This window comes from Nansenia antarctica (genome assembly GCF_963989245.1).
Source record: "Nansenia antarctica genome assembly, chromosome: 19".
NCBI classification, from domain to species: Eukaryota; Metazoa; Chordata; class Actinopteri; order Argentiniformes; family Microstomatidae; genus Nansenia; species Nansenia antarctica.
In genome coordinates, this window is record NC_137692.1 from 26,378,433 (window position 1) to 26,483,432 (window position 105,000).

At 43.7% G+C, this 105,000-nt stretch overlaps 6 protein-coding genes across 6 annotated transcripts in view; 3 read left to right on the top strand and 3 right to left on the bottom strand.

Moving 5' to 3' along the window:
* Nucleotides 1–13,744, bottom strand: part of LOC308174144 (RAC-beta serine/threonine-protein kinase) — a 21,444-nt gene extending 7,700 nt beyond the window's left edge. The window contains exons 1-8 of the mRNA XM_080549211.1: nt 13,617–13,744; nt 12,062–12,190; nt 11,290–11,401; nt 10,660–10,810; nt 9,897–10,028; nt 343–408; nt 149–217; nt 1–26 (exon numbers count right to left, since the gene is read on the bottom strand). The exon at nt 1–26 is cut by the window's left edge and continues 97 nt beyond it. Coding sequence (XP_080405337.1) covers nt 1–26; nt 149–217; nt 343–408; nt 9,897–10,028; nt 10,660–10,810; nt 11,290–11,401; nt 12,062–12,190; nt 13,617–13,662 — 731 coding nt within the window. The 5' untranslated portion in view covers nt 13,663–13,744. The remainder of the gene's footprint in view (nt 27–148; nt 218–342; nt 409–9,896; nt 10,029–10,659; nt 10,811–11,289; nt 11,402–12,061; nt 12,191–13,616) is intronic.
* Nucleotides 13,745–35,870: 22,126 nt separating this feature from the next.
* LOC308174056 (integrin alpha-E-like) lies at nt 35,871–50,297 on the top strand (the record flags this gene model as incomplete). The annotated part of the gene is made up of 26 exons (XM_080549109.1): nt 35,871–35,874; nt 36,029–36,123; nt 37,542–37,758; nt 37,932–38,012; nt 38,340–38,428; nt 39,012–39,166; nt 39,301–39,460; nt 39,598–39,748; nt 40,476–40,546; nt 40,762–40,888; nt 41,483–41,619; nt 43,742–43,879; nt 44,421–44,642; nt 45,240–45,373; nt 45,558–45,700; nt 46,221–46,372; nt 46,890–46,924; nt 47,486–47,621; nt 47,737–47,838; nt 47,938–48,017; nt 48,437–48,517; nt 48,625–48,694; nt 48,787–48,888; nt 49,478–49,567; nt 49,870–49,956; nt 50,172–50,297. The coding sequence occupies 26 exons, from the start codon at nt 35,871–35,873 to the stop codon at nt 50,295–50,297; spliced, it is 2,985 nt and encodes a 994-aa protein (XP_080405235.1).
* Nucleotides 50,298–54,170: 3,873 nt separating this feature from the next.
* LOC308174058 (P2X purinoceptor 5-like) lies at nt 54,171–62,064 on the top strand (the record flags this gene model as incomplete). The annotated part of the gene is made up of 12 exons (XM_080549111.1): nt 54,171–54,307; nt 55,873–56,023; nt 56,476–56,547; nt 57,445–57,520; nt 57,809–57,908; nt 58,087–58,167; nt 58,590–58,731; nt 60,404–60,537; nt 60,635–60,728; nt 60,846–60,911; nt 61,583–61,656; nt 61,964–62,064. The coding sequence occupies 12 exons, from the start codon at nt 54,171–54,173 to the stop codon at nt 62,055–62,057; spliced, it is 1,221 nt and encodes a 406-aa protein (XP_080405237.1). The 3' UTR covers nt 62,058–62,064.
* A 4,982-nt stretch (nt 62,065–67,046) lies between these two features.
* Nucleotides 67,047–82,055, top strand: LOC308174059 (transient receptor potential cation channel subfamily V member 1-like; the record flags this gene model as incomplete). The annotated part of the gene is made up of 14 exons (XM_080549112.1): nt 67,047–67,180; nt 67,550–67,719; nt 67,824–67,979; nt 68,103–68,240; nt 70,067–70,365; nt 71,129–71,305; nt 73,562–73,717; nt 73,952–74,057; nt 74,477–74,607; nt 75,469–75,472; nt 75,803–76,134; nt 76,384–76,508; nt 76,679–76,794; nt 82,033–82,055. The coding sequence occupies 14 exons, from the start codon at nt 67,047–67,049 to the stop codon at nt 82,053–82,055; spliced, it is 2,067 nt and encodes a 688-aa protein (XP_080405238.1).
* Nucleotides 82,056–82,705: 650 nt separating this feature from the next.
* Nucleotides 82,706–85,330, bottom strand: LOC308174060 (protein FAM222B-like; the record flags this gene model as incomplete). The annotated part of the gene is made up of 2 exons (XM_080549113.1): nt 82,706–84,927; nt 85,249–85,330. The coding sequence occupies 2 exons, from the start codon at nt 85,328–85,330 to the stop codon at nt 82,706–82,708; spliced, it is 2,304 nt and encodes a 767-aa protein (XP_080405239.1).
* Nucleotides 85,331–91,763: 6,433 nt separating this feature from the next.
* LOC308173823 (flotillin-2) lies at nt 91,764–102,960 on the bottom strand (the record flags this gene model as incomplete). Its single annotated transcript, XM_080548882.1, has 11 exons — nt 91,764–91,824; nt 92,549–92,698; nt 94,492–94,675; nt 95,232–95,446; nt 96,263–96,382; nt 97,050–97,163; nt 97,887–98,005; nt 100,136–100,259; nt 100,836–100,926; nt 102,104–102,179; nt 102,912–102,960. The coding sequence occupies 11 exons, from the start codon at nt 102,958–102,960 to the stop codon at nt 91,786–91,788; spliced, it is 1,281 nt and encodes a 426-aa protein (XP_080405008.1). The 3' UTR covers nt 91,764–91,785.
* Nucleotides 102,961–105,000: the final 2,040 nt, after the last annotated feature.

Here is a 105,000-nt window from a genome sequence, read left to right on the forward strand (position 1 = left end):
CGATCCCGTGACAAATGAAAGAAAAGCTGTAGACACCAAAATATAAACCAGTAAATATGAGCGAGTGGATTGCTTAATTAATCAATAGACCATCGACAGTATTTGACACGGTACAACGGAATGAGGCGCGGAACAAACGGCTGCTTACCTCTCCTCCATTTGCGTACTCCATCACAAAGCATAGCCGGTCGTGTGTTTGGAATGCATACTTTAGTGTCTGCGCGGGAGACAAGAGACTCAGGTTCAGGAACAACATTATTAACCTTAAGGAATGAGTACCGGTATGTTGTATAGTGAATTGTTGTCATCAGTGGGCTTAGTGGAAGCCAGTCAGAGACTCACCGTTAGAAAGGGATGCCTCGTATTCTGCAGGACTCGGCTCTCTGTGACTGTGTGTGCCACCTCATCCTATGGGGACAAACACACATTTGGTGGGACAATAACACACAGTAGTTTAGGCTACACACCAAATAACTACAATAGGCTACACACAGTTTAGGCTACACACAGTGGCAAGAAAAAGTATGTGATCCCTGGTTTTCTGCATTAATTGGCCATAAAATGTGATCTGATCCTCATATAAGTCACACGTATAGACAAACACAATGTGCTTAAGCTGATAACACACAAACAATGTTAATCTGTCATGTCTTTATTGAACACACCCATTGAACATTCACAGCGCTGCTAGTGGAAAAAGTAAATGAACCATTGGATTTAATAACTGGTCGAACCTCAAGCAAACGCTGTCGGTAGCGGCGGATCAGACCTGCGTCATGTTCAGAAGGAATTTCGTTTTTTTATCTTGTTTGCTAGGCGCCGGTGGTCCTCAGGCCTCTCCTCGGGGGCCCCCGGGTGCCTCGTGTGCCTGGTCTGTTCCTCCGCTGGGGCACCTGGTTTGGCTAGCCAGGTGCGGGGCTATTATGGTCTGTGCTTGGTTGGCTGGGTGCTGGTGGTGGGGCGGGTCGGGTGTGTGGGGCGGCTGGGGTCCCCTGGGGGGGAGGGGTTTGGGGGCTGCTGCTGTGCGCTGGTAGGCAAACTGGTAGTAGTCGCTCTATGAGTAGAGGGCTGCAAGGGAGTTTTCCTGGATGCTCAGTGTACAGGTTTACAGGTGTACAGGTTTACAGGTTTACAGGTGTACAGGTTTACATGTTTACAGGTTTTTTACCCTTGCCTGCTTGAGTGTTCTGTCATCATGTGAAACGCAATGAGTCACATCTTGTGAGGAATGCAATATACAAATAAAACTTTGAAACTTTGATTTGATAACAATGTTTTCATGTTGATATGCGGTGCCCTTTTTACACCATACGTAGTGCTGTGTGTTCTCATGAACAGAGATGTTAGAGAACAGAGATGGTAGACTCACGAACAGAGATGTTAGCTGGTTCCAATGATTCCTTAAAGCCTTTAGCTGTTACTCTAGGGTTCTTTTTTACCCCATTGAGCTTTCTGCGTTGTGCCTTTGGAGTCATCTTGGCTGGGCGGAGAGTAGCCACAGTAATAAATCGTTTCCATTTATAGACAATTTGTCTAACTGTGGACTGATGAATAACTAAATTCTTTGAGATTCCTTTGTAACCCATCCCAGCTTTATGCAAATCAACATGTTGATCGTAGGTCTTCTGATCGTAGGTCTTCTGAGATGTCTTTTCAACGAGGCGTGGCTCACATAAGCAGATGCTTCTTGTGAAACTGAAAATGTTTCAGCGTTTTTTACAAAGTCTAAATATCTTTCACCCACACCTCCAGTCTTGTTTCATTGATTCGACTCCATGTTTGCTAACTCCTGGCTCTAATTAAATTAGCTTTTGTAGAAGTTATTAGTCTAGGGGTTCACATACTTCTTCCAACCTACACTGTGAATGTTTGAATAACGTATTCAATATACAAGAGCAATACAATCATTTGTGTGCTATTAGTTAAAGTTATATATTTGCTGTTGCTGATTGTAGATGTCTCTGCGTTGTGGTTCCCATAACAATGTTGATTTGGAGTTTAGAATGTGGCTGTGCTCCTACTTCATGAGGAGTATTATATTGACAGTAACTGATATGTTTTCTTTTGGGGCAGTGGCGTAATGAGTCTGCACTGGGCCCTAATGCAGATGGTCAGAGTGGGCCCTAGGATGGTCAGAGTGGGCCCTAGGATGGTCAGAGTGGGCCCTAGGATGGTCAGAGTGGGCCCTAGGATGGTCAGAGTGGGCCCTAGGATGGTCAGAGTGGCCCTAGGTAGCACACGATTTTTTCAGATACTTTTTGTGCAATTCATGCCTCGCTTACAACAAGTTTTCATTAGCCAAAATAAATAATAGCCTAGCAAAGGGTGCGCTTTCCATGAGAGAGAGAGAGAGAGATTGCTCATTATTACGTGGTCCAACTCTCTCTCTCTCTCTCTCTCTCTCTCTCTCACTCACACACACACACACACACACACACACACAGCTCAGCTCAGCTCCCATTGGCTCCCACATAACTGGAACCCTGTATCTACTGGTTAATCTGCTCAGCGGAGCAGCATGAAAACTAACACAGATCATGAACATACTGGTGACGGCGCACCACACACACATTAACAACAGTCACATAAATAATATAGAATAACTATGAGCTGGTTCTCACGTTCTCCTCCAGGGGTGAGTGGCGGGAGCAGGGTTAGGGTTAGCCTAACCTAACGTTAGCTGTAGCTAGGTGGCGTCTTTTCCTCAGCGGTGTTTTTCTATATTTTAGGGAGTTTTGAATCTTTTTTTTCTAAAATTCATTTTTTTTCTTTTCTTTTCTGAAATCCACTTGGATGCCTGGGCATCATTGGTTCTCTCTCTGTGACTGTTCGCTAGCTAGCCTGTTTCTCTCTGTGACTGTTCTCTGGCTAGCCTGTTTCTCTCTGTGACTGTTCTCTGGCTAGCCTGTTTCTCTCTCAGTGACTGTTCTCTAGCTAGCCTGTTTCTCTCTCTGTGACTGTTCTCTGTTCTCTGGCTAGCCTGTTTCTCTCTGTGACTGTTCTCTGGCTAGCCTGTTTCTCTCTGTGACTGTTCTCTGGCTAGCCTGTTTCTCTCTCTGTGACTGTTCTCTGGCTAGCCTGTTTCTCTCTGTGACTGTTCTCTGGCTAGCCTGTTTCTCTCTGTGACTGTTCGCTAGCTAGCCTGTTTCTCTCTCTGTGACTGTTCTCTGGCTAGCCTGTTTCTCTCTGTGACTGTTCTCTGGCTAGCCTGTTTCTCTCTGTGACTGTTCGCTAGCTAGCCTGTTTCTCTCTGTGACTGTTCTCTGGCTAGCCTGTTTCTCTCTCTGTGACTGTTCTCTGGCTAGCCTGTTTCTCTCTCTGTGACTGTTCTCTGGCTAGCCTGTTTCTCTCTCTGTGACTGTTCGCTAGCTAGCCTGTTTCTCTCTCTGTGACTGTTCTCTGGCTAGCCTGTCTCTCTCAGTGACTGTTCTCTGGCTAGCCTGTTTCTCTCTGTGACTGTTCTCTGGCTAGCCTGTTTCTCTCTCAGTGACTGTTCTCTGGCTAGCCTGTTTCTCTCTGTGACTGTTCTCTGGCTAGCCTGTCTCTCTCTCAGTGACTGTTCTCTGGCTAGCCTGTTTCTCTCTGTGACTGTTCTCTGGCTAGCCTGTTTCTCTCTCTGTGACTGTTCTCTGGCTAGCCTGTTTCTCTCTGTGACTGTTCGCTAGCTAGCCTGTTTCTCTCTGTGACTGTTCTCTGGCTAGCCTGTTTCTCTCTGTGACTGTTCTCTGGCTAGCCTGTTTCTCTCTGTGACTGTTCTCTAGCTAGCCTGTTTCTCTCTGTGACTGTTCTCTGGCTAGCCTGTTTCTCTCTGTGACTGTTCTCTAGCTAGCCTGTTTCTCTCTCTGTGACTGTTCTCTAGCTAGCCTGTTTCTCTCTGTGACTGTTCTCTGGCTAGCCTGTTTCTCTCTCAGTGACTGTTCGCTAGCTAGCCTGTTTCTCTCTGTGACTGTTCTCTGGCTAGCCTGTTTCTCTCTGTGACTGTTCTCTGGCTAGCCTGTTTCTCTCTGTGACTGTCCTCTGGCTAGCCTGTTTCTCTCTCAGTGACTGTTCTCTACCTAGCCTGTTTCTCTCTGTGACTGTTCTCTGGATAGCCTGTTTCTCTCTGTGACTGTTCGCTGGCTAGCCTGTTTCTCTCTGTGACTGTTCTCTGGCTAGCCTGTTTCTCTCTGTGACTGTTCTCTGGCTAGCCTGTTTCTCTCAGTGACTGTTCTCTGGCTAGCCTGTTTCTCTCTGTGACTGTTCTCTGGCTAGCCTGTTTCTCTCTGTGACTGTTCTCTGGCTAGCCTGTCTCTCTCTCAGTGACTGTTCTCTGGCTAGCCTGTTTCTCTCTGTGACTGTTCTCTGGCTAGCCTGTTTCTCTCTCTGTGACTGTTCTCTGGCTAGCCTGTTTCTCTCTGTGACTGTTCGCTAGCTAGCCTGTTTCTCTCTGTGACTGTTCTCTGGCTAGCCTGTTTCTCTCTGTGACTGTTCTCTGGCTAGCCTGTTTCTCTCTGTGACTGTTCGCTAGCTAGCCTGTTTCTCTCTGTGACTGTTCTCTGGCTAGCCTGTTTCTCTCTGTGACTGTTCTCTAGCTAGCCTGTTTCTCTCTCTGTGACTGTTCTCTAGCTAGCCTGTTTCTCTCTGTGACTGTTCTCTGGCTAGCCTGTTTCTCTCTGTGACTGTTCTCTGGCTAGCCTGTTTCTCTCTGTGACTGTTCTCTGGCTAGCCTGTTTCTCTCTGTGACTGTCCTCTGGCTAGCCTGTTTCTCTCTCAGTGACTGTTCTCTACCTAGCCTGTTTCTCTCTGTGACTGTTCTCTGGCTAGCCTGTTTCTCTCTGTGACTGTTCGCTGGCTAGCCTGTTTCTCTCTCAGTGACTGTTCTCTGGCTAGCCTGTTTCTCTCTGTGACTGTTCTCTGGCTAGCCTGTTTCTCTCTGTGACTGTTCTCTGGCTAGCCTGTTTCTCTCTGTGACTGTTCTCTGGCTAGCCTGTTTCTCTCTGTGACTGTTCTCTGGCTAGCCTGTTTCTCTCTATGACTGTTCTCTGGCTAGCCTGTTTCTCTCTGTGACTGTTCTCTGGCTAGCCTGTTTCTCTCTGTGACTGTTCTCTGGCTAGCCTGTTTGAATGTGGTGGCGCAGTCAAACACAACCCAACATTTTACATTTTTGAACATCAAATCACCCAGCATTAATCCTAATTGAAATTTAATTTAGAAATGTAACATTGAGGTATTAGTATCAATTGATATTCTCAGTGCTGCCTGCATACATGGTAGTTACGCCACTGTGTTGGGGCATCATGTCTCTCATGGTCATTGGCAGCGATAGAGAACAGCCCCGCCTCACTACTGCCTGTTGTTACAACACAGGGCTGATAAGGGGAGATGAGTGTGATGATAAAACTCTATAATACTCAGAACTGTTGGGATGTGTGATGATAATACTCAGTACTGGGATGACAATGTTTGGGGCCATTGGGTTACCTTAGGCAACCTTTGGATTTGGTGCAACCTGTAACCGGCATGGAGCGGGCGGACTGGGTCTACATAAAGAACTGCAGTACAACCCAGCCTCTTCCAGATCCTGCTGACCACTTAACACAGCTAACAAGTGTGAAGGACAGGAACGCTGGACCCACGTCCCCCCCCCCCGGAAAACCTGGTCGGCCCCCTGAAACCCTGCGCCTTGCTTGGTTCTATGTTCTTTTTTTCATTTTTTTAACTTCATTTTTTCCCCTTAGAATGATAATAATATATCATATTATACTATAGAATGATCATAGAATGATACAAATGAGAAAAACAAATTAATGAAAAAAAAATGAAAAAAAAGAAAATAGTATACTATGTTCTTTCTTTCATTTATTTTACTTAAAATTGTTCTCTTAGAATGATAATAATATATCATATTATACTATAGAATGATAGAATGATCATAGAATGACACAAATGAGAAAAACTAATTAGTGAAAAAAAATGAAAAAAAGAACATAGTATATACTCATTTTAATAATTTAATTTTAATTATATACCCCTATATATACTATAAAAATAACAAAAAGAACATAGGTTTCCCTCTATCCTAGGTTTCTCTTTATATCCTAGGTTTCGCTTTATATCCTAGGTTTCCCTCTCTATCCTATGTTTCCCTTTATATCCTAGGTTTCCCTTTATATCCCAGGTTTCCCTTTATATCCTAGGTTTCCCTTTATATCCTAGGTTTCTCTTTATATCCTAGGTTTCCCTTTATATCCTAGGTTTCCCTTTATATCCCAGGTTTCCCTTTATATCCTAGGTTTCTCTTTATATCCTAGGTTTCCCTTTATATCCTAGGTTTCTCTCTATATCCTAGGTTTCTCTTTATATCCTAGGTTTCCCTTTATATCCTAGGTTTCCCTTTATATCCTAGGTTTCCCTTTATATCCTAGGTTTCCCTTTATATCCTAGGTTTCCCTTTATATCCCAGGTTTCCCTTTATATCCTAGGTTTCTCTTTATATCCTAGGTTTCCCTTTATATCCTAGGTTTCTCTCTATATCCTAGGTTTCTCTTTATATCCTAGGTTTCCCTTTATATCCTAGGTTTCCCTTTATATCCCAGGTTTCCCTTTATATCCTAGGTTTCTCTTTATATCCTAGGTTTCCCTTTATATCCTAGGTTTCTCTCTATATCCTAGGTTTCTCTTTATATCCTAGGTTTCCCTTTATATCCTAGGTTTCCCTTTCTATCCTAGGTTTCTCTTTATATCCTAGGTTTCCCTTTATATCCTAGGTTTCCCTTTATATCCTAGGTTTCCCTTTATATCCTAGGTTTCCCTTTATATCCCAGGTTTCCCTTTATATCCTAGGTTTCCCTTCATATCCTAGGTTTCTCTGTATATTCTAGGTTTCTCTTTATATCCTAGGTTTCCCTTTATATCCTAGGTTTCTCTTTATATCCTAGGTTTCCCTTTATATCCTAGGTTTCTCTTTATATCCTAGGTTTCCCTTTAAATCCTAGGTTTCTCTTTATATCCTAGGTTTCTCTCTCTATCCCAGGTTTCTCTTTATATCCTAGGTTTCTCTCTCTATCCTAGGTTTCTCTCTCTATCCTAGGTTTCCCTCTCTATCCTAGGTTTCCCTCTCTATCCTAGGTTTCCCTTTATATCCTAGGTTTCTCTTTATATCCTAGGTTTCTCTCTCTATCCCAGGTTTCTCTTTATATCCTAGGTTTCTCTCTCTATCCTAGGTTTCTCTCTATCCTAGGTTTCTCTCTCTATCCTAGGTTTCCCTCTCTATCCTAGGTTTCCCTTTATATCCTAGGTTTCCCTCTCTATCCTAGGTTTCCCTCTCTATCCTAGGTTTCCCTCTCTATCCTAGGTTTCCCTTTATATCCTAGGTTTCTCTTTATATCCTAGGTTTCTCTCTCTATCCCAGGTTTCTCTTTATATCCTAGGTTTCTCTCTCTATCCTAGGTTTCTCTCTATCCTAGGTTTCTCTCTCTATCCTAGGTTTCCCTCTCTATCCTAGGTTTCTCTCTCTATCCTAGGTTTCCCTCTCTATCCTAGGTTTCCCTTTATATCCTAGGTTTCCCTCTCTATCCTAGGTTTCCCTCTCTATCCTAGGTTTCTCTCTCTATCCTAGGTTTCCCTTTATATCCTAGGTTTCCCTTTATATCCTAGGTTTCCCTTTATATCCTAGGTTTCCCTCTCTATCCTAGGTTTCCCTCTCTATCCTAGGTTTCCCTTTATATCCAAGGTTTCTCTCTCTATCCTAGGTTTCCCTCTCTATCCTAGGTTTCCCTATCTATCATAGGTTTCCCTCTCTATCCTAGGTTTCCCTCTCTATCCTAGGTTTCCCTTTATATCCTAGGTTTCTCTCTCTATCCTAGGTTTCTCTTTATATCCTAGGTTTCTCTCTCTATCCTAGGTTTCCCTCTCTATCCTAGGTTTCCCTCTCTATCCTAGGTTTCTCTTTATATCCTAGGTTTCAAAACGTCTCTGAAGACTTGGATATCTGGATATCTCAGTACGGTGGTTCTATGTTCTTTTTTTCATTTTTTTAACTTCATTTTTTCCCCTTAGAATGATAATAATATATCATATTATACTATAGAATGATAGAATGATCATAGAATGATACAAATGAGAAAAACAAATTAGTGAAAAAAATGAAAAAAAGAACATAGTATACTATGTTCTTTTTTTCATTTTTTTTTTTTACTTAATTTTTTCCCCTTACAATGATAATAATATATCATATTATACTATAGAATGATAGAATTATTATAGAATGATACAAATGAGAAAAAAAAGAGTGGAAAAAAAATGAAAAAAAGAACATAGTATACTATGTTCTTTCTTTCATTTTTTTTTTATTAAAATTGTTCTCTTAGAATGATAATAATATATCATATTATACTATAGAATGATAGAATGATCATAGAATGACACAAATGAGAAAAACTAATTAGTGAAAAAAATGAAAAAAAGAACATAGTATACTATGTTCTTTTTTTCATTTTTTTAACTTATTTTTTTTCCCTTAGAATGATAATAATATATCATATTATACTATAGAATGATAGAATGATCATAGAATGACACAAATGTGAAAAACAAATTAGTGAAAAAAATGAAAAAAAGAACATAGTATACTATGTTCTTTTTTTCATTTTTTTTACTTAATTTTTTTCCCTTAGAATGATAATAATATATCATATTATACTATAGAATGATAGAATGATCATAGAATGATACAAATGAGAAAAACTAATTAGTGAAAAAAATGGAAAAAAGACCATAGTATATTATGTTCTTTTTTTCATTTTTTTTACTTAATTCTTTTCCCTTAGAATGATAATAATATATCATATTATACTATAGAATGATAGAATGATCATAGAATGATACAAATGTGAAAAACAAATTAGTGAAAAAAATGAAAAAAAGAACATAGTATACTATGTTCTTTTTTTCATTTTTTTTTTTACTTTATTTTTTCCCCTTAGAATGATAATAATATATCATATTATACTATAGAATGATAGAATGATCATAGAATGATACAAATGAGAAAAACTAATTAGTGAAAAAAATGAAAAAAAGAACATAGTATACTATGTTCTTTTTTTCATTTTTTTTTTTACTTAATGTTTTCCCCTTAGAATGATAATAATATATCATATTATACTATAGAATGATAGAATTATTATAGAATGATACAAATGAGAAAAAAAAATTAATGAAAAAAATAACATAGTATACTATGTTCTTTTTTTCAGACATGCACTATTCGAGGGGACTCCACTTCTGTGGAGAATTGTGTCTGAGAAGGTCACAGTATGACAGTAGTCGTGTTTCCATAAACCATTTTGATTCGCATTTTGAAGTATATCGCATTAGACATTTTATGGAAACGGCTTAATTAAAATAAACTTCCTCTTAATCGCACAAAAGTTTGTAGGTGGTTTTTGCCGTATGCGAATCAGAGTTAATACGCATAGAGTTGGAAACAGGTTTGCTGAATAAACTCTGACGTAGCGAACATTCAACTCACGTGACTCAACTGTCTCCTTCGTCTCTGGACAGTCTGCAACGTGGCCGATGCTTCTGACACGCAAGAATTATTATAACTTTCCCAAGTGAAACTAATTCCTGAATTCCTGTCCATCTAAGGCTAAGTGCCTTACTCAAGAGCACACTAGTGGTGGTGTTTCAGGCGGAATTTGAACTCACAACCTTCCCGATCACCAGTCCAACTCACTATCCACTAGACCACCCCTACCATCACACACTGTGAGGTATCTGTGTCTGGTACCACTGCCTGCATCATCCCCCATGCATTTTGTGTGAACATTGATAAGAATATAATACATGTCAGATAAGAAATCTGTCTCCCCTCACAACTATAGGATAGATGACACTATACACTGAATGCTCACCTTAGCGATGATGACTTCTTTGCGCAGGATCTTCATGGCGTAGTACATCCCTGTAGCCTTTTCTTTGACCAGAATAACTTTACCGAACGTGCCCTTCCCCAGCAGCTTCAAGTAGTCAAAGTCACTCATGGTCTGTGGGGAAATATAGGAGAGGACAAGAACAAGCCATGAGTATGTATGTTACGGTACATGTGGGAATACGGTACATGTGGGAAAACTAGGGTTAGGGTTAGGTGCTAGAGTGACTTGGTACATGCTGGCATGTCTAACCCTAACCCTAACCTTAACCCTAACCCTAACCCTAACCCTAACCCTACCCCTAACCCTAGCACCCTAGCACCTAACCCTAACCCTAGTTTCCCGCCATGTACCGTAACACGTCTAATTCCAGGGGAGAAGGGAGGGAACTTCACATTGACAGCAGTGAGCAGTGATTTGCATGGGAGGTGTTTGAAAAAACACAAATGAAAAAGAGATAGATAATAGGGATGCACCAAAAGTTCGGCCACCGAAATTATTTGGTGCTGTTCCAATAACAGTGCTGCTCCAACCCCTTCAGGGCTTGGTACCTTTAAATAATCTACACCTTTCTTCATTTGGCACTTTTATAGACAGTTGTTACCAAGTGGTTCACACAACATTTTTAAAAGAAAAGGAAAACAGGCAGTTAAAAACCCAGTTGGACAGACTAGACTACGTTGTAACTAGGCTCCAGGTTACTGGCGAACAACACTGGTCAGACTTTGACAGGAACAATGCTGACCACTTTGTTGCGGGACTTTGACATGGCGACTTCCATCTCCTCCATGGCGCTGCAGTCACTGGGGGAGCCGAACTTGATGTCCATTGGCTCCTCCTCCTCCCGCGTCTTCAGCCCGTTGGCCACAGCTTGGATGGCTCTCATCCACTCCTCCCTGGGAGAGACACGAGGGAAGGTCAGGGGTCATTAAGACAACTTTGGCTGGCATGGTGCTAGTTTATAGGCACACATATGATGTGTGTGTGTGTGTGTGTGTGTGTGTGTGTAGTGTGTGTGTGTGTGTAGTGTGGGGATAGGGAGTGGCCACTAATCAGGTCAATTACAGACCTCTGAAAGTTGGCAAGGAAAATGCAAGTTTGAAAACTGACTGTTTTTAGGAGGCTGGGAACACTGTTCACAATCTTCCTCCAAAACAACAACATCTCTTTCAATCCCTCTATGGTTCAATATGTTTGATTTCTTAAGTACACAAGAAAGTGCAGCTTGGCAATGGCAAGAAAAACGTCACCACCAGCAGTACCGTGCTCACCTCTCCTCGTTGCTGTCCACGTGGAAGGTAGTATAACCCTAACCATGCTCACCTCTCCTCGTTGCTGTCCACGTGGAAGGTAGCATAACCCTAACCATGCTCACCTCTCCTCGTTGCTGTCCACGTGGAAGGTGCGCTCGATGACCGTGGTCCACTGTAGGCAGCGGATGACGAACGTGTTGGGCCTGGGCCGCTCTGTCTTCATCAGCTGACACTCTACACACACACACACACACACGCGCACACGCACACACGCACACACACACACACACACGCCAGGCAGACAGACAGACAGACAGAGGGAGATTAAATAATTAAATAATTTTGCCATTTAGCAGACGCTTTTATCCAAAGCGATTTACAATTACGAATTACAGGGACATTCCCCCTGGAGTAACTGAGGGCTAAGTGCCTTACCCAAGGGCACACTAGTAGTGGTGTGGTTTCAGGCGGGATTTGAACTCACAACCTTCCGATCACAAGTCCAACTCACTATCCACTAGACCACCACTACCCCCCAGGGTAGATTAGAGAGGTGTTGAAGAATATTCTATTTCACACTGAAATTCACACTGCCTGTGTCCCTGTTCTCAACCCTTCTCCCTCAAGTGTCTCTCACACCGACCCCATGCTTTACATCCACACAGGGGAGGACACAAGTGCACATGACATCAGAGCAGTGACATCAGAGGGCAGCCACTGTGTGAGCAGCATCAGGAATCTCACCTCACCCACCAAGCCCCATCCTTCCCCTCCAGGAGTTAAACAACATACCAACATAACAACATAACAACATACCAATATAACAAACAACATAACTGCATACCTGCCACAGAGAATAAACTACATACCTGCTACAGAGAATAAACTACATACCTGCTACTGAGAAGTTGTTGAGGGGGGGGAGGCTGTGGTCGGACATCTCTGGTTTCTCCTTGTAGCCGATGAAGGAGCCGTCACTCTTCAGGATGAAATACCTGGGCCTCCAAGTCTTAATGTACTCGCCTGCAGAGAGACAGACACATGAGCGGACACAGGGTTTATGTTTGACCGATTCTGAGTAAACCGGACTTAGACGGTATCCGAGAAACAGAGAGTGCGGCCATGTGTAGAAACAACCGCTTGCACCTACTAGGGATGCACCATGAAAGAATTTGCTTAAAATAAATAAATAAAAACAGAGCTAAAAATACTTCTGGTTTGTAATGACTGTCGGGACAAATTCGACTGTGTATGGGAAACACTGCCAACACTCACCCGAGTACAAAGCGCAGAGCGTATTACAGCAGAGCGTGTTACAGCTGTGAATCGAGTATCATTCTTCTGAGGAGAAGCGGTCACGTGACACGCAATTACGATTGCTTCTAAACGCGGCTGTCACTACCTTAAAGGCTCTGGATTCGGTATACCACTCTGCACTCAGATTCATCACTCAAGACAAATATAACACTCACCACTGTGTCTTATATGATAAGGTTGGCTGGACATCTCTCGCAGCCCGTCGAGATTATCACTGGTATCAATTTATATTTAAGGGGATTTCAGGCAAACTCCCCCCCTATATCACTTCCCTGTTGGGCTGGAATGTTTCTTCCTATCAAACACGCTCCAGCGAGTGGTTGGTTTGTACGGTCCCTCAAATGTTTACTAAGCTGGGTAGGACAGCCTACGCTTATGATGCTGCTAACACTTGGAACTCTATTCAGAATTCTCTGAAACTGGTCACTCTCCCATCACTCAATGATTTTAAGAACTTGGTTTTTCCCCTCTGTGTCACTTCTTGTAACTGTTTTTAAATTATGTTGTACATTTCCTAGTAATGTTTTTTGTTTATATTTTGGTTTGATTTCTATTCTGTTTATGACTTGTATTGTTGGTTCTCTTTTGTTCACTCGTTGCTGCTGTAAATGAGGGCAACCTCAGTAACTTACGAGTTTAAATAAAGGTTTGAATGAAAAAAAAATAAAAAAATAAATAAATATAGTATTTCTTGAGGAATTACATTTTTTACAGAAGGTTCTGTCACTTTGAATAGCGTCTTTAACCACACAGACAGTGGTGCTGGACAAACACTCTTAAGGCGTTTAATATATATGCTCAAATACTGAGATTTAGGGTGTTACCGTAATACCGCCCAACCCTATGTGACACCTCTTCTTTGACAGGTTATTTATTTGACAAATTACATAGTTTACAAAAAGTTCTGTCATCACTTTCATAGCATCTTCAACCACACAGACAGTGCTGCTGGACAAAGACTCTTAAGGCCTTTATTATATATTGCAATTTAAGACTGTTTTATGAGGGTATTGACAAACACCTGCTGGTATACGGTATAACTGTATAACGGCCAAACCCTGATTCTACTACCAGAGGGTTACTCCACGGTGGAGGTTCTGGATGAGGCCTGACAGTGAACAGTGGAGCTCACCTCTCTTGTGGAGCCATCCCTCTCTCACTACGCTGACCTCGTTCATGCTGGGGCGCAGGGCTGACGGGGGTCAGGGTGGGGTCAAAGGTTACAGGGGCCAGGGGAGCCTACTGGCGGAGGTGTCAGATGAGTCTCAGATGGAAATCCTGGGGACAGACAAAAGAAACACAACATCAGCCACAACGCAGAACAGACCTGAAATGAGGTACGGTACTCTTCAACAGTTTATTGAGAATTTGGCAATAAAAAACGATCTCCTCCACAAGGAGGCTACATGTCAACTTCTCAAGATGTTTCTAATGTAAATTTGACATGAGAGGCATCAGCAGATGGAACAACACTCTTACAGGCAGGGCCCATTTCATGAAACAACTAGCCTAGGTTATTGACATAAAACATAATTAAACAAATAAATAACAATTCCAAAGAAGTTATTCAGTGACATTATCAAATGAAGGAGAACTGGGAAGAACTCTGTAAATGGAAATGCTACAAAAAAAACACTGTACTGGTCAGTCTAACCCTGCACTGCAGCGGAGTCAACAGATTCCTCTTAACAGACTCAGTGTAGAAAACCCCTCTGCAGGGCGCTTAGGTGGCGTAGCGGGTTAAGCGTCGACCACGTAACCGCAGGGTCCCCGGTTCGATTCCGGCCGGAGACATATCCTGCACGTCATCCCTCCTCTCTCTCTCACCCATCCTTCCTGTCATAATCTATACTGTACTGTCAATAAAAATGAAAAATATGAGTGGGACTGCCCCACTCAGAAAAAATTACTTAAAACTACTAAATGATAAAAACCTCTGCTCATCAACAGAGCCTTGGTACTATGCTTGTTCTGATTCCTCACTCAGGCCAGCTCGAGTGTGAGTCCCCAGGCAGTGTTGGTGTCTGTTCTGCAGCCAGGTCTGTCCAGAGGCGGAACACCCGTCCCCTGGCCCTGCCCTGGCAGCCCTCCCGGTCACCATGGGCACTGCGCTGGATTACCCAGAGCAAAATCCCCACCTTGTGATGCACTCTGCTGCCCGTTACACAACGACACAGCCAAACAACTGCCAAATACCGCCACCCCCCACCTCATCTTGCACTTGCCCGTGGACATACAAGCGTGAGGTCCAAAAGGAGATAATAATTACTTCCATGACCTTAGGCTGAGTGCAACACCGCCAGACCTTTCACAGCCAGAGCTTCAACCATTCCTCCTCCTTTCAACTCGCGTCGTTGGTTAAACAGCATGTGCTGTTGGAGGTACTGGTGCTCTGTTAACGCCAGTATGAGAGATCTGATATGGTGCTATGGCTCTGCCAGCTACAGGACCATGTCCAGATAAATGACACCAATGTCATATAGGAGAGGAGGACCAACCGTTTTGACAACTCAATCAGTCAGTGACTAGGCTACTTTGCACTGCAAGGGAATGCTGTGTCTGTTTGAACTGTATTATTTGTAGAGATGAAAATCAATGGCTCCCTTTCAGTTCAGTCGATTCCAAATCTATTTATAAACCAGATGTAAAAAAAGAACGAAGGGCCGATTGGAGTTTCAGTATCTGACTGCAGTCTTACACACAGACTCATCAGCACAGCACAGGGCGGTGTAAACAACTCCAGAAGACATACCGGCTAGTGAAAAACCATGACTTAGTCAAACTCAAGTTTTAAACATTGAGACATGGGAACGTTCCGCGGAGCAGAGCAGAGCAGTGACCCTGGGGGTGATTACTGTGTTGACAGATAAAACGGGACACACACATGCAGGTGTGACAGTGTGGGTGAATGAACAACACTGATACTGACACACACCTGCTCAGCAAACTCCTAAACCTCAACCAGTTTATACTCTGTAGTATAGGCTTTCTCGCAGGGAAGGGCACACTGCTGTACAGCACCACCAGGGCCAACCTAAAGCGTGGCATCCGAGAGGCCAAGGCAGACCACAGAGAGAAGATTGAGGAATGCTTCCTGAGCAACGACTCCAGGCGGGTGTGGCAGGGGGTTCAGCACATGACAAACTTCAGAGCCAACAGGCTCACAGCCGCAGAGGACGACCCCCTGCTGGCGGAAAAGCTGAACTCCTTCTACGCCCGGTTCGACGAGGGGCGTACGGAGGTAACCACAACACAAACACCACTCTCTCCAGCTCTCAGCAGCCTCACCCTCACAGAGCATGAAGTGAGACGCGTGCTGAAGGCGGTGGACCCCAGGAAAGCCTCGGGGCCGGATGGCGTCCTGGGACGGGTGCTGAGGGACTGCGCCGACCAGCTGGCCGGGGTTTTCACCAACATCTTCAACCAGTCCCTGTCCCAGGCCACCATCCCACCCTGCCTGAAAACCTCAACTATCATCCCAGTCCCGAAGAAAAGCACGGTGAGCTGCCTAAACGACTACCGCCCGGTGGCACTCACACCAATCATCATGAAGTGCTTCGAGAAACTAGTCCGGGCCCACATACTCACACACCTCCCGCCCAACCTGGATCCATACCAGTTCGCCTACAGAGCCCACAGGTCCACAGAGGACGCGACGACGCGACGACTCTCCACGCCACTCTATCGCACCTGGAGAGGGGAAACAGCTACGCGAGACTGCTCTTTGTGGACTTCAGCTCTGCCTTCAACACCATCCTTCCAGACAGGCTAGTGACCAAACTACTAGACCTGGGACTATCACACTCTATATGTGCATGGATCAAGGACTTCCTGACCGACCGCCCCCAGAGGGTGCGGGTGGGCTCCCACACCTCCACAGCCCTCAGACTCAGCACTGGGTCCCCCCAGGGCTGCGTGCTAAGCCCTATCCTCTACAACCTCTACACCTATGACTTCACCCCCGTCCACCCCAGCAACTCCATCGTAAAGTTTGCAGACGACACCACCGTGGTGGGCTGCATCACGGGGGGGGGGACGAGGCGGCGTACAGGGATGAGGTAGAGCAACTGAGCAAGCTGTGCAAGGTTAACAACCTGCTGCTGAACAAGTCAAAGACCCAGGAAATCATCGTAGACTTCAGAAGGAAAAAGTCTGAGATCCAGCCCCTGCTCATCGACGGAGAGAGCGTGGAGAGAGTCTCAGCCCTCCGATTCCTGGGGGTGCACATACAGGATGACCTGTCCTGGAAGAACAACACAACAGCCACCATCAAGAAGGCACAACAGCGGCTCTACATCCTGAGAGTCCTCAGGAAGGAACACATCAAGCAGGAGATGCTGGTGGCCTACTACCGCGGCGCAGTGGAGAGCATCCTCACCTACGGCATCTGCAACTGGTTCTCCAGCTGCACAGCCGCGGAGAGAAATGCGCTACAGAGAGTCGTGAGAACAGCCCAGAAGATCACCGGCGCCCCCCTCCCCTCTCTGGAAGAGCTGTACAACACACGCTGTCTCAGGAAGGCCTCCAAGATCTCCAGAGACCCATCCCACCCTGGGTACGAACACTTTACCCGGCTGCCCTCGAAAAGGCGGTACAGGACCATGGCCGCAAGGACAAACAGACTGAAGCACAGCTTCTACCACAGGGCCGTCAAGGCCCTGAACACAGCAAAGACCTAGGTTCTGGGCCCTGGACAGTCTGGACGGATTGATGGCAGCTGCTGGACTGAAAAAATCAGGTGTAGTGCTGAGGCACAAATATGTACATTTCAAGCCTGCAAACTGTGACACTTTAAATAAATGTGCAATAACACTATGTGCAATATGACAACCCTAGTCGTCTATCTGTACAGTATAGTATAGTGGATAGTGTACATAGCCTTTATTTATTTAAATCAGCTCCTTCCCTTCTTGTTTTTGTTTTTGTTTTTTTCCCTTTCCTAGCACCAGGGGAGCCCCCCCTCCTAAATGTCGTTGTATGGTACCTGTACTGTATTAATGACAATAAAGACCATTCATTCATTAATAGTTGTCACAATCCCTGGAGAGGAAACTTACGTCCTACTGAAAACAAACAAACACTTACTTCTGTCACAGGGCATGGAGCAGTCTGGGCCTTTACAGATCTCTACAGAGAGGGTGAATTGAGAATAGTATAAAACCTACGATCTGTAACCAACATCGATTAAGGACTGCTAATCAGATTGAGATAGCTGATAGATACAGGGTAGATGTCACAGCTTCTTACTCAGAACAACTATAAACCGGGTCCGACTAATCTCTGGAGCAAAGTAGAGTCATGTGTGTAATACGTGTTGATAGTACAGTCTAGCTGCACGTTGGTTTGTTAAAGCAGCCGTCAGATTTCTGTACAAAACCCAGAACATAGTTAATAACAGAAAGCTGCCTGGCGAACTGAGTAAAGCGTCAATGTGCTTCAGTGTTTCATGTAGTTTAGCTTAGCTAGCTGTGTGTCATATCAGCTCCACGCCAGCAGTTAGACGGACCCGCTACTTCCCCTCATTGTGTTGCTAGCAGGCTAGCTAAAGGCTACAGCTAACAGCTAGCTGTCCCAGACCATGTCCTGCTGTCAGAAGTAGAGTATAACACACATATATATAAACTATAACATCTCTACTGGTCAGACTTGGGTTTGGTATCAATCAGCAGAGTTTAGGATCTTACCTTCTCTCCTCCTCAGCGAGCTGCTCAGAGCAGACCAGGGTTTAGACCAGACCAGGGTGTCAGGGATCCAGAGTTCAGAGGTTTCCAGGTTGTTGTTGTTGTTGAGTTTAGCGACGTTACTCAGCTGGACACCAAAGCAGGATTGAGTTTAAAGTTTAAGGTTTAAGGGTTAGTTTAGGGTATATCCAGACTGGTGTATTGATCTCTGCCAATGAACACACAGCCTCTAACAGCCTCTAACCTCGCTGCCTAAACCGCTAAACACTCTAACAGCCTCCTCGCTATGCTGCTGAGCTTCTGTTCTGCTTCCCACAACAGGACGTGATGGCGTGTAGTTAGGGGTCAGGATGGCGTGTAGTTAGGGGTCAGGATGGCGTGTAGTTAGGGGTCAGGATGGCGTGTTGTTAGGGATCAGGACGGCGTGTTGTTAGGGTCAGGATGGCGTGTTGTTAGGGGTCAGGACGGCGTGTTGTTAGGGGTCGGGACGGCGTGTTGTTAGGGGTCGGGACGGCGTGTTGTTAGGGGTCGGGACGGCGTGTTGTTAGGGGTCAGGATGGCGTGTTGTTAGGGGTCAGGACGGCGTGTAGTTAGGGGTCGGGACGGCGTGTTGTTAGGGGTCAGGACGGCGTGTAGTTAGGGGTCGGGACGGCGTGTTGTTAGGGTCAGGATGGCGTGTTGTTAGGGGTCAGGACGGCGTGTTGTTAGGGGTCGGGACGGCGTGTTGTTAGGGGTCGGGACGGCGTGTTGTTAGGGGTCGGGACGGCGTGTTGTTAGGGGTCAGGATGGCGTGTTGTTAGGGGTCAGGACGGCGTGTAGTTAGGGGTCGGGACGGCGTGTTGTTAGGGGTCAGGACGGCGTGTAGTTAGGGGTCGGGACGGCGTGTTGTTAGGGGTCGGGACGGCGTGTAGTTAGGGTCAGGATGGCGTGTTGTTAGGGGTCAGGACGGCGTGTTGTTAGGGGTCGGGACGGCGTGTTGTTAGGGGTCGGGACGGCGTGTTGTTAGGGGTCGGGACGGCGTGTTGTTAGGGGTCAGGATGGCGTGTTGTTAGGGGTCAGGACGGCGTGTAGTTAGGGGTCGGGACGGCGTGTTGTTAGGGGTCAGGACGGCGTGTAGTTAGGGGTCGGGACGGCGTGTTGTTAGGGGTCGGGACGGCGTGTAGTTAGGGGTCAGGACGGCGTGTTGTTAGGGGTCAGGACGGCGTGTTGTTAGGGGTCGGGACGGCGTGTTGTTAGGGGTCGGGATGGCGTGTTGTTAGGGGTCGGGACGGCGTGTTGTTAGGGGTCGGGACGGCGTGTTGTTAGGGGTCGGGACGGCGTGTTGTTAGGGGTCGAGACGGCGTGTTGTTAGGGGTCGGGACGGCGTGTTGTTAGGGGTCGGGACGGCGTGTTGTTAGGGGTCGGGACGGCGTGTTATTAGGGGTCGGGACGGCGTGTTATTAGGGGTCAGGACGGCGTGTTGTTAGGGGTCAGGATGGCGTGTTGTTAGGGGTCAGGACGGCGTGTAGTTAGGGGTCAGGATGGCGTGTTGTTAGGGGTCGGGACGGCGTGTTGTTAGGGGTCGGGATGGCGTGTTGTTAGGGGTCGGGACGGCGTGTTGTTAGGGGTCGGGACGGCGTGTTGTTAGGGGTCGGGACGGCGTGTTGTTAGGGGTCGGGACGGCGTGTTGTTAGGGGTCGGGGCGGCGTGTTGTCAGGGGTCGGGACGGCGTGTTGTTAGGGGTCGGGACGGCGTGTTGTTAGGGGTCGGGACGGCGTGTTGTTAGGGATCAGGACGGCGTGTTGTCAGGGTCAGGACGGCGTGTTGTCGTTGCCGCTGCAGTTATTCAGGTATTCATGTCGTAATTGTAAATCGCTTTGGATTAAAAGCGTCTGCTAAATGGCAAAATTAAATTAAATTATAAATTATGAGTGACACTCATCCTAGTGGCTTACAGAAAAGTGACACATTTACTGGATGGACCAGAACACATTTTGGGATCTCCTCTCAGGGTTGACGACCTCCATTGTGACTGAACTATATAGCAATAGCAATAGCCCAAGAGCTCTGTCCTAGGGCCCTTACTGTTCTCCCTCTATACCACTGGGGTCCCCCAGGGCTCTGTCCTAGGGCCCTTACTGTTCTCCCTCTATACCACTGGGGTCCCCCAGGGCTCTGTCCTAGGGCCCTTACTGTTCTCCCTCTATACCACTGGGGTCCCTCAGGGCTCTGTCCTAGGGCCCTTACTGTTCTCCCTCTATACCACTGGGGTCCCTCAGGGCTCTGTCCTAGGGCCCTTACTGATTCAGATTCAGATTCAGATAACGTTTATTGCCATTAATGCTTGACACATGTAGGAATTTGCTTTGGCATTTACAGAAGGTGCATTTATGCTTTTTTCACATATACATGAACAAAACAAGTACAAATACAAATGCAAAGACAGGCAAAAACAGGACAACACAGGACAGACAGTGCATGGATAGTGCTGTATATAAAGTGCAGTGCAGAGTTATTCAAGGTCCAGTGCATGTTCAGTCCTGGGCAGACTTGGGGGCGGGGGGGAGGGGGAAGCCAGAGTCATTTAGCAGCCTGGCGGCTGAGGGGAAGAAGCTGAGCCTGTGGCGGGCCTTTAATGCCTTAGGCAGCCGCAACCTTCTTCCAGAGGGAAGCAGGGTGAGGAGGCCGTGGCCGGGGTGGAAGGGGTCTGCCATGATCTTCCTTGCCCTCCTCAGAGCCCTGGTGTCATGCAGGGAGTTGAGGGAGGGCAAGGGACAGCCGATCACCCTCTCTGCTGAGCGTATTACCCGCTGCAACTTGGCCTTGTCCTTGGTCGTTGCAGCAGGGAACCAGGTGATGATGGAGTGGGTGAGGATGGACTCTATGATGGCCATGTAAAACTGGACCATCATGGACCTCGGCAGCCTGTTCTCCCTCTATACCACTGGGGTCCCTCAGGGCTCTGTCCTAGGGCCCTTACTGTTCTCCCTCTATACCACTGGGGTCCCCCAGGGCTCTGTCCTAGGGCCTTTACTGTTCTCCCTCTATACCACTGGGGTACCTCAGGGCTCTGTCCTAGGGCCCTTACTGTTCTCCCTCTATACCACTGGGGTCCCCCAGGGCTCTGTCCTAGGGCCCTTACTGTTCTCCCTCTATACCACTGGGGTCCCTCAGGGCTCTGTCCTAGGGCCCTTACTGTTCTCCCTCTATACCACTGTGGTCCCCCAGGGCTCTGTCCTAGGGCCCTTACTGTCCTCCCTCTATACCACTGGGGTCCCTCAGGGCTCTGTCCTAGGGCCCTTACTGTTCTCCCTCTATACCACTGGAGTCCCTCAGGGCTCTGTCCTAGGGCCCTTACTGTCCTCCCTCTATACCAAGTCTCTTGGCTCTGTCATTTCCTCGCATCTCCTACCACAGCTACGCAGAGACGACACTCAACTGATCCTTTCTTTCTCCCTGTCTAACTCACATGCGGCAACACGTGTCTCTGCGTGTCTCACTGACATCTCTGCTTGGATGTCAGCCCCTCATCTCTACATGGATGTCAGCCCACCACCTCTACATGGATGTCAGCCCACCACCTCAAGCTCAACCTTAACAACACTGAGCTACTCTTCCTCTCTGGCCTGCCCTCTCAAAGACTTCTCCATCAGAGTAGAGAGCTCTACTGTAACCTCCTCCCAGACAGCCAAGAACCTTGGAGTGATCCTGGACATCCACTCATCCTGTAGGCCAACATCACGCTCCTGCAGATCCTTCCCCTACAGTATACGTCCATTCCTCACCAGAGAAGCAGCTCAACTCTTGGTCTAATCACTGGTCATCTCCTGGCCAGGCTCCCCACCTCTGCCATCATGACGCTATCATGATTGACGGCAGTGTGTGCACATGCTAACACCTTGTGTCTGACTAGAATCCACATCTTAGTGATTATTTACCTACTTATTTCAAGTATGTTCACTCAGCATAGTCTTGTGAACACTTCATACAGCCGATAAACATTATTCAATACTATACCAAATATGGTTATGATTGCTATATATTTGTTAAGCATTATATTTGATTAGCATATTTTCTTTTTTTTTTTCTCAGAGAACACAGATGGGAGGTACCAACTGCTGCCAAGGCTACAATTATTAAATAAGCTTGGAAACCGTTTAGCTAATAAGACTGTTGAGTTACTGAAAGGATGTAGATATAGATAGATGTATGAGGGGTAGATGAAAATAAAGTGTTGCATTTATTACAGTAACCTACATTTACAATGCAATGCTGAGCTTGAGCCTACAATTCGCAAGCAGTCAATCAAAATCATAAACTAAAATGAATCAATAAAACAATAGTGATTCTGGTCCTGGTTGTTTACACCTGCAGAACGAGAGGCCCGCCAGAGATGACAGTGTGCTGCTGCAGAGCGGGACTCTGTCCCTCTGTCTGTCTCTGTCTCTGTCCCTCTGTCTGTCTCTGTCCCTCTGTCAGTCTCTGTCCCTCCTGCTGTCTCTGCCTCTGTCTCTGTCTCTGTCCCTCCAACGGCTTCTCTCCTACAAGAAAACAGGACGAATCGTCAGTGTGGCATTGATCACATAATCCCTGGAGAGGAAACTTACGTCCTACTGAAAACAAACAAACACTTACTTCTGTCACAGGGCATGGAGCAGTCTGGGCCTTTACAGATCTCTACATCACAATGGAAGTACACCTGAGAGCAGAGAGTGTCCAGTTGACAGACACAGTGAGTGTTCATCATCATGGTCACATCTAATAACTGTAAATGTAAGCGCTGACTATTGGGCACCAATAATAACCAGAGAACAGTCTCAGTCACCTACCAGGTTTTGAAAGCCGTCAGGTTTCACAAAGGAGAACATCCGGACCATGAACCTCCTGTGAAGCGAGGGATACCTGACGTCCTCTCCAGGGGCGACAGGCAGGAACTCCGTCCTGTGGGGATCGCCGCTAAACGGACACCTGATGGTGAAAACAGAAAATATTTCAATTTTCAAAAATGTGGGTGTTGCAGAAGTATATTAACTGTGAATTAGTAAAGTAAAGAATGAATCATCCCTGGCAAACAAACCAGTCTGAGTGGGTTTACCCGTTAACCAGCAGGTTTACCCGTTAACCAGCAGGTTTACCCGTTAACCAGCAGGTTCCATCTGCGCTGGTCTTGTGGGTCTTTACTGGCCGTTGCCCAACAGTCGTCCAATAGAAGCACGAGCTCGCTGTCCTCTCGCTTCAGGGTGAACACCTCCACATACACAGGCTGGTCCAGCTCTCTCAGGACCTGGGGCCTCCGGGGGGAGTGGAAGGACCTGTACGTGGCATCTGGAAAACCAAGACATTTTTGTAAGATTGATTTCAGTGAGAATATATGACGCAGTATCAGTATGTACTGAAGGCAACCTTATCTTGAATCAAACTGATCTTCAGTACATTTAAATTTTGTTTTTTACACTATAGGGCCTTTTTGTGATATTATCCCCAAGCAAACACAGAATGTGAAATGATATTTAGCACTGAAAAGCAGTGGAATTCAGCACCCTTCTAAAAAACGGACCTTTGGCAAACCTCAGCTCAGTGCGCAGGATTCCCTCACTCCTCAGCGCTGGCGGCTCTGCTGTCTCACTGACGACCTGCAGGACTCGAGACACTCTGGCCAACGCATATCTGCAGCGGACGGTCAGCCTCGTAGGGAAATAACAAGCTGACGTTCAGTTTGACACAATTCCTCCTTCCATTCCACCTGCATTACAATGGGCCCGTCCTCCGATGTCTACCTCTACTAGCCTCCACTGCTTATTGCATCTCAAATTGTAAGTGACATCATCATGTCCTACTGTGACATCATGTCCTACTGTGATCATCATGTCCTACTGTGACATCATCATGTCCTACTGAAGTCATGCTGTACCTGAGGGGGGCATCTCTGGATATGGATCCCTGTTTATGATGCAACAGGCGGTCTGCCTCAACATTCACCCAATAAGTAATCTGTCCATCGGAGATCTGAAAGAGAATTATAATCTGCACATAACTGTTGTGTCATGATTGAAAAAAACAAAACAAAAAACAAAACATGAATGAGTCAGAAACCTGGAAGGTTGACCAGACTGATACCTGTGTTTGAGAGCCACAAGAAGTGAACGGGAAACGAAACGTAACGGAGTTAGCAGTGATAGTTTTGGGTCTGCAGTTCCGGCTTTGGCTGGAGGAGATCCGGACTGTGTTCAGGTCCAGCGGAGGAGCCGTGATGTTCTGGAAGATGGTGATGATGAACCCATCCTTCTCACAGTACTGAGGCGAACGTGGTGCTGGAGGATTAGGAAGATGACCAACCTGGTTGATTTCCCCTGAGGGAACAGAACAGACTGTTGATAACAGATTCTTTGTGGGGCGCAATTTAAAAAAATAAAAATAAATCTCATTGGACATCATGGACATGTTAGTGTACCTGTAGTTGAACCAGATGTTATTTTGCAGATGAAAGGCACTCTCCTGGCAATCTCAACTTTGCCCTCATCTATCGTAATCTTGATGACCACGTTCAAACTTGCAGTATCGCCCTTGCAAATGATGAGAGAGAGGTTTGCATGTCATCTAACAATATGTTGAACAGAACAAAAGTAGGTTAAATGTTGGAGAAATGTTCTTAACCTACGTGTGTTCTGATGAGACAGCCGTAATAGGGCACAGCCAAGGCGAGGACGCTGTCTGTGTCGTGGATGATGTAGTGGCACTGAGGTGCGATCTCCTCTGCTTTGTAGTGTCTACCCTGTTCATCTATGAGAGTGAACACACACAGGCATTAAACCTGATCCCAACCACTGAGACTGACATCTGATTCAGCAAGTCATAGATCACTTTACCAGGTTATTGACTTACCTTGGACGTAAATACTGGAAGGAACATGGATGAATTGTTCTTTTGGAATGTAAAGCGACATGTAGCCTTCATGACAGCCCACAGTGTAATGTATATCTTTATGTATATCTTCATGTATATCTTCATGTATATCTTTGTCAATTGCCTTTTGGAATATACCTTGAGAGGAGAGTGCCCCATGGTAGTCCAGTAGAGATGTTGACAGTGTCACCATCACCATTCTCATCACAAAGTCTAAACTGAGGGTCTTCATCTCTGATTTCCAATGAATTCTACACAGGGACGTGTTTCAATGACCAGCCACTGAAGGGGTCAACCAGCTGAAGGTCATTTGGTTTGATTGGCTGATTAAGGGTTAGGGTTAGGGTTTGATTGGCTGATTAAGGGTTAGGGTTATTGATTAAAGCCCCAACGTTAGTATTGTCCCCATTTCCCATGGGCAGTCTATGAACCCCCCCCCCCCCAGTTTGAAGACAAAGATCATCAATCATAATATGGTATATACACAGACATTTATACATTTCACCAAGAACAATTTGTTTAAAGAAGTAGAAGATACGGCTATCTAACCCTAACCCTTTAATTATATACACAGAAGTATGTTCAAACATACTTGTATTGTGAATATTGTAAATTCTGTGTGAATATAAATAAATACTGTATCATTTGCTTATGTCACACAAATCTTTTAATTGCTACACAAGTGTGTGTGTGTGTGTGTGTGTGTGTGTGTGTGTGTGTGTGTGTGTGTTATCTTGTTTTATTATAGCCTATGACAGATAAATAGGCAAACATTTAAATATACACTATAATACTGCAAACTGAAATGTTTATTTCACTGTACAGCACAATAACATCTGCAATAATCATTTCGAGCCCATTTTGAGCAAGCATGACCAAATTGTTATTAAAAAAACATACAAATCCACTAATGTACTAATGAAGCAGTTTCCTTTTACAGTTTCAGCTTTTGAGACTCAGCATCTTCTTCATCCTTCTCCGTCTACAGTTTGTTGAGTTGGTCTGAGCTGTTGTTGTAGATGGGGTTTTCATATTCACATTCTAAGAAATAAAGAAGGTTTTCCTAATTAAATACAGTCCTGTGAGTTTTAATAACGTAACACCATAATCATGTCATTAATGTTGCATAACAGGATTGTGATTATACAACATACTGTGATGGGAAACAACTTACTTGGTGTTGCTTTTTTTCTCCAAAAGCTTGCTGCAAGGGAACAATAATACAACATTTAAATCAGATTGTACATCAATTGTCTTTAATATTAAGTCACGGCATATGATACAGTATGCTACCTCTTTGGCGGTTCTCCAGTTGAGATCTGGCTTGTTGGTTGAGAGCCGCTTGGTTGACTGTTGAGATGAATTATATAAAATCAATTCATATAAGTTGTATGATACATTCATCATACGGTACAGTTGTACATTGTAATTCATTGAGACCACACATAACTAACGTTTTCACGTTACCATAGTAATGTCGTCCAAGACTTGATTGCCGTATTCTGCTGAGGAGATCTGGGGAAAGTGACAAATTGCAGTTATTGATAAATTCAAGTATTAAGATTCAGAGAAATTAACATAACAAAACATGTCTGACCTCCATGATATCTACGTCTCTGTCTCTCACTGTCATCCCCCGCTGGTTCCTGCTCATGTCTGGTTGGATGATGTTGGCTTTGTGTTGGATGATTCTGGTTTCTGGTTGGATGTTCCTGGTTTCTGGTTGGATGATTCTGGTTTCTGGTTGGATGTTCCTGGTTTCTGGTTGGATGATTCTGGTTTCTGGTTGGATGATGTTGGTTTCTGGTTGGATGTTCCTGGTTTCTGGTTGGATCAGGGTGATTCCTAGTTAAATCGTGTTGGTTTCCAGTTGGCTCGTGCTCATTGTTTTCTGTTGAATGGTGAGAACAGAGAAGTGTTGTGCTGTGGAATACGTTGTTTTTTTTCAATCCAGGAATTTAAAGTCACTGTTATGAACTGGACCATTGTCCGTTAAATACATTGGGGATTTGTTTGTCCCTTGAATTAAAAGGATATAAAGAATACACACACATAGACACACACACACACACACACACACACAGACACACACACAGACACACACACACACACACACACACACACAGACACACACACACACACACACACACACACACACACACACACACACACACACAGACACACACACACACACACACACACACACACACACACACACACACACACACACACACACACACACACACACACACACACACACACACACACACACACACACACACACACAGAGAGAGAGAGAGTTATATGGACGGGTCGCTCACTGACGGTTCCTAAAGTAGGAAATACAACATATGAGGTGAGTGACATCTGAATAGAAACAAAAACCATCCATCAGTCCTCTACATGTCTCTCTCTATGTGTGTGTGTGTGTGTGTGTGTGTGTGTGTGTCTATGTGTCTGTGTGTCTGTGTGTGTGTGTGTGTGTGTGTGTGTGTGATTGTTACCTCTCTCTTGTGCTTCCCCTCTCCCAACATTCTCAATAACCTCGGGAGGTGCGCTGGCCACGGCATCTATGATGTCATATAGAATTCATCTATGATGTCATATAGAATGCATCTATGATGTCATATAGAATGCATCTATGATGTCATATAGAATTCATCTATGATGTCATATAGAATGCATCTATGATGTCATATAGAATGCATCTATGATGTCATATAGAATGCATCTGTGATGTCATATAGAATGCATCTATGATGTCATATAGAATGCATCTATGATGTCATATAGAACTCTACGTTAACATCAAGTTTCAAATCATGCTTGAACAGGACACAAGAAACAGTAGCTGTGGTAATATCTTCTTTTACTCAAATTATATGAAATTGAATTGATTGATGATATGAAAGCTTAGAAATGTAATGACCTGCATTGAAATTGGTGTTTTCATAGTCTGGTGGTGTCCCATCACAGCCTTAAAAAATGGAAATACATTTCAATGCGATTATTTGAGACATGAAAGCAGGTTGCAGTGTTAAGAGAGGATGCTGCTAATATTCAGAAGAAGGGTTGGACTTGCAATCAAGGTCCAAACGTTTGAGAGGTATATACAGTTATGAGCTATGTGCAAAGGTAGTATGTGTACACAGCAGTAGTGTAGTAGAGTATCTGAGTGTTGACATTATTATTATTATTATTATTATGATTACATAACTAGTCCCTGGGGTGGTCTCTGCCGCCCTCTAGTGATCAAATGGAACCATGACAGGAGGTGAGAAGATGCATTCTTGAGTATCTTTCCATGTTGGCGTATAGCTGGCCATGGCACTGCCTGTGTCATAAACATATGTTTCATGTTAGTGCCATTTCGGGCCTCTTTCTAATAACGTGTAGAAATTGTAAAAAGTTTCTTTTTTGGGCAAAACAAAAAATGTGTTGATAGCTTTAGGGTTAATTAGTCATTCTACAATTCAAAATACAATTGAGAGAATGTGATAGGGTGGTACAGGGTGGTACAGGGTGGTACAGGGTGGTACAGGGTGTGATAGGGTGGCACTGGTACATGGAAGGAAATGCTCACGTTTAAACCAGAAGCAGCAGCAGCCAATCAGGAACAAGATGATGATGATGGCCGCCCCGCCAACCACGTAAAACACAACCTTCAGCTCTGTACCTAGACGAGGGGAGAAGCGGGGTGGTTTCAGTCAGATACTTACAGGAAATGCTTTTCTAACCATGAAGTGGGTTGGTCTTGACAAAAAATGCAGATGGAAATAACAAAATGTGTGTGTGTGTGTGTGTGTGTGTGTGTGTGTGTGTGTGTGTGTGTGTGTGTGTGTGTGTGTGTGCGTGCGTGCGTGCGTGCGTGTGTGTGTGTGTGTGTGTGTGCGTGCGTGCGTGTGTGTGTGCGTGTGTGTGCGTGTGTGTGCGTGTGTGTGTGTGTGTGTGTGTGTGTGTGTGTGGGTGTGTGTGTGTGTGTGTGTGTGTGTGTGGGTGCATCTCAGCATCTCTGATTGCTCTGACAGATTCTGGGCTAACCGCTAACGGTTCTGTTTTGTATCCTCTGATCTGTGCGATGCTCATTTAACATCCTTTATCCACAGTGACCTACGCTTACTTATTCTATTTCTCTCATTCTATTTCTATACTTCAACATTCTATATGAATGCAATGAAATATTATACATCTAAACAGTCAAATTAAACTATGGCCAAAAAACTATTTTCCTGCTAGTCACTACTAACCCTAACCCATACTGTCATAACTCCATACAGCTGACTGAGTCAGAAACCAAACAGATATGTACCTATATACCTATATACCATATACTGTATATTGGGGTAGACTCGGACACGTTTGTCCACGGTGGCTGAGTTGGTGCAGTTCACTATGTGGTTCAGAACCGACAACCGACCATATACTATAGACCAAAATACCTATATACCATATACTATAGACAGATATATATTTACCCTCTTCAGATTCCAGCGTTATGACGTCCACCCGGTGGCAGCGATGGCCCTGCTCACAGCAGTAGGAGCCGAGGTCAGAGGTCAGGAGTGGGTTGATGCTGATGGAGAAGTTACCCAGGCCACCCTGGTGGGGGAAGACGTTCACTCTGCCCTGTCTGGGGTCCAGGAAGCTGATCTGCCCCGAGGACGTGATGTTGACCAGCCCTGCGCCTGGGCGTTGGGCCCACAGCACCCCCCCCGGGCCTGGGCCTGAGCCCAGAGAGGCGTCCTCAAAGGTGCAGGAGAGGAGCACTGAGGAACCAAGCGGAGCCGTTATGATGGACGTCTCACAGGAACCAGGGCAGTTCTGTCTCTCACCTAGAGGGTCTGGAAAGGTTCAGGTCAGGTGTTAGTTAATGAGATTATTCAGGTCAGGTGTTAGTTAATGAGATTATTCAGGTCAGGTGTTAGTTAATGAGATTATTCAGGTCAGGTGTTAGTTAATGAGATTATTCAGGTCAGGTGTTAGTTAATGAGATTATTCAGGTCAGGTGTTAGTTAATGAGATTATTCAGGTCAGGTGTTAGTTAATGAAATTATTCAGGTCAGGTGTTAGTTAATGAGATTATTCAGGTCAGGTGTTAGTTAATGAGATTATTCAGGTCAGGTGTTAGTTAATGAGATTATTCAGGTCAGGTGTTAGTTAATGAGATTATTCAGGTCAGGTGTTAGTTAATGAGATTATTCAGGTCAGGTGTTAGTTAATGAAATTATTCAGGTCAGGTGTTAGTTAATGAGATTATTCAGGTCAGGTGTTAGTTAATGAAATTATTCAGGTCAGGTGTTAGTTAATGAGATTATTCAGGTCAGGTGTTAGTTAATGAGATTATTCAGGTCAGGTGTTAGTTAATGAGATTATTCAGGTCAGGTGTTAGTTAATGAGATTATTCAGGTCAGGTGTTAGTTAATGAGATTATTCAGGTCAGGTGTTAGTTAATGAGATTATTCAGGTCAGGAATCACAGCAGCAACATGTTACTAAGTTGCTCTTATACCTGTGTAGTGAATGATACCAGTTACATAACAACACCTGTTACAACATAACATTTACATGTTGTCACAAAGTAGAAAGGAACTAATGAGGTAATTTCATGGAGTTTAATGGTTTAGGGTTCAGGTCAGGAATCCTGACACAAAAGTGGAGGTGAAGATCTTTAAATGACTTGTGAAAAGTCCTTATTCCACTCGTGAATGTCACAGGTTGTTTGCTTGATTTGTTGATTTCTTTCCCTTCAAAACCTCGATCCCGTTCTCTCCTCCCTCTTTAAAAAGCATTGGATGAGAACATCTAAGGAAAGGCTACGAGACCTAGGACGCAAGTCGTGAGGTTAGAATGATAAGGTAAGGTTCTATCTCCATTTTTGTCAAAATTGAGTTTTTTACATAATCTGATCCATTAGGTGTTTATTAATGCCTGTGTGGTGTTATTTTTAAAATGTTGACATTTTTGAGTTAGTAATTAATAAAATACAAAGGTTCCATCTCACAAAACATAATGGAATGTAAAAACTTTGACGCTCAATATCTCTGAACTGCCCTAGACGGAGATAGAACCTTATCATTCTAAACGGAGATAGAACCTTATCATTCTAAACGGAGATAGAACCTTATCATTCTAAACGGAGATAGAACCTTATCATTCTAAACGGAGATAGAACCTTATCATTCTAAACGGAGATAGAACCTTATCATTCTAAACGGAGATAGAACCTTATCATTCTAAACGGAGATAGAACCTTATCATTCTAAACGGAGATAGAACCTCATCATTCTAAACAGAGATAGAACCTTATCATTCTAAACGGAGATAGAACCTTATCATTCTAAACGGAGATAGAACCTTATCATTCTAAACTCACGAAGTGGAAATCGGAGGACAGAACGGATTTCATTTCTAAAACATGTAGAAAGGGCCACGGTGTCCCTGTGGTTAGAAAGGGCCACGGTGTCCCTGTGGTTAGAAAGGGCCACGGTGTCCCTGTGGTTAGAAAGGGCCACGGTGTCCCTGTGGTTAGAAAGGGCCACGGTGTCCCTGTGGTTAGAAAGGGCCACGGTGTCCCTGTGGTTAGAAAGGGCCACGGTGTCCCTGTGGTTAGAAAGGGCCACGGTGTCCCTGTGGTTAGCAGCATGTTGGGCTGAGAACGTCTGTAAGTAAAAGGAAACCTGGACACCTGCCTTTGGGCCGTGTTGCTTCCTGTGTTCCAGTGTCTTTGGTTTGTGTTTGTGTTTGTGTTTGTGTTTGCCTATCAAGCATCTGAAATTAAAACGGATAAATACCTATTTTGTCTGGCCTGCTCAACCCAGATCATAGAACCTGTCACACTCATATCTTTTATTTTAATGATTTTATTATTTATTATTTTCATTTATTTATAATTATAAAACATGAAACTTATATAGCTCCTTTGTAAGACTCCAAGTTTAAACATGAACACTATCCGCTCAGTTCAATAACTATTCAATCATAAAGCATTTAAAGGATATTAACTGTAATCCATGGTTCAGGTTTGTTTAAAGTCACTGCTAGTTTAAGGGTTAGGGTTAGCTTAAGCCAGCACTAACACAAACATTGGGAGTAAAACAGTAAAACAGTAAAACAGTAAAACAGTAAAACAGTAATTGGGGCAAGACTCATTTTAAAATGGCATGGCCTAGTGAACTCATATGAAGCCTTTGACTTGGCTGGAAGTTACTGAGGTGATTTGGCCAAAAACAGAAGTAGGAGAAGTGGCAAAGGATGGGATGACTTTATCCACCGTTAAACAAATCTAACAGTTTCTACTGGCTGTTAGACTATTAGTATGGGACTATAGGGTTAGCGTTAGGTATCTGACTATAAGGTGAACATAGTGAACTATCCCTTTATCCTTTTTTTATTGCGATGTTGCTGAGTGATTATAATTATTACTCAGGTATGGGGGAAACATACTGGAAGATGTGATCAACAAACAGATATTCAATTTGGGAAAACATAATAAAAACTTGAAAGCATACATACATAAATATACAGTTGACAGTGAATTATAATGACAGTGAAGTATAATGATTTTTAGGCTATTAATGATAACCTCATTATCATCACTTCCATCACTTATCCATATTATAAATGTGCAGAACAGATATATAATTTCTTTCATATCCAAATGGAGTAGGCTAGAGCAACTTAAAACACATTTTCTATACGTCCAGTAAAAATAATAATAATTAATTAATTATTATTATTATTAAGAAAACAAAGACATAAATAATAATTTACTTAATTACTGTATGGATAGTCTTACTTATAAGATAATTCCCTTAAACACTTACCATTTGAAGTAACAGAGGTGTAGCATAGTGATAACCAGAGGATCCAAGATGTCCTGTTGACTTTGAACATTGTTTCATGTGGCAGTGGGTCAAATGCGAGTGAAAATATCCTTTAGTAACACAGAAGGACGAGGCAGTCTGTTGACAGGTCAGTTAACCTCTTCATCTGAGACCCTCAGCAACTGTAATTTCCTGAGTTGCTTTGGTCCACTCCCTTTCTGTGGCACTGTTCACAACCTAACCCCAACCTAACCCTAAACCTTTATGGAGCTTTACATTTTAACAATGACTTGGAGACACATGCTACCCATATGATCACAAACACTGCAACATCTTTAAAGTATCTACATTTTTGTAAATCCCTAAAAGGCTATAAGCACATATAATCAATATTAAGTTGAATCAATCAAATTAAATAAATAAATGTCAATATTATCCACCGCTAACATATGATAGCTTATGATGGCATGTGCTGGTCACAACTGAATGATTTCAAACATTTAAAAGTAAATGCTGATTTAGATATATTATATATTTACTGAGACACATGCGTAGCTACTGTACGTCTGGTAGAACAGGATACGGAGCCGTAGTTCAGGTGGGGTAGGCGAGCATTTGTTTTCGAGACCACAAAGGCTTCCTGTCACAACCTTTGACATTTTGTGAGAAGGGGACCTTGCAAGCAACAGGCTGAGAGTGTAAACCTACACTCAAACTGGGCCACTGGTGTGTGCCGGGGCCTGGTGGGGGGGGTTATAGTCTGCCTGGGCGAGGACATAGGGGTGGGGGGTGGGGGGTTTTGGGGTTATGGGGGTTGAGTTATGGGTTATAGTCAAGAACAGTCAAAGCCGAGACACAAGCAGAGACTGATGAAGATTTGGTCTCCAGTATTTCCGTATTTTCCCTCATGTTAGAATATAATCTTTTGAAATGTGTCAAATACTCAGCAGTGAAGTTTAAAATGGAAAAATACTGCGGGCAATGTTCCTGAGGTGGAAAAATGCAGATTTAGTGACCTGGTTGGCATGGTGACCTGGTTGGCATGGTGACCTGGTTGGCATGGGGAAGGAAGGAGAGGGTGGGGTCAAGGATGATGCCGTGGTTGGAGGGGGTTGGAGGGGGTTATGGTGAAGCCACCGATGTTGAGGGAGAATGTCTGGCAAAAAATGCTAAAAAATACAAATCACAGAATGCTCAATCTCTCTAAAGTCTCCACAAGTACTTTAGCATACTTCCTTCCTACGGTTCATCACCACTGACACACTTTAGTAAAACACAGAGACAGACACAGACTAGCTGTGAGGTCTGAGGTACAGACTAGTCTAGCTGTGTGGTTTCTACATCGACTTCCTGTTCCGACCCAAGCTTCTTCTGCAAGCACACAGCGTGTGCTGATTGATAACATAGGTAGGTCATGCTATGCTTAGTTTATTACATATGGCCAGTAGGGGGCGCTATATCCCTTACTTTATGTTACGTGACACAGGGAGTTTGGGTTTGGTCTTAGAGGAAGTTAAGTTATTTTTTCCCAGTCCCACTCATATTTTTCATTTTATTGGACAGATACAGTGAAGACAGACAGGAAAATAAGGGAGAGAGGGCATGTCAGCAGGGCATGGGACAGATTCGAACCCATGCCGACATGGGCATATGTTTGCATTGTCGACCTCGGTGCTAAACCACTAGACCACTGGACCCCCCCAGGCCATGGTGCTAGACCACTGGACCACCCCAGGCCATGGTACCAGACCACTGGACCACCCCAGGCCATGGTGCTAGACCACTGGACCCCCCCAGGCCATGGTACTAGACCACTGGACCACCCCAGGCCATGGTGCTAGCCCACTGGACCACCCCAGGCCATGGTGCTAGACCACTGGTCCACCCCAGGCCATGGTGCTAGACCACTGGACCACCCCAGGCCATGGTGCTAGACCATTGGACCACCCCAGGCCGCAGGTTAATTAAAGTTAATTAAAGCTCAGTGGGTTTTGCAACTGAACCAGGCGTGTATGTCAGTTCTTTACTACATCACACCAGGGGCCTCATTTATAGAAAGTACTTTGGATCAAATTTGATCTTACCCGTGACGTAGAACGACGTACGCCATGACTTACGTCCGTTTAGAAAAATGTGCTTACGTGAAAGTCAAAGATGACGTTCAAGTACTTTTTTATAAATTAGGCCCCTGGACCAAGTGAACTTTCTTAACAGAAAGGCATCATAGGGCATCAGACATTTAAACTCAAGGCTGCATCTGTGACACTGCAGAGAGCAGTCACAGGACACATTGAATTGAAATAAACCAAAAACTTTCCAAATAAAACTGAAATGAAAATACATCATTCAAATGGCTCAATGTGCCATCAAGAAGGTGCTTCTGCATACCACACGACCTCTGGAGTGTTGAATGTGTGTTGTGATGTCATCTCTTCATAGGAACCCTATAAGCAAGCAGATATGACCACTTCCTTCAGCGTACAGAGGACTATTCAGGGAAGCAGAGATATGCTCATATGAGAGAAGCAGAGATATGCTCATATGAGAGATTGTCAAGTTTGGAAGGCCTAGTTACCACCATGTTTTAAGCAGTTTATTTTTTTATAAGTTGTTTCAGACCTAGAAAATGTTTCGGGGATATATAATTCTACTGACAGGTATGTACATGCATTTGTTTTGTATTGACTTGGTAGTATTGTGTTAGTATTCATAATTATTTGTTAAGAGTGGTGAAATAACCCTACATACACTCTTATAAAGGTTACTTGTCTCTCCCTGTAGAATAATAATAATTATTAATTATTTAAAGAACCGTTGTTGGTGCCATGTAGAACCCCTTTTGGTTTTAGGTACAGTATAACCTTTTTTTCCCAACTTCTGAAATGTGTTTGTGTTACAGTAATCTGCTCAGCGAGAGGCTTCAATGTTTTTACAAAGCCAGTAAAACATTTTAAGAGGACAGATGATGTGCTGTTTGGACAAACTACCGTTCAGTCCAAAGATGGGTGAGTTACTCCAGGAAGTCCATCATAGTGTCATGTTAAATTAAATTGTTACATTATTTACATATCCAGATTTGTTTTCATTATTTCCATAAAATGTATCTTTATAAGATGTATTCCTCAATATCCTGTTATGTTCTCTGGTCTGTTTCTGCAGGGTTCTGGTCACATCCCCGTCATCTAGACCCCAGAAGGTTTTCAGATGTTCTTCAAACAAGGACGAATGTTCTGAAGTCGTCATCTCAGGTGAAGGTGAGCTGACGCTAATATGACAAATCCAAACGTTTGATGAACAGTTTCATATTTGTACCTTTAAGGGCCCAGCTGTGTTTGTTCACCTTGTCCTGACTGAATGAAGATGTCCTCATGTAGCCGACACAGGTGGAGGACTCAGACCTGTTGTATCAGCAGCCAGCGCTTTGACTGACAAAACCCAGGAGTACATGGTGAGTGAAGAAGAGAAAACACATTTGATGGATTTGGTGTTTTGATAGAAAATTATAATTTTCCACATACTTATCAATGCAGCTGTCTGTTTTTGTTTTTGTTTTTTTCTAATCTTAATGCATGATACTGTAAATGCCATAGCTAAGGAAAAAAAAAGACTGTCATGACATTTATCAAATCATTCGCAACCTTTTAGTCAACAGTTTAGGTATGATGATGATTGGTTATGACAATCCTCAGGTGTTATACATGTTACATTATATTCACTTCATGCCCTGTAGCTTAAGTGTTTCATGGATTCGAGAAGCTCGTCCTCCGATGTCTACCTCCACCGGCCTCCCCTGGTGCACCAGATTATTGTCTAGCCAACTGTCTCTCAACAAAGCCACAGCTTCCTGTTCCGTCTGTGGGTGTCACACTTTGCGTGTGAAGGAGTGAACCACTTCTGCCTTTCACACAACTCTGACTAACTGAGCACGATACGTAGGACTCACTCAAATGTCATCCTATCTTCAGGTTGGATCTTTTACCTGAATGATTCAGACTCCAGTTATACTGTCTGCAATCCAACTGTAGTCTGTATCATGAAAACTAGTCAATTCTAGAGGATTGAATAGAAGAATAGAATGAATTACATAAAACATGAATAAATATTCTACTGGCCAAACTGAGTAAAGCAAAAAAAAGCCCTCCGTAAACTTGATAAAAAGAGAGAGTAGAGCTGCTGATATGAGTCATGCTTAAAGGACCAGGCTTAAAGGACCAGGCTTAAAGGACCAGGCTTAAAGGACCAGGATTAAAGGACCAGGCTTAAAGGACCAGGCTTAAAAGGACCAGGCTTAAAGGACCAGGCTTAAAGGACCAGGCTTAAAGGACCAGGCTTAAAGGACCAGGCTTAAAGGACCAGGCTTAGAGGACCAGGCTTAGAGGACCAGGCTTAAAGGACCAGGCTTAAATTACCAGGCTTAAAGGACCAGGATTAAAGGACCAGGCTTAAAGGACCAGGATTAAAGGACCAGGCTGAAAAGCATCTGAGTTTGCAACACTCCACTCTGGTTAAACAGTGTGACGAAATTTAGTATTTTATGCCATTAAACTTCAGGCAGGGAGCTATACAGAGCGGAGCCATCCAATCACACCAAACTTGTATTACCGTTTACATTAGAATAATGATTAAACCGACGTGAGCGTCTGACTGAACTGTGCTGGTTTTCTTTTGGCAGGTCTGCCAACAAGTCAGAGTGAAGAAAAGCATGAACGAGTATCTCAGTGGGACGTGTACGCATCTGTCTGGTCATCAGATCCAGGGTCAGATCGACCCTGCTCTCCTAGGTAAGCATCTGTCTGGTCATCAGATCCAGGGTCAGATCGACCCGGCTCTCCTAGGTAAGCATCTGTCTGGTCATCAGATCCAGGGTCAGATCGACCCTGCTCTCCTAGGTAAGCATCTGTCTGGTCATCACATTCAGGGTCAGATCGACCCTGCTCTCCTAGGTAAGCAGCCCCATGTGCTGGGACCGCACAGTCTGGGACCACCGGCACCAAATAACATATTACAATCGAGATGCACAAACCAGTAACTAATATCTCAAACCAACATTTCTGAATGACAGTTGTAGAGCAACTGGAAAGAAACATCTCTATCAACAACAACAACAACAACAACAACAACGAGGATGAGGATGAAAAGGATGGTATGTGTCTTCATTTCCCAATATTAAAGCAGTGGTCCTGCTCCACATTATTACCAAATAAGTGGGTGTGCTGAAATGCTCTTCTGTAAAACACTAAGAATGCAAAAGCTAGCATCAGTCTGATATTTCTGCAAAAAACACACAAACCTCCAGAGATGTTTAGTCAAGATATCTGACATGGTAAACAATTTAGAATGTACAGTACATACTGTATGCAGCCAATGTCAATCTGTCAAATATTGTACATTACAAAGTACAAATCAGTTGTATAGTTGTCCTATTCCTGTTACACAACATCAGTTGTTTGTGAATGGTTTTGTGTTTCAGATCCTGGGACTGAGATTGTATTTATACTGGATGGGTCTGGGAGCCTCGATGATCACGACTTTAAAAGTGCTAAAGAGTTCATCTCGACTGTGATGACAAACGTTTGGGGGAAATGTTTCAATGTGAGTAGAGATCAACACAGCCGCAGCATAAACCAACAAGGAGGATAAGAGTTGGCCCTACTACTACCCAGACATGTAGCCATATCAGGGCCGGTCCTAGGCATTTAGGTACCCTAGGCGAGAGTATGATTTGTTGCCCCCCTCCCCCAAGTTTTAGGGGCGCCACCACCACCACATTAAGCTACCAGTACTGCCTCATCACCACCCACACATTCAACAGTAACACTATGGACAACAATGGTTTCAAGACAAAAATATATAAATTTAAATGACAGAAATCAGAAAACAAGGTACAAATAAACATATTCAAACATTAATAATGCAATCAGAAATCAGAAAACAAGCTACAAAATTATTTAAATGTAAAAAAAACTTTAAAAAAAAACTAGACGACCGCCTAGTTCGCCTATGCCTAGGACCGGCCCTGAGCCATATGATAGAATAGAATCCAACACTCCTTCTGTATGGATGCTAGTGGGTTTTAATCAATGAATGAATCGTTCTCTACTCTACTGTGATCATGAAAACCCGATTATCCCTTTTTTAACAGTGTGAATTTGCTGTTGTTCAATATGGATCAAAAATCAGAGCTGAACTCTTACTAAAAGAGGGTGCTGCTGATGGCGCCAGAGCTCTTGAGACGGTCCAGAACATTCAACAGATTCAGAATGCCACAGTGACGGCTTCTGCCATCATCTACGCCATGTAAGTACCATTGGCATGAGGCAGTAGATGCTTAAAGGTATACATGTATGTAGCAGTATACATGTATGTATAGCAGATCATCAAGAACACAAAACCAGATACATGCAGATACATTGACATTCATGCGTTTCCAGTGAACACGTCTTTGTTGCTGAGAATGGATCTAAAGCGGAGAATAAGAAGATCGTCATCGTGGTGTCAGATGGACAGATATCCCTCTGGGATAAGAATGACTATATGGGCAAAGCGTTGAACTTGCTTGTTACTAATAACATCACAAGATTTGCTATTGGGGTAAGTACATAGTACTCTAGTCATAGTAGTATATATAATAGTATTCACTAGTAAACATCGCTCTGAGCAATTGAAAGATGTAATTGAACAGGCAACCAAATCCAATTAACATTGAACTAACATTTATTTTATTACAGGTTGGAGAGAAGATTAAAAGCTCCACGACCGCGATAGACGAGATGAAAAGCATCAGCTCCAGCCAAGGCCACCTGTTCTTGGTAGATGACTACAAAGCCCTGGAGGGCATCCTCTCTCAGCTGGAGACCACCATCATCAAAGGAATCGAAGGTAACACTCCACACACACACACACACACACACACACACACACACCCTCTCTCAGCTGGAGACCAGCATCATCAAAGGAATCGAAGGTAACACTCCACACACACACACACACACACACACACACACACACACACACATCCTCTCTCAGCTGGAGACCAGCATCATCAAAGGAATCGAAGGTAACACTCATAGAGACCAGCATCATCAAAGGAATCGAAGGTAACACTCAAGTTCAATTTCAAGTGTATCGTTACGTCACATTACACAAGTGTTAGGCTTCGGTTCCTGACGTTGCATTGCAGCACGAGACAATAAGGCAATAATAATTCAAGATTTAAAAAAGTGACAGTAGTACAGGATACAAGTGACAAAATATAACAGGCATAATACAAGATACAGGTGACAATAGTACAGGTAAGACAGGACACACTAGTGGTGCCACTAGTGATAATAGATAGTTCAGTAGGAAGGTTTCCGTAGTCCGTATACATGGGATGGGCTTGGGGAAGATAGTCAATGTCTACAGTGGGTTAGGGTTAGTGGGCTTGTTCACGAGCCTGATCCCCTGGGGGAAGTAGCTGTTGGTTAGCCTCAAGGATGTACGGTGTACTCAAAGGATGTACGGTGTACTCAAAGGATGTATGGTGTAAAAAATATGCCATCGTAGAGTATGTGTTTGCTTGTATATTACAGTATAACAAAAACCTTTGATTTTAATCTGTAAACAGGAATAAAGCAAGGGGAAGGCTTTCAATTTGAGCTTGCAGAGGCCGGATTCAGCAATCACATAGCACCTGATGTAAGTTTCATGTTGGTAATTCTTTATGTTGACTTTGACTTCTGAGGGCAGGGTGAGGTATCCATAATATGAGGTGAGTTTGGGTGCATCATATCAGAGAGGCCTAGACCATCTGATGACAATATCAGTAGCAACACCCAGACCCAATAATACTCTTGATGTAACCCGTCTCACTGGCTTCTGGCTGATCTCAAACGTTCCCGTGTCGTTCCTAGGGGTCGCAGCTGTTTGGGGCCGTAGGCGCCTATGACTGGAGTGGGGGAGTGATCCTGAAGGATCCCAAGCAGAAACATGTGGCCTTTCTAAATGGAACCTCCTCAGGACCACGGTTCTCCTACTTGGGTGAGAAAGGGTGAACAGTATCTAGTCTGCAGACTGTAGACCAGTGGTACTACATCCTGGTCCTGGGGTTAGGGTTAGGGTTAGGTGTGAAGATCTCTGCTACAAGTCACTGCTTTGATACTTTATGTTGTTCTTTGTATGAGAATATGTTTAGGTGTCCAGGACACCACTGGAGGCTGGTGGAGGTAGACATTGAAGGATGGGCTCATTGTCATACATGTAGTGGAATGAGGAATCACACATTTCTGCCTGCACCAGCCACCCCTGCTGTACACACAGCTAACGTGTTCACATTAGATACATTAAAGTTAAATACATTAAAGTTAAATACATTAAAGTTACATACATTCAAGTTAAATACATTAAAGTTACATACATTTTTAAAGACACAAGCATAGTCAGCCGCAGTATTCGGCCAATTCCACATGTAGGTAATTCTTCTGTCATCCTCAGCGCTTCCTACCCCGACCCTGGCTCTGTCTCTCTCTGTCTTCCTTACCCTACCCTGGTTCTGTCTTCCTAACCCGACCCTGGTTCTCTCTCTCTCTGTCTTACTAACCCGACCCTGGTTCTCTCTCTCTCTGTGTGTCACAGGTTACAGTGTGGTGTCGGCCGTGGAGTCTTCTGGGACTCTGTACATCTCAGGGGCGCCTCGCTACAGCCTGACAGGGGGGGTTTACGTCTTCAACGCCGCCACACACCAGCAGCAGCAGATACTACAGGGGGACCAGGTACAGAACCCTAACCCTACATATCCATCATAGAAACACATACAGAACATCTACATAATTAGAATATCAAGAAAAACACAGGATGTCTCACGTTGCGTTACTTAATGTGTCATGTTCTGGTCTCCACTCCTTTAATCCTGACATGGTTAGAGAGAACATGGCCACTGGTGGCCCGCCTGATACATAGGGAGTTTGGATAGTGAAACCCAAATCCCTGGTAAGGGGTGCTGGGATGAAATAAAATAAAAAAGAATGAGCCATAAAGGTTTACCAAAGAACAGCAAAGCAAAGCATTGTAATGAAATTGTTATTATTTGTATCATCCATGAGATGACAATTATGTGCCAGGAATTGTGCTGCACACTCAACTGCTCCAACACCCCAATGATGCCTTTAACATCACTTCAAAAGGCCTCCCAGTCAGCAGAGAAATGACAGGCAAGATCTGACCCATGTCCATTTCCTAGCAGCACCCAGGTACATCCAGGTTTGGCCCAGATACATCCAGGTTTGGCCCAGGTATGGCCCAGATACATCCAGGTATGGCCCAGATACATCCAGGTATGACCCAGGTACATCCAGGTATGACCCAGGTACAACGTTGTTCCAGTAGCTACAGGAACGTATCAGACGTTCTTCATACCCACAGAAAACTGCCAACCCTCAACCAGGGCTGGCCTCTAACTCTCAACCAGGGCTGGCCTCTAACCCTCAACCAGGGCTGGCCTCTAACTCTCAACCAGGGCTGGCCTCTAACCCTCAACCAGGGCTGGCCTCTAACTCTCAACCAGGGCTGGCCTCTCACATGTCAACCAGGGCTGGCCTCTCACACTCTCAACCAGGGCTGGCCTCCCACATGTGGACCAGGTCTGGTCTGAGTGGCCTCCCACATGTGACCCAGGTCTGGTCTGAGTGGCCTCCCACATGTGGACCAGGTCTGGCCTGAGTGGCCTCCCACATGTGGACCAGGTCTGGTCTGAGTGGCCTCCCACATGTGACCCAGGTCTGGTCTGAGTGGCCTCCCACATGTGGACCAGGGCTGGCCTGAGTGGCCTCCCACATGTGGACCAGGGCTGGCCTGAGTGGCCTCCCACATGTGGACCAGGGCTGGCCTGAGTGGCCTCCCACATGTGGACCAGGGCTGGCCTGAGTGGCCTCCCACATGTGGACCAGGTCTGGTCTGAGTGGCCTCCCACATGTGGACCAGGTCTGGCCTGAGTGGCCTCCCACATGTGGACCAGGTCTGGCCTGAGTGGCCTCCCACATGTGGACCAGGTCTGGCCTGAGTGGCCTCCCACATGTGGACCAGGGCTGGCCTGAGTGGCCTCTCACATGTGGACCAGGTCTGGCCTGAGTGGCCTCCCACATGTGGACCAGGTCTGGCCTGAGTGGCCTCCCACATGTCAACCAGGGCTGGCCTGAGTGGCCTCCCACATGTGGACCAGGTCTGGCCTGAGTGGCCTCCCACATGTGGACCAGGGCTGGCCTGAGTGGCCTCCCACATGTGGACCAGGTCTGGCCTGAGTGGCCTCCCACATGTGGACCAGGTCTGGCCTGAGTGGCCTCCCACATCTCACCCTGGTCTGGCCTGAGTGGCCTCCCACATGTGGACCAGGTCTGGCCTGAGTGGCCTCCCACATCTCACCCAGGTCTGGCCTGAGTGGCCTCCCACATGTGGACCAGGGCTGGCCTGAGTGGCCTCCCACATGTGGACCAGGTCTGGCCTGAGTGGCCTCCCACATGTGGACCAGGTCTGGCCTGAGTGGCCTCTCACATGTGGACCAGGGCTGGCCTGAGTGGCCTCCCACATGTGGACCAGGTCTGGCCTGAGTGGCCTCTCACATGTGGACCAGGTCTGGTCCAGGTAACACTCAGCCATACGCTCCACCACGAGACCAGATCTGGGTCACAATTGTTTGCTGAGTAGAATTTGTCGAAGCGATTGAGTGTGCGGGCCTTACTGCCTCCTGCCTGGCACACGCTGCCACCTCCTGGATACAAATGATAACAACTTCATTACAATACTATGTTGTTTATCGGTCAACCTTTATGGCTTGTGAGTTTATGGATACTCATATACAGTATAAACACACCTGATCTGTTCATCTATGCTGCGCTGTAGGTTGGCTCATACTTCGGGTCGGTGCTGTGCACCCTGGACTCTGATAAAGATGGTAAAACAGACTACCTGCTGGTCGGAGCCCCACACTTCTATCAGAGAGGAGAGGAGGGCAAAGTGTTTGTGTACAAGCTGCACCAGGTGAGGGAAACACATCTATATACATTTGGGGAGGCTGATGTACCCTGATATACATGTACAGGTGCAACTAAATTTTTTTGAATATCGTGCAAAAGTTCATTCATTTCAGTAATTCAACTTAAAGGGTTAAACTTAAATATGATATAGACTCATTGCATTGTACATATGCATGATTATACTTTTCAGAGGGCTGACATTTCTGTATTTAAAATCCTTTTCTTATTGATTTCATGTAATATTAAACATTTCTGAGATATTTAATTTGGGGTTTTCATAAGCTGTAAGCCATAATCATCAAATGTATAACAAATAAAGGCTTTAAATATCTCGCTTTGCATGTAATGAGTCTATATAATATCTAAGTTTAACCCTTTAAGTTGAATTACTGAAATAAATGAACTTTTGCACGATATTCTAATTTTTTGCACCTGTATATGTGGAGAGTGTATTATTGATCTAAAATGAGCTAATACCTTTGCAGCAATCCTGCAGTAAGGGGCAGATGGAACTGTACTGTAGTGATCTTCTGCTTGTGTCCTAGGGGACGTTCCTCAAGGAAGACTGGGAGTGGCGCGGCCTGGACAAATACTCCTTCGCCAGGTTTGGGTCGGCCATCGCCTCAGTTGGAGACCTGGACGGGAACGGATTCAACGACGTGGCAGTCGGGGCGCCTCTGGAAGAAGATGCCGACAGCCCAGAATGCTCCGGGAGCGTCTACCTCTACCACGCAGGAGAGGGAGGGGTACAGAGAGGCTTCTCACAGGTGAGTCTACATCTACCATGTAGGAGAGGAGGGGTACAGGTGAGTCTCTACATCTACCATGTAGGAGAGGGAGGGGTACAGAGACACTTCTCACAGGTGAGTCTCTGGAAATGTTGCTGACAAAGAGTCTGTCACAACGGCCTTCTTCACCATGGCAGTAAACATAGTTTACGGGGTGATTCCAACATGATCTAAAATCTTGAATCTTGAACTGAACTCAAACATCGTACATTGTTGCCATGAATGAATGTGCGGTAAATACTAATGGTGTGTTTATGACACGTACTAGAAAACTAACACTAACCCTAACCCTTAGAAACAAAGGCTGTGTTCGAAATGGCATACTAGCATAGGCTACTGCATACTAGCATACTCAATGAGTATATACTGCATACTAGCATACTAAATTCATAATAAGTATGCCAATACCAGCCGACCGTTTACACTGCAGTGTGCATACCATTTTAAACCTCCATTGGCTAAAAGCTGTTTTGTCAGGTGTCATGACATGTTCATAATAGTGTAATAACACTCTATAATAACACTCTATATGTAATAACACTCTATAATAACACTCTATATGTTCCTGTCATCCAGAGGATTTCAGCTGCACAGATGGAAATAAAACTCCGCCATTTTGGCCAGTCGGTCAGTGCTTTTTCTACAGAGACTGACCAGGACAGACAGGTTTACATCAGCGCTGGGAGCCAAGGCACCGTCACTGTCCTAGAGTGAGTAACAGCATAGCAGTGTGGCCTGGAGAGCCCTACGTTAACTACATGATATACTGTCTCTATATCCACCAAATGTGTTGCAGTTCTATACTTCGTGAAACTCTAGGTGTCCTGTAGAATGTAGGCTAGGCAGCGCCTCGATCTGACTTCTGATCTTGACTCTGAATTCTTCTTCTCGCAGAACTCTTCCTGTCATCGTCTTCAGACCCAAGCTGACCATGAGTCCCGGGGTCATCAGCCTGGCAGAGCAGATGAACACGGTTACCCAGCTGGAGGTCACCCTGAAGACCTGCCTCAACACGCAGACCAAAGGAAACATTGCCAGTAGGCTACGCACATGTTCTCAAGCCTTCATTAGATCTTAGGGTTAGGGTTAGGGTTAGGCTACGCACATGTTCTCAAGCCTTCATTAGATCTTAGGGTTAGGGTTAGGGTTACACTCTTAATCATAGTAGGCTACGCACACGTTCTCAAGCCTTCATTAGATCTTAGGGTTAGGGTTACACTCTTAATATCCATATCCAATATCTTCCATATCAACTGTGAGTTGTGAGTAAAGAATTTATGTCTTTGCACTTGACTTTTCCTAGATATGTGCGTTCTACCGCCCAGTATCCTTATATTTTTCAGGATAAGCTAGTATGAAGCTATTTTGCAGTTTTTCTGTGTAGGAAGCAGGCTAATTTACAAGCGGCCAACTAGTGGTCATTATGTGTAAGTAGCAGCTCAGCATTGTAAAGAGGCTCTTTTTGTAGGTAAAAAAGGCACGGCTGTTCTCGTGTCAAACCAAAACATTTGGAAATAATTTCTTTATTCCTTTGGTGGTTTTACATTCTCCTTTCAGGTTCCGAACATCTTCCTGTATCCTATAACATTGATCTGGACGCAGGTCAGAATAATAAGCGCCTGTCTTTTGACAAACCAGAAGACAGGGAGAGTGTCTTCATATTGGAAAGTGATGCAGACTGCCTGAAGACCATCAAACTGCACTTCACGGTAAGATGACATTAGTGGTGAGGGTCTCATCCTCCTGTATGTACCATCACATTTACACTTTACACATTTAATAGACGCCTATATCCAAAGCGACTTACGATTTGTCTAAAGTAAGTGAACCATCTATCTATCTATCATCTATATCTGTTATCATAAGAAAAACAAATCTATGCTAGGACCAGGGGGCATTGGCAGTCACAATTAGTTAATAAATTACATTAACTTACTCTGTCTGGATACAGACTTCACCACTCACCCCAAATGTACTAATGTAGCACCTCCACTTGACATGCTGACATTGAGGCCTTGGTCATCAAGCTTATGGAAATCAGTTAACAATAGATCTGGTCCAATTAGCACCAGTCACAATTTGAAACTAGGATACATCTACATCTATATACCATATATATATATATATATATATACAGGATTATTCACTGGACATCTGCCAGACCAAGAAGAGAAGGAAGTCAACACAAGTGTGAAACATGACTGTTTCCTGTCTACTCTGTTCCAGGGCTGCTATGACTGTTTCTCACCCATGGAGGTCCGGTTCACCTTGAGACTACCTTCAAATACGACTCAGAAACCCCTTAGGATTCTGGACGTATTCTCTCCCACAGTGATTACTGAAAAGGTTAATACAATTATTTGACTTATCAGTTAATGAGGATAGACAGTTTAATTTAATTAAGTTGTTGTTTTATAACATTGGTCCATTGGTTTATGCTGTGAGAATGTATTTTAACCCAGTTATTTTATGATATCAAAACAAATGCAATCATAGATGTGTGCTTTTTTTATGCAATCATAACTAATCATAAGCATATACTGTAATGGCCTGTGTGTTGTTAAACATTTAGATTCAATTTGAGAAGGATTGTAAGATACAGGACACATGTGTGGAGAACATATCCCTGTTGGATTCAAAGCTCAGGTCAGTAAGGTTTCAATCACAATACTGTATTTACATATTTACATATCCTCACTGCTTGTATTCACCAGGTTGGGAACACAAGTGAAACAGATATAAATCATTAAATATAATGTAATTTACACCTTATCTTATGTCTACATTTGTTTGTCTTTTTCATAATGTGATTTGTCTAATAGCCAGGACAAGATCATAATTGGATCGACCAAGAACATCGAGATCGTCTTCAACCTGACCAACGCTGGGGACAGCGCCTACATGACAACGCTTGTTCTGACGTACCACAACATCCTCCTCTTCAACAAGTTCTCCCCGGTAAGTTCTGCTGAATTAAAGACAGATCCATTTGTTTAAATAATTAAATTCTGTAATCTAATCGTGCAACACTTGACCAATGAGGCAACGACTGACTCGCTGTTCTCCTCCACAGTCAAAGAAGATGGAGGGGTCTGTGTGTGAGAACGAACGGAAAGAGAAGTTCTCCTATTTAAAGTGTCGTCTCCTACGCCCAGTCTTCAAGAAGAACGTCCAGGTAGACACATCTGCCAGTCTTGGGGCGTCGTCCAAATGTGTCATCACATACATAAGTTCTTCTTCTCTAACATGTTTCGTTCTTGTGTGACTCTGATAGGTCAGTTTCAACATCTCCTGGCAGCTAGAGGACAAGAAATCTGAGATGAGAAACGCTGAGATCATCGCAAACTTGACCTGGTGTGAAACTTTCCACTAGATCACATGTACAGTACACTAACAGCATGATCATATGTACAGTACACTAACAGCACGATCACATTTATGTGACCCACATTTACATTTACATTTTTGGCATTTAGCAGACGCCTTATTCCAAAGCGACTTACAATCAATACATTTGAATACTAAGCAAGTGAATCATCAATCCACCAGTCGTAGCAGGAAGAGTAATCCAGCTCAGGCCCGGGGCCATTGATAGAAGGACAAACCTTCTCCTATCACCTTCTAAAACCTAGTTTTTTTTTTACACATTTGACAATTGTTCAGTGATTTTGTGCCCATATGGATCTAACTGAGTTCATATGGATCTAACTGAGTTCATATGGATCTAATTGAGTTTCATATGGATCTAACTGAGTTTTCCTACTGTGTGATAGTGAGAACGGTGGCACGCGGGTCCTGGACACTAAGTCGTACCCCTTCCAGATAAAGAACGCCCTGAAAGTCCAACTGACTGGGTAAGAGTCACAACTGAAAGATTGTAGAGGGATTTGAAAATGATGGATGACACTTACATAGTAGTGTTTCATGTATTAATTACATTTTTGGTATCCTGCTGTTACAGGGAGGCCACTCCAAACATAGTGAAAATCACAGACAAAATGGAGAAGCAACCTCTGACGTTTAAGTTTGACGTATGTTTGCTCCGCACAACACAATTATTTGATTTTCGCATACTCTGTATGTTTCACTAACACCCTGGGTTAAACAAGACTTGTTCTTCCAGATTCATGGCGAGAACACATACAAAGCAGTGATCCATGTGAACATCAGCCTGACGGTCCAGGCCCGCTACACTGAGCTCAGGGTCCTCAGCTTCACACCCAGGGTCTGGCAAATTATATCTCACTAATAATAGATCATCATTATTATCTTAGGACTGTGTTTTGAATGTTAGCACCTAGGGTTTGCATTTCAATTTTCGTTGTACCTGTTACAATGACAATAAAGATTCATTCATTCATTCATTCATTCACATTTGATCTGTGAATTCATCATGTGGTTTGGTTTGGATTTCAGGAGAGATGTGAGCTGCTTGTCATTCCAGAAGTGAAAGTGAGTTCCATTAACCCCAGATCAGATCATGGGATTATTCATGAAATCAGTTCAACTGAATTCAGTTCAGTTCAGTAAACCTTTATTGTTCCAGAAGTTAAACCTTTATTGCCAATTTGAGTTTTGAAAAACACAAAACATGAATCCATATAAATACACCATACAACTAATACACAAAGACATAGGCTACAATAAGAAAAAAGTCAGAATTCAGTGACAGACATATTAGCATTAAGAAGTAGCTATGGCCTTGGGGATTAATTATTCTGAACTCGAGCAGTCTTAAACCTGTGAATATCATATATTATATTAATGGGCGGCAGTGGGTGCTTCTAAGTGGTAAATCATTGTTATTTCTCTAGCCGTCTGGCCAGGAGTATCTTATCAAGTGTGCAGTGACAGATGAGCAGAAGATCACCGTCGAGGCTGAAGCTTCAATCTCAGATGTTCAGGTTGGTGTACTTTTAAGTTTGATTGTAATCTGCAGATTAAGAGTTTGACTAAACGATGATTAAGCAGTTAAAAGAGCAACGACCTGTTTGAGCTTTAGGCGAAACTTTGTGCATTTGCACATGTGTGAGAGGGAGGCAGTATGTGATTTAAAAGTGTGTTCAATATTCAATGTTTCTGCCTTTTATGCTGGGTGAGGGTTTGGTTTAGGCGCCATAACTGGGCACTCTCTGACACTCTGTTTACCCAGGGTACATCTGACACTCTGTTTACCCAGGGTACATCTGACACTCTGTTTACCCAGGGTACATCTGAGAAGATCACAGCTAAAGGAACCCTGGGAATCGATGAGGAGCAATATGAAGCTCTGGATATGAGATCCATGGAGTCGGTAGGTTACCTAGGTTACCTCGTCAGATCTGTTAGAATGTGTTCACCATCCTTGGTCGACAATTAGTCAAATTAAAAAGTCAGACTCTAGACAATACAGTAGTGTTAAATAGAGAAAGTTAAAGTGTCTTTTAAGTGTTCCACTTAACACTAGAACAGCTGTGCCTATTTTACCTACTATACCTAGTTATTTACAAACTGTGTTTTTAACCTCAGGTGGAAGTGATGCTCATCAAACTGACGGTAGAGAAGTCCATGGCCGCCATCATCGGAGGCTCCATAGGAGGCTTCCTGGTCCTGGCTGTCATCATTATCATACTGTTTAAGGTATCGTATGTGTGACCCTAACCCTAACCCTAACCCTAACCCTAACCCTAACCCTAACCCTGTGTGACCCTAACCCTAACCCTAACCCTGTGTGACCCTAACCCTAACCCTAACCCTAACCCTAACCCTATAGTATGTGTGACCCTAACCCTAACTTATGTGTGACCCCTAACCCTATAGTATGTGTGACTCTCTGGGATATTTGAGTATTTTAAAAGGGTCAAGGGATCAAAGTTCTAATCTTTTCTATTTTAATTTGCAGTGTGGCTTCTTCAAAAGACGCCAAGAAGTGGAGTGATGTGTGATGTTAGGGTTAGGTTAGTGATGTGTGATGTTAGGGTTAGGTTAGTGATGCAGTGTGTTTGTCTAGTTTCAGAAACAGAACACCTCCCCCTTGTTCACTCTGATGATGAGCAAAAGCTTATTTCTGACTGTGTCGTCTAATGTGAAATGAGAAAATAAATGTGATTAACATTATATAATGATCCATACAGTCAACACTTAAGCATGTAAATAATTAGCAACTAAAATTCAATAGCATCTATATATATGCTATAGCCAAAGCAGCCTACTTGTGTACATTGCCTTCTATACTTGCATTACTTTGGTTGATTCTTTACTGTTGTCATAAGAGACGCATACCAACCCGCATAAAAACATCCATTTATTACCAGATCATTATTTTCTACCTTCTTCTACAAAATCACTTTTGCCTGATTTAGAGTAAGTTGTTAAAACTGTCATTCCACTCTACTTGACCACAAGTCACATAATATTATGTACTGGAAAGAAAAGATTGGGTTATCTGTTTAAACTGCATATACCTGCATTCACCTGTGGGCTTGGGGTGTTGTAGTTTCAAATGCAGTTATTTAGATTTTGGTGTTTTGTTGTATTTTGGTGTTTTGGTGTACGCCTATACAGTAAGATACACTTGTTTTGCTTCACGATTTTGTATGTTTTCTCAACATAAATAAACTGTAGACGCCTCTACCCAAAATGACTTACAACAATGCACTAAGACAACTGCACTAAGACAACTGCACTAAGACAACTGCACTAAGACAACGGCACTAAGACAACGGCACTAAGACAACTGCACTAAGACAACTGCACTAAGACAACGGCACTAAGACAACGGCACTAAGACAACGGCACTAAGACAACGGCACTAAGACAACGGCACTAAGACAACTGCACTAAGACAACTGCACTAAGACAACGGCACTAAGACAACGGCACTAAGACAACGGCACTAAGACAACGGCACTAAGACAACTGCACTAAGACAACTGCACTAAGACAACGGCACTAAGACAACGGCACTAAGACAACGGCACTAAGACAACTGCACTAAGACAACTGCACTAAGACAACTGCACTAAGACAACGGCACTAAGACAACGGCACTAAGACAACGGCACTAAGACAACGGCACTAAGACAACTGCACTAAGACAACTGCACTAAGACAACGGCACTAAGACAACGGCACTAAGACAACGGCACTAAGACAACGGCACTAAGACAACTGCACTAAGACAACGGCACTAAGACAACGGCACTAAGACAACGGCACTAAGACAACGGCACTAAGACAACTGCACTAAGACAACGGCACTAAGACAACGGCACTAAGACAACGGCACTAAGACAACGGCACTAAGACAACTGCACTAAGACAACGGCACTAAGACAACGGCACTAAGACAACGGCACTAAGACAACGGCACTAAGACAACGGCACTAAGACAACGGCACTAAGACAACGGCACTAAGACAACTGCACTAAGACAACGGCACTAAGACAACGGCACTAAGACAACGGCACTAAGACAACGGCACTAAGACAACGGCACTAAGACAACGGCACTAAGACAACGGCACTAAGACAACGGCACTAAGACAACTGCACTAAGACAACGGCACTAAGACAACGGCACTAAGACAACGGCACTAAGACAACGGCACTAAGACAACGGCACTAAGACAACGGCACTAAGACAACTGCACTAAGACAACGGCACTAAGACAACGGCACTAAGACAACTGCACTAAGACAACGGCACGCTCTAGTGCAGCCAGGTGAGTTTTCACGGACTGAGGCTTCACTCAATAACTCTGGTGAAGCCCAGGAATCAGACAAGAGAAGGTCATCTGGTCATTTATGTAAAAAAAGAAAAGTGGCCTAACTTGTATACAGAACAATGACAGCATGTTATAAAGCCTTTGTGAATCAGTTCTCTGGCCTGACCATCCCGTATTTCACTGCAGATATTAGAAGTATTTGACTTGATCACCAGCCTCTCAAACGCCCTCTGACCTGGAGCTCTCGGGGTTACACCAGTGACCGCTACAGAACATATTAACTCATTCACAATACTATTCACAGCACAGACACAATATAGGCTACTGTGCATTTATCATTGATTGAAATATTCGTTTTTAAATGAGTTAGTAGCCTACTCACCCTTAAAGAAAATGCTTCTGATAAAATAGGCCTACTTCACATTAATGTAATGATGGTTGGAAGGATGAGGCCAAGGCGACTTCTATCAGGTTTCACATTAGTTGGTTGAAAATTCTAATTCCCAACATATTGGCCGCGTTCGTAAATTCGCCGCAGCGCACACTGGGTTCGACGTCATAATGGAACCAAGTCATTTGATTGGACAAGAGGCAGTCACGCGGACGCTCCGGCGCTCTCACAGCGAATTTACGAACACGGCCCATGACTGTAAACATGTCTAATCTAGCATCAAACCCTATAATAAGGCAATGTTACGCGACATGATGCAAATGTTACAAGCTGCACATTATTCGAAGTAGCCTACAAGTGGATTTGTTTTTGATTATTTTATTAACAGGGCATTTGTTATTATTTGTTATTATCTCCATAACTTCAGAAACTCACCTGACGCTGAAGGGCTTCCCTCGCTGTAGGAAGACACGACTTCAATGACACGATTTACATTGGTCTAACAACTGGACTAATTATGGGCTTTTTTATGGGAATTTTCTTGCTGTTTTCCCACGGTTTCGCCACTCCAGAGAAGAGGGCACTGTAGCGCGACGTTTTCAACTGTAGTGGTAAAAGTGATGTGTTTCTGCTTGTTCATTTATAATGTTCAATAAAAAATAAAATGAAATAAAAAGTCTCTCCAGAGGAACAACTCAGCCAGTCAGGGTGACCGGGCTGTGCCTGTCCTTGCCTACAAGGTTCTACCAGGTCAATGTCCAGACATGGAGGTCCTAATGACATGGAGGTCCTGAGGACGTCTACTTGGTGCTCCACTGCATCCAAGAGACATCTGGGGAGGTAGGCGACTGTCCGAAGCTCGTTTATGTCCCAGTCTCATGACCTGACGTGACTGGAACGCACCATAACGCACCATAATTTTCGTTGTTTAAATTTCGTTGTTTGGTACCTCTACTGTAACAATGACAAATAAAGTCTATCTATCTATCTATCTATCTATCTATAACGCACTAGGCGTGAATAGGCTTTCACTGCACGTATAACTGGGATCTATCGGTAAGAGAGTTGCAATAGTTTAGCAAAATAGAAAAGAGGACTGTAACTGAAGTCACATTTGCAAACTACAATGTAGCCTACCTTGACTTTATGCCCAGAATTGTGCAATTTTTGTGTACAAATACCGGTCATGTATTTATTATAATGTATTCTGCCCTCCTGGTTATCTGGCCACGCGCACCGGACAGACGCGACTGTCGCACTGGATACCGCCCGTCTGCAGATGGGACAGCAGATTGTCTCTGAGAGAGTAACTAGTCTGCTTAGTGACTTTAGTGACTTGTTGTTTTCCGCAGTTGACAGTAGGACTGTAGGACAGTAGGACAGTAGGACAGTAGGACTGTAGTCTGTAGGATGGCAGCGACCGGCTTGCAGCGGAACTGCCTTTCTTTATTTGACTACAAGACTGCCAAATACATCATCGCCACGAACAAGAAAGTCGGTGTTTTATACAGATTTGTACAATTGTCTATCATCGGATACATTATTGGGTAAGTGACTGGGTTGGTTTACTCTGCTTAAAGTCGCATGTTTTCTTGTAACTTGTATGGGGGCTGGTTAAGCCATATGCATCTCAGACTAAACTCAAAGTTCAGTCAAGTCAAGTTCAGGTCGTTGCTATGCAGAAGTGTTTCTGCAATGCGAAATCACAACAGCAATCTTCTCTTTCCCAGATCAGGTGTCTCACAATGTCTCACTGTGGGAGAGTGGAATGAGGTCTTATTTTTAATTTAACCAGATAGGTCAGTTGAGAACCAATTCTCATTCTTATGACAACAATGTCTCACTGTGGTCGAGTGGAATGCAGGTCTTATGACAATAGTCATAAACATAAATTCAGGTGTCATTTTGGCCCATTCCTCTACACAGATTGTCTTTAAATCTTGAAGATTATTCCCCCCCGCAATAAGCATGCACCACTAAGGAAATGTAAGGTTAGGGGGAGGGACGACCCCTGGTCTTCTGATGACATGACAGGGATCTAGTCTGGGCAAAGGAACTCTGCTTTAGAATCTGATCTGCTTTAGAATATATCTATCTAGATATAGATCTGGTCTCTTTTCTGATGCTTAAGAAACAAATGCACCACAAATGTATGCTTAAGGCAAGGCAAGTCAAGTTTATTTGTATAGCACATTTCACACAACAGCAATTCAAAGTACTTCACATACAGCAATACAAAATACAGCAAGAGGAGGGTCGTAAGAAAATAATAATGACAAGAATATATATATATATGTGTGTGTGTGTATATATATGTTATGGTACCTGTGGGAATAGGGTACATGTGGGAAAACTAGGGTTATGGTTAGGTGCTAGGGTGCTAGAGTTAAGGTTAGCGTTAGTGGTAGGGTTAGGGTTAGGGTTAGACATGCCAGAGGGTTAGGGTTAGGGTCGAGTAGCACCTAACCCTAACCCTAGTTTTCCCACATGTACCGTATTCCCACATGTACCGTAACATATATATATATATATACAGTATATATAAAAATATATCTTTCTGCTTACCAGAGATGCATTTGGACATAATGGGTGAAATACATGGTTTTGAAATACACGATTTTGAGGGGGAGGCTAGGGTTAGGGTTAGGGCTGGGGGAAAGGCCTCTATGATATGCAAGAATGGTCAGATAGGGCAATGTCAGTTGGCGTTTGGTGATGATAAGGTCCAGAGTGTGACCTGACTGACCTCGATTATGAGTGGGGAGTTTCACATGTTGTTGAAGTTCAAAAACATCTAACAGGACAGAGATTTATTTGGCTCTGTTGTCCTGAGTTATCTACATATTGAAATCACCAGCAATCATTAAACTGTTAAATTCCATAGTAATTATGGAGAGAAGCTCCCTAAGTTCATTGAAAAAGATATTGGGTATTATTATATTGATTATTGGGGTTAAAGGCACTTTCTGTACAGTGTCCTTGAATTTGAGAAAGGCGCTTTTAAATAAAATCTATTATTAACAAATAATAAACACACACACACCAACCCACCCAAACCCACGCCAAGCTTAAATCCCTTAGTGACGTTGTATTCATTGCGTGTGCTTCATAGGTGGGTGTTCCTGATGAAGAAGGGTTACCAGGAGACAGAAGACTCCATCCAGAGTTCTGTTATTACTAAGCTGAAGGGAGTTTACATCACCAACACCACAGAGTCTGGACTGCTGGTGTGGGGGCCAGAGGACTACGTCATCCCTCCACAGGTTCAGTCACATTTAACCCCTTTGATCACTATTCGGTTGTTAAGTCTGACGTCAAACGTGACGTTTAGCAATTCCCTGCACCAGAGTACCAGTGTACTACAGCGGTAGAATGACAGTTCAATAGTTTTTTAGACTGGGATCTATTCATACAACAAGGGACACAGCAGCACTTTCCTGTTTTTCCCATATTTGTCAGTGTCTTTGAGCCTCGGAAAAGCGCTATACAAATATAATGTATTATTATATTATTATATAGCATTTCGAAGAGAGCGCCTCAGCCAACGTTGGACCTGGAAACACGTCACGACTTAACAACCGAATGACCGTTACTCTTAAAGGAACAGTAGAACCTTCAAGTAAGGTTCATTCTTTATTGAGTCAATAAAGTGTTCGCTATAAGTCGCACCTGCTGATGAAGATATGGTAACTCCGCATGTGACTCTTGTTTCCAGGGTGAAGCGTCTTTATTTATTGTGACCAATCTGATTGAGACGCCAAACCAGAAGCTGGGCTACTGTGCTGAGGTAAGGGAGTTAAAGGTGTGTTGTAGTACGGTCTCGTCTCTATCACCTTATCTAGAGATATTCTTGTAGAATTTATTTATATTTTTACAAGATATTATCGAGTTTATGCGAATCAATCCGTTTCCATAAAAGGTTTAATTGCGAATCATCTCAAACTGATGCGAATCACCTCGAAATGCGAATCAGAATGTTTTATGGAAACGCACGCAAGTGTTGTTGCCATTAGCATAGGTGATAGAATGTGGATAAAACAAGATATCCTACGTCCTTTGCTCTTTCTTATCTGCTGATTTACAACCTTTGTCTCTTTGACCACCAGAGAGGAGTCTAAGATTATCAAGAGAGCATATACAATCCCAAGCTATTGTACTCCCTGTGTGTGTGTGTGTGTGTGTGTGTGTGTGTGTGTGTGTGTGTGTGTGTGTGTGTGTGTGTGCGTGCGTGCGTGTATGTGTGTATGCGTGCGTGTGTACGTGCGTGGGTGAGTGTGCTGGCTTAGCTCAATCATAATTTCCATTATGTTCATTTACAGAAGCCCCCTGGTATGTAAACAGTCTTACCTTCTCAGCCTGCTGAAGATGTTGAAGAGACTTTCCACAACTGACTAATAGAATAACCACCGTGTAGAAGGCCTGTCATCATAGTGTCATAGCAATGTGCTGTTCTTGGCAGTGTTGTGTTTACATTGAACCAAACATTTACCAAACATTTTCCTGACGCACATCTATACCATTCATCTATACCATTGAAAATCTTTTTCCACATTGTTGTTGTGTCGGTTAGATAAGGAGCGAGTTTCACACCATGATAACCCTAACCCTTTGTCACTGAGCAGCGAGGTCGTTGTGATCAAAGTCTCAGCAGTATTTGTTTAATCTGTGCGGCGTTTGTTCTCAGAGCTTCAAGGTGCTGGACGGCCACTGCAGAGGGGATGAGGACTGTGTGGAGGGTGAGGCCGTGGTGGCGGGCCATGGTAGGAACACACTCACTGCTCTGTGTGGCGGGAGAGGCCGTGGTGGCGGGCCATGGTAGGAACAGATCACTGCTCTGCAGAGGGGATGAGGACTGTGTGGAGGGTGAGGCCGTGGTGGCGGGCCATGGTAGGAACACACTCACTGCTCTGCTACATCTGTAGGAACAGATCACTGCTCTGCTACATCTGGACATAGTCAAATTGAACTGAAGCTGATTCAGATGAAGAAATAAGTGCTGTTTCTTTTACAAAATCCCATTTATTATGGTTTTATTATCTCATCTGAAGGACTTAAGAGTGGTCGCTGCTTGAAAAAGGATGTGAATTCTACTACTGGTACTTGTGAGATATACGGCTGGTGCCCCGTGGAACGCAGCTCCAAACGACAGTAAGAGATCACGCATGCACATATAACTGTATGTACACACACACACACACACACACACACACACACACACACACACACACACACACACACACAGTCCCTATTTTATTAGTTACATTTAATTAATAACAAAGGACTTCCAGTAAGATCCAGTGATGCAGGTTAACATGTGTTTCCACAGGGGGCTTCTGTTAACAAAAGCTGAAAACTTCACCATCTACATTAAGAACTTCATCAGATTTCCCAAATTTGATTTCTCAAAGTAAGTTATCTACGGTATCTAATCTACGGTGCAGCATGTGCCAAGTATTGTTCAGGCTTTTGTTGGAGACCAGCTCTAGCACAGTTGATTTAGATAATTGTGTTAGTGCTGTACTTTAACAAAAAGTCACACACACTATGGGGCGCTTAGGTGGCGTAGTGGATTAAGCGCTGACCATGTACCGCAGGGCTCCCGGTTCGATTCCAGCCGCGGACATATCCTGCATGTCATCCCTTCTCTCTCTCTCTCTCTCACCCATCCTTCCTGTCATAATCTCTACTATATCTGTCATTAAAAAGAAAAATATGAGTGGGACTGCCCCACTCAGAAAAAATTACTTAAAAAAAAAAAAAACACACACACTCCAAGAGAAGAATTGTCCACCCCTAACAGTTTAAAGTTTTCATGTTTCTAATTCTCAGGTCCAATGTCCTGGACACGTCTAATGAGTCATATCTGAAGAGTTGTCTCCATGACGACGTCCTCCACCCCTACTGCCCCATCTTCCGTCTAGGAGACATAACTAAACAAGCTGGACACGACTTCCAGGACATGACTGTGATGGTGAGATGAACTTCAGGACATGACTGTGATGGTGAGGTGTCCAGAGCTCTGGATCCAAGGACTAATGGTCCAGGATGTTGAATGGATATCTCTAAACATATGTCAAAGCTCTACATAGTTGGTTTACAAAGACTTTGTTTACAAACTATAACGCTGAACAAAACAATTAGCTGATTTATGCTAAACCTTTTGCTCTGTCAAATCAATCATGAAGCATTTAGTTGATTCACAAAGAAGGTTTCTAGGTTTTCCAGCATTTAATCAACAGTGACTGTGCCCTTCTGCTTATTCTGTTGTTCTTGCCTACATGTGCTTTACAGTTATTGTTTAACATTCGAACAAACAATATGGCCGCTATTAACCAATGAATTGTCCAGGGGTATGACCTCTCACATAAATAGTTAAAGTCAAAGAAAATGAATCCTATCATGATGAGGTCGTAACCCTAAAGCCACAGTCAAATAAATCAAAAGGGGGCACCTTAAATGCATATTTATTATATCTGTGAATGTGACTCACCAAATCTCACATTTGATACACATGCCCTGTGTTAAAGTATTAGGCAATATTTAAAAAATGGTCAAGATTGGCCATAGCGTTGGGCTTGGCCTTTCATGTAAATCCCTATAAATCAAAGACGGTTGGTACTATCATTATGAACACAAGGCTACACTCTCCAGACTGAAAGGTTATGGAACGTAACCAACTGCATTAGGCTACACTACTCTTCACCCTCTTATGAAGCTTTTAATGATGACTCAGCGTTACCTTATAACACACTCAGCAATGCAGATTGTAGATTAAATTAATCTACCATATAAAAGACCTGCGTGCAGTAACTATTGTCTTTGAGTTTTTCACCGTTGCAATATGTGACACAGTCTGGTCATTTGGTCCGCATGTCGGCAACCAATCAAAATGTTCGGACTTTTATTTTGAAACACGGAACTACGTTTCAACGTCGTTGAATCACAACACAAACTCGCTAGTCAAGCCAAAATACAACGCAATGGATTTGGTGAGTAATCCCCACGGCCACCTAGATAACTAGAACACTACTTTACTTTACTTCACATAACAACCTGTAGGCTATTAGTTGACTAGTGATGTCTCATTGATTTTCAACAATGCGGAAATGTGTTTTAGTCAGATGTTTTAGTCAGATCAAAAGTCAGATCATTACATAGGATCCCGACATGAGGACCAAAGCATTAGAACGTGTCACACATGTGACAGAGGTGGTGAAACTGGGAACAAGTCTGGAGCCGATTTAATGTTCAGACCTTTATAAATGTAAATACATTTCAGTGTTGTTGAAAATCAATGACACATCGCTAGTCAACTAACACAGCTTGTTGTGTGAGCCTGCTAACAATGTAAAGTAGTGTTAATAGTTAACCAGGTAGTAGTGGGAATTACTCACCGAATCCATTGCATTGCAATATTTTGGCTTGACTAGCAAGTGTGTCAACGTTGACATTTATTTTCATTTTTCTGAATAAAAGTCTGAACATTTAGATTGGTTGCCGACTTGTTCCCCCTTTCACCTGCTGCCATCACATATATCTGTATTAGCTACTGTAGATCAAAGGTTTCATATAAGCTATTTTCCAGTTATGTCTGTTATGTCACAGTTTTCACTTTTTCATTGTGTCAATACTTTCTCCATCAGGGTGGTTCAATTGGCATTCTGATTGACTGGAACTGTGATCTGGACAAAGGTTATTCAAACTGCCATCCACGCTACCGCTTCACTCGCCTTGACAAAGGCTCCAACAACTCCATCACATCTGGGTTCAACTTCAGGTGCAACACATACGCTGACAGCAGATACATTAACAATATATTTTTATATTTTGAAATATGTGAATATCTTTTCTGTTTCTGTCCACTACCATGACAGGCATGTTCGCTATTACAAAAATGCCTCTGGAGAAAGCTTCCGGACCCTATTCAAAGTGTACGGCCTACGTCTAGATATCATGATTCATGGAAAGGTACGAGAAATCAACTCTATGGCTTCTCAAGAGGATCAATGCTTTAAGTTGTGTTTTCATTGCCTGGTCGTTGTGCTTCCCTGTAACGTGTTGGCTTTCTTCTTCTATGTTCCTCAGGCTGGAAGGTTTAATATCATCCCCACGCTTATCAACATCGGCTCAGGACTCGCCTTGATGGGAGCGGTAAATATGTTTGGTTTGTTTACCTCCGACCGACATGGATTTCACAGAAACAACATTTAGTACAGATCTGTACATTCTCTCTACTATAATCATCATAATAACAGTTTATAGATTTGTGTGTTTAAATCCACTATATGTGACAGCAGCTGATGAAAACGTGAATAAGTCGTCAAACGACCATGCATACGTTCTGAATGGGACGTGCCTAACCATGCAGAGTGTAACTTCCTGCCTTCAAACAGCTCTGGAACAGCCGTGCCTTTTTTACCTACTAAGAGAGCCGCCTCGGCCCCCTCTTTACAACGCTCAAGCTGCTATTTACACACAACGACCACTAGTTGGCCGCTTGTAAATTAGCCTGCCTCCTACACAGAAAAACGGCAAAATAGCTGTATACTAGCTTATCCTGATGTGATTTTGAAAAAGTAAGGATACTGGGTGGTAGAACGCACATAGGCTATATAGGAAAAGTCATGAAAGGAGAGTCCTGAAATTTGATGGAGTGATCAACCTAACCCTCACCCTCACGGCTGTTCTAGTGTTAGCGCCCTTCCAGATTGAGTCACGCTATCTGACGTGAGACAATGGACGACATGGCCTCCCCATGTAATCACAGTTAATTTAGGCGAGTGCCACTCATAGTATAACTCTGTGACTGGTATGTGTTCCAGGGGGCCTTCCTGTGTGACATGGTTCTACTATACCTGATGAAAAAGAGCACCTTCTACCGGGAGAGGAAGTTTGAGTATGAGACATTTTAACCCTTTAGCATCAAGAAACTAATAACAGGAAATCCTAAGTGCATAAGCGTTTGGCACCTTTTGGTGGCTGGTTGTTGTAATTACGCTCAGCTGAAACATGTCTGTAAACATTCATATTCTGAATCTCTTTATCACACATGAATAACGGCTGTTAACTGCCTACATTTGTAAAACAAACCCCCAAAAATGTCATTTTGGGGGGGGTTTAAACATGCATTGCATACCTATTGATATGAGTGTTGAGATTTGGGCCTCTGGTCTCAATGTGCTTCACCCTCTCCCTCTCCACAGGAAGGGCCACAGCAAAGATCACCACAACGGTACAGAGGAGACGAAACAACCTCTGGAACAGCAACAGCTCACTGACCTTTCACCAGAGACATGACCCTAACCCTAACCCACTGACCTACAGTATCACCAGAGACATGACCCTAACCCTAACCCACTGACCTTTCACCTGAGACATAACCCTAACCCTAACCCACTGACCTTTCACCAGAGACATGACCCTAACCCACTGACCTACAGTATCACCAGAGACATGACCCTAACCCTAACCCACTGACCTACAGTATCACCAGAGACATAACCCTAACCCTAACCCACTGACCTACAGTATCACCAGAGACATGACCCTAACCCTAACCCACTGACCTACAGTATCACCAGACATGACCCTAACCCTAACCCACTGACCTACAGTATCACCAGAGACATGACCCTAACCCACTGACCTTACACCTGAGACATGACCCTAACCCTAACCCACTGACCTACAGTATCACCAGAGACATGACCCTAACCCTAACCCACTGACCTACAGTATCACCAGAGACAGAATCACCATGGAGGCAGTTCAGCGCCTTATCACCAGCGATAATAACAATGGTCTCTGCTCTCCGTCCAACTTAGGTGACCTGTTTATGAGCAGGTATTAGCTTTATGAGGTCCTCTACTTACCATCTGTTATTTCTTTACCATCTGTTCTATACTGTCTCAAAATGTGAGGAATTTGCAAAACAAATTAAGCTACAAGATGACAACCATTAAAACTGGTAGTCAGAAATACTAGTATTCCCTATGATCTTCCCTGTAACAGGCAACTATGAGGAATGTTAATAGTATTTCTGATACAGAACTTGACTTCAACAGCCACATAAACTCAATAACTAAATCAGCCTTCTATCACCTGAAAAACACAACAAGAATGAGAGGTTTCATGTCCAAACAAGATCTTGAAAAACTCATCTATGCATTTGTTTAGAGTAGACTTGATTATTGTAATGGCCTACTAACAGGCCTATCTAAAGGAGCTGGTCTACTAACAGGCCTATCTAAAGGAGCTTGATTGATTGATTGAAAACTTTATTAGAAGATTTGCAGAAGTAGGTACATGAAAGTACATATTACATACAAGGTCAACTAACAGGATAAAAACCCAAGAAAGCCACTGGCTTATTTCAATTGGGGTCCTTGATTCTCAATTCATCGTTACATGTAAGACAGACAAAAAAAACTAGTACTATCTACAAGATAATACAGACAAATAACTATTACTATCTACAAGATAAACATTCATCCATCATGGGAAGAACAATACAACAAAACATAAGGAGCTTGTTAAGCCTCATTATGTAATAACCAAAATGTAATAAAAAGTCACTTTCAATATGTAATAACACCACATTATGTAATAACCTGCACATTATGTAATAAATCGCCTGAACGCAAAATGTAATAACCTTAGCCTCATTATGTAAGAAATGTATTACATATTGTGCAGGTTATTACAAAATGCGGCGGTTGCACTTTTTTGTAACACAATTGAAAAAATGGAAATGAATCTAACCATGAAAGGCATTATGTAATAAAATCCCAATGTATTTTATCTATCCATTAACTATTGTCTAATTTAATGTTTTATCTATTTACTTCTTATAATTGTTTTTATTCATTGTCATTTTTATTTTTTTATTATGCTCCTCTTGCTGTATTTTTTATAAAGTATGTAAAGCACTTTGAATTGCCCCTGAAATGTGCTATACAAATAAACTTGCCTTGCCTTGCCCGAATTATAACACAGAGTACATTACGTTTTACATGTTTGGCATTTAGCAGACGCCTTTATCCAAAGCGACTTACAACAAACACGTCTGAGTTAGTGAATCATCTGTCCATCAGCTCTGCTCGGGCCTGGGGCCATTGGCAGTCATGGTGCTAGAAGAAGAAGAAGAAGGATTTTCTGTTGTTGTTGTTAATATAATAATAATCACAATCATATTACGAGATTAATCACACATTTAAAATACTAGTATTTACCTATTTTTTTTGGGGGGGAGATAAAACAAAAAAGTGTGGTGTTGGAATAAAGTATAAATGCATGACAAACTGGTTAGAGGAATCAGAATCTGGAAGTTCTGGAATGGCAGAGTCAAATCTTCATACTATTGATGCTGTGGGGGGATTTGAAACAGGCTCCCTTTGGCTGAAATAACATCAATTACACAGTGGTGTGCCGTCAGGGCCAGCAAGGCCTTCTCTGCTGGCCTAAACATCATCAGAATATACATTTATTTTTTTTATTTTTTTTCTACAAATATGTATTAAATTATTCCCGTAGTCTATTCTCTTCATTTCATAGCTTTCCTCTTGGTTGCGCTGCTTCCAGACATTTGGAGGGCTGGCCTTTAGCTTTTATCCAATCAAATTCAGCCATAATGTGTTGCCAGGGTACCAAGAAATCTGCCCGCCTGCAGATTCAACAGTGGCGCGAGTACAGATTGTAATTTAAAGTGAGCGAGAAAAGACTGTGGCGTGCCGTGGTCAGTTCTCGAGTTGGCAGCAAATCCAAGCAAATCCGACGAAGGGGCCTTCTGGATGGCGGAGCACCTGATCAGCCCCTTCACGTCTTTTGATTGGATACAAACTATTGGGAGGCGGAGCTAACACACTGAAACTTGATCTCGCTAATTTGTGTAGATGGAAGGTGTTGTTCTACAAGCCGAACCCCGATGTTAGCGACGATATCCATGTAAAAGGACTTATTGGTGGAACTGATCAACTGTACAACAGAGTCATTGAAGTCTTCTTGAGGAAAGAAAGGAGGATGGATTTTGTGTTCAAATAATCAGTTGTTTTGGTGAGTACAAAGCATTTAATGTTTTCTGCAAGAGATGTAGACATACGGAGCGACCCTGGGGTCCATAGAGATATGTGACTGCTCCTGGTGTTTCTGGACACCTCTCGGAAATGTGTGTTGTGTTGCCTGGCTCAGTTGTGTGAGTAAGTGGGGCTGTGGGGCTTCAATGCGATCTTCTAACCACTTCCCGGGCTGCTACCATGGAAAACGACACACCCCCGTGACCGTATGAACACGAGGAAGATAACCATCCTTAAATGGAACCTCGAAACGGTTCTCCTATCGAGATCGACAGACCGCAACGTTCGGGAAATAACTGACGCTTTCGTTTTCATGCAATGAATTGAATACACCCAGACAAGGTGCCGCTATAATAACAATGGCAACGCCCGGTTATACTGCGTTTCTGTCTAAATGTATAGTTTCTAGAGCCATGGCGTCATAATGATGGTATTAAGAGGTGGAATAATTCAGGTAGGACATCACTGAAGGCCTAGGTGTGAAATGCACCGCCCGCCACTGCAATTACATGTTTCCCATAACTGTCTACCAGTCTCTGGCATTGACTGGGAGAAAGTATTTCCCACAGGGGGCGCTGTAGCAGCATGTTGAACTTTTCAACTTTCAGAGGCCATAACTTTTTAACCGTTTGTTCTAGAAACACCAAACCAACACAGCAGCAGACTGAACTGAACAGATTTGTCCTAACAAATTTTCTCCTATTTAGAATTTTGTGAAAATGTAGAACCCTTCCTCAAATATACCAAGTCCAATAAACATAAAACTTGGTACATAAGAATTATCTATTGTCTCTAAGAAGTTTGAGTACAAAAGGTTCCCAGGTAAAAAAACAAATGCTACATGATACATGCAAATTAATCAGTACAATAATTAATGAAATATACAAATGAGGCTATCAGCCATATTTATGCAAATTAATGTGAAACTCTGTAAGCCAGCGTTTCCCAAACTGTGGCGCTAGTGGGGCGCGGGGGTACTGCAGGGGGGGCGCAGAAATAAAAATAATAATAATTTAAATAAAAAAACTGTGGGAATACTGCTGCCTTTTGCAACATCGTACCTGTGTGAGATAGGCTTTTCTGCTGTTGCTGCTATCAAAAGCAAATACAGGTCGAAGTTGAACATTGAGAATGAACTGAGAGTGGCAGTCTCAAAACAACAACCCCGCTTTGAGAAGATTTGCAAGGCAAAGCAAGCACACACAAGTCATTGATCGTAATTGTGATAGGAATGTGAGGAGTAAGAATAGTGATGCAGTAGAAATTAGTTAATGTTGATATGTTGAATATTTCAGTGGCACAGGATCATTTGCCAAGCACTTATGTTCCTTTTCAACCCATAATAAAATATAAAACTATAGTTGGATATATGTGTCTTGTTATTATTAGAAGAGAAAATGTAATGTTTGTACAACTTTATACAATTAATTATATCAAACTAGGTGGGGACCGGGTTAGGGGGGGGCTCGAAAATATTTCCAATTACCCAAGGGGGGCCTGATTGAAAAAGTTTGGGAACCGCTGATGTAAGCCAACATGATCAGATGAAAAACATGGCTGCCACATGCCAGTCAATATTCTGCATTTCCAGCCATTTTTAAATATAAAAAAATAACACTTCAAAATCTTCTTCTCATGAACGGCAAGTCCAATTGACACGAAAATTGTAATAGTATTCTTGTACCAGTCCCTGCAGAGTAGGGACAGGTTCATACTTCTAAGAAACAAATTCATGCAAATTAATATGTACCATAAATTATGCAAATAGGTCTGTCAGTCATTGTTAGTCTAACCAATCTCAAAGTTAGTGTCCTTTGAGATAGTGCTATAACATAGATGTGTAGCAAACTTGAGGTTAACCCTTGCACCCTTTAATTGCCACTTGTGGCTACATTTACTGAATTGCAATGGAAGGTGATGGCACACATCACCTATGCTAAGTGTTGTAATGATTTCATTCTGTGTAGAATACCTGACTGTCTGGAATCACTGGTACAGAATAATTGACATATGTAAACCTGATGAACGTCAAACATGCCCTGTGGTGTAGGAGGAACAGGCAACACATCTCCCACCACACCACTGAGTTGGCACACGCACCTCTCTGCCTTATCTCAGTTCAGCTAACAGCATCGCCAGTACTGGAACTACGGATACCAACAACCTCAACAGACTAGACAGTCTCCTGTATCTAACCTAACCTGTTACTCTCATCATGAACAACACCACAGACGATGAAGATCCTGCCACCTCCGAGTGTCCTCCTGATAACCAGGATGTACCTGATGGCTTAAAGGAGAGGCTGCTGGGAGAAGGGGGCTCACGCTCAAACCAGACCCCAATGGACACGTGAGTCAACATGTGCCTTCTGGAACCGAGTGTGCATCTTTGGTGATCATTTCTCATAAACCAACGACACACAAAACGTTATACACACTAATGCCTTCAAACGGTATGACGGACTGACAAAACCAGTTATGAACCGCTTTTTAACACGCTGAGCAGATTATAGTTTCAGATAATAAGGAAAATGTTCAATGCTCTCTTTACTTTACTTCCTCTTCTACTTTTCTCTTTGCTTCTCTTTATTACTTCCCAGAGAGATTTTGTTTTTTACCGTTCTGAAAATGTACAAACATCTACAAATGTTTTAATGATGGCCTTTAGTAATCAAAAGTCACCTCATTTAAATATGTATGTTGGTGCTTTAAATTACAGAGGGATTGTATACACTGATGGGATGGGAATGGAAGGGAATGCAGAAACAGAGATGTTTGATAGGAAGAGTTTATTTGCGGCAGCATCCAAAGGAGACATCAGTCAGCTGACAGGACTACTGAGGTACCTCCAACGTGAGAAGAAACACCTTTCTGACACAGAGTTCAAAGGTGAGAGGACAGATAGCGGCGTGCCTAATTCTATTCTACTATTCTTACTCTGATAGTTTAACCTAAACTACTATAGGTTAATGTCTCAAATACTACACTTTCAGATCTGACCAATGGGAAAACAGTTCTTCTAAAAGCTCTCTTAAACTTGAGAGAAGCAGAAACGAACAATGCCATTGAAGCCCTCCTTGACATTGCTGAGAAAACCGGGGATTTAAATGACTTTGTCAACGCTTCATACACAGACATCTATTACAAAGGTACTTACGTGTAACTAAAGATTGTTGAAACACAAATATTTCAGAGTGTTTTCTGACACAGCTGATAATGTACTGTTGGTTATGTATTTATCCATACATGTGTGGATGTGTTACTGTCCTCAGGTCAGACAGCGCTGCATGTCGCCATAGAGAGACGCAGCTTTGACTCTGTGAGGTTACTGGTGCAGAGAGGAGCGGACGTCCAGGCCAAAGCTTCTGGAACGTTCTTCCAGCTTCATGCAAGACCAGGCTTCTATTTCGGTCAGTCAGCACTTTGTCTGAACTTGTACTTGTGTCTACACATTTGACTTGATGTGAATAATACAATAATACAACATTCTCAATAACAGCATTTGTGACACGGTCAGGTGAGACGGTCCACATGCCATTGCCCTACTTTTGGGATTTTTTTTCACCAGACCCTGTCACATTTTCATTGACTTAATAGGCCACAGAAAAACTGTAATTTCTCCCCATCAAAGTCTTCAGATTTTACATGTGGATGTTGGTTTAACATAATTGTGGATTCTGACTATTTTCTATGGAGGACGGATCGTGCCACAATGAAATACAATACACACATTGAAATGCAATTTTGTTGAATTTTGAACATCTTGTACCGGGGGGTTAAGGCAGTTGGGCTGCGTGCTAAGTTGCCTACACGCCTGTTTGGGTCACCTGCTCTGCTCGTTTTTATTTGATCATTCATCGTGTTTTTTAGGTTTATCCCTAAAATGTCACTTATTTCATCAATCATGAATTTGATTTTGATAACAATATCACCGTCGAGGCTGGGTTAGACAGTTTGTTGATTCTGATACCATTGAAACTGGGAGCTCATAACCAGTACAGAATATGGCCAGAATTGTATTGACCAGCAAGGAGTTGTCGATGCTGAGCAAGGATGAGTTGGTTAGGAGGCTGCAGAAAGCAGATAAGGAAAGAATGAACTTAATGGTGGAGCATGGAAACATGATAAGGTTGGGTGTGAGTAAATTCCCCCGGCCGAAGGCAGTGCAGTTCGTAAAGGTGGCGAACTCAGAGACACCAGCTAATATGTGGACATACTGTAGGCCTACTTATCATTTCATAACTGTACATATCCTATCATAACTACTATCCTATCATAACTCCTATCCTATCATAACTACTATCCTATCATAACTCCTATCCTATCATAACTACTATCCTATCATAACTCCTATCCTATCATAACTACTATCCTATCATAACTACTATCCTATCATAACTCCTATCCTATCATAACTCCTATCCTATCATAACTCCTATCCTATCATAACTACTATCCTATCATAACTCCTATCCTATCATAACTACTATCCTATCATAACTGTACATATCCTATCATAACTACTATCCTATCATAACTCCTATCCTATCATAACTACTATCCTATCATAACTACTATCCTATCATAACTGTACATATCCTATCATAACTACTATCCTATCATAACTGTACATATCCTATCATAACTACTATCCTATCATAACTACTATCCTATCATAACTACTATCCTATCATAACTACTATCCTATCATAACTACTATAGTCCAAAGGTTACAGCCACTCCCCTATGGGGGAAACCAGCCAATAACATGACTATAATTTTCATAGTGACAAAACACATTGAAAATGCAATATGGCTGTATTGATTTCATTTTGGCACACATATACGGTATTTTTGCATTGTTTGTTTAGGTTTTGTAGGTGATTAAACCTTAATTGTATTATGGCAGCCATATTGGATTTGGGGCAAAGTCCAGCATGGCCCAATAGCTTAATTGCCAGAGCACAGACAAGCAGCAGCATAATGCACTGAAAACACTTTGATGGAGTGAAATACAAATGTTTCCTGAATTGAAATGCTTTTTAGAATCAATCATGGCTGGGTCCTGTCTATAACTGCCGAGACTTGAAAGACTTGACTTGAAACGAAATACTTTTTTATTTATTTTTTAAACGTGGTTTCCTGCCTTGCTGATTTTGTCATTCATTACAGTATTTAGTTGAGCCTATCAACACCTCCTGTCTTGTCTTGTCTAACCTGGGTGTCTGTCCCATAGGTGAGCTGCCTCTGTCTTTGGCGGCCTGCACTAACCAGCTGGACATGGTGTCCTTCCTGCTAGAGAACCCGCACCAGAGAGCAGACCTGGCTGGCAGAGACGCCCAGGGGAACACGGTGCTGCACGCCCTGGTGGCCATCGCAGACAACACCTCAGAGAACACAGACTTTGTCACCAGGATGTACGACGACATCCTCATTAAGGGCGCCAAACTCTGTCCCAAGGTCAGACTGGAGGAGTCTGAAAACAACCAGCGGCTGACCCCGTTGAAGTTAGCAGCCAAGACCGGCAAAATAGGGGTAAGTATGATATGTATGAATATAGGTATAGTTATATATCATATCATAGGTATGTATGTATGATATATGTATATATATATGTATGATCACCACGGGATAACTCAGGTCCCTTCATGTGCGACTCTGTATAGTACTATTTAATATATAATATATATATATATATATAATATAATACTGTATAATACTATTTAGGGTCATTATATGAAAAGGTGCCATTTTGTGTCCCTCGAGCAAAATTGCTCTGTAAATCTGAATAAACAATAAATAAACAATAAAACATTATAATTTAGTTTCCATCATATGTCCGATAACATACAAATTAGTTTATTTTAAGAGTTTTAAACACTTTTTATGCAAGCATCTTGTAAAAATAAAAAAGAATAAAAAAGACCCGTCCCTCAGTATGATGTTTCTAATTTGACTAGCTATTGAGGTAAAAAGAAATGTTTTTTTTTGTCAAATGTAAAATGTTGAAATTTAGCCAGGTACCTGTAGGTAGGCACTTCAAATGGAAATTCAACTTGCATGAGAAAGTTATCATGATAATGATCTGATTTGACACCTCATTTATGATTCAGTCCAACCTAGTCATTTTCAATCTGCTTGGTGTAATGGTATGCAATCTAACCACCTCTAATTGTTGGGTAAACAATTGCTCCCAGAGCAAAAGCATGAAAGGTAAATGTTGTATTTCCATATTGTGTTTTTCAGAGGAATTAAATGAACATTCTTAAAACGGTTATATTCTCATCTCATTGGTCAGCTGTTTAGACACATGGTGGGACGTGAGTTCACAGACGAGGAGACCAGAGCGCTCTCTAGGAAGTTCACAGAGTGGGTCTACGGGCCGGTCCACTCCTCCCTCTACTGCCTGGACTCCCTGGACACCTACGAGAGGAACTCTGTGCTGGAGATCATCGTCTTCAGCAGCGAAATCCCGGTATGAGTGGAGAAGTAGAGCCCTAAGTAGCCCTGAGTATAGCCCTAAGTATAGCCCTAAGTATAGCCCTGAGTATAGCCCTAAGTATAGCCCTGAGTATAGCCCTAAGTATAGCCCTAAGTATAGCCCTAAGTATAGCCCTGAGTATAGCCCTAAGTATAGCCCTAAGTATAGCCCTAAGTATAGCCCTAAGTACAGCCCTATGTATAGCCCTAAGTACAGCCCTAAGTATAGCCCTAAGTATAGCCCTGAGTATAGCCCTAAGTATAGCCCTGAGTATAGCCCTAAGTATAGCCCTAAGTATAGCCCTAAGTATAGCCCTAAGTACAGCCCTGAGTAGAGCCCTAAGTAGCCCTAAGTATAGCCCTACGTATAGCCCTAAGTATAGCCCTAAGTATAGCCCTAAGTATAGCCCTGAGTATAGCCCTGAGTATAGCCCTAAGTATAGCCCTGAGTATAGCCCTAAGTATAGCCCTAAGTATAGCCCTGAGTATAGCCCTAAGTATAGCCCTGAGTATAGCCCTAAGTATAGCCCTGAGTATAGCCCTAAGTATAGCCCTGAGTATAGCCCTGAGTATAGCCCTAAGTATAGCCCTGAGTATAGCCCTAAGTATAGCCCTAAGTATAGCCCTACGTATAGCCCTAAGTATAGCCCTAAGTATAGCCCTAAGTATAGCCCTGAGTATAGCCCTGAGTATAGCCCTAAGTACAGCCCTAAGTATAGCCCTGAGTATAGCCCTGAGTATAGCCCTGAGTATAGCCCTAAGTATAGCCCTAAGTACAGCCCTAAGTATAGCCCTAAGTATAGCCCTAAGTAGAGCCCTAAGTATAGCCCTATGTATAGCCCTACGTACAGCCCTACGTACAGCCCTAAGTAGCCCTAAGTATAGCCCTAAGTATAGCCCTACGTACAGCCCTAAGTATAGCCCTAAGTAGCCCTAAGTATAGCCCTAAGTATAGCCCTACGTACAGCCCTAAGTATAGCCCTAAGTATAGCCCTAAGTACAGCCCTATGTATAGCCCTACGTACAGCCCTACGTACAGCCCTAAGTAGCCCTAAGTATAGCCCTACGTACAGCCCTAAGTATAGCCCTAAGTAGCCCTAAGTATAGCCCTACGTACAGCCCTAAGTATAGCCCTAAGTATAGCCCTAAGTATAGCCCCAAGTATAGCCCTAAGTATAGCCCCAAGTATAGCCCTGAGTATAGCCCTAAGTATAGCCCTAAGTATAGCCCTGAGTATAGCCCTAAGTATAGCCCTGAGTATAGCCCTAAGTATAGCCCTGAGTATAGCCCTAAGTATAGCCCTGAGTATAGCCCTAAGTATAGCCCTAAGTATAGCCCTGAGTATAGCCCTAAGTATAGCCCTGAGTATAGCCCTAAGTATAGCCCCAAGTATAGCCCTAAGTATAGCCCCAAGTATAGCCCTGAGTATAGCCCTAAGTATAGCCCTAAGTATAGCCCTGAGTATAGCCCTAAGTATAGCCCTGAGTATAGCCCTAAGTATAGCCCTGAGTATAGCCCTAAGTATAGCCCTGAGTATAGCCCTAAGTATAGCCCTAAGTATAGCCCTGAGTATAGCCCTAAGTATAGCCCTGAGTATAGCCCTAAGTATAGCCCTGAGTATAGCCCTAAGTATAGCCCTGAGTATAGCCCTGAGTATAGCCCTAAGTATAGCCCTGAGTATAGCCCTAAGTATAGCCCTAAGTATAGCCCTGAGTATAGCCCTAAGTATAGCCCTGAGTATAGCCCTAAGTATAGCCCTAAGTATAGCCCTGAGTATAGCCCTAAGTATAGCCCTAAATATAGCCCTACGTACAGCCCTAAGTATAGCCCTGAGTATAGCCCTAAGTACAGCCCTAAGTATAGCCCTGTCACTAGTCTGTTGATGATCATATAAATGGTAAACGGTACTGCACTTATATAGCTATGCCTTTATCCAAAGCGCTTTACAACGGCCTCTCATTCACCCATTCACACACACATTCAAACACCAATGGCGGCAAGCTACCATGCAAGGCGCCGGCCCGCTCGCTGGGAGCAATTTGGGGTTCAGTGTCTTGCCCAAGCACACTTCCACATGTGGCCAGCCAGGGCTCGAACTGCCGATCTGCCAACCTTGCGATCATTAGACGGCGGTTCTACCTCCTGAGACACAACCGCCCCACATATAGCCCTGTCATTAGTCTGCTGATGCACCAGAGCTATTCTGTTTAACATGGATACTGATCTGTTTCAGTAACGCATCTTTCCACAGAATCGCCATGAGATGCTGCAGATAGAGCCTCTACACAGACTCCTGGAGGAGAAGTGGGACAAGTTTGCTAGTAAGATCTTCTTCATGACCTTCCTGGTTTACGTCTTATACCTGGGAATCTTCACCACCGTGGCCTTTTACAGGAAGGAAGGACAGGTGGGTCAAACATAATCTATAATATATAAACACTGAATATAGGCCTAATCAAAACACATCTGACAAACCTTTCTGGACTTTTTACCTGAATATAAGACTTTAATGGTTTCATAAATCCTCTAATCCTCTTATAGAATCAATGAACAGCATCATACCATTATTACTATAGTATATTATATATACTATATCTCAATTCACCCCACAAAGCTGACTTTGGATCTGTCTGAATTTCAGCCACCTTTTCCTGTTGACGATTTTCCGATGGACTACTTTCGTGTGTTTGGCGAGCTCATCAGCCTCATAGGAGCTGTCTACTTCTTCTGTAGAGGGGTGAGGATATGTAACATAGGCCTCAGAGCCAAACGTGAAATACTAATGTTATTAGTGGAGGCTGGCGGAGGTCAGACACCTTCCACACGTAAGTGTTACTGCTAATAGGTTGTAAATGGCTGACCTCTGCTGACCTAATCCTTGTCAAACGTCCATAGATAAACGCTTTCAAGAGAAACACTCTGCTGACCTAATTATTGTCAAATGTCCATCCATAGATAAATGCTTTCAAGAGAAACACTCGAATTCTTCCGGCGCTGTATGTTGATGGATTTAGCGAACTTCTATTGTGAGTATCGTAAACAATCTAAAGATGGATATCTAGGCCTACAACTATCTAGGATATCTATTCTGTTAACATCAGATGAAAGTGACACTCTTTCCTTTCCTGTAGTTTCCTGCAAGCAGTCTTCCTCCTTGTCTCTGCAGCGTTGTACAGCTGTGGCCAGAGCCAGTATGTGGGGCCTCTGGTGCTCTCTGTCACCCTCTCCTGGATCAACCTGCTGTACTACACCCGAGGCTCCAAGCACATGGGCATGTACAACGTCATGATGCAAAGGGTAGGGGTACAGTTAAGTGTACAAGCTTATGTATGGAGAGACTTGGAGGTCCATCAACAGGGTATATACAGGAATCTTGAGGTTAATTTGAAAGTGACAGTTAGATCTAAGTGACAGTTGACACTAGAACAGCCGTGTCTATGTTACCTACTCAGGGTATATACAGGAATCTTTAGGTTAATTTCAACACCTTTCTAAGACTTTTTAAAGACCTTGTCAATATTTTTCCAGACCTCACCGCCACTTTGAGCTGTAACCGTTGACATCGGTGACACCTTTAACTTAACAGGTTTAGTTTGCAATAGACTAGACCACTATCATACAACAGAATTTCCGGTTCATCTTTGTTTTTTAATAAAACGAATAAATTCACGAACTTTTACTAAAAGTTTTTAGGACTCAAACTCTTTGGACAGAGTCTAATTCAGAAAAATACCTACAAAATTCAAACCTCATAAAATCGTGATAAGACTTTTTAATACTTATTAAGGGTCTTGACTTTCCCAAAATTGATTTATCAACGTTTAATACTTTTCAAGACACCGCGGATACCCTGATCAATGTTGACTAGTAGATGAAGTCTCTATACTGTACACTGCTGTACTCTCTCTCTCTCTCTCTGTCTCTCTGTCTCTCTCTCTCTCTCTCTGTCTCTCTCTCTCTCTCTGTCTCTCTCTCTCTCTGTCTCTCTCTCTCTCTCTCTCTCTCTCTGTCTCTCTCTGTCTCTCTCTCCCTCTGTCTCTCTCTCTCTCTCTCTCTCTCTCTCTCTCTCTCTCTCTCTCTCTCTGTCTCAGATGATCCTGTGCGACATCCCACGGTTTCTCTGTGTCTACATTGTGTATCTCTTGGGATTCTCTACAGGTAGGTCCATCCACATGAGGCACTTTTATGGTTTTGTTATGTGATGACGTCACTAAGTGAGCTGTTTTCATCTGTCATCTGTGGCGTTAAATTATTCTATTCCAAATTGCACTAAGACAGTTTTTTATGCTGTTATCGCTATGAGCTATGATATAAAACCTATAGTTCCACATCACCCAAAATGTGTCCCCATATCTGCTAGAACCTGTCGAGGAGTTCCATACTAGTTTTCCATAAAGTTCCATAAGTAAAAGTGCCACTAGTTCCACAACGTTTTTTAAGATAGTGTTTAACCTAAAACAATATCAGTATGCTAATCTTCTCATCTGCACAGCTGTACTGACTCTCATAGACGAGTCACCGCCCCTCAAAGCTCTGAGTAACGACACGCTGGGTCAGGATCCTTCGAGGGATCTTAGCGTCTGTTCCGGCAAACGACTGACCTACAACAACATCTGGTACACCACCCGCGAGCTGGTCAAGTTCACCATCGGCATGGGCAACCTGGAGTTCACGGAGCAGTTCCAGTACAAGGAGGTGTTCTACATCCTCCTCATCTCCTACATCCTCCTCACCTACATCCTCCTGCTCAACATGCTCATAGCGCTGATGGGCGAGACCGTGGAGAGAGTCTCCAGAGAGAGTGAGAGCATCTGGAAACTACAGGTATGATACATGTATTACAGGTATTATAATATACAGGTATGATACTAACAAATCAGCCTTATAGTGATTTCTAAAATTAAAATGGCCGGCAGTGCGTGTATGACACATGGTGAATGCTGTGTGCGTGCATGTGTATATGTGCACATTAAGTGTGCATGTGACTCTGGGTTGTGTGTGCGTCCGCAGAGGGCCCTGACCATGTGTGTGTATGTGTATGTGTGTGTGTGTGTGTGTGTGTGTGTGTGGCAGAGGGCCCTGACCATCCTGGACCTGGAGAAGAGCCTCCCGATGTTCCTCAGAGAGAAGCTGCGTTCAGGAGTTGAGCAGAGGCCTGGCGGTTTAATGGCTGGAGAGAAGAGTCACAGGTTCTGCAGGTAAAGCATCTTGTACCACAAAGGCCGCATGTGCCATACTTCATACAGAAGAGAATTAGGCTACACCTAGCTATGGCAGACCAAAGTCTGACTCTACCTGAGACTAGAGGAAGGCTAGTGAAGGAGCTCTTGTTACAAATGTGATCTTATCTCTTTGGTAACATTTCTAGAGTGGAGGAAGTTAACTGGAGAAAATGGCGCACGAACTTGGGAATCATCCACGAGGAAGACCCTGGGAGTAGTGACATCATCAGACCACGACCTCATGACACCACTGGACGCAGAGGTATGGAGATTTTCGTATTTTCGTTTGAGCTGAAATATTTTATTTGGATTCTGCAGTATGTCTTTTAAGGTCAATTTAATTTTATTTGTATGTTACACAAATAAGATTATGTAAAATTGTAGGAGAGGATCTATACCTATTACATACCATAACACAATGCACACAAGACATTAATACATACATATATATATATATATATATATATATATATATATATATACCATGTGTTTGCAGGACAATGGCGAATGGCGACTTTGATGAGGAGGCTCAGTCTGCAAAACCAGCGACGACAGGCCCATCCACACGGCTCTACAATCAGCCCTGTCTGAGAAGGAGTTTGTACATGATGCAGGACTTGACAGGAAGCCAGTGGAGGTGAATGAGGGTGGGGGTGATGTGCTACCAGGGCTTGGTGTGGGTGAGAACCCTGGCAGTTCAAGTTGTTCGAGGGCAGCTATTTCAATTATTTTTCCTGTACAGGAAAGGTTCGTTATGGGTCTGTAGTTGCTCAGTACAAATGGGTCTAGGAAGTTCTTTTTTAATAAAGGCTTGATGATGACTGCAGTTTTCAGGGTTTCAGGGAAAATTCCTGTGTTGATTATTTGTATAATGTATTCACATTCCTGTGTTGAAAGTATTGATTATTTGTATTAGTCTGCTTGCCATGCAGCTAAATATGTAAAAAAGCTTGTTGGTAGGACATCAAGGGCACAGGTGGATGGTTTAAGACGTGACATGATTTTATCTAGGGTCTTGTAGTCGATGGTGTTAAATTGTGACATGGTTGTTATGTCAGCCCTATTTAGGGTTGTTAATGGAGATATGTTTTTTCATGCCTGACACAGAGGAGCTAATGACTTGTTTAATGACTTCTGTTTTATTGTTACCTGCCACCTGCACTGTTTAAGCAGATATCCCATTCTAAATGCAACCCAACATTGTTTAAGTCTCCACTTATATTCAGGACTGGCCCAACCCACAGGCCATATATGTAGCTACCTAGGGCCCTAGAATGTCATAAGACCCCCAAACAACATACAGGGGGGAGTCACAAGGTTATAGTGGGGGATGGGTGTAGGTTACATGCAATATTACATATACATGAGATATTAATATCCTCAAAAGAGGCAATTGCATAATATTTTTGAAAAAGTAACTTAATTACAATATGTATCACCTTGTTAAAGACAGTGAAAGAAGATTCCAGAAGCAACCTGTGCAGCTCTGGTGAATTCCATGCCCAGGAGGGTTAAAGCAGTGCTAGATAACAATGGTGGTCACACAAAATATTGACACTTTGGGCACAATTTAGACATGTTCACTATGGGGTGTACTCACTTTTGTTGCCAGCTGTTTAGGCATTAACAGCTGTGTACTGAGTAATTTTCAATGGACAATAAATCTATACTGTTATTCAAGCAGCATACTGACTACTTTAAGTTATATCAAAGTTTCATTAAGATAGTGTTATCCCCTGAAAAGATATGACAGAATATTTGCAAAAATCTAAAGGGTGTACTCACTTTTGAGATATACTGTATATACTGACTTTGAATCATTTAGTATCAATTGACTAAATACAGCTGGTTGTTTACTAAAGAATCATAATCATTTAGCAAACTGACATTGTTCAGTGGTAAACATCAGTCAGTAGTAACAGTCATTAATGGCCTCTCTGTCTGCAGACGGTGGTGTTTCTCACCTGATTCACCTGCAGAGTGTCATATACAGCTGCAGATTGGCTGCTCCTTTAAAGGGTTAACAGCATTGGCTGCTCCTTTAAAGGGTTAACAGCATCAACACACAGTATGAGGTGGATGAAACCATAGACCAAGCCTTACTAAACCATAGACCTAAACTTACTAAACCATAGACCAAGCCTTACTAAACCATAGACCAAGCCTTACTAAACCATAGACCAAGCCTTACTAAGAGATTGAGATTGAGATAACGTTTATTGCCACTATGCATTACACATATAGGAATTTGCTTCGTCACCACAGCAAGTGCGTTTATACTTTTTTCACATGTCAAAAAACAGGACAACACAACAACAACAACACAGGACAGACAACAGTGCATTGGATAGTGCGGTATAAAGTTAAGTGCAGTGCAGAGTTTTTACAGTGAGTCCAGTTCAGTCCTGGGCAGACTTGGGGGCGGGGGGGGAGGGGGAAGCCTGAGTCATTTATCAGCCGAGCGGCTGAGGGGTAGAAGCTGAGCCTGTGGCGGGCCTTCAGTGCCTTAGGCAGCCGCAGCCTTCTTCCAGAGGGAAGCAGGGTGAGGAGGCCGTGGCCGGGGTGGAAGGGGTCGGCCATGATCTTCCTTGCCCTCCTCAGAGCCCTGGTGTCATGCAGGGAGTTGAGGGAGGGCAAGGGACAGCCGATCACCCTCTCTGCTGAGCGTATTACCCGCTGCAACTTGGCCTTGTCCTTGGTCGTTGCCGCAGGGAACCAGGTGATGATGGAGTGGGTGAGGATGGACTCTATGATGGCCGTGTAGAACTGGACCATCATGGACCTCGGCAGCCTGAGTTTCCTCAGCTGCCGGAGGAAGAACATCCTCTTCTGGGCCTTCTTTGTGAGGGCGTCGGTGTTCTGCTCCCACTTTAGGTCCCGGGAGATGGTCATGCCTAGAAAGCGGCATGACTCCACGAAGGCCACCGGGGTACCTCCCAGCGTGACTAAACCATAGACCTAAACTTACTAAACCATAGACCAAGCCTTACTAAACCATAGACCAAGCCTTACTAAACCATAGACCTAGCCTTACTAAACCATAGACCTAAACTTACTAAACCATAGACCAAGCCTTACTAAACCATAGACCAAGCCTTACTAAACCATAGACCTAGCCTTACTAAACCATAGACCTAAACTTACTAAACCATAGACCAAGCCTTACTAAACCATAGACCTAAACTTACTAAACCATAGACCTAGCCTTACTAACACCCAGTGACAGAGAGACTGGAGTAACTTACCAAAAGCCTCGTAGACAACCTGGGGAGATAAAAGAACACATTTACAACAGTGATATTGGTTTACTGGCTATTGATTCATCATGATGGCCGGATTTATCACAATATTCATGCAACTTACCGGTTGAATTAGTACAAACCAACCCCGACAGTGATGATATTGACTGACTACTGCGTGAATGTCCACCTGCAGGAGCAGGTACCTATACCAACACACTGGCAGGGACCCAGACCGGCAGTGAAGCAACTGCACTGCGCAGATCAACCTGCGTTCTGTCTTCTACGCTGTGGTCAGGCTGCAGTGTGGTGGAACTCTGTATCATGTTGATGTGGTTACTGTTACATGTTACTGACATATTAAACACTTATCTCGGTGCTATGAGATCTGGTAGGCTGTGACATTTATTCAACTGCTTTGCAGGTGGTCTGGAACCTGGCCAATCTCTCACACACACATGTACACACACACCTTCCATATTCAGCCCGGTGGAGGCACTTCATATGAAACAGAACATGTGGAACCTGACTTCCTCTGGCTGTAACACGGCAGCACAACACAGTGGAACAGGTAAATCAGGTCAGTTTCAGCTCTGGCACATCCTCCCAACAGCACATTTCACTATCTCTCGTTTTAAAAAGTTATGATGACACCCACTCCATAAATAGGAACTTTATTCCACAAGAACAGCCCATACATTGTTACTATGTACACACACAAATAGCAATAGCATGTGTGTGTTAAGACTGGAATTCAATAGCAGCTTTAAGGGCCAGGCACATCAGCGACACAATAGGAGAGCAAAAAAAAACAAAAACAGAATCAACTTCTTTGCCCTCGAAAAAAGAAAAGCCCAATCAATAGAGTTCTGGTTAGGCCACTCCCGTGTGCACCTCGACGGGCGCAGCCAGATCTGAGACCTCACTTTGCATTGTTTTGTGTCTGATATGCTTTATCTATTTATCTATTTGTCTATTTGTCTATGGCACCGATGAGGAAGGAAACACCTATGGCTTCAGGATGCAGTGGTCAAGAAAATAAATTAGGAAACTAAAATTAGACTATACTAAAGAAGTGTAGTCTGAAGACCATTATCACAGCTCAGCGCTACACACCTATAAAAACTCTGCTAAATACTATTCACCATAATCATATCCTTGAAAGGAGGATTTGTTCTTTGCAATTCAACAGTGACTTTTAAAAATTAAAACATTAACAATCGCTAACATCACAACTACTTTTTCCATGTCACATTCTACAACATACCAGCTTTCAAGGCGGCATGGGGTAGAACGTAACTCAACATTTAGACTAGAGGATGACTAACATAACATTTAAGGCTTTTCTCAAGGTCTCGAGGCGGCGGAATGGAGCGAGTGGGCGCCCACGTGTCAATAAGGTCGTTCCCCCAGAAGAATACGTCTTCACCCATGCCGTACGGAGGACAAGATGATGTCCACTGCATGCCAGACCCATCTAGCATGAGGAGTTAACCTGCATCAACAGACTGAACTGACCTTCAGTTCTCCTTTCTAGGTAGTACTGGAACACACAGGGTGAGGAGGGCTAGAGGAGGGACAGCTTACCACAACCCACACTGACAAGGCAACATCCACAAGGAATCATTTCACTTTTATAACAGTAGTATAGTGGTTAAACCAGTCAGTGTCTTAAAAAGATAAAGAGCTCACCTCCTCTTTTTCACTTTCTGGAGTAGGCTACTTGCACACTTGCAAGTGATCAATTTGGTCTTCACACGCAGAGAGACAAAGTCCAACATAGGTTTTCAAGATGAGGGAGATTATAACATTTCTATTTCACATAATTCAAAGACATTGAATGTTTTCCAAACCTGATTTTATGTTCCTTTTTTTTTTTTTTGTTGCAAATGTTAAAACATTTAACCGCCCTCGAACGCTCATACTCTGAACTGCATCTTTAAAATTCAAGTAGCAGCGATTCATCTTACATACCAGAACAGATAAAGCAAAACAGTTTAACTACTTCGTCACTACCTGACTTCAGGTCTTACTCACACGAGAGAGAGAGAGAGAGAGAGAGAGAGAGAGAGAGAGAGAGAGAGAGAGAGAGAGAGAGAGAGAGAGAGAGAGAGAGAGAGAGAGAGAGAGAGAGAGAGAGAGAGAGGACACTTATGGCTCTGGCATATTGACTTAAATGTTGAGATTGAAGAAAACTAAATGTTGGAATGGTGGAAACTGACAGTGTGATAACATCCCCTCGACACCTCCTTCTCTGAGAGGGACCTCGGACACATGGACCTGATTATTAACATAGAAAAATACCCCATTACAAAATCAACAGTCTCATTGGGTACGTGATCAAGCATCAATATTCTTCTCCATCATTGTCTTATTTCTCCATGGAATTCTTATAGATGCATAATTACAAATGTAAACATAGGAAAGGAAAAAGAAATACCCAAAATCCAGCTACTGGGCAGTCGTAAGGCCACTAACGTTGTTAAAAAGTAAGTGTTCCATTTTAACCTAGGCATAACTTTGCATCTCGTAGGAAATACTCCTCTACCTACATCAGTGAACTCGATAAATAGTGTGTCCAAGGAAATACTGAATGCAGCGGTAGAATGAAGAATCTGCTATTGGTGAGACCAGGATTATTCCCCCTCGTTGGAATAACAAACTAAAAAGCCTTAATCTGGCAATACGACTGAATACAGACCGGCCGACCTCTCAGCCCTGGAGACCTTTTCAATAACACAAACCCACCGCCCCGTAACCCAGGTCATCTGGGCATCAGGAGCAGGAGGAGGGAGCGACCAACCCAACAGTGGAGAACATTCAATTGATCACTTGCAAGATCTAGAACAGACACGAGGAACAACTGAATGAATAACCTTGCTATCGATCACCAACTCATAACACAGACTGTGTTAACCTTTGACTTCAACTCTTTTATCTGTAGCCTGGGTGGTGAGGGTGATGAGGGTCGTGAGCCTCCGGCGCTCTGCCCATGGGAGGCCTCTGCATCTTCCCCATCACACCAAGGTTCTGCTGCTCGCGGAAGCAGGGCGTCTGAAACTCCCCGCCGCCCAGGTAATCCACACTCTGACTCTGCATGCGGGCGGTCTGGCCGGTCGGTCCCCCCGGCCCGGGTCGGTACTGAGCTCCCGGCTGGCAGTCCAACGACGCCCTGGCCAGGCCCCCCTGGAAGGCCATGGGCAGGTCCTGAGGCCCCCCCGACCCGTCGCTGCTGGCCGCGGGCAGGACCCCGCCCCAGGGCGGCTGCATGTAGTGCCCGTTGGGGTTGGGGTAGGACCCCATGGACCCTGGGGGGGCGCTGACCGGGGGAGAGGCTGCAGGCTTGTCTGTGGGGTGTTTCATGGGGTAGGGCTGGGCGGAGCGCAGCTGCTCGTGGGGGTAGCTCAGGGCCTTGCCGGGGAAGCCGGGCCCAGCGGCGGGGGCTTCTCTCCTGGGGTTCTTGCAGGGGTGGGCACCCTCGGGCAACTGCTGCATGTGGGCCAGTTGGTGCTGACTCCAGGAGCGCTGCTGCTGTAACTGTTGTTGTTGTTGCTGCTGTAACTGTTGCAGTTGTTGTTGTTGTTGTTGCAACTGTTGTTGATGTTGTTGTTGTTGGTGTTGTTGTTGTTGTTGTTGTTGGTGGTGTTGTTGTAACTGCTGCTGCTGTTTCATATCCGTGTGGAAGACGGGCGTCCTGATCATGGCGGGGCCCATGTTGGTCTGAGAGCCGGCAGCGCTGCCGGGGGCCTGAGGGTGAGGGTGGGCTTTGTCTGTGGGGCCCATCAGGCAGGAAGACAGGGGGGGGCCCAGGCCAGGGTTGTGCGTGGAGTGCGTGTGCGACACCCTGGAGCTGGCGTTGATGAGCAGGTCGCGGCTGATGGAGCCGGGGTTGGCGATCTGGCCCTCGCACACGGAGGTGGAGCCCATGCCGGCCCTCGCCTGGCAGAACTGGTTGATCTGCAGCACGATGCTGCTCAGGTCGGTCGGTCGGCCCTGGTGCAGCCCGGCGGCCATGGACAGCGGTATGGTAGAGGTAGATACGGTCACGTTGGGAGGAGCGTCTGCGTCCTGCAGCTTCCTGGGCCCGTAGGGGCCGAGCGGGGGGGGCTGCTGCTGTTGTTGCACCAGGGTGGAGTTGTTGGGTGCAGCGGGGGGGCCGGGGGTACCGGGGTCCTGGGGGAGGGGGTGCGACGGGGGCCGGCTCTGGGGGTGCAGCAGGGCGGGGGGCTGAGCCCCCTCAGACAGGTGCCCCCCCCCGAGGCCCTGGGCCGCTGCCTGCTGCTGCTGCAGTAAAGCTTGTTGGTGAGGAAGCCTCTGATGCTGCAGCGTCTGCTGATGGGCCAGGTGCTGCGCCTGCAGCTGCTGTTGTTGCTGCAGCAAGGCTTGCGGGCGCGGCTGGCCTTGCTGCTGCTGCTGTTGCTGCAAAGTTTGAGTGTGGGGCAAACTCTGCTGCCTCTGTATGTTCTGTGCGTGAGCCAGACCGATACTCTGTTGTTGAGCCAGACTCTGCTGCTGCTGTTGCTGTAAAGTTTGAGCCAGACTCTGCTGTTGTTGTAAAGTCTGCATCTGGGAGAGACTTTGTTGCCGCTGCAAAGCCTGCGGGTGAGCCTGCTGCATGTTCTGCTGCTGTAGAGTTTGTGTATGTTGTGGCATATTCTGCTGCAGAGTCATGGGAAGAGAAGAGATGTTTTGCTGTTGCTGTAAAGCCTGCGGGTGGTTGAGGCCCTGCTGTTGCTGCTTCTGGGCCTGAGCCTGGGGCTGAGGCTGGGCCAGGCCCTGCATGTGGGGGACAGGCTGGGGGAGGTTTAAAGTGCTCTGAGTGACGTACGGCCCGCTGTGGGGGTTCATGGCGGCTTTGGGGAGCAGGCGGAGGCGGCTGCCGTCCGTGTCTTTGAGGATGCCTTTGGCGGGCGCGCGGAGGACGGCCAGGAGGCCTGCCGTGGCGCTGACCTGAGACTGGTACGGGCTGTGGCGCTGGCTGGAGGCGGAGGTGTCGAGCCCGTTCACTGTGCGGCGGATGTGCTTCCTCTGAGGTACTTTAACGCTGTTGGGGAAGATCTTGATGGTCAGTGGGTTGTTGGCGATTTTCTTAGCATAGGCATCCAATTCCGCTGGAGTTGGATATTTGGCAGATCTCATCTTCTGTGTAGTGTCCCCTGGAATGTGAACAAGTAAAGAGAACAGGTTCATAAACACTAGGGCCTTTCTGGAGGAAATCAATCGCTGATCTTACTTGATTGGATAAGTGACGGTTACGCCGTGGATTATTTTATTTTTTTTACCTACCCAATCATGTTAGTTCAGTAATGACTTAGAAGAAGGTTCAATTCCAATGTATTCAAAACAAGCCCTCTGACTAAACAGGACGTGAGTCATTTAATGGAATGGACGTGTGGAACGCAGGAAGTATTCAATTCTATTCAAAAGGAAATGACGATATTGATGAGTTAGATGCAGGGAATGGAAGTGTCACTTACATTTCTGAAGTCCAGTGTTCATCTGCGTGTAGGAGAGAAGTCGGGTGGTAGGGTCACCTGATGCGGGCAGACAGGCCAGCATGTCCCACGTCCTCTAATGCAACATGGAATATGCTCTCCTCACCATGCTGGGGAAGAATACACAAGGTACACGTTGCTTAAAACACGTATGACCATGTGAAGTGACTCAGCAGCTAGGCTTTTCCTCTCTCGTGCCTTATTGTGTGACCTTTTTAAAATGGCAGTTTGCTAATCAGTTAGCACAGATCTGCAGTGTAGCCGAGAGCACACACACCCTGCAGCTAGCTGGTGAGTGCGAGCCGAGGCAGGGACGGAGACGCCTTTCCTACAGCACAGTGGGACACTGACTTTATGATGGCAGCCATAGGCCCTCCAGCTGGCTGTCCCAATCTCAGTCTCTGAGGGGGGATGTGTCAATAGCACACCACAGCAATGCGGACAAGACTCCACTTTAGTGCAAGGCTTTTGGTTAATGGCCTTCGTGTTGTGTTGTGTTGTCTAAATGGTTCTTAGGATGGTTATCGTTCAAAAAGACTTTCAGTCCTGAGCAAGGCTATATGTCTATCTCCATGTTGTGTCTAGAGGGGTAACACAGTTGTGGCACATTCATTAGGCTAATCTTATTTTGGCTAGGCCTAATCTGAACAAATATTGAAGCAGTGAAACTCATCTCAAGATGTTATCCACACTAAGTTGTAGAAGACTTATAATTGATCAACTGATTATTCTGATAATGAGATTCATACTTTCTATTAATAATATGATATATGAATATGGTGATCATTTGACCTTTAGACATACATACATACATACATACATAGGCCTACATACATACATACAGTGAACTTTTGACTTGACACTCATGTTGACATTTTCTGGCTATTATTGTTGCAATAACACATTCCTGAGCATATGTAGGTTACCTACCTAAAGGTCACCTATGATTTTATATAGAGATTTGTATATGAAGTTACATCTGTTTTAAAGATTGGGAATAAAAAGGCTGCCTGAATTTTCTCTGTCTTGTCATGTGTAGAGCATCTCTCTCTGTGCCTAATGATTTTGGTGTATTGAAAAGTTTCTGTCAACTTGGCATAATAACATTAGCTCTGAATTAACGTTGGTTTCTTGATTAGAGAATGTAATATGCTAGATTGTGGCCATAAGAACCATAACAACAAGAACTGAGGTTTGGAGGGGTCTACAGCAGTGAGACAGTCAACAGCAGTGAGACAGTCAGTCAACAGCAGTGAGACAGTCAACAGCAGTGAGACAGTCAACAGCAGTGAGACAGTCAGTCAACAGCAGTGAGTCAGTCAGCAGCAGTGAGACAGACAGTCAACAGCAGTGAGACAGTCAGTCAACAGCAGTGAGACAGTCAACAGCAGTGAGACAGTCAGTCAACAGCAGTGAGACAGTCAGTCAACAGCAGTGAGACAGTCAGTCAACAGCAGTGAGACAGTCAGTCAACAGCAGTGAGACAGTCAACAGCCAGTCTGTCTGTCTCGTCTGTTTACTTGGTTAGCCGGTAGTACCAGCGAGGCCTAAATCCTAAATGACACATTCAGTTTGCATTCAGGCACATGCTTGAACATGGTTGATGATGTTATGCAAGGCTGCCTAGTGCCCATTCATAATGAGATCAGGGTTAGGGTTAGGTCATTCATACTGAGATCAGGGTTAGGGTTGGGTCATTCATACTGAGATCAGGGTTAGGTCATTCATACTGAGATCAGGGTTAGGGTTGGGTCATTCATACTGAGATCAGGGTTAGGTCATTCATACTGAGGTTAGGGTTAGGTCATAATGAGATCAGGGTTAGGTCATTCATAATGAGATCAGGGTTGGGTCATTCATACTGAGATCAGGGTTAGGTCATTCATAATGAGATCAGGGTTGGGTCATTCATACTGAGATCAGGGTTAGGGTTAGGTCATTCATACTGAGATCAGGGTTAGGTCATTCATACTGAGATCAGGGTTGGGGTTGAGTCATTCATAATGAGATCAGGGTTGGGTCATTCATAATGAGATCAGGGTTAGGGTTGGGTCATTCATAATGAGATCAGGGTTAGGGTTGGGTCATTCATAATGAGATCAGGGTTAGGGTTGAGTCATTCATAATGAGATCAGGGTTGGGGTTGAGTCATTCATAATGAGATCAGGGTTAGGTCATTCATAATCAGATCAGGGTTAGGGTTGGGTCATTCATACTGAGATCAGGGTTGGGGTTGAGTCATTCATAATGAGATCAGGGTTAGGTCATTCATAATCAGATCAGGGTTAGGGTTGACGCCTCCCTAAGTTATCAAGTCAACACAGATGAACTGTGCTGATTCTCCTGATGCACCCTGGGAGAGGAACACCAAACCTCAGCTCAGAACAGGACAGAAACTTTTCAATAAACCAAAACCCTTCTGCCCAGAGAGAGACACTCTGACATGACCACACAGAGAACATTCAGCCAGGCAGCCTTTTTATTCCCAAATGGCTAGCTAGGCTAGGCTAGGCTAGGCTAGCTCTGGCAGCACAAAGAAGAGCTCGAGGCTTTGTGGTGCTCGTGCTGCTAGCCTGTTAGCTCGTTAGCCTGCTAGCTAGTTAGCCTCCGTCGCTGCCTAGCTGTGTGTTTCCAGAGAGTTCAGTTGTAGCTAGCTCGTTAGCTTGTTAGCTCGTTAGCTTGGTTAGAACCGGTTAGAACGAGACGTCCAGAGACGCGTCTGTCCTCCTCGCTGCCGACACGTTAAAGGCTGTTAGTTTATATAATATATATATTAATACTCACCCCCCGGTGAGTTCAGGAGAGAGGTGTTATGGAGAACATGGTTGTGACCCTGACTGATGTTGAGAGATCTGATCTGCCCTGATCTGCGGCAGACACTGAGACGCGCATGCGCAGTTGGGGTGCTTGGGCTTTGAAGGACCCACTGTTTACATCGAGGCGTGTCTAGTCCCATGCCTGAGTAATAATAATAACAACTCCTTTACAATACAAGTATGAATGCAGTCTAGGGTGGATATGGATGAAAGGAGGTATCCCTGGAGGAGAGACATGTAAGATCAGTAATTATGATGACATAAATTGAGTGACAAGACATAAGAAGTGACAGGCTATGGCTCCTTCATTTCCTGAGACAAAGCAGATGTTTTTAGAACTAGTTGTTCTGGGTTGTTTGTCTAAGTCACATGAGACAGCATGCTTATCTGATGACATAACTGTCTGTGGCATATCTACATATCTACATTACTGCATATCTACATTACTACATATCTACATTACTACATATCTACATATCTACATTACTACATATCTACATTACTGCATATCTACATATCTACATTACTACATATCTACATTACTACATATCTACATTACTACATATCTACATTACTACATATCTACATATCTACATTACTACATATCTACATTACTACATATCTACATATCTACATTACTACATATCTACATTACTACATATCTATATCTACATAACTACATATCTACATTACTACATATCTACATTACTACATATCTACATATCTACAATGCAAGTAAGTTACCCACTGTTGTCATTAGCTAATGTAAATAACTAAAACAACAAGCTTGTTTGATCTTATTTTATTAGAATGACAGTTAAAGACTGAAGTACCTCTACTGTAATATGATGTCACACATATACATATGGATAACATGCCCAGATAACATGCAGGATCAGTCTAGGTCAGGTGAGACATCCAAATAAAACAGATCTACATTGACACTGGTGGCTAATGTGGTTATGTGACTGAGCAGATCTAGTTGACACAGTAAAGTGGTGACTACAAAGGAAACAACATTTCAGACTTCTGTATCAAACATATCATTATGGTCTGTTTACAAATGCTATGCTTACGAAGAACAATGCCGCTGGTTGTGAGGGTAACCATCTCCACGGTAACTAACTAAGATGAAGCGCTTGCACACAATGGAAACATGTTCACAGTATTGGCAATGTCACAAAAGCTGCTATGAAGCATCATGTAGAACAAACAAATCAATATGAAAACAGCCAAACAAATATGTTCACAGTCATTCCTAGTTTCTCACTTAATACAAATAATATGAACAAATAAATTAAATAATTTAGAAGAAAAAATGTGGAGTGCTGATATTCTCAATAATTAATGGATCTTAAGTCTGGCCCTTTATAGGACGCTTCCATTAACTGATTTCTAATGACCTTAAATTTGATAATTGTACAAACTAGCAATCTCATCCAAATACTGAATCTGCACCAGACTGCTTGTTTCCCTGTTGGTCCCTATTCCCATATCTCGGGCTATTCTCCATCTTGGTTAAGCTTGCGGAATAAATTGTGAGTCTAAACTAAAAAGATTCAGAACTTTGGTCCTTTACTTACAATGACTGGCCACAATACAACAACACATATTAAAGTTTGACTATTCATCTGAGAATGAGTTCAACAAACATTTCCTATTTCCCTGTTCACCTACTGAAAGACAATATAACAAGGAGGTCATGTAAATTAACAATAGTGGAACAGCATATACTAAGTTTCAAAAATACATATAATTTAAAGCAAGATAAAATCACTGAAAGACATTGAACAGCATTGTCTAAACAGCAGAATGTCTCTGAGTGTTTGATATGAGAGTAAAAAGTTAGTTTAGCAAAGATAACTTTGCGGACAGACCGGACGGACTGTCTACATGGCTTAGTTCTTTTTAGTATTACGATTTAAAAAACAAAACATATTTGTTGTAAAAGTCAATGTATGAAGTTGAACTTAACATTTTAACTTCAAAACGTTCAAGAAAATAAGTTCTACATAGTGAATAAAATCAATACTTAAAAACAATTTCCCAAACTCATACTTTTTGAATAAATTCCTACAAATGAAAGGAAAGCTAAAGAGCAGCTACTGGTGACTGATGAGTAACACCATTCTACCTTTCCTGAACCAAAAGACCATCACAGCCTTTAGTGCACCTCAATGAATCACATGCTGAACTTCCACTAACACAGAGCTGTTTCTAACAACTAGCCTGCCACATCTGTGCTCCCTTTCCCTCCCTCAGACCTCATCCAATCACATTCATAGCTTAAGAAAAATCCCCTACAAAATATGACTCATAACCAAACAAACGGAGGGATCTGTTAAAATATAACCTGGACAAGATGTACATGGCATTCTTGGAATGGAAAGGAAACATGAGCTAACTCTAACCAAACACGAGATCCTTCAGACTGCCCGAGGTACCATGTCAAGTGCCTTTAGGAACAGCAGTTGTTTGAGGATAGCGAGCACCTGTTTATTAACATACGACAACTGAGATGAATGAGTGTGGAGTCAAGTTAAATAAATGATTGATTGAAGTAAATGAAGTAAATGCCTTAACCTACAAGAAGAACAATAATACAGCATGCAAATAATACAACAAATAATACAACAGATAATGACGTAGTGTGAGATGGGTCAGGTGGACTATTACTGAGGTTCAGAGGTTGATTAACCGTTCACCCACGTTAGCTTAAATGATTAAATTAGTTTATAACAGAACAACGTTAGCTTAAATGATTAAATGAGTTTATAACAGAACAACAACACTACACACACCACCTTCAGTAACTATTCACCCCATGGACCTTTTCCACATTTTCCACGTAACAAAACCTGACGTTAAAATAGATTTAATAGTTCTACACAAAATACCATATAATAAAGGTGAAAATTATGTTTTAGAAATGTTTACAAATTCCCCAAAAAATAAAGGCAGAAATCTCTTCAGTCAATAAGTATTCAACGCCTTTGCTACGACACTTTAGCCTAATTGACAGCATGTGATTGATTCCTATGCAAATCAGTGACCCTATACAAATAAAAATATATTAATTCTGAAATCACATTAACTATTATCATTGCACTGAGATGGACTCAATTCAACTTATGGAGTGACTTGTTGAAGACATTTTTGGATTTGAGCTAATTTTAGAAGTGTCGTAGCAAAGGGGGTGAATACTTAGACTATTTTTATTATTATTATTATTATTAATTAATTAATCCACTTTCACATTATAGGATATTTTGTGTAGATCAGTGAAAAAAAACATAAATGACATGTATTTTAAAGTCAGGTTGTAACACAACAAAATGTGGAAAAGGTCCAGGGAAGTGAATACTTACTGAAGGCACTGTATCTGTGTGTGTGTGTGTGTGTGTGTGTGTGTGTGTGTGTGTGTGTGTGTGTGTACACAAACACACACACACTTTTGGTTTAAGAGGCTTCCAGCTTCCAAGAATAAAACAATTATAAATAATAATAATCATAGTTGATAACTCAACAGTATACAAAGGAGCAGCGGTGCATGCAGATATTCTGGTCCTGTGGGAATTAAGGCACCAGAGGTCACTTGTTCACTTGTTCATATATAAAAAAACAAAAATCATTTTCAAGTGCATTTGAAGGCAGTCTATGAGTGCATTACACAGATATGAGAGGAGAGAGGAGTTGATTGTTTTCAGGCTTGAGCACCGGTCAGCTGCTGAAGTAGAGGGATCTGTTGAATAGAAACAGTCATATCAATGCTAGTGTGAGAGGAAGATAACGTTGCTGACAATGTGGTGCAGTCTTGGGTGTATTCAGTGAGGTGAAAGAAGGGCAGATGGAATATACAGAGCTGACTTGACTTGCGAATTCTTCACGATAGACTCAAATACCTGATTGACATGCCCCATGCCCCAGGATTCAAATATCTATAGAACAATATAAATGCAGCAATAGACCAGCCTTTTACCTATGAATGACCTCCTGCACGTGTATCACTGCTGAAGCCAGGCTGACTCCTTCCTTCCCTCCCAGGCTTACCTTCGTTAGGCCCCTCCCATGCTTACCTTGGTCAGGCCCCTCCCATGCTTACCTTGGTTAGGCCCCTCCCATGCTTACATTCGTTAGGCCCCTCCCATGCTTACCTTGGTTAGGCCCCTCCCATGCTTACCTTGGTTAGGCCCCTCCCATGCTTACCTTGGTCAGGCCCCTCCCATGCTTACCTTGGTTAGGCCCCTCCCATGCTTACCTTCGTTAGGCCCCTCCCATGCTTACCTTGGTCAGGCCCCTCCCATGCTTACCTTGGTCAGGTCCCTCCCATGCTTACCTTGGTCAGGCCCCTCCCATGCTTCCCTTCGTTAGGCCCCTCCCATGCTTCCCTTCGTTAGGCCCCTCCCATGCTTACCTTGGTTAGGCCCCTCCCAGGCTTACCTTGGTCAGGCCCCTCCCATGCTTACCTTGGTCAGGTCCACTCCAGTGAGAGCGTTGACGGACACAGGCAGTTCAGCGAGGAGGCGGCTCACTTCGCCTGTCACACGGCTGTTCTCCCCACTCAGGATGACGATCTCGTTGGTCTTGGCCAGGGGGGCGGCGATCTTGGCTGCAATCTGGGAACAAACATTTTCTTAATGTATTTTATTTCTTATATATATATATATATGGGACTATAACACTATGGGCCGGTTTCAGAGACAAGGCTTAAGCCTAGTCCTGGACTAAATCACACTTTCAATGTAAAATCTCCATTGAAGATGTTTTTTAGTCTAGGATTAGGCTTAAGCCTTGTCTGTGAAACCGGCCCTATATATATATATATATGGGACTATAACACACTTTTATAGAGAGCATCCCAAGTGATTGCCTGACCTGTTGGTACGGGAATGTGAAAGTGGCTCAGAGCCAATCGGGATAAGGAAGATTGTCAGGTCAGAGGTCATGGGGGGGGGGGAATCATCAGGCAGCAACAGCAGCAGCAGTCATCCCTCTACCTGCGAGAGACCTGCAGCAGGCAGACGACAGCGCTGGACTCCTCCCCCCACTCCACCCTGGTTCGACCTCTAACCCCTCTCCTCAGGTCATAGGGTTAGATACCTATCCATAGTAGGCTAGGGTTAGGGTTCTAGGTTTAGATACCTATCCATAGTAGGCTAGGGTTAGGGTTCTAGGTTTAGATACCTGTCCATAGTAGGCTAGGGTTAGGGTTCTAGGTTTAGATACCTGTCCATAGTAGGCTAGGGTTAGGGTTCTAGGTTTAGATACCTATCCATAGTAGGCTAGGGTTAGGGTTCTAGGTTTAGATACCTATCCATAGTAGGCTAGGGTTAGGGTTCTAGGTTTAGATACCTATCCATAGTAAGCTAGGGTTAGGGTTCTAGGTTTAGATACCTATCCATAGTAAGCTAGGGTTAGGGTTCTAGGTTTAGATACCTATCCATAGTAGGCTAGGGTTAGGGTTCTAGGTTTAGATACCTATCCATAGTAAGCTAGGGTTAGGGTTCTAGGTTTAGATACCTATCCATAGTAAGCTAGGGTTAGGGTTCTAGGTTTAGATACCTATCCATAGTAGGCTAGGGTTAGGGTTCTAGGTTTAGATACCTATCCATAGTAAGCTAGGGTTAGGGTTCTAGGTTTAGATACCTATCCATAGTAGGCTAGGGTTAGGGTTCTAGGTTTAGATACCTATCCATAGTAGGCTAGGGTTAGGGTTCTAGGTTTAGATACCTATCCATAGTAGGCTAGGGTTAGGGTTCTAGGTTTAGATACCTATCCATAGTAGGCTAGGGTTAGGGTTCTAGGTTTAGATACCTATCCATAGTAGGCTAGGGTTAGGGTTCTAGGTTTAGATACCTATCCATAGTAAGCTCGAGTCTAGAGTCTGTGCAAGATGCTTCAGCTGCTGAAGGGGGGGGGGGGGCTGTTGAAGGAGGGAGTGCAATGCTAATAAAGTGCTTCATGTGTTTCATTGGTCCAACATCTTGTTCGGGTGCAGAGTGCTTGGGTGATGACAGAGTGTTTTGCTGGGTTGGTTTTCACCCTGGGGACTGTGTGTGTGTGTGGCGTCAGTGAATCCGCTATTTATATCTTCAGTCTTTTATCTTGTCTGTTGTATTTTTTTTTTAGGAACGGCTGCCACACAGATGTTTTTCTGAATCTGAATAGGAGGTATTTCACAGATCACATGACGTGTACACAGCATACGTTAAACTAACTCTAGCCTGTGAGTAAGTTAAGATGACCTGCCACTGCGATTATCTAACACAGTGATTATCTGCCATCTGCCGCTGGGCCTGGAGCAAACAAACAAACGCTTGGGAATCTCTGGTTGGGGGTTGTCACCGATAACTACTGTCATGTAGGGAACAAACGTAGAAGTCAAACAGAGCTGTGTCAGGGTGTTTACCTTGGGCAGGGCCTCCAACACCAGGGCGGTCTTCGCTGCCTCTCCGTACTGCAGATACGCCTCAGCCTTCAGCCTCATCTTCTCCGCCTCCGCCTTCCCCACCGCCTCGATGGACCCGGCCTCCGCCTCCCCGATCCTCCGGATCTTCTCAGCCTCGGCCTGCGCCGTCAGAACCTTCTTGATCCTGCACAGAACACACCAGAACATCAACACATCATCCTACAGAACACACACTCACGTCTTTGCCCTGCACACCACAACACACACTCACGTCAACGTGAGTGACTCTACTGTAGTACGACTGGTTACTGCCGTCACGTTATTGTTACTTATTTAACTTTATTATTGTGATTTTTTTGTGTCTTGATGCTGCAATGCCAATGTTGAGGAAACAAAGCCAGAGAATTGGACTCTTGTGTGTTGGGTTTATGACTCTTGTGTATTGGGTTTATGATTGGGTAATAAAAGCGATTCTGATTGTGAAGCCGGAGGTAAACTGGGCTCACCTGACTGCCACAGTCACATAAAACACTAAACACTGTGCTGCTCATGTGGCAGCGTCATATGAGGCCAGGATACTAAGGAAAATATTGTTGTGTCACAGAAAACAGTGTTGAATCAGAGATGAATTACATGGGTCTCAGTGAGGCTATATGACAAAAGAACAACAACAACAACAACAACAACAACAACAACAACAACATCAACAACATCAACAACAACAACAACGGCTGACTCACTTCTGTCCCTCCGCCAGCTGCTGCATCTTGTAGGCCTCCGCCTCGGCGGGCCGCTTCACCGTGGCGATCAGCTCCTTCTCCATGCGGTCGATCTCCTTCTCCTCGATGGTGATCTGCTTCTTCCTCTGCACCACCTCGATCTCGATCTCCTCCAGACGGATCTTCTGCTGCTCCTTGGCTGCCTGCAGCTCGTACGCCAGCTGGGCCTCCGCTTTCTGGAAGAGGGGGGGGGGGGGTTAGAGAACGCTCCACACACACAGTTGGCTGTTCCAACGCTCCACACACACAGTTTGGCTGTTCCAACGCTCCACACACACAGTCTGGCTGTTCCAACACTCCACACACACAGTTTGGCTGTTCCAACGCTCCACACACACAGTTTGGCTGTTCCAACGCTCCACACACACAGTTGGCTGTTCCAACGCTCCACACACACAGTTTGGCTGTTCCAACGCTCCACACACACAGTTGGCTGTTCCAACGCTCCACACACACAGTTGGCTGTTCCAACGCTCCACACACACAGTTTGGGGCTTAAAGGGTTTGGCTGTATGACATCATTAGAATTTAGAATTAGAATAATTGTTTGTTGCCACGCCAATCAACTTCAGTTACAATTGTAGGAATGTGGTATGTTTTGCTCGAGGCACAGGGTCAGCCATAGTCAGCGTCACTGGAGCAATTAGGGGTTAAGTGCCTTGCTCAAGGGCATATGCTCGGATCGAACCAGCGACCTTCCAACTGATAGGCGGCTAACCTCTAACCTCTAGGCCACCGCCGCCCCTAAACGACTGTTCCCTGACTGGGGATTGAACCCAGGCCGTGGCGGTGAGAGCGCCAGATCCTAACCACCACCAGACCCCCAGGGAAGGATTCATCATTCCACCAACGTCAAGTAATCCCCTGAAGAGAGCAGTGCAGCTACAGCATTCTAGCAGACTGGAGGAATGTTACTTGATTTGATCGTGGTTGTAGTTAGGGTTAGGGTTAGAGGTGCGGACCTTAGTGTTAGTGTAGTCGTGGTTACGGACCTTAGTGTTGACTTCCTGGTTGAACGAAGCCTTCTGCAGCTCCAGTTCTCGTTTTGAGTCGGCCATCTTAGTGTCGGCCTGGAACTTGACATCCATCATTTCCCTCTTACACTCTGCTTCCTGTACGAGAGAGAGAGAGAGAGAGAGAGAGAGAGAGAGAGAGAGAGAGAGAGAGAGAGAAACAGAGAGAGAGAGAGAGAGAGAGAGAGAGAGAGAGAGAGAGAGACAGAGAGAGACAGAGAGAGAGGCAGAGAGAGAGAGAGACAGAGAGAGAGAGAGAGACAGAGAGAGACAGAGAGAGACAGAGAGAGAGAGAGAGAGAGAGACAGAGAGAGACAGAGAGAGAGAGAGAGAGAGACAGAGAGAGACAGAGAGAGAGAGAGAGAGAGAGAGACAGAGAGAGAGAGAGAGAGAGAGAAACAGAGAGAGAGAGAGAGAGAGAGAGAGAGAGAGAGAAAGACAGAGAGAGACAGAGAGAGAGGCAGAGAGAGAGAGAGACAGAGAGAGAGAGAGAGAGAGACAGAGAGAGAGAGAGAGAGAGAGAGAGAGAGAGAGAGAGAGAGAGAGAGAGACAGAGAGAGAGAGAGACAGAGAGAGAGAGAGAGAGAGACAGAGAGAGAGAGAGACAGAGAGAGAGAGAGAGAGAGACAGAGAGAGAGAGAGACAGAGAGAGAGAGAAAGAGAGTGTGTGACAGAGTGGGAGGAGGGCAGGAGAGAGAAATAGGAAATCAGAGTCTAAAATGAAAGAGAGGGTTAGGGTATAAGCACAAAGGACAGAGCATCTTACCCGTATCCCAGCATCCCTCTCTGCTTCAGCCACGCCTATGTCTGCATCCCGCTGGACGGCTGCTGTCTGCGTCTTCCCCAGGGAGCTCAGGTAGTCCAGTTTATCATACACATCCTACACACACACACACACACACACACACACACACACACACACACACACACACACACATACACACACACACACACAATTTCAGCTCATCATAATCTTGAGTGTACAAAAACATCAATAAGCCATCCGTCATGAAATGTGATAACATCTAATTGATTGACGCACTTGCGCTGAAGAGCAGATAACACAAACACAATCTCATTAGCCATAGATGCTGACAGTGCTGACTCACAGCTGTAGTACTACAACCTAATTCTAATTATACAAACCACCACTGGTGGACTCAGGGGGCGGGCAGGGGGGGCGACTGCCCCTCCTGGTGCCCCCACGGTTGAAAAACGTCTCTCTTAAGTGCCCTTTTGAGTGGCAAAATGCCCTTTTGAGTGGCGAAAATGCCCTTTTGAGTGGCGAAAATGAGAGGACGTGCCCTACTGGTGCCCCTCCAATGGTCTAAACTTGACCATGTGCCCCCACAGTTGAAAAACATTGCACTAAAGTGCCCTTTTGAGTGGCAAAATTAGAGGATGTGCCCTATTGGTGCCCTTCCAATGGTCTAAACTTGACCATGTGCACTGATGGGGTTCCATGTTGTGCAGTAGGTGCCCTTTTTTTCTTTTCACCCCCCCTGCCCTTCAAACAGCCTGAGTCCGCCACTGCAAACCATTGAAAGAATAAAGGTCAGCTTGGCCTTATCGTTGCCATGGTGCTGCTGTGCCACCGACCCACCTTGATGGTGAAGCTGAGGATCTCGATCCCCATCCTGCCCACGTCCGGCGCCGCCACCTCGCGCACCAGCTTAGCAAACTGGTCTCTGTCCTGGTAGATCTGCTCTACGGTCAGTGTACCTGCATAGGGGAGACTGGGTTAGTATATCTACAGTATAACACTACATATCAGAACACTGAACAATAGACATAAGACATGTTCATAAATGTTTATCTTCAGGGGAAAAAGTGCAATAGAAATGTGCAATACCTCTATTCTAAGTGCCTATTTATACATTTATATATTTTTACAGTATTATTATAGTATTATAACGCCACTGACCTCATGTCTTTAGCTTGCTTTTATAGTTGTTTTTATTTTCTTAAGATTGTTGTCTTTATTTGCACTTGACACCACGGACCTCATTGTCTCTTAGCTTGTTTTATAGCATTTTCGCTTTTTAATTGTCTAGTGTGTAATATTTGTGATATGTTATGTGTATGTTTGTGAATATGTGAATATGTTTTCTGTTTTTGCACCTTCAGAAGAACCACTACAATTTCATTGTATAGGCAACTGTACAAGGACAATAAAGTCTATTCTATTATATATCTAGTTCACAAACTACACACTACATGTGTACATGTGTACATGTGTTGTAGTCTCACTTAGCCATACTTCCAAATGGGTTTGTTGACGCCTATTTTGGAGGTTTGGAGAATCTTTTATTAGATATGTTCGGTACGCAACCTTCCAGTAGAATGTTTGTTTGTTGTAACGCGAGTCGTCTTTTTTGGCGCTCCGCCCGAGCAGGGCATTAGATGTCGAGGGGCGTCACTAATCTCACACGGTTTTCCCTTTGTAGCTTTTGCAAAAGATTTCCCAAACCCAAACTAGGAAAGCCTGGTGAGTTGTAACTTGTTTTAGACATTTATTTCTGTATTTTTTCTAGGGTTGTCAGTGTAAACACGCAAATTAATCATATTACCAAGATATATACTGTATATATATATTACAACTACAGCCATTAGACGGAAGTCAGGATCCGATTCTGTTACAGAACCTCAACTAGTAAACACAAACCAGGATTGCTGAGCGGTCTAAGGATGCTAGTTCAAGTTGCAGTCTTCTCTGGAGGCGTGGGTTCGAATCCTCCTTCTGGCAACCTTTGAGTTTTCTCAGTAATATAAAACACGTTGGACCCACTGCTTACATGTTCCTAAATATTAAATACGTTGGACCCATTGCTTACATGTTCCTAAATATTAAATACGTTGGACATACACGGTAGTATTCGTTCAGTGGACTACTGACCAACGACGAGTGTTGGGTCGTTCACCAAAGAGCCTCAGAGATCTCTCTGTTTTTGTGAACGTTGTGGATCAGGTTGCAAATCGTTTTGTGTGTTTTTGCATAGAGGTTTTTACTTAGAATGCACGCGTCAATAGTGTCTTGCTTTTTGAAGGACAAATTGTTTTATCATAGAGCCTTTTTGTCTGAATTTCTTTTCTTATATATTTTTTTTTTTTGCTTGACTTAAGTCATGTCACACAAGGTCACACAGTTTCAAATAATCTTATTCTACTAAGAGTGTGAAAAGGGACTTTTCTGTTCACTTTGTCTCTTCAGACACTATGGCAGTCAGTTTCTCAAACAGGCCTACTCACTGTAGCATTCATTTGGGTCAGATGTTACTGTTTACATTCACTTTTTAGCAGACGTTACTTTGTAACTGTTCTTTATGTGGTTGTCTGCTAATTAAGTCTGCAATTCATTATGGACGTTGTGGGCAAAGCCAAGCACTCCCTGAGACTTTGTTACTCTGCAAATTAAGAGATTCTAATCTCATTCAGAAATCATCAAAACTAAACTGAGATGTTATAATAAAGTAAAAGAACTGTGATTCCTCTGCCAGTCTGTCATGCATTTATTTATTCCAACACCACACAAGTTTTTGTTTTATCTCCCTCCAAAAATACAAGTAAATACTAGCATTTTAAACTTGTGTTTTAAATCACAACCTATTGTGATTAACTTAATGAACATTGTTTTAATCGATGGACAGCACCATTTTTTTAAACTCCCTAAGCTAAAGCTAGGCTACCCATTAGCAAAAACCATGAATGAGTGACAATAGATTCAGTCACTGATTTATGTCGACAACTTACAGAGAACATAGCTTACTTACACCAACAACTTGACTTCAGACTGTCCAAAAACTCAAAACAGTAGGGTTAGGGTTAGGGGGATATTGAAGAAAATTGCCTCACCTAAGATTGAGCGCAAATGTCCCTCCAAGGTTTGCAAAACCACACCTTTGATTTCAACGACGGTTTTGCCCAAAAACTGCTCACAAGCTATTGCCAGCAGATCTTCATCTGTCATGACTTTGATCTGAAGACGACACAGAGGAGAGAGTTAGACAGAGGAGAGAGTTAGACTTCATAAACAGCTTGAATGAGTGCTAGGAGCAGCTGAGGGGTGGGATTAAAAAGAAATCTCAAGAACTACTGTATCAGTTAAAATGAAAAATATCATAGCATGTACACCAGAAATGTTTATAATGTGTAAAACTTAAAATAATAAATAAATAAATAAATAAAGTACCTTGTAAAAAAAATAAAAATAATGTAAAAACAAATACAACAAACAAAGTACTGAGGTCCTCTGATGAGGGCTTTTATGGGCTCGTAAAAACAAAAGAAAGAAAAAGAGAAGCACTGAAGAAAATCTGGAAGTTGGGTGTGTTTAGGGAAGGTGTTTAGTTCCTCTGTACCTGTGCCACCCCTGTGACAGTGATGGCCACCCCCTCTGCTCTTTACCTGCGCCACCCCTGTGACAGTGATGGCCACCCCTGTGACTGTTTACCTGTGCCACCCCTGTGACAGTGATGGCCACCCCCTCTGCCGTCTCAACATACCTGTGCCACCCCTGTGACAGTGATGGCCACCCCTTCTGCCGTCTCATTACCTGTGCCACCCCTGTGACAGTGATGGCCACCCCCTCTGCCGTCTCAACGTCCTCACACTTGGGTTGGAGTGTCATAATCTCCAGTGTAATCCTACAGGCAATTGGAAGAAATTACTTTCACTGCAGGTGACACAAATGAGATAGAAATCTGAAACTAAGATCTGCATACCTACATGTGATAGAATAGAGAGGTATGGGAATCACTTTGAAAAAAGACACTGATTTATTTTTTCTACCTGCACATCAACATCCTTGTACAGTCACGTGACTTAAAGTAACTTAAACTTGTACAGTCACGTGGAGTGTTTTACAGTGCAGACAGGCAGTCGTGAAACGTTTCCGTGGTGGAAAGTTTATGGTTTTGAGAGCTCTACTACCATTATGTCCACACTTCCTTCACATGCCCCAAAAGCCTTTATTGACTGGCTGTCAGACAATGCTGCAAAACCAAAACTACAAAACATCCCATATTACTGAGGGATAACACCGGGAGGTGGCTGGTCAATCAGTAAACAGAGCCAGCACCGTGGACAGGAGTAAATAGGGGCAAGAAGGCAGAAGAGTGAACGCCAATGTTTCCATTACACACATTCAGAACTCATTAACGCAATCTAGGTCACTCAGAAAAGTGCTACGCAAAATAGAGGAATAGCCTTTCACTCTGTTCTCCTCACCTGGATGCAGATGACCAGTGTTCATGTAAATGACCGTGTTAGGGTTAGGGTGTCGGATATATGATTGTGAAGATGAGTTTGATCTGCATCTCAAAACCTCAGACTTTCTACCCAAAACGGTTTGTTGATTGTAGAACTTAATGAGCCATTAGAATTATAGATTTCTCCTGTTACTTGTTTATATTATATATGTTACGGTACATGTGGGAACACGGTACATGTGGGAAAACTAGGGTTAGGGTTAGGGTTAGGTGCTAGGGTTAAGGTTAGGGTTAAGGTTAGGGGTTAGGGATAGGGATAGGATTAGGGTTAGACATGCCAGCATGTACCAAATCGACGTAGCACCTAACCCTAACCCTAGTTTTCCTACATGTACCGTATTCCCACATGTACCGTAACATATATATATACGTATAAGCAAGTATATAGACACATATATATATATATATATATATATATATATATATATATATATATATATATATATATATGTATACAGGCCAAATCTGATCATCCACACAGAGCTCCAGTCACATTAGACTGACTAGTGAGGAACATTTGACACCACCACACTGACATCACCAGCAGCCTCACCTCTGGGTATCTGAGATGAGGCACCAAGCCCAGGCCCAGCCTCCCACCACATAGGTCTTATCATCCGAGCAGCCACCTGAGGACAGAGGAGCATCAAGGCATCACAAGTGTCCACTGGGAACAGAGGCCGCTCCTGTATTATTCATGCTCAGCTGACAGCCATGTCTGAGACATGACGACATACATACATACATACATACATACATACATACATACATGTGATAACTCTCTGATAATCAAATGTATTGAATTAGGCAGCTTAGTAACAAGAGACATGTTAACAAGCTGTGACAAGCCTCATACAAGTTCACTCTATCTAGCTGCCAGTATAGAGGTGGTTAGTTACCACCAGACCTGGGTTATAATGGAGCTGCTTGGCTGGGAGGAGAGAATCCTGACCCAGAGAGCAGATTAGTAACATGATTAGTAGCCTGGCTGCAACTCTCTGTGATGTGATTAGCTGGACAGGCAGACAGCCTCGTAATGGTGATCACAACATCTGAATGACAACTGGAGCTACACAGCTAACTGTACAACATGCTACAACCTTACTAGTATGGAAACCCTTCAGTTCAGTGGGTGTGGGTGAATGCATCAACACCCAGGCTAGCTCTACTGCTAACCAGCTACTCTCTGGTACTTTGTGGCTCAACAAATGTAAATGTACAAAAATGCATCTTTTACAATTCATAAGCGACCGAATCAACTGATTCATAATCACATAATCACACATTCAGTGGAGAACTGTTCGTGCACATAGGAGGACCAGCTAGCTAAACAACCACTATTAGCTAAGAGGCTAACCTACCAGACACGACCAGGGCTTCGTTGGGTCCGACCGTCAGGCAGCTCCCCATGTTTGTCCGAAAGTATTGTGAATATAAGTGAGCCTGCGAATTATGTATGTATGGTTTAATACGAGCTGTGTGTCCAGTTACAGTTATATATAGACAGTTATATTGTAGAGAAAGAGACTTCGCCTAGCTAACCACTGTCTTCAAGCCTCCGCCCCAACTGAAGATGTGACGTCACGTTTGTCATCACAACACGCGCTGCTAATCCCAGGGTTGATCCTACTGGCCTAGCGCTGACCAGGGGCCTGTTCCACCAAGCAAGATTACATCTCATTTCAGCTTGCGTTCGGTTCCGTCAATGTGGCTCAAATAATTCGCTGCTTGGTTGCTTGGCTTTTATTTTATTTTTTACACTTTTTTATTTATCTATCTATCTATCTATCTATCTATCTATCTAACAATCTATCTATCTATCTATCTATCTATCTATCTATCTATCTATCTATCTATCTACCTACCTATCTATCTATCTATCTAACTATCTATCTATCTATCTAACAATCTATCTATCTATCTATCTACCTATCTATCTATCTACCTATCTATCTATCTGTCTATCTATCTATCTATCTATCTATCACACTTTCAAAATATCAAGTTATCTATCACACAATCAATCTATTTATCTATCTATCTATCGATCACACTTTCAAAATATCAAATTATCTATCTATCACACAGTCAAACTATCTATCTATCTATCTCGTAAAAAGTGGTAACTAATATTTCCTAAAAGACACTTGACGGAACTGTCGTTCGGGATGTAGTTTCCGCCTGTGAGACATTTTTGACGCGCGTATTACCTAAACCAGCCTGTAAACCTGCTCGCTACCAGGTTTGCTCTGAAGGATTGGTTGCATAGCATCCAGGTTTATTTTGATAAGTCTCGCGATTTGGGTGGATTTCTTCTTCTTTTAATATAAATCTCCCGGGATTTATCAAAATAAGCCTGGCTTGTCCTTTAGCGACGTAGATGGAATTCCCCCCAGGTGACCTGACCCACCACACCTGTGGCAGTCTCTTGACATCATTGGTATGGATTGCCAAAGCCAATTCAACGATTCAGTATCGGAGCTACATCACAGCAATGACCTCAGTCCAGACCATATGCATATGCTGTGTTCAGGGCCTGGACGGCCCTGTGGTAGAAGCTGTTCTTCAGGCTAAGACAAACAGACTGAAGAACAGCTTCTACCACAGGGCCGTCCAGGCCCTGAACACAGCAAAGACCTAAGTTCTGGGCCCTGGACAGTCTGGACGGATTGTATGGCAGCTGCTGGACTGAAAAAATCAGGTGTAGTGCTGAGGCACAAACATGTACATTTCAAGCCTGCAAACTGTGACACTTTAAATAACGTGAAACAATACTATTGTGCAATATGACAACCCTAGTCGTCTATCTGTACAGTATATTACAGTGGATTGTGTACATAGCCTTTATTTATGTAAACCAGCTCCTTCCCTTCTTGTGATTTTTTTTAAAAGTTTTTTTTTTTTCCCTTTCCTAACACCAGGGGAGCCACCCATCCTAAATTTCGTTGTTTGGTACCTGTACTGTAGCAATGACAATAAAGTCCATTCATTCATGTAGCCTATAGCTGTTGTTCTTTGTCTACCAACGAGGACCACGTTGGAAACAAGTGTTTCAGTACACCTTTACATGCATTTACATCCTCTGGGATGTACTGTCTGTACTTTTTACCCAAATTAAAATCAATCAATCAATAGCTTATTAATGGTCCAGTCAGAGATGCGATGGTCCAGTCAGAGATGCGATGGTCCAGTCAGAGATGCAATGGTCCAGTCAGAGATGCAATGGGCCATAAGCAGCATTGGTCCAGTAGGGGAGTGAGGCTGGTGTGCCACACTGTGGCCACAATATGTATGACAGCTTCCTAGTGCACCTAGAGATGATAAGGAACTTTGAATAAAAGCCTGAATACAATTGCAGGCCTCAGAGTGCAATGTGGCAGCCAGGCATTGTCATAGTGTAGGCCTAGTGTGTTTTTATGATAACCATAACAGTCTATTATTAGCATTACA